Source organism: Malania oleifera, chromosome 11 (genome assembly GCF_029873635.1).
Source record: "Malania oleifera isolate guangnan ecotype guangnan chromosome 11, ASM2987363v1, whole genome shotgun sequence".
Lineage (NCBI taxonomy): Eukaryota > Viridiplantae > Streptophyta > Magnoliopsida > Santalales > Ximeniaceae > Malania > Malania oleifera.
The window spans coordinates 49,748,956-49,893,134 of record NC_080427.1 but is presented as its reverse complement, the minus strand read 5'-3'; the positions used below and the strand labels follow the sequence as shown (position 1 = coordinate 49,893,134).

Below are 144,179 nucleotides of genomic sequence, written 5' to 3'. Positions count from 1 at the left end.
AATGCTTGTGTATGGCATATAACTAGCCAAATCCACACAACAAAACATCATGCTTCATTGCAATTATTTGGGATTGGAAATGACGCAAAAAGTAAATAGCATGGGTGTTTTCTCCCCTTATTAGAGGGGCACCATATTTGAATCAAAAACATGAGGGAAACAAGAGTGCCCAAAATATTACAAAATAGGTAAGCCAAACTAAGTCCTAAGTAGCATCTTTAAAAGTTAATAATGCATAGTTGGACCCACCTAAGTCCATTGGTAGGCATAAATTTAGATCCTAGGCCTATATTAGGGGTGATGGAAACACACAATAATTAAATCATGGCAAGGCCCGAAAGGACTAGACTTGATAAATTATGTTGCAAACCACCCACATCATGCCCATAGCCACATTTTATAAAAACGTTTTTATTTGAATAAATTGTACAATCAAGTAGCATCCATAAGGAATGGTTAGAGAAGAAACTCTTTTTAGCGATGTGCAGGAAGATGTACTTCAAAGAATAGCCCAAGAGTTGGAAGGAGAGCCAAAAGAGGCTAAAAGACTAGCCCAGGCCCTAAAAAGGGCCAACAAAGTAGTAAATTTGGCAACCACATCAATTTCCTCAAAAGGCCAAACAGGCCACCAAAGAAACTTGGCAGAACGCTACAAGCAGCAAAGTTCAAAATTAACCTTGGCAAAAAGCCTAGAGGGAGCAGGCACCTCCTGAGGTGGCAACCTTAGGAAATGCCTTTGATGATCAGGTCTTCACCATCATTAAGGTTGGAAGAGGCAACTATGGGAAATACCCATGCATTTCAAACCTGAGCACTGGCTTGGATAATTCAAGCTCCGGATATTAAGACCGACTTTTGCTTGGATAATAAACCAACCTTTGCTCAGATATTGAGGTTGAGCTCTAGTTTGGGGGTCAACTGAGCTGCCTTTATCAATACTCATTTGTGCTTCGGAGAAGGCCCGTGGAGGCCAGGGGTCTCCCAAGCTCTTAATTCTTCGTTAGTTGAATGGGGTCAATTTTTGGTGTGAACATTCATGATGCAAAATTATTTATTTTGTTAAGTTACCCAAGAAACACATTAATTAACAATTCAATATGAAGAATGTTTTGTTTAAATATATTGGCCTGCTCACCCAAGGCAGTCAAAAACCAAGGCAAAAAGCCTTAAGGAGCAGGCCAGTTACTGGTAAATTTGCTGACCACTATCATTATTTGAAACTATGCATTTTATATCTAAGATTAATAGTACAATACCTCATAAGAGATGACATTTCGTCGCCATGAATAGCTTCTAAGCTACCACAATACTCCATTGGATGGACTCAATAAATTCAAAATATAATTTATTTAGTACTTTAGAGTGTATCCTCTAAAAGATAACTTTGGAAAGTAGCTACAACCAACGCTTTTCAGATGACTACCTGCCTATCATTTTAATTTGGCTTTTGCATCCACAAAACTTTTCGCATACTAGCACACACAAACTGATTGGCAAAGACACTTGGTATTGCAGTACAGTCTCAGGCAATGCACTGTTTCATAATATCTAAATTTCCATCTATGGACAACATTGACACAACTTGAACTTCAGGCTTGGACAGAATTTTCAGTCCTAAATCCTAGTTCTGCATTTATACGTAACAGCACTACCCTATCTTCGCTTGTCAGTTGTCACCTAGTTCTCTTGGGGCAACCTGTTTATAGATCCACACAGAACCAAAATATCGCATCTAAGCAACCCAAATACCATCATAGTGATACACAGAAACATCATGAGAACATCACGAAAACATTATTCACAAACAGCATATCAACTCAATATTGAGCCTCATAGTTTATGCATATACAATTTGCCTAAAATTTAACAAACTGGGAAAAACAAAGGTATCCTTTGAAAAAATGAAACAAATACATATGATTTGAAATGTTCTGAAGTCATAGAAATATCATTACAATGTGTTCGTTGTTATCAACTAATTCCATCAAATTTTGTGGAAAATTCATTTCAAATCTATCATTTGTCATGTTTGGAATACAAAAATTAGATCTATTCAAATATTTTATTTCAATTCCATGATTTTGATTATTAATGATTCAGATCCTATCAAAATTGATAAAGATTTGCAATAAATTCCACAAAGTGTGGAATAAAGACACTATTTATTCAAATGTCGTTAAAATGCTTGAATTCAATTGAATACTATAGTTATTTTATCCCAAAAACATGAGAGTTTATTTTAAAACTGGTAATTTCTGTTCATTTGATTCCAAACACAATGTAAAGAACATACCACGGACACCACTTGTTAGATCATTATCCCCTGGAGCACGATAGAAGACTAGATCTTGATGAAACTTTCTCATCAAATTTTCAATGATCTTTGGCCGGGTCAGTGGAACTCTTTCCAGTGCAGTGCATGCAAGCTTCATGAGCGGCATTGTGAAGGGCCTGATCCCATCTGTTTGCTACAATAATAAAAACTACATCACAGAGCTCCTAGTGCTTTGCACAGAAATATTCACAAACAAAACCCAGAAAACAAAATTAAACTTTGAATACTACCGCACCGCGGGGGGGGAGAGGAAAAAGTTACTTTTTCAGATAATCCCTATAATGCAATTCACGTATGCATAAATAGTCACATGCAAAGTCTCAAATCAAGGAATAAAAACTTTAATTCATGCTGCTGTCATTCTCCATCCAACCACATGGCAAAATCTCCTACAAGAGAAGAGATGAACTTGGGAACACCCAAGTCAGAATTGGAGTGGTAAGTAAATAAAGAGTGGAGAATAGGGCAACAGGAATGTTTACCTTTCCTGCCTGTCATAGATGGCTTTTGTAATTCATGAAGAGACCTTGTAGGGTAGTTCTCTATGAGCTTATCTTCTTAGTTTCATGTAAAAGAAATATCAAGACCTACCCATTATTAAGTTGAAGAGGCTCCTGATAATCACCATTATCTTGATGCAACTGGTGAAAACTACTGAGTCTGAGCAGGCCCTCGTACAAGCTCAGCCCAAGAATAACATGCAGATCTTCATTTGACAGGAGGCCCAATGGGCATGTGGCCCATTTTATCCCCATCAAATGCTCCCAATTCCTGAGACCTAGGTGCTCTCCTTGGGTGAAGGGAGTAATGCCTGATGAAGGCATGAAGCTCATGGTGCAAAACTGTCATTTTGTTGCTAAGCCAAGGAAGCTCGGATGCCATAACAATCGAATATGTCAACTCGGAGTTGGTCCTCACGACAAAAATAGTAAAGCACTTAACTATAGTTTAGGTTGGCTAAGTCTCACAAATAAGTTGCTTTGTTAGGTGAGGTCATCAAACTATGTAGATTGTCTTTAAATATGTTCTGCTAAGCAACAGCAACTCAATCACATTGAACTCTTTCCCGACTTGAATACAGCTCCAAAAGGTGAAATATGTGCTTGTTTTCAAATCCTCCTGATTCCTTCCTTCGTGACATGCAGTTCAATAATGGAATTGTCTACATTCATCATGCCACCCTTTAGAAGGAAATCATTGACGAGCACAAGTCCCCAAAGGGTCATCTTAGTGTCATTAAGCACCAGGTGAAGTCAGCTCGACTCAACTTCAGTCATTTGCCACTCCCCTTAAAGATATACCCACTTTTCCTCTTTGTACCTTATTTAATTATTCATGCTCATGTGAGGTCTAGTGATCTAAATAAGCAGCCAGATGGAATTTGATGCACCTTTTAGAGAAACCCATGGCAAGAAATGAAATGCACCAGGAGAAATTGAGTTGACGAGCCTGTCAGCAAGTGGAGGGCATGGATGTTGGTTTGATCTCCATGTTCACATTTTGAAATTCTTATTAAGGTTGCAGTCAGCATTTTAACAGCTTAAACATTTGGTAATCCTGAGTTCAGTAACAATCTAAATTTTGCGATTACCAGTTGCCAAAAGCTAATAAAATATAAAAATTTACCAATTGAAAAAAGTTTGCTTTTTTCAATCACAACCACTATAGCAATAGCAATAACATCAACTATGAATTCCAGCGACTACAATAGCAACCACTAACTGCAATACAAAACATGTCCAAGAACCAGCCTAACTATGGTTCAAGTGCCCTCTATTGGTTTTCCCTTGACGATCAAATTTGAGTCTATTTGCTAAATGTAAGCAGTAATTATATTCATATACCTTGAGCTCCACTAGGAGCTACTCCCGTTGCCGAGGAGAATACCATGAGCTCTGTAGTGGGTGACATCTAAGAGAGAAAATAAGCCCCAGCCAATGGACTTCTGCTCTAGCAATGGTTTGCATAATGTTGTTGGGTCAAGCTTGCATCAAGGTCACCTTGGGCTCAATAATTTGCTAGTCCAAAGCCTATAGTAACATCCAAATAAATAATGATGACCATCAAGAGACTTTTCAAATTTCTAAAAGATAAGACCGTGTCCTAATATTGCTCTAACAAAATGCAAAAAGGATAAGCCAATACACCAAAAGCTACAAAGCCAACTATGTGAAGCAGGAGAAGGAAAGAACCAGTTTAGTTGTGGAAAACAATTTTCATTTTTTATTTTACTTTTCCAAATATTTACAAAAAAAAATTATCTAATTTCTCGGTTTAAATAAAAAGAACAATAATAAAAAGTTTTGTCACTATTTTCTTGTGGAATAGTTTAATATTCCATTTCTAATTTCACAAATAAATTGCAAGGCTAACTTATTTTCCAATTTTCTAAATTTATATAGAAAAGTTGGGAAACAACTTTTTTATTATTTTCAATTTTTTATTTCTTTCTCTCTGTGTTTCGGAGCATGGAACTCAAATCAGGGCTTTAATTTGAATGAATTATAAATTAATATAATATAAAATTGTATTGAGTTTCTTCCAAATCAACACAAATTCAAATCCAAGCTCTGAAATCCATTATCCTAAATACTAACTAATATAATTTTTGGAAAATAAAAAAAACAAATTATATTTTTTGTAATTATTTTGACATCTAAAAATAAAAAATGAAAGACTATTTTGCACAACTAAACAAACTCTTTATTTTCTAACTTTTAATATGAATCTTTAAAAACTAAGAAAAAAATAAGATTTTTTTTTTATAATTCTTTGGGAAATTAAAGAAAAAAAACAAAAAAATATTTTCCACAATTAAACAGACCCTATGCATTCCTGATGCCCATTGTCCATTTCTTGCTCCCTACTCCACTTTGGACTTGAGCATGATCCCCTGGAGACAACCTCAAGGCCTCCCAAGTTCAACTCTTCTTTTGCAAGAGGCTTCACTACGTGGCTTCACTTCATCATAGAGCTCTCAGTGCTTCCATAAAAATATTCACAAACAAAACCCATGAAATAAAATAAAATACTTAATGCTATAGAACCCAATACAGTGAAGAACAATTAGAAATTCATTAACAAAACCTCAAAGAAAAATAAATTACTAAAAAAATAAAATTTTTGAGATAATCCTTATACCTAAAATATTCACACACAAAATCCCGTATCAAGGAATAAACTTTAATTCTGACAGTATCCACCTGGGTTTGCACAATTTTAACACAAATATGAGAGAGAGAGAGAGAGAGAGAGAGAGAGAGAGAGAGAGAGATCTTATAGTGAACTATAAGGAAAAATCATTTTCTTTGTTTCATACCGAGAATAAAAATGGTGAGAAATGAATGGCAACGTGAGGAGTTTTGAGATAAAAAGGTTAAATGTTAAACACAATCCCTGGTCATTGCTTGGAACAGAAGGATTTTCTAATTACATCATTTGTGCTTGTGATTCTCATTTTTGGCTAAAGCTGGAGCTTGGAGTGAGAATCAAGATACTAAAAAAGTTGCATTATCAGAGTCACAAAATTGACAAAAAGCTTCTGATTTGGTGCATCTCTGATAGCTGGAAATGAAATACGGTTATTGCCCATAATTTATGAATTTTCCTTCAAATTTTCTTCTAAATAAGTGATAAAATAGGGAAAACAAGATAATAAGTTTTTCCACTTGCATTACCAAACAAAAGAACTCAACAGAATTCACCTATGGTTCCATCCATTCCAAATAGCATTATTGGACTTCTAAATGAATTGAATTGAATTCACTACACTTTAGATATCATTCCTATCTTAGCGTACAAGTCAATTCAAATTAGGCATAAATATTCACAATAAAGTTGTAATTCCGAAAGAATCCATAAGACACGATGCAGCTCCAATGGCAGTGATCTAATACTAGAGAGAGAGAGAGAACCTGGTACTCCCACTCTGCGGCAATGGCCTCGGCGAGAGCGAGAGTGGGGAGCTTAAGAGGCCTCTTAGAAGGGGTTCTCAGGGTTCTGTAGTCAAGCATCACGCTCCAACCATTCCCGTCCTCGGCCTCCCTCGTGCTCACCTGTTCGTAGAATCTCTTCCCCGCAATCGAACCCGTCGCTGCCGACGTCGGCAGAGTCACCGACGACGTCGTTTTCCGTTGCACATTCAAGCCTGGAGCCTTAACGTATATGTTAGCATCCCCATTCTCCTCCTCCTTCCGCACGCCCGGTCCTCCGTCCGCCGAGGACGAAGATGGCCCGTCCAATTCGCGTCGTCCGGCTGCAGCCACGGCGCCGATGCGACGGTTCTGAGAAGACACTGCCCTGATGACGAAAGGGTTCGCGATCGATTTCAAAGCATTCTTCATCGCTGTAGCACCAAACATCGACTATGGAGTTCTCAGTTTCTGCAATATTTGGGGGTTTTGCAGAGAGCTGGAAATGAAACCTATATGTCTTGGTCGAGGGTGGCCTGCCTGGGCCAGTTCATTTTGGAATGGGCCGGGTCGGGCCTGGCCCGTTCTGGTACCAGCCTGATGGGCCCCGCGGGTTCCAGCTTTGACATCTGTTGGGGACACACACCCGGAAGTCAGGAAGCCCATAGTAGATATACGAATGCATCGACCTGGTTTCCCGTCCAGGAAGCCCATAGTAGATATACGAATGCATCTACCCGGTTTCCCGTCCAGTTTCGTAATTTGACTCAACACACAAATATCAGCCGCCATCTGCTCTTTGTTTTCTTTTGTTTTTTTTTTTAAAGCATTTAATTTCTAATCTTGCCATTTAAACACTTGTAAACATCAGTTAATATTTGTGAAACACTAATCGATCGTAATAATAATTTTCGAAGAATCTTTAATTTTAAAACATAAAATAATAATTCAATACTAAGAAAAGAATAATGTTGTTAAAATAATAATTTTCTTATTTTCTTTTTTCGAATTCGCATGTTATGGTGGCGCTTGAAAATGAGACGGGCAAGAAAAGACAATCCTACAAGTTTGAAGGCCCCAAACTTTCCTACCTATAATTCTATAAATGAGAAACAAACCCAAACGCTCTGCTTCCATGTGCAGAATTTAAGATCACTCCCTCTGTTCTTGGGGGAGACGCAGCGATGGCGTCCTGGAATTCAATACCTCTGGAAATCGCATACCAGGTTTTGGGATGGATCGCCTTCGTCTCCTGGTCCATCAGTTTCTACCCTCAACTCATCATGAATTTCCGAAGGAAAAGGTACCCATAATTTTCCCACCAATTTTCTCCCCCCCCCCCCCCTTTTTTCTCCCCTTTTTTTCTCGAGAAAATTGTTTCTGGCGACGTTTTCTCAACTGGGTATCGTGCGTTTATGCGTAGCGTTGTGGGATTGAATTTCGATTTCGTGGTTCTGAACCTGACGAAGCACTCCTCGTACCTCATCTACAACGCCGTCCTCTATTTCAGCGCTGCCGTCCAGAAGCAGTATCGTCAGAAGTATGGCCTTCGAGAGGTCTGTGTTCTCTCTTTAGTCTTTACTCCTTTCTTTTTTGTTGAGGCGTCTGTTTGGTTGCCGAGAAAGGGTAAGAAAATTGGGGAAGTCAAAGTTTTCAATGTGAGTGCTTTGTTCTTTGTGACCAGGAAAATGATAAACTCTGCTCAACTAACCCCCAGTACGATTGTTTGGCAAACTTTAAGTTTTTGTGGAAATACAAGCAACAAAAAGCTTATTTGTCACTTTCTGGATACTGTGATTAAATTTTAAGAAGCATTACTGTCTTATAGAGGAGAAATGATAATACCCTTACCCCCTTTTTTTATTTTATCTAAATCCAATACAAATTTAAATTTAAGGTCTCTCTAAACATAGGGTTACCCAACGTTTGGTAATAGGATTTGGGGGCTTGGATTTGGAAGAAATTCATTTTAAATTTTTTATTACATTTTGTTCAAATCCAAATCTATGCTCCCAAACACAATGCTATATGATTACATAATGACCTTGTGCCAAAGTTGCCCCAAAGTCTTCGGCCTCTTGCCCTGCATGGCAAAATTTTCCACCCACTTACAGACTTTGAATGCACGAACGAAAGTGGCTTTAATTAATCTTTGATAGGTTTAATGCTAGGTTTTAGCTAGGTTTTAATGCTTTGTGATACCCCAAAAACTTCTTGTGCTATGTTAAGAGTGAAAATATTTTGCAGAATATCAGAAGTAATAATCACGAATATTTTGGTTCCAAACTGAATTTTATGCATTCACTTTGATTTATGCATTGGTTTGGATTAAGAGAATGTAATACTATTTAAAGAAGGTTATATGTTATTTTTGTAAGAGACCTGTTTGATGGATCAGATTGGATTGTATGCCAAACTAAATAGAGAAATGTTCTGTTCCTTTTTTTTTTTTGGCAGATGATTCCGGTTGCTGCAAACGATGTTGCTTTTTCAGCACATGCTGTTCTTCTTACAGCATTTACCTTGTTCCAAATTGCCATCTATGATGTAAGTGGTCCATACTTGTTTGCTAGATTGTTAGTATTATTATCATAGTTGTAAAATCGAGATTCAGATCGTGAATCAAAATTCCAAATTTGGGAATTGTAAATCGAGAATCGAATCGAATCAAAAGATTCAATACAAATTTCCAAAATCAATTCTAAATGACATGCATATATTGATAGATAAACAACAAGAAAAATGGAAAGAGTCAAGAAATATTAATTAAAAGATTGAACATATTGCTGTTTAAGGGAAGGAATCAAGAAAAAATAATTAAAAAACTGAACTTTTGGTGCTTATCAACAATTTAAAAAAGCATTTCATGCATATTCTTTCTTGATTAAAAATTTTTTAAAAAATAATTAACTTTAAAAATTATAATAATTGGACAAAATACTAAAAAAAAAACTACTTTTGAATCTTAGCAACATAATAAATTGTAAGACCTTAACCGATGTGTGTTCTGCCCCTTCTTCTCAATGGCAGGGCACTTTACTCCAAGAGAGAAGAATGGTTTGGTGAAAGCAACATAAGACCCAAAGTTCTATTTTCTCCTCTTTTTTAGTACAAAAAACTGACAATTGACAAGGAATGGAAGCCAATTGTGTTTTTTAAAAATTAAAAAAAAAACAATTAAAAATGGGGTCTTAAACCACTCAAGCTTGTCAACATATGATAGGACTAGAATTATGTGAATCAATAGATTTGGATCAATCCGTTATAGATTCACAAGTTGGATCGATAGATTCAGCAGCGATTTAGTTGATTTTAGATTCGCTAGTAAGATTTGAATCGTGGAATTGATACGAATCGTCTGAATCAAATCATGAATCATAAGATTCTAACAACTATGCTTATTATTATTAATTTATTACTATGGAAAAAACTACACTATTCTTCATCTTTATCTTTTAGTTTGAAGATATTGAAAATAGTGAAATTTGCTGGAAAATATGCTCTGAGATTTTGCTTGTGTTGATGGTTTTGAACAGCGCGGAAATCAGAAGGTTTCAAAGATTGCTCTTGCAATTGTTTCTGTTGCATGGTTGGCTGCTGCAATTTGTGTGTTCGTAGCCTTGCCAAAGCATTCTTGGCTTTGGCTAATCTCTATTTTCAAGTAAGATGCTCTCTTAAGTATGATCAGTTTCAAGCCTTTTGTTTTGAATTGATATAAATGGTGTAGATGACAGATGTGTCGCCTCAAATGGATTTTGCTCATTAGTTTTTATGTTGTTTCCCGTTAAAAATAAGATTATAATTATTCATAGATTATCTGCAAGAACAATTACCCTCCCACCCCATCAAAAAACAAAAAAAACAAAACCAAAACAAAAACAAAAACAAAAGTAAGTAGAGGAAAAATGCATTTTAATCCTTTAGGGTGGTGTTGCATCCTGTCAATGCAATGGGTTTATCTTGTTCTGAACTTCTTGTGCCTACCAGACAAAAGCCAAAATAAAAAATTAGGCTAAAAAGGTGTAAACCATCAATTTATCTTTTTAGCTCTAGCCAGTGGTAGTTTTCGCTTTTTGTTAGCTGGTTCACCCTACATTTTTGTAGTCTTTGACGGCTATCACATAGCTATGTAATGCATGAATATGGGTTTTTTTCCTTTCTAACTGCTATGTACTTCAATATTGTTCCAGCTCAATTCAGGTTACTATGACGGTCATTAAGTATATTCCCCAGGTAAGAATTCTAATTTGATTTGTTTTATATTGTTTTAAAAGATGCATCATGAGTTCAGCCATTTTAAAATCACTGATTAGAGGAACACAGCCGATTGGCACTATCATAAACCAGCGTTATGCTATACATATATACATTTATTTCCTATTATAAGTGCAACAAACTCAAATTAAATTAATATGTAGAGCTAATCTGTCTTTCCATACGTAAATGGAATCTCATCAGTATGCTTAAGTTAACATGGTTCTTTTTTTACCCTGTGGGAGATATAGAGTGCTCAACTCTCTGTTAGAACTTAGGATTAGAGAAACATAATGATGTATTTTATGTCCAGTCTTTGACTCCTATGGTGTCGTCTCGGCAAATGATTTCAATCACTTTTAAGATTCCTTTAACTGATTCTCGCGTGACTTTTTTTTTTGGCTAAACTTATCTATCATTACATTTGAACCCACACGCATTAGATTGAGTACTTAACTTGACACAGCATATGTGATACCTCCTTTCCACTCTGTTAGGAGCATATCTTTTGCTCAGGTTTCTTAATGCATTTCACTTTCCTCATGTCACTGTCGATCCTTCAAGTTACATGGCCTTCTTCCTTATTAAACAGTTTTTTTGAGTTCAAATTATTTTTTGGACATATTTAGCTTCTTGTAATGTCAAAGAAGCTGAAATAAATGAGTGACATTCAATAAGAATGTGAATAAAGGGTGGTTGTCAACATGATTAAAACCAATTGTTTGTGTTTTATTTTAGCAGACATTGAATATTTCTCCTTTTTTTTTCTTCTGTTTTTTAGTTCTCTTATGTCATAATAATCATACCTTTACATTAGTTTTAGAATCTTCAAATTTTCTAATTAGCAGAAAACACGGACTTATCTTAATGAATGATGTGGTGTTTACATTAACAAATCTTTCTTCCCCCTTTCTCATATGATATTTGGGATTGTTTATCGATATCCTTTAAAATTGTTTTCCTGAGGCCCTGAGCTTGAAATATGCAAATACAAGAGTCAGAATTTTGTAGTAGGGGAATGCTTGCCAGTCATGATTTCCTTTATCCATTGCGTAGACTGAAAGTAATTGATATGCCCATTACTACTTGACATTTTGTGAAACAATTTTTATACCTAAACTGGATGTCATCGACATATTAATGTTTAATGTATTATATATAGGCAATTATGAACTTTGCACGTAAAAGCACAGACGGTTTCAGCATTGGCAATATTTTACTTGATCTATTTGGAGGAGTGACAACTTATGGGCAGATGGCTGTGCAGTCAATTGACCAAGGTCTGTCTTCTGTGTCATGCGTTATTGTTAGAATCGTATTATTGTTCTCATTGTTTGTATTCATTTCTTTTTCCTTCTTTGGCAGATTCCTGGGTAAATTTTTATGGAAATATTGGGAAGACATTGCTATCATTGGTATGTGGACTTTTCTGACTGCTACTACACAACAATTAGTATCTACAACTTTAAATCATTGCATTAAGTTGATAAAGAGGGGAAAAACTGATTCTCAGATGCTAAAAGAAAATTAATTGATTGAACAAACTCTTTGCAGGTTTCCATTTTCTTTGATCTTATCTTCATTTGTCAACATTACGTGCTATATCCGAAGAAAAGAACGAGAACCCTTGATCGTCACAGTGACAAGACAGAACCACTTACTAAGCCTGCAGATCCTTCGCAAGCAGAGAATCCATAAGGCCTAGTTTGTCCCAAAATATAATTTGCCTTTGTGATAAGATTGGAAGCGTGAAAATCCCTCCATAGCTATTTGTCAAAGTTTCTGTTACTTTTACTTCTTGCATACAATAGCTAGGGCCATTTTTTAAGAAGCAAAGTGAAGTAGCCATGAAGCATGAATATTGTGATTACACTGCTGAAGTTCTTCTTCTCATTTACACAGAAATCATCCATGATTAAGGAAATAATCTTTATTTCAGTGTGTTCATTCCATTAGGTTTCCCCCATTACACAATTAGGATTAAATTTTGTGGGATTTGTCATTTTGTCCTTGTAGCCCAACGTTTTTTGGAAAATGAAATGAAATGAATGCAAGGTCAGCCATCGGGTTTGAGTAGAATCGAGTATCGGTCAAAATCAACCTTGAAGGTTAGGTTATAGTGTAATTCTAAGGTATATCTCAGCAGGCTTTACCTCGCCCTCTCGATGATAAAAGTTCTTTTGAAAAAAGTTCTTTAGAAATATATTGTTCAGTGAACTTTTGAAGCATGCTATTCTTATCAAGTTGATATCTTTATGTACTTCATTGGCTAGTAATTAAAAACTGTCACTGTGCAAGAAGATTATTCTAAAAGAGTTTGGAAAATTATGTTTATGCGAGTTATGAAATCAAATTCAGAATTTTCACAATATATGTGATACAAAGCTTTTGCTTTGGATGTTGACAGATCTCAAAATCGTTCTAATAATTAAAATATTAATACTAAAAAAATACATTTTACTTCTCGCGATTGTATGATAATCAACAAAATAAAAGTAATAGTTTGAAAACAAAGGAATGTTTAAGCAATCTATCTTTAAAAAAATAAATAAATAAGTCACACTATGCCTATGGTTGGTTTAAATTTTTTTATCTAAATATCAAGCAACATATGGGCTAATTAGAGTGCTTAGTTGAGTTGATTAGGATTAATTTACCAACTTATTGCAAATAACATGTATCTTTTTAATTTACCAGCTATACTAAGGAGTGTTTGTGAGTATGAATTTGATATTTCAATTTAGATTCATGTAAATTTGAAAGAAATCTAGTATAAGTTTATACTATTTGTTCGAATCAACATAAAAATAGAGAATAATTAGTTGGTCCATATAGATTTTAATTGTTGGAGCATTTTCAGGTTTTCTCACTCAGAATTGGTAGAAAATCAGAAACTAAATGCTCTGAGGCATGCAGAATCACCCCCTCCTTAGGATGAAATTCGCCGTCGCCAAACAGTGCGCAAATGATTTCTACAGTGAATTGTCTCTAATCGATCGCATGTTTGAAAATGTTCCAAATATTGTAGTTTAATAATGAAGCTCTCAAGAAAAGAAATATGTGCATATAAAATAAAAACTTCCTAATAATATGAGTCAAGCTTATGGTTATAGAGTTCAGCTGTGCTACACATTAGTAGACTCTTCAAGCTATAAATTATGAAAAAGGCAATTATAAATGCAACTTTCTTTTCTTAATTTTCTCGGGATAATTTCATATGAATCTCTCAAAAGTGTGGTTCGGTTTGTCGTTTAGAAAACCTCAATAGATTTGAAAATTCGTAACATAAACATGAAAATTTCTTCGATCAAGTTGAGCTACTAGCATACGACATAGATATAGTATATGCATTTTTCTTGCACGCCCGAAAAAGAATAGATTTGACTAAATTTTCGTGGCCTATGTGAGGAATGTTTTAGGTTCCAATGTACGCTAATACCCAAAAATACAAATGATTTAGGTTTATAAGTTCAAGATAGAACCTAATATTATATAAGGTTTCAAAATTTTTGGAATTTTAATTAGTTTTAAGTTCTAATTATGAATCTTATACACTCATCCTATGCCAACCCCAAATGCAAGTAACTTATGGGAATGCATTAATATTCCACTTTAAAATTTTGAATAAACAGTGAGAAATAAAAATCTTAATGCAGGAATTTTTTAAACTTTTGTTCCTATTTGGAACTTGAAAATTATTAGGAAAAGGTTAAAAAAAAATAGCAAGGGATTTAATCAAATAATAAAACTTTATTTTTAATAAAATTAGTATAGAAGAAAATACAATGAAAAATGGGTTTCCTCTTTATTTTTCTTTGCTTTCATTTCTCACATAAAATTCTATCCTTAAAAGTCCAAAACACAAAATAAGAAGGTAACCAAAATATCATTGTCACATTGATTTAAGCATTTTTTTTTTTCAAAAAAAAATACTTTTTATAAAGTACTTATGTCGATAAGTAGTTTGATTTAAACTTAAATAAGTATTTATATATAAAAAATACTTTCTTAAATTAAATTTTAAAGAAAACAAGTATTTTTTTATAAAAAAAAAATAATTTTAAAAATAAACAACAGCATCATCCTTCCATTTTTATGTAAGAATAACACATTGAATCTAAAATTGTAAGCAGAAGTTGTGAATCTTTTCTACATTAATTTGTTCATATGTACATCTCAATATATAATACAATTACCTATTCTAAACAAGGAAACAATTCCCTTACTAAATAATATCAAATCCCCCATATATACCCACTTTCCTAATTTGTGTTTTATTTACAATGATACTTGGGATTGGAATTTTAACACTCCCCCTTAAGTTGGATTATAAATATTAATTATCTCCAACTTGCTAATGAGATCATCAAAATTCTGTCGTCCCAACCCTTTAGTGAAGATATCTGCAGTTTGTTCCTTGGTAGGTACATAAGTCATACAAATAATTTTTTCTTCAATTTTCTCCTTGATGAAGTGTTTGTCTACTTCCACATGTTTAGTCCTATCGTGTTGAACTAAATTGAGAGAGATGTTGATAGCTGCCTTATTGTCACTATAGAGTTTGATAGGAAAGTTCACCGAGACCTGTAATTCTTCCAAGAGTTTCCGTAACCACAGTCTTTCACATATCCCTTGAGCGACTGCCTTGAATTCAGCTTCAGCATTACTACGAGCCACCATATTCTGTTTTTTGCTTCTCCAAATTACTAGATTTCCCCAGACGAATGTACAATAACCTGTGGTGGACCTTCTATCTTCCACTGATCCTGCCCAATCTGCATCTGTAAAGATCTCTACTTCTTTGCTTTCACATTTTTTTAAAGAAGAGTCCTCTTCCCGGCGATCCCTTGAGATATCTAAGGATCTTGTACATAGCATCTAAGTGGGCTTCTTTTGGTGAATGCATGTGTTGACTTACTACACTGACTACAAATGCAATATCTGGTCTAGTATGTGATAGGTAGATTAGCTTGTCAACCAATCTCTGATACCTCTCCTTTTCCACTAGTTTTCCACATTCTTCAATCCTCTCTAGTGCTTCCATTAGTGTTTCGCTGGGTTTGCATCCCAGTATGCCAGTTTCAATTAGGAGATCAATAATATACTTTTACTGAGGAACACTAATTCCCTTTTTTGTTCTCGCCACTTCCATGCCCAAAAAATACCGCATTTGTCCCAAGTCGTTAACTTCAAATTCAGCAGCCAGAACTGTTTCAATCTCTCCATCTCTACAGTATCATCACCAGTAAAGATTATATCATCAACATACACTATTAGAATTGTTCTCTTACCTCTTTCAAACTGTTGGAAGAACAGCATATGGTCTGATTGCCCTTGTCGATAACCTTGATTCTTTAGTACTTTTGTGAATCTGTCGAACCATGCTCTAGGAGATTGTTTGAGGTCATACAAGGACTTCTTGAGTTTACAAACTATGTTTTCTTCACCTTGCCCACTGAATCCTAGTGGGTATAGTCATGTATATTTCCTCTTCTAATTCTCCATTTAAAAAGGCATTTTTAATATCAAGTTGTTGTAGTGGCCAATCTAAGTTGGCTGCCAAGGACAAAAGAACCTGAACTGTATTTAAGTTTGCCACTGGTGCAAATGTCTCTGTGTAGTCAATGTCGTAAATCTGTGTAAAACCTTTTGCAACAAGTCTGACTTTATACTTTTCAACTGTTCCATCAGATTTATATTTCACTGTGAAGACCCATTTACAACCCACTGTCTTCTTCCCTTTCGGTAGATTTGTCAACTCCCAAATTCCATTTTTTTCTAGGGCTCGCATTTCTTCCATGACTGCCTCTCTACATATAGGTATTTCTAGAGCTTCCTAAATGTTCTTTGGCATTTTCATCCTATCAAGGTTAGAGACAAACACGCGATATCCTGTAGACAAGCTTTTATAAGACATGTATTTAGACTAAGGGTATTGAGTACATGACCTGGTTTATTTTCTAATTACAATAGATAAATTGATATCATCAGATACAGGATTATCAGAAGAAGACTCAATTACCAGATCGGGATTAGTCATGGGCTCATGGTTATTTGGAGCCATCACTGGTTCCAACGCTTTTGGTGCCTTAGGTATAAGATTCTCCCTATCTTTTGTTTTTGGCTTGCTTGAGTAAACAAGTATGTCTACGATGTTTTTCTCTCCTGTATCTCCCCCTAAGGTTAAGTGTTCTATTGTGTTTGGTAGGTCAGGAAGTAATGTAATGGAAGACTAGATAGATGGGTCAGGGAATGAAGCAATAGGAGGGAATGAAGGGACAGGAGGCTCAATAGGTGGTACTGGTTCAAATGACGTAGATTCAGTAGTAAAGAGGTCAAAGAACCGATCTTCACTCCATTTCTCCCCCTGAAGAGAGGGCTTTGGGAAATAAGGAGTGGTTTCAAAGAAAGTTACATCAAGACTAACAAATAGTCGTTTTGAGACCGGATCGTAGCATTTGTAGCCTTTTTGCGTAGGAGAATAACCAAGGAAGACACATTTAATGGCACGAGGATCCAATTTATGGCGATAGTGTGCATGAACATGAACAAAAGCAGTACAACTAAAGATTTTTCAGCGGGAGACTGGAGGGGAGTCGAGAGGTAGGAAAGTGTTCTTGGAATTTCTGAAGAGGGGTGACAAAGGAAAGTGCTCGACTCGACATTCGATTAATGAGATGTGTGGCTATTAAGATGGCATTGCCCCAAAAATAATGTTTCATATTGGTAGTAAACATTAATGTCCGGGCTACTTCAAGTATATGTCTATTTTTTCGTTCAGCAACCCCATTTTGTTGAGGGGTATCCCCACAAGAACTCTGATGAACAATCCCATTTTTTTGAAGATAAGTTCCTAGAATAGTATTAAAATATTCAGTACCATAATCAGTATGTAAAATTTGAATATGAGTCTGGAACTGTGTCTGAATCATGAAATGAAAACTGATGAAAATGGAGCGGACTTCAATTTTGTCTTTCAGTAAGTAGACCCAACAAAGACTAGTATGGTCATTAATAAAGGTAATGAACCATTTTGTATTGGTGCGATTGAGGGAACGTGAGGGACCCCACAAATCACTATGAAAAATAGTAAATGGGCGAGATGGTTTGTATATGGATGATGGGAAAGAAGTACGACGATGTTTTGCAAGCTCACACACTTCACATTGAAACTCAGAAGACATTTTATTTGAACAAATAGAAGGAAACAAACGTTTTAAATATTGGAAATTGGGATGACCCATCCTTGAATGCCATAACAAAAGTTCACTATTTCTAGAAATAGATACAGAATCACAAATTGCAGTATTACATAGTTCACTCAAGCTTGCCTCCTCAAAGTAGTAGAGTCCCTCATACCCTTTAGTAGTGCCAATTGTCTTCCCCGATGATAGGTCCTTAAAAATACAACGAGAGGAAACAAATTTAACAGACCAATTTGAGTCTTTTGTTAACTGACTGATGGATAACAGGTTGCAAGATAACTTGTAAACATGTAGTGTCACGACCTGCTTATTTTCCATATTTTTTTTTTAAATATTATAACCAATACCACACATCTCATATCCCAACTCAGCAGGTCACAATCCACCTGGACCCGTGGGTACCAGGGATACATCAAAACATACAGCAAAAGCCTACGCAACAGAAAATATACAATCATGTGCATTTACATACCATATATCACAATATACCAAAGTTACTATACCCACTGTATTTCCATATATACATCTCAAAAATAAAATCTAGGGACATACCCCACAAAATCTAACTATCCCAACCAAAAACTTACCCTTCAAAAAGGGCAGATAATCAGCACTAGGTCAGCGGGGCTTTTCTCGCTCTCCTATCAGGGGCTTCTAAAAAGTTTATGAAATTTAGGAGTGAGACACCTCTCAGTAAGGGAAATAAACTAATACTAGTGTGTGGCAACATGAGTATTTTGTGTTCTACATATATCATACATAACATAATCAGTACTGTTTTATCAAATTTGGAAAACATAAATATATCAGCACATGGCAGAACATATTGCATTTCATAAACATATCTCATCTTATAATATAATAATAACATAAAAATAATCCTGGTAGGTTAGCTGGCTGATGTCATGTATTACCCCCACATGACTGGGTTGTGTGTCCCGAAGGTGGGACCTGAGAATGGTTGGCCGACCACTGCCAAGTCAAATAATAGTCTGTAGGTCCGATGGGTCTACCAGACCTGGTCCGTACACCAGGGGCGATCACAACACACTTCTTTAATAACCACATCAACCATCTAATCTTACACCACTCCGTACAGTAGCGTTAACACAAATATCATGATCACAAAGACCATGGACACATAGCAACGGTACCGTGCAAGTGCTAGCCTAGACCAAGCCAACCAGGTTTTGATATCGTATAACATATACTAAAACTGTGATACATGAATATCTCATATCATTAATTTTCACATCAATCATATCATTTTACATATATACGTGTATCATAAAAATCATCGGCCCGTACGCCAGTATTACACATTTTATCAAAGCTCGACTCGTACGCCAGTAATTCATAGCACAGCCAGTACGCTGACAAATCACATCCACATAGCACGGCCCGTACGCCGGTAAATCATATCCACATAGCAAAGCCCGTATGCCAGCAAATCATAGCACAGCCCGTACGCTAGCAAATCACAGTAACATAGCACGACCCGCACGCCGGAAAAACATATAAAAATCTTGGCTCGTACGCCAATTTTTCATCGTAAAAATCCATATCATAAACACATTTCCAGAAACAGTATCTCAACATTTTATACTCATGTCACACTAACAAGCTTTCATATATTCAACATACAATCATTTTCACAGTATTTTCCAAATATAAATCATATATATATTTATTTATTTATTTATTTTTCCTGAATCTAGATGCTATACATATAAATACATGCATTTTCTCAAAACAAAACTAGCTTAGTTTATCCCCTTACTTGATTCCTGAAAAGCCCCTAAGAAAATCTTCCCCACACCCGCAGGGTTCTCAACTCAACACCCCTGAAAATGAAAACTCTTAGTACTAAAGTTCAGTATTTTCGTACGTACAACATTTTCTATAACTGCCCAAAGTCAAATTTGGCTTAAAAAGTCTTACCTCAACTTAGGGATGATTCCCAACTTGCTTCCACCAACGATTCGTTCCGGCAAGTTTGGAGAGAACTTCCCTGGGAGCGTCGTGGTGACTTCAAACTGTCGATCCGACAAAGATTTGGCGCTGAATCGAAGAGAGAGAAAATCGAAGGGGAGTGAGAGAGAGAAGAGGTAGCTTCATTTGTAGGTTAAAAATCCGAATTTTCATATTTATAGAAAAGGGGATTTAGTCGACGAGCCCGTCCTTCGTCGATGAATTTTTTTACTAATTTCGTTGACAAAATTCAGTCCTTCGTTGACGAAATTCAGTCGGCTCAAACCACCTCTCGGTATTTCTTCATCAACGAAATTCAGTGATCGTCAACGAATTCCCTGTATTCGTCGACGAAAACTTGCTGTTTTCCCCTTCCTTTTATCATTTAATTCCCATTTTTATTCGGGTCATTACATTCTCCCCTCCTTATAAAATTTCGTCCTCGAAATTTACCGTTCCCATAACTCGTCATCCCTTAACAAGAAAAAAGGTCAACTTATTTTATTACTCACCTTCACTTATGGCGGAGGAATACCATGGTTACATTTCGAGTCTTGAGAGATTACATATACAAAAGAAAACCATTCTCCCAAAACTAAAATACTACACTAAATAACCATTACATGTACTTGCAAAAGAAAATACTACTTAACTACTTACATTTTACTGAATCAAGCTTCTAGGAATAGATGCGGATACTTCTGCCTCATCTGCTCCTCGGACTCTCAAGAAGCTTCTTCTACCGCATGATTCCTCCACAAAATTTTTACCTGAGAAATCTTCTTATTACGTAACTCCTGCACTTTCCTATCCAGAATCTGTACTAGTACCTCCTCATATACCAGTGAATCACTAAGCTCCAATTCATCATAATTGATGACATGAGAAGGGTTTGGGACGTATTTCCTCAACATAGCTACATGGAATAAGTCGTGGATTCTGGACAACACAGGTGGCAAAGCTAGCCTGAAGGCTACTGGTCCCACTTTATCTAGATCTCAAATGGACCGATAAACGTAGGACTAAGTTTACCATTCTTTCCAAATCGCATAACCCCTTTCATCGGAGCTATCTTCAAAAATACGTGATCACCCACATCAAACTCTAAATTCCTACGGCGATGGTCGGCATAACTCTTCTGTTGGCTCTAAGCTGCACTGATCCTGTCCCTAATAAGCCGAACTTTATCATGCGCTTGCTGCACAAGCTCAGGCCCCACCATTCGCCGTTCACCCACTTCATCCCAAAACAAAGGAGATCGACATATCCTACTGTACAAAGCTTCAAAAGGTGTCATGCCAATACTGGACTGATAACTGTTATTATACGCGAACTCTACCAGCAGCATGAACTGAGTCCAACTACCCCCGAAATCTAATACACACGCTCGGAGCATATCCTCTAGTATCTGTATCGTCCTCTTAGTCTGCCCGTCTAACTGAGGATGAAATGTTGTACTAAACAATAATTGAGACCCCATAGCCTCCTGCAAACTTCTCCAAAATCGTGATGTGAATCGTAGGTCTCGATCTGACACAATAGATACAGGCACCATGAGAACGAACTATCTTCTGAATGTAGATCTTCGCTAAATGGTTAAGGGAGTAGTTGATCTTGATAGGTATAAAGAGGGCGGTCTTCGTCAACCGATCAACAATCACCCAGATGGCATTCTGGCCATGTAACACCGTCGGTAGTCCCGACAAGAAGTCCATCGATATGTGATCCCACTTCCACTCCAGGATAAATAATGGCTGCAACTGCCATGTCGGCCTCTAGTGCTCAGCCTTTACCTGCTGGCACGTCAAACACTGGGCTACATACTTGGCGATCTCTCTCTTCATACCACTCCACCAGTATGACTTTCGCAGATCCCTGTACATTTTCGTACTACCGAGATGACTTGTATACAAAGATCTGTGAGTTTCCTCTAAAATAGTCTTCCTGATCTTAGTATTGGTAGGAATGCATAGTTTGGAACAGAACTGCAAAGCTCCGTCATCTGCTATACTGAAATCCTCCCCCTGACCCATCTGTACTCTATCTATCACCTCTGCCAGTTCCATATCTTCCTTTTGAGCAGCTTTAATTCTTTCCTGCAGAGTAGGCTGCACTATTAGGCTAGCAATACATACTGGAAGATCACTTTCTACTAACTATATGTCGAGTCTCTCCAGATCTATCATGATCGGATGCTGGATCTCTATACCTGCCAACACTGGTTCCCTAGATTTCCTGCTCAAAGCATCAGCTACCACGTTTGCTTTCCCTGGGTGATAACTGATGGTACAATCAAAATCCTTAATCAGCTCCAACCACCTTCTCTACCTCATATTCAGTTCCTTCTACGTGAAGAAATACTTTAAACTCTTATGGTTGGAGAAAATCTCACATTGCTCACCGTATAGGTAATGCCTCCAAATTTTCAATGCGTGTACCACTACAGCCAATTCAAGATCATGTGTAGGGTAGTTCTTTTCATATTCTTTCAATTGCCTGGACACATACGCCACTATCCTGCCATGCTGCATCAACACACAGCCAAGTCCCTTCAAGGACGCATCACTGTAGATAGTATAACTTTCACCCCCAGATGGGATGATCAATACAGGCGCTATGACTAATCTCTGCTTCAGCTCCTAAAAACTCTGCTCACAGCTGTCATCCCACTCAAATTTGGCATTCTTCCTCGTCATTCGTGTCAAAGGTCCTGAAAAAGCTGAGAATCCTTTAACGAAACGACGGTAATATCCAGCTAACCCCAAGAAACTCCTGATTTCCTGGACATTTCTCGGTCTAGTCCAATTCACTACTGCCTCAATCTTGCTAGGATCCACAGAAATACCGTCTCTAGATATAACATGCCCCAAGAACACGACCTTCTCAAGCCAAAATTCACATTTACTGAACTTGGCGTACAACTTCTTTTCATGAAGTGTCTGCAACACCTGCCTCAAGTGCGTCTCATGCTCCTCATAGCTCCTCGAATAGACCATTACATCATCAATAAACACAACAACAAACTGGTCTAGGTATTGATGGAAGACTCTATTCATCAAGTCCATAAACACTACAGGAGCATTCGTCAAACCAAACGGCATAATAAGAAACTCGTAATGCCCGTACCTGGTCCTGAAGGCCGTCTTTGAGACGTTTTTTGCTTTCACTTTCACCTGATGGTAGCCGGATCTGAGGTCAATCTTCGAATACACACTTGTACCCTGGAGCTGGTCAAACAAATCGTCAATACGGGGTAGAGGATACTTGTTCTTGATTGTCACTTTATTAATCTCTCTATAGTTTATACACATCCTCATGCTCCCGTCTTTCTTCTTCACAAACAAAACTGGAGCTCCCCACGGAGATACACTGGGTCGTATGAAGCCCTTATCAAGCAGATCTTGCAACTGATTCTTCAATTATGCCAACTCTACTGGTGTCATCCGGTAAGGTACTTTAGAAATCGGTGTTGTGCCTGGAAGTAGATTAATAGGGAAATTTACCTCACGATCGGGTGGCAAGCCTGGTAACTCATCTGGAAAACATCGGTAAACTCCTTTACTACAAGCGTGCTAGCAAATTTCGATTCATTTTCTGACATCTCTTTCACAACAGCCACAAACCCTTGACACCCACTCAGCAATAGTTCTCCTGGCCTGAATAGTTGAAACTAACTTAAGCGGGGATTGTACATGCGACCCTACAAACTTGAATCATGTTTCCCCCGGAGATCTGAATATCACCTCTCGTGCTCGGCAATCTATGCTGGAAAAATTGGCCGCTAGTCAATCCATGCCAAATATAACATCAAACTCGTGCATGTCCAGCACTATCAAATCAGCAGACAAAACTTTCTCTTTAATATCAACTAGACAACCTCGGAGCACCCTATTACATCTCATTGCTAACCTAGTCGATGTAGATACCAACAGTTTAATAGTTGTGCTTCGGTCCCACATAATTCAACACACCCCGAGGACACGAACGAGTGTGTAGCTCCTAAATCAAATAATGCAATAACTTTAAAAGAAAGCATAATGACCATACCTGTCACCACGTCACCTAACATCTCTACCTCACTCGGCGTCAGAGTAAATACCCTAGCTGGAGCCATATTCCTCTGTTGGCCCCCACGTGGCGCCTGATAACCTCCTCGATATGGTCTAAGAGCTGGAACTGCATCTGATGGGGTAGGATAGTCTCGCACCATATGTCCCGATCTACCGCAGCGATAGCACACCGGAACTGCATCTGGTGGGGTAAGGCAGTCTCGCACAATCTGCCCCAATCTACCACAGCGATAGCACACCATACCACTAGCTCGACACTCCCCCCAGTGCCTCCTACCACAAGTTTGACAGATTGGAGGACCCTGCCCTATTTGCACCTCACGTCCTCCCGTCTCCTGTCTCCGTCCTCTACCATGGTTTCCTCTCCTCCACTGGCCTGACCTATGACTCTGCTGGTAACCCATAGATGTAGATCTCTTTCTCTATCCCTGCTCCTCTGCATCAAGACGTTCACCAATCTCTGCCAAGGCCGCCCTGTCAACTAATTCAGCAAAATTCTGGATCCGCAGCACCACTACCTGCTTGAATATACTCCGCATCAAGTCTCTCTCAAACTTCCTGGCTTTCCTCACCTCATCAGGAACAATGTATGGGGCGAAATGAGAGAGCTTGATGAAACGTGCTGCATACTACTGGACCGATAGCTGTCCCTGCTTCAGACTCAGAAACTCTTCTATTTTACCCTCCCTAACAGTAGCTGAAAAATACCTATCCAAGAACAGCTCTTTAAACCGGTCTCATGTCATGGCTATCGGAGTCACCCTCTGCTGCTCCAATAGTCTCACCACAGTCTACCACCTCTCGGCCTCTCCTGTCAGTCTATAGGTGGCAAAGAGGGCCCTCTGTTCCTCAGTAAATTGTAGTACATCCAAGATCTTCTCAATCTCCTGCATCTAGTTCTCAGAGGCTACAGGATCAACTCCGCCTGAGAACGCTGGAGGATTCATCTTCATGAATTTATCTATGGTGCACCCATGGCCTACAGATGGACTATTCTGCTCCCTTGAACTCATAGCGATCTCAGCCATAAGCTGCTGAATCACGCTACATAATACCGCATCAAAGTCGATCCCAGCTGCACCTGATGGTCCTGCTCCATCACTGCCACTTGCATGGGCACTATTTTCCTCTGAATCCATTCTGGAAACAACAAACACAACTTAGAAATCCTATCCTTATAATTTACCCACCTATCCTCATCATTTATCTCAACATTTCCAACTCATTTCTAATCCCCAGTCCTACATTCTAGGAACACAACCCGACAATAGCTTACTATGGTTTTCCTGAAATCGTCACCCCAGGAAAAACACAAAAACTACTACGGAAGTCCTGCCACTAGACTGTAGGACAACCTTAAATCTTTTCCTAAACTCTGGTATTGTTTCTGCTGCATTTTAAAGTCTACATAACCTAGCAACCTAGGCTCTGATACCAAGCTGTCACGACCTGCTTATTTTTCACATTTTTTTTAAAATATTATAACCAATACCACACATCTCATATCCCAACTCAGCAAGTCACAATCCACCTGGACCCGTGGGTACCACGGATACATCAGAACATACAGCAGAAGCCTAAGCAACAGAAAATATACAATCATGTGCATTTAAATACCATATATCACAATATACCAGAGTTATTATACCCACTGTATTTCCATATATACATCTCAAAAATAAAATCTAGGGACATACCCCACAAAATCTAACTGTCCCTACCAAAAACTTACCCTTCAAAAAGGGCAGATAATCAGCACTAGGTCAGCGGGGCTTTTCTTACTCTCCTATTAGGGGCTTCTGAAAAGTTTATGAAATTTAGGAGTGAGACACCTCTCAGTAAGGGAAATAAACTAATACTAGTGTGTGGCAACATGAGTATTCTGTATTCTACATATACCATACATAACATAATCAGTACTATTTTATCAAATCTGGAAAACATAAATATATCAGCACATGACAGAAAATACTGCATTTCATAAACATATCTCATCTCATAATATAATAATAACATAAAAACAATCCTGGTAGGTTAGCTGGCTGATGCCATGTATTACCCCAACATGACTGGGTTATGTGGCCCGAAGGCGGGACCTGACAATGGTTGGCCGACCACTACCAAGTCAAACAATAGTATGTAGGTCCGATGGGTCTGCCAGACTTGGTCCGTACACCAGGAGCGATCACAACACACTTCTTTAATAACCACATTGACCATCTAATCTCACACCACTCCATACAACGGCGTTAACACAAATATCATGATCACGAAGATCATGGACACATAGCAACGATACCGTGCAAGTGTTAGCCTAGACCAGGTTCTGATATCGTATAACATATACTAAAATTGTGATACATGGATATCTCATATCATTAATTTTCACATCAATCATATCATTTTGCATATATACGTGTATCATAAAAATCATCGGCCCGTACGCCGATATTACACATTTTATCAAAGTTCGGCCTGTACACCGGCAATTCATAGCACAGTTCGTACGCTGGCAAATCACATCCACATAGCACAGCTTGTACTCCGGCAAATCATATCCACATAGCAAGGCTCGTACGTCGGCAAATCATAGCACAACCTGTACGCTGGCAAATCACAGTCACATAGCACGGCCCGTACGCCGGCAAAACATATAAAAATCTTGGCCCGTACGCCAGTTTTTCATCGTAAAAATCCATATCATAAACACATTTCCAGAAACAGTATCTCAACATTTTATACTCATGCCACACTAACAAGTTTTCATATATTCAACATACAATCATTTTCACAGTATTTTCCAAATATAAATCATATATATATATATATTTATTTATTTTTCCTGAATCCAGATGCTATATATATAAATACATGCATTTTTTCAAAACAAAACTAACTTAGTTCATCCCCTTACCTGATTCCTGAAAAGCCCCTAAGAAAATCTTCCCCACACTCGCAGAGTTCTTAACTCAACACCTTTGAAAATGAAAACTTCGAGTACTAAAGTTCAGCATAGGCTGAGACAGCAGCCAACAATGAGTTGGCTCGATTGGCGGAATGTGTTGATGAATTGGAGGGATCACAAAAGCATCAACAGAGTTTGATGGTGGAAATGTCAGAGAACTTTCACACACTATGGAAACCTTGCAAGCTTATATAGCTAATCTGACTGTAAAGATGAATGTGATGATTCTTGCTATGGGAAACTCTAACATTTTGAGGTTTAGCGAGACCAAGGTACTAGAACCTGGTACGTATGAGGGTGCTCGTGATGCCAAAGAGTTGGAGAACTTCTTGTTTGATATGGAGCAACACTTTTGCACCTTGAGAACGGACTCAGAGTATGTGAAAGTGTATACTGCAACTATGTACTTGGTTGGTGACGCCAAATTGTGGTGGCGTACTAAGTACAATGAAATTGAAAATGGACGTGTAGTGGATTGTTGGGCAGACTTGAAGAGAGAGCTTGAGGCCTAATTCTTTTCTGAGAATTTTGAGTACAATGCTAGGAAGAAGCTGAGAGATCTCAAGCATACTAGGTCAATCAAGGACTACATGAAACAATTTTCTGCTTTGATGTTAGATATCAAGGACATGTCAGAAAAGGACAAGTTGCTCTACTTTCTTGAGGGCTTGAAACCGTAGGCAAGAACAAAACTTCATAGGCAAAGAGTTCAATACTTGTCTACTGCAAAAGCTGCTGCAGAATGCTGGACTGATTATGTTGGTGATAATACCGCTTTGTCCAAAAAGTTTGGCGTAGGGGGAAACAGTGGAAAGTCTTTCAAGAAGGGCAAACCCAAAAATGGGGGAGCCAACTTGTAACGACCTGCTTAATTTACCATATTTTTTTTCACATAATAGCATGCAAATAATCATGATAACCATAAACATAATCCACCCAGTCCCGTGAGTACTGAGGAATAAACCTGTCATATATCATTGACACCCTAGCAGCGGAAAGTATACATCATATACATAATAAACCAACCGTCCAAATACAATACAAGAGTTTTACAAACCCGTCATATAAATATACACACATTCCAAAATGATCATAAGGTTCCCTAGGGTCACTACCAAAAACCCATCTGACCCTAGCATAGCGACTTACCCTTCTGGTAGGGTAGATCGGGCAATCACTAACACCGAGGAGCTCTATCCGCTCGTCTACATGGATTCCCTGAAATGTTTTAGAGTTGGGGTGAGACACCTCTCAGTAAGGGAAATAAACTAATATTAGTGTGTGGCAACATGGGTATTTCACGTGTTATAAGCATATACAGTACATAAATCATATCTGAGAAATCTGTCTGATAATTACTAAATAAATATATTTGAAAGTAGCATACATCTCATGCTATATATATGTACATGTAAAACATCTTATATCATTGTATAATACATGAAATAAATCTCAGGATTGATAATTAGTTGATGTCATGTATTACCCCCACATAACTGGGTTGTGCGGCTCGAAGGCGGGACCTAGCACTGGCTGGCCGACCATGCTAGATCAATATAAGTCTATAAGTACGATGGGCCCGCCCCACCCTAGTCCAGAGTACCAGGAGAACATCTACAACTCTACATTGAAGCCACATCGACTGTCAATCTCCCACAGCCTCTTGCGGCATGTGGTAGCACTAACATAATCTGAATGCATATATAGCTGCAGTACCGTACTCTTAAAAACTAAACTAAACTAAGTCATCTGGGTTCTGATATCATATACTATGTTTCATATGCTAAACATAACTATTTCATCATAATATCTGACATAATAATAATTTCATGAAAATAACATATCTTCCATTACGGCCCTTGCGCCGACATTTCATATCATATCATATAAATTAATGGCTCTTACGCCATTTTATATAAACTATGACCCTTGCACCATTTCACATAAATTACGGTCCTTGCGCCATTTCACATAAATTACGAAAAAATATAATTCTCGTACTGTTTTAACCATTTCCCGAAAACAATAATAGCATGAAGGTTCTGAAAACATAACATTTTGTCATCACACAAATTATAAGATTTTATACCCATGCCACACAAATTAAACTATTTTCCCTGATAATAAATATATAAACATTCCCTATGAACAGCAGTAATTTTTCCAAACATAATTTTATATCATATATATTTTATGAAATAAAATGCTATAAAATAATAAGTATTTCCATGAAAATTCTAACTTAATTTATTCCTTAACCTGGTTTCTTGAATTACGCCAACGGGAATTCCAAACTGATGCTTGCCGCGCTCACTCAGACCCTGAATCAAAAATCATAATTCCATTAAATCAATCCTAAATAAAATATTATTTTAATATTTCGTAAGCTCACAAATTCCAAATAAATAATTATACTCTCAAATATAACCAATTTACTTAATTCCCAAAATCTCAGTCTCGCTTTAGAATGATGCTTAGGAAACCCAAATTGAAAATTTACTCCAACCAAAATGACGACGATCGTCGATTTGACTGAAGATCTAAGGAAAAATTGAGAAAATAGGAAAAAATTACCTTACCCTAGGAATTGTGCCTACGCCGCTCCTATGACAAATCCGCTCTGATAAAAATATCAGTGGCGGAACTAGGAACCCAACGTTATTTTCGGTTTTTCGATCGACCGAATATTAGCCAAGAAATTGAGGAGAATGGGAGAGGAGATGAGGAGGGTACAGAGAGAGAGAGAGAGAGAGAGAGTCGTACTACTTATTTTTCTTCGTCAGGAAGATTTGATATGAGTATATATATAATAGTAATAACTTTTAACATATATTTCTTACTTAATTCATAATTTTTATTATTTAATTAATTTATTTATTATTCAATTTAAATTTTAAATGTTAAATAATTTATTTATTTATTTATTTATTTTTTAATTATTTAATTTTTATTTTTTTACATTCCCAAACATATCATTTTCTGAGGCATTACATTCTCCCCTTCTCATAAAAATTTCGTCCTCTAAATTTGTTGAATAGAACTCAAGTAAAACTCATCGTTAACCTAACAAGTTTTGAGTTAATCTTATAAACTACCCTATTAGAATTGGTAACTAACATAAATAGATGGGTATACATCTTGTCCTAATACACCTTGCTTCAGTTCCAACACTCAACAACTTCAATTTTTACCTCAAGTCTTTCAAAAATCTAACACTAACATAACCTTAGAAGAATCAATAGATAATTATCATTTGATTATAATATGACCCAAAATTTCCGTATTAGTTGTCTAGAATCCACATTTTCTATTTCGTAGAAAGAGACCAGAAAGCCCAAAATGATAACGATTTTTCCTTGATCCATGTACTCAAGGCCAAATCGCTATCGAATCCCATATAAACACTTAGGGTCGTTGTACATTACCTGAAACTATTAGAAATGGCAAAAACAAAGAAGAAAAGGTGAAAATACAAAGGAAAAGTTAATAAAACAAGTCGAACCCCGCTCGAAGAGTAAACGCTTAAATAAAGACGTTAGACGATAGTCCAATGCATTCTTCAAAAATATCCTAAAAAGAAGGCCTCAAATCAAAACAAAAAAGAAGGTAAAAGGGCCTAAATTTTTCTATATAACAACCAAGCAAAATAAGGTGTCTATAAGTACTTTTTATAGAAAAAACTTGTGAGGTCGGTGGACCAAAACGGACAATACCTCACTGGAATTAGGCTCATGACCATTACATTTTGGTAAGATATATCGTGCTCCCTCTAAATAAAGCAAAGCAAAGAGAAAGACTTTTTTTCTACTTTTTTTTTCATTTCTTTTAGTGTAATAATTTTTTAATTTAGTATGCTATTAAATTATCATAGTTTATAATTTTTATTTTAAAAAACTAAAAAAATAGTCATCATTCACATCATGTGTTAAGAACTATAAAATAACTATGTTATCAATTTAAATTGAGCGCATATGATAATGTCGCTATGCCACTTGTCATCATCATATTTTTATTCTTTTAAGAAATAACTTGTAATAAAAAACTCACCATGGTTATCAATTTTAAAAAAAATAAAAATAAAAATGAGATATTAAATATTGTCTAGCAGACGTGATAATTTTTTCCCAGTGCTTCCAATTAATAGATAGTTTTAAGTAAAGCCTAACTTAAAATATTCAAACAAAAATGTTCCCCAAAAAGAAATACACGTTCAAGCAAAATGTCATCAATAGTTAGTTGGTCAATTAGTAATTTTAAAATGTTAATAATTTCAAAAAAAAATTTCTAGCTAAATACTGAGATTTGAGAAATGAGATTATGGTTTCTAATTGAAATATAATCTTAATATTTAAATAAAAAATAAAGAACAAACCTACTATTTCAATACATTAGTCGGTTGCTTAAAAAATTTTGTAACACCACCAAACTAAAAAAAAAAAATCTATGCAAAATAACCAAAGAATTCTCTCACCAAATGTCATATATTGTGACAAGTTGTAGGTGACTATTCAATTAAACACAAACCTACCTTTGTTTAACCGTTTGAGCTAACTCTAGTGAAATATTGTGTGCTTTAGTCTACTAGTCTTAATGGAGTTGGGTGTAAGACCATTACATTTGATATCAGTCATGTGAGTGGATTATACGTAGATGTATAAGTTACTCTAACAAGGACATTAGTGATCAGATATAAGAGTCTGTCATGGTCTCATATCAAATGTATACTAAGGAGATCACCCGATGTAGTCAAAATTGATAAAAAAAGACTAGAACAGGCAGAAGTGATAGAGTCCCACCTTAATTTGCGTGTTTGTAGTTAAAATCACTGTCAAACCTCTCCTTACCATTTTGGGCTATCCCCAATCACCTGGCACAATCTAATTTGACAGAAAAGGACCAAAAAAAGGTCCAAAAATGACTAAAGGTTTGCCTTAATTTTCATGCTAGAGGTCAAAACCGATATCAGACCTCTCCCTACCATTTTGGACTGCTTGAAATCACCCAGCACAACCTGATTTAGCAGAAAGAGACTAGAAAGCCCAAAATGACAAAGATTTTTCCTTGATTTATGTACTCAGGGCCAAATCGCTATTGAATCCCATATAAACACTTAGGGTCGTCGTAGATTACTTGAAACTATCAGAAATGGCAAAAACAAAGAAGAAAATGTGAAAACACAAAGGAAAAGTTAAGAAAACAAGTCAAACCTTGCTTGAAGAGTGAATGCTTAAATAAAAACCTTAAATGATACTCCAATGCATTTTTCAAAAATATCCTAAAAAAAGCCTCAAATCAAAACGAAAAAGAAGGTAAAAAGACCTAAATTTTTCTATATAACAACTAGGAAAAATAAGGTGGCTATAAATACTTTTTATAGAAAAAACTTGTGAGACCGGTAGACCAAAATAAACAATACTTCACTGAAATTAGGCCCAAGATCATTACATTTTGATAGGAACGTGCTCCCTCTAAATAAAGCAAAGCAAAGAGAAAGACTTTTTTCTAATTTTTTTTTCATTTCTTTTAAATAGGGTAGATGAGTTGTTAGTCCTATCCTATTAAATTATTCAAACTCCCTGTCCTTGACAACACAACTAAATAAAATAAAAATACATTTAGAGTGAGAATGATTTTAATATTCAAAAATCATATGTTATAAATTGTTTTTTTATGGGCACCGTTACCAAACTATACTTTTCAATTTTAAATTTTAAATTGAAAAATGCAAATGTCGGTGTGAGAATGTCAATTTCGATTGTAAGAGTAAATTTTTTATGCATAAAAATGACAATATTATCTTTTTTATTATAATAATAGAAAAGAAGAAGCATTTGATTCTATGAGAATGTAAATGAAGTGAACCAAACCCACTTTCATAGGCTTGCCTTTGGCATAAAAAGATGAATGGAAAATGGAATAGGTTGTGGCTATTAGTTACTAGACTTAGACTTTTTAAATGCTTTGGTTTTAATTATATTTATCTTTATATTATACTTTGTGTTACATGTGACTAATTTTTATTTCTTAAAAAAATAATATCATAAGATACATTTTTAAGTTTAATTTATGAAAATATATTACTGTTTGTCATTTCTTAAAGTATTTTCTTTGCATTTAGGAGTTCAGGATTTCATGTTTTGTACTTGAATTTGTGCAAATTTAGACAAAAATGTAATACAAAATCGTACTTTGCCTAATTTTGTACGAATTCAAATTTAAAACCTAAAATTGGAATATGAGTTATGTATCATATGAAACACATGCTATCTTAAATTAAAATAAAACGTAAAGAAAAAAAAAACTTACGCCCCATTTTTCTTACTTATTATTTATAAAATATTCATAAATTTACAATTTATTATTTATTTTTAACAAAATTTACATACAAATAGTACATAAGTGATTTAATAAAATCATTTTAAATTAAAATTTTAAAATTATTTATAAGCCCTAGTTGGATAGAGCATTTCTTGATCCTCAGGAAAGGCATAAAGACCTAAAAACCTAAAGAGCGAGTCTTTTTGCCCTTTATTTATTCAGCAGGATAGACGAGCTGTGGGCCCCAATAAGCTTGCGCCACACGTCCTCTGACCGATCAAATTCCTTCCTTCCCAAGTTTCATTTCTATATATAAACACACCGAAGAACCAGCTGGTTTCACTATCATTTTTCCAAGCTATACGTCATTTTCAAGAAGCAGAGATGAGGAGAGAGGGTCGGCAGCACGGGATGGTCCGGACCTACCGGATTCTCCCGGCCCCGTTGAACTTGAGACCCGAACCCCGATTCAACCGCTACGACTCGCCGCCGACCGCCGGCCTCTTCACCCGAGCCCCCTCCAAGCCCACCAACCACTCCAAGTTCACCGGCAAATGCGGCCGGCCCCGGTGCTCCGGCTGCCACCTCCACCCCGCCTGCAAGTCACGGGATAAGTCCAAGGGCACCCACAAGCTCCGGTCCTCCGACGTCGTCTCGAATAGCCGGCTGGTCTCCTGGCGGGTCGTGGACTGCCGACCCGGGTCGAACTTCGCCGGCGTGTCGGCCACCGGGATGTTGAATCTTCTGGGTACGGATTATCTGGACGATTACGATTACGATGATGATGATGCTGATTGTGTTGAAGATCCTGCGGTGGGGGTTTGTGAGGGTTTAGAAGAAGAGAGGGAGAATGAATCTGGGGCTGGAGCTGATGGTGGAATCATTGATGATGAAAAAGATCATGGTGATCATGATGAAGATGACGGTATGAGCTTTTGTGAGGTGGGTTTGGTGTGGGAACAGGTGGAGGGAGATGAAGATTGGTGTGTGGTTGAAGAATTGTGATTGCTTCTTCATTGAAAATAAAATAAGTGTAAAATTTTTATTTGTGTAACTAATTTTGTGCATTTATCCATGTCTTAAGTTTCTTAGTTATGTTCATTCTGTCACAGATTTTCAGATCATGAGATGACTTTCATTTGAATGATGTCAAATGAATTCAACATGGGATGAGCGAGAGCATTGGGATTATCCAATTTGAAGTTTACAATTTTTTTCTCAATTGTGTTTATAAAAAGATAAGATAATTGATAGGGAATTTGAAGGATGAAAATAAATGAGAAAATCCAATGGAAGGTTCATTTTTTTTTATCTCTTTGCCTTTTTTTGATGGTGGAATGTGATCAAACACATTGTTCCTATCTTGTTATCCACTCACCATCTTGAGGGGGTCTTTGATTCCAATGGTCAAATTTTTGCTGTCTCTCTCTATCTCCAAATTCTCTTGATGGCAAATACTATGCTTTTTTGTGAGCACATGTAAATGCTTCATGTTTAGAAGTATGAATTTGGCTTGGTGTTTAAAAGTATGAATTTTGAAATTTGAATTTGGCCGAATTTAGACAGAATTTAATATAATTTTATCTTATTTGAATCTAATATAAAATTAAATTTAAGTCTTCTCCAGCATAAAAATTAGGTTTATCTGTGGAAAAGGATTTATTTATTAGAAAGGTGGTTTTACTTACATCTAGAAAATATTCTCTCGAATGAACAATATGTTCTTAAGTTCAATGACAAGAGTTATGGAATAAGATTTAATTCTTGAGACAATTTTGATGGGTAAGAGATAGTGTTTGAATTCTCTCCGTAAATGGTAAATACTATGTCCATTTGAGAGAGCGTGTAAATGTTTTGTCTTGAATATTAATTAACTTTTTAAAGAAGAAAATAAATTTATTGATTCTATTTGTGGAGCACCTGACATGTTTCTTAAAAAGAAACACCCTACTTAGGGTTGGGGAACAATCTTTCGCTTAAAATGCAATATGTTCCAAGTTCAATGTTTTTAGCTTTCAAGGATATTAAAAAGATGTGTGAAATGTCAAATGATCACTCCCAAAGTATACTTTAAATGCATAAATACCTCCTTTTACCTTAGTTAAATCACAATATTAATTACAAATTTGCAATTACATATAAGTTAATTATTTTACTAATTTTTTATCACATAATTTTTTGAAGGGGTTCGATTCTCAGTGTGTGCTGAGGATTGACCACAAGACATATGGTAGGTCTACTATCAATCTTGGGATCTGGATGTTAAGGAGAGATTTTGGCTTGGTGGCTCAAAAAAGGGTCCATTAAAGGTGGGTCACTTTTTTTTTTTTGGGTAATGTCAGGTGTCCTAGGTTTCTCGACACATCCAGTTAACACTCCAACTGGCACTCCCATTGACCGGGCACACATTGGTGGCGTCACAAGAAACATAGCCTATTCCCACGCTCACGCAAGAAGAGCCCCACTCCTTTCGCAGGAGGTAAATCAGGATACTGCTCACTGTGCCAGGAATCGAACTTAAGACTTAAATCAACAGGTGGCCCATCCCAAGCCTGCCCTTGCCACCCGAGCCACTGCCCGAGGGCAAGGGGGTCACTTCTCTTAATCCTTCAGCTAGCTCAAGCATTACCCACACCATATTACAATTCGTTATTTTCTTTTTAGCCATGTGCCGTTACACTATTGAATGACTCAAATTATTTGATTTTCAATTGGCTAATGCCTCATATTCAACCATGATCATGCCTCACTGGATAATAGCCCCACCCTAACTAGCACTATAAATATTACTCTTCTCATCTCATTTGGATTCTTTCGGCTCTCATTGTTCATTAGAGACTTTCTTTAAACCAGAGTTTCTCTCTCTCAAATTGTCAGCATCTTTACGTCATCCTCTTGCCACTTGACACTTAAGCTCTTAAAGATTCCCCTATTTTTCTTTCTTAGTACTTTCTACTACATTTCATTACTTGTATACAACATTGCTTCTTATTTGCATCCAAAAACTCCTATTTACAAACCCCTTGATTCTTTGTTGTGACGTGCTTGTGATGCAAACTCTAGTAATGTTTTGGAGCATGAATTTTTTGGGCCTTAAATTTGGATTGTTTGTGGATTTGAAAGAAATTCAATATAATTTTACAATACAATTTGTTCAAAATCACGTAAGTCAAATTTAAAACTTAAAATTTGGACTCTTAAATGTTATGTATCAGAGATTAGATGAGCAAGATAATGGAATTGCTAATGATCGCCAATAAGGGAATGGTCGTACAAGTTCCAGAACTTGAGACAGAATCATATCTTTTTCACACTTCGGGGTTTACTCTTGTTCGCAGGCAAACCTCAGCCCCACCCATTTATGGCAGATGGTTCAAGTCTGAGTTCACAGTCATTCGTTCCTACTATGCTAGCTCCAAGATTTCTCGCCATAGGGACACCCCGGTAACTTTAACGCCCTTCTACTTCTTTTATACCATTATTAGTCAGTTATTGAGCAGACCCAAAATTTCTTAGAAATTACCTACAAAGATAACAATATGCTTTGAATTTTCTAGAAAGAGACAAAAAGATACTTCTAGAGTGAGAAATTTATGGAGAGGGAGATAGAGAGTAAAATTTTGAAAGAGAGAGGTGGTATTTTCTTAACAATCCAATCCAAAATAGTGATGATAGAAAAACCATCACCTTGAATCCACATCATAATTTTACTAATGCATTGTTTAGAAACATGTATATCAAAGTTTGGATTTAAATTTCTTTTAAAAATCTAAATTTAATATCTAAATTTCATGCTTTATATGTAGAGTAAAAAAATATCTCTAAGGAAATTCCTACTACTGCATGGAGGAAAAAATTTAGGAATATGAATTTATAGTTTATTGTATTAATTCAAAAAAATAATAATAAAATTTTATACTATAATTTCGAAAGGTAGGATTTGCCTACTATAAGGCCACTTGTAATTGTCATACAAAAATAATCTTATTACTTTGATCATACATTTAATGGTATGACTATAAACTTTGTTTAATATCATTGTCAAAAGTTTTGCAAATAGAAATTAAAAATTAGAAATAAAAACTCAAAACTCAAAACATGTCACGCCCCGAACCCCGAAATGGGACCTAGGGGTGAAAATGTAATCAAACCTGTCTGTGTATCATATAAATCACCACAGATACACTACGAAGGATGAGGGTTCAACCCCGTGGGGTTCTTAGGCACCCTAAACACATCCAAACACAATCATATACGTAGCGGAAAAATGTCATCTATATACATATGCAGTGTCATACCAGAGTCTATACAAGAGCAGAACATGACTCTAACAAAACGTACAAACTGGGTACCCAAATACAACTCAAAATGGCAACCCAACAAAACTACAGTCCTAACACTTACCCAAGTGCTAACACAGTACACCGGCCACTACGCTCCCTACACCAGAACGCTAGTTCTGGTTACCCAAAGGACCTGTAAAAATATACGTACAGTAGGGATGACACCTCTCAGTAAGGAAGAACACAAGTTATATCGGTGTGTGGCATTTGAGTGTTATCATGATATAACATACACACAGTTAAATGTATTCCAGTACTAATTTACACAGTGCATACACGCACACATACGGCAGCCATTTATACGCAGCCCAGTCACAATACATGCACATGATCAGTAATCCTTAGTGTCGTCACACTCTTCAGCCTGAAGCCGGTCTGTGACATATGGCATTGGCCCATAGCCAACCCATGAACACGGCGCCACAGGCACATGGCTAGTCGCCGACTCCCATGGCATCGTACCGGCGCTAAATTGGTGGATCCACACCCTTCGACCTGATCTGCCGGAATAGGCTCACGCCCTCGGATATAAAGCCGGACACTCTTGCCTACATGATAGGCGATAACACGCCCTCGGATATAGAGCCGGACACTCTCAATACTTGGGACAATTTCGGAACCGCGTTCTTACTAGCATTTCAACATATCATACACACATGCATGCTCATATAACCAAACAAACCACACTCATTTGGTAATCTAAATCATGATTTTCCAAACAAATACAGTTTAAACAAAGTCAAGGCATGACCATCCCAATATCACAGTATAAATCACACATATACTCGGTTTTCAACAAAACCCAGGATTCAGCCCGTCGCCCCCTTTTTCCCAAAACTGTAATAATGAAAAACTCATAATTTTCTCCGTTAGATCCCCCTAAATGAGTAGCCAAAACACACACAGGACCGTGGACCACAGTTCCACCAAGTCTGATTTCAAAAATAACCAATATAAACATAGTTCCCCTTACCTTTACCCCGTAAGCAAATCCCGAACTCCAAGGTCCCTAAACAGCGAACTGAGTTCCAAAACCTATAAATCACAGTACAGAATATGTTTACAAGACATTTACCTACAAATCTATTGGATCAGAATTGAAAACCAAGCCTTACCTCGATTTTACGCCGAAACCCGAAAATCTCCGAAACGAGATTTCGATCCGTAGAAGTTGTAGAGAATCCTTCCACGATCCTCGTGGTAGCTTCCGTTTTTCGATTCCGTCAACGATCGACAAAGAATTCTAGAGAGAAGGAGTAAGGAGAGGTTTAGAGAGAGAGAGAGAGAGAGATAAAAATCTAAGTTTGCTTAACTTGGAAGAAATGAGAATTTCCTTTTATAGCCCTTTGACCCGTGAAATTTTCAATTTTGCCCCTCTCTTAATATTTAAACCCATTTTTCATATTTCGGGTTCTTACAATCTCCCCTCCTTACAAAAATTTCGTCCTCGAAATTTGTCATCTCTCATTCCCAGATTCATACATACAATCAAATACATAGACACAACTCAAGAGCGAACTGGCGATCATCACAGTGCAGTCCCTTCATACACATACACATAGACACAACTCAAGAGCGAACTGGCGATCACCACAGCGCAGTCCCATCATACACATACACATAGACACAACTCAAGAGCGAACTGGCGATCACCACAGAGCAATCCCATCTTACACATACATATACATACTCTCACTTATGGTGGAGGAATACCGTGGTTACATATACAACAGTCTTAGGAGTTCACAATACTCACACTCCCGACGACTAACCACCTATCCCAACCCACAATAGGATCATGTACAAGTGCTCAAAATAACTGTGGATACTTCCGGCGTATTTCCGTTTCCAGTTCCTAAGAAGCTTCCTCAACCTCGTGGTTTTGCCACAATACCTTCACTAATGGTATCTCTCTGGTACGAAACTTCTGAACTTTATGGTCCAGAACCTGAATAGGTATCTCCTTATATGCTAAAGTATCCCCAATTTCCAACTCATCATAACTAATCACATGTGAAGGATCCAACACGTACCTCCTCAACATGGAGACGTGAAACACATCATGGACCCTCGAAAGTGCTGGAGGTAATGAAACTCTGTAGGCTACCGGACCCACTCGCTCAAGTGCCTCGAATGGTCCGATATACCTCGGGCTCAGCTTGCCCTTCCTGCCGAATCTCATCACTTTTTTCATTGGAGCAATACTTAGAAATACCTTACCTCCCACTTCAAACTCTAACTCACGGCGGCAAACATCTACATAACTCTTCTGCCGACTCTGAGCCAATTTATTCCTCTTCCGGATCAAACCCACCTTCTTATACGCCTGCTGCACAATTCATGTCCTAACACCTGACGTTCACCAACCTCATCCCAACACAAAGGAGATAGACACCTCCGACCATGCAAAGCCTCAAACGGTGCCATCCCGATACTAGATTGGAAGCTGTTGTTATAAGCAAACTCCATAAGTGGCATAAACTATATCCAGCTACCACCGAAGTCTAACACACAAGCTCGCAACATATCTTCCAATACTTGTATCGTCCTCTCCGTCTGTCCATCAGTCTGGGGGTGGAACGATGTACTGAAAGTAAGTTTCATCCCCAATGCCTCTTGCAAGCTCATCCAGAATTGGGAAGTAAACCTCGAGTCCCGATCTGATACTATGGACACCGGTATCCCGTGCATTCTCACAATCTCATGCACATACAAATCTGCTAGCCTACTCAAAGGATAGCTAACTTTCATCGGTATAAAATGAGCAGATTTCGTCAATCTATCCACGATCACAATCACCCAAATAGAATTCTGCTCGTGAAACGCTGGTGGCAAATCGGTCACAAAATCCATGGAAATATGCTCCTATTTCCACACCGGAATAGGCAAAGGCTGCAACAGTCTTGTCGGCCTCTAATGTTCAGCTTTCACCTGTTGACACGTCAGACACTGCTCCACGAATCGAGCAATCTACCTCTTCATACTAGATCACCAGAAGGTCTCGCGCAAGTCCCAATACATCTTTGTACTATCAGGATGTACCGTATACATAGAACGATGTGCCTCCTCTAGAATCGTCCTTTTGATCTCATCATCGTTCGGAACACACAGTCTGGTCTCAAACCTCAACACACCTCCTTCAGAGATGTTAAACTCTGTAATCAATCCCTACTGTACCTTTTCCATAACCTCTGCCAACTCTGCATCACTAGCCTGCACGGCTTTTATACGCTCAAATAGGGTTGGCTGGGCCACCAAACTAGCAAAATAAGTCTAATGATCACCAACCACCAACTCTATACCTGAGCTCTCCAAATCCCGTCTGATGTGACACTGAGTTACAACCGCAGATACAGCTGTAGGTCCTGACTTCCGACTCAACGCATCAGCCACCACATTTGCCTTCCTCGGGTGATAACTGATCGTGCAATCGTAGTCCTTGATCAACTTTAGCCACCGCCTCTGCCTCATATTCAACTCCTTCTGCATGAAGAAATACCTGATGCTCTTATGGTCAGTGAAGATCTCACACTACACCTCATACAAATAGTGTCGTCAGATCTTCAGTGCATACACAACAGCAGCCAACTCCAGATCATGCGTAGGGTAATTCTTCTCATACTCCTTCAGTTGCCTAGAAGCATACGCCACAACCTTACCCTGCTGCATAAGCACACATCCTAAGCCCTTCAGAGACGCGTCGCTATAAATCACAAATCCACCATCCCCCGAAGGAATGGTCAACACTGAAGTAGTAACCAGCCGGTGCTTCAACTCCTGAAAGCACTGCTCGCAATCATTGGTCCACTCAAACTGGACTCCCTTCTTGGTCAATTGAGTCAGAGGTCCAGACAGAAAGAAACCCTCTATGAACCGACGATAGTAACCCGTTAGTCCTAAAAAACTCCGAACCTCCTACACATTCTTCGATCTTACCCAGTCGACCACAGCTTCAATCTTGCTAGGATCAACTGATATTCCATCCCCAGTAACCACATGGCCTAAGAATGCAATCTGACTCAATCAGAATTCACACTTCTTCAACTTAGCATACAACTTTTTCTCCCTCAGAATCTGTAACACTAATCTCAAATGTTCCACGTGCTCTTCCGTACTCCTCGAGTATACCAGAACATCATCAATGAATACCACCACAAACCGATCTAGGTACTCATGGAAAACCCTGTTCATCAAATCCATGAACACCACCGGAGCATTCGTCAACCCAAAAGGCATGACTAAGAACTCATAGTGGCCATATCTGGTTCGAAAAGCCGTCTTCGCTATATCCTCCGCTCTAACCCTCACTTGATGATATCCTGACTGCAAATCGATCTTCGAAAAGACCCGCGTCCCCTGCAACTGATCAAAGAGATCATCTATACGAGGTAAAGGATAACGATTCTTCACAATTACCTTGTTAATCTCACGGTAATCAATGCACATCCGCATCGACCCATCCTTCTTCTTCACAAACAGTACTGGAGCTCCCCAGGGCGAAACACTAGGTCGAATGAATCCCTTGTCCAGTAATTCCTACAGCTACTCCTTCAACTCCCGAAATTCTGCTTGAGCCATCCGGTACGGAGCTTTAGAGATCGGCACCTTACCAGGCAGCAACTCTATCGCAAACTCCACCTCATGATCTAGAGGTAAACCGGGTAAATCATCTGGGAACACATTCGGGAATTCGCTGACTACCCGAATATCCTCGAGTCTCAACTCATCTCGCGGCGGTTCCTCCACACAAGCTAAGTGTGACAACCCGAATAAAATAGAATTTGAATAATTAAGAGGGAGAGAAATAGAAACAGAAGGAGGTCGTAGACTTCGTCGACGACATTGCATTTTGGTAGGAAAAGAAAGGGGAATGGAAACAAAAATAAAGAAGGAAGCTGCCAAGCTTCGTTGATGAACACAGGGTTTCATCGACGAACACAGGGTTTCGTCGACGAAGGCTTTAAGGATTTCGTCGACGAACACAGGGCCTCGTCGACGAGAAAATACCGAGAGGGGGGTTTTGAGCCGACTGAATTTCATCGACGAAGACTGGATTTCGTCAACGAAATTTGTGAAGAACTCGTCAACGAAGGTCGAGCTCATCGACGAATTCTGCTGTCTATATATATGAAAAATCCGATTTTTACTTCCCAATTAAGCTTCCTCTCCACTCTCTCTCTCTCTCCTCTTCGGCTCTCTCACTCTCTCTCTTCAATTTTGGGCTAGTTTTACGCCGGATCGAAGATTTGAGGCTACCATAAAGCTCTTGGTGAAATTCTTTGCGAGTTTGCCGGAGCGGATCGTTGGGAAAACGAAGTTGGAAATCATCCCTGGGTTGAGCTAAGACTTTTTAAGCCAAATTAGACTTTATGGTAGTTACAGAAATTGATGTACGCATGAAAATACTGATGTTTAGTACTGGGGGTTCTGAGTTTTAGGATGTTGATCAGGAAGTCATACGGGGATTAGCCTAGGATATTTTGGGGGCTTTCTCAGTAGCCAGGTAAGGGAATAAACTAAAGTAGTTATTTTCCATGCATGTTATTATTAATTATGAGCACATTTATTTTTAGAAAAACCTATGCTATCTTTGTATAATACATATGAAATGTATGTTTGGAAAATACTGCTATTATGATGAAAATGTATATGTATGTATGAGATGCCAGAAATGATGATTTTAGAATATGAAGCATGACTTTAAACGACATATGTGTCGCATGAACATCAATTTTATGTGAAGTGAACCATGATATGAAGGATTTTACGATCAAAGCATATTTTCAGGTATTATGAAAAACGAGTTATGCTATACTGAGTTTGACGAATATATGATAAATGAGTTATTTTCAGAATGTAAGTACCTGAAACATATCAGGCGCGAGGCCATATTTATATTATCGGCATGAGGCCGTATTTACAATTTTGGCGCGAGGCCATATTTATATTATCGGCACGAGGCCATATTTACGATTTTGGCGCGAGGCCATGTATTTATGCATATCGGCACGAGGCCGTATTTATGATTTCGGCGTGAGGCCGTATCTATGTTTTCGGCACGAGGCTGTGATGATGTTATGTATTTTTATGTATTATATGTTATTACAATTAAGATGTTAGTTTAGTTCAGTTTAGGGCTCGGTACCGTAGCTATTTGTGTAGATTAGATATCTACGTCAGATTAGTGCTAACCATCCCACGAGAGGATGGGAAATGGATAGTCGATGTGGCTTTCAGTAGAGTGTGGACGTCCACCTGGCAGTCCGGACCAGGGTGTGGCAGGCCCATCGTACTTACAGACATATTTGATTCGGCAATGGTTGGCCAGCCATTGTCGGATCCCGCCTTCGGGTTGCACAACCCGTCATGAGGGGTAATACATGACGTTAGCTAACTATTCATCATGGGTAAGTTTTCAGTATTTTCAGTATTATCAATATAATAGATGCATTATTTATGATATGATTTACTAATAAATATGAAAGTTTATGATGATTTATTTTATGACTATGAATCTGTATGGAAATATGAATTGTACTGAATATGTATGATTGAATTAAATGTTCATGTGCCACACAGCTGTATTTAGTTTATTTTCCCTTACTAAGAAGTGTCTCACCCCAAACATTAACACATTTTTCAGGAAACCCAGAGAAACCGGTGGGTCAAGGCCGCCGTTGAGTGAGTGGAGCTTCCCTACTAGAAGGGTAAGCGTTGAACTAGGATTAGGAGACTTTTTGTTGTAAGGTCCTAGTGTCATTTTTGACTTTTTGAAAGATTGTAAATAAATACAGTATTTTGGGAATGTAAATAACTCTAGTATTATGTTTTATGATTGGAAATTCGAGATTTTATGTTTACTGTTGCTAGGTTTTTCGCTGTACTTGACAAGTGTCCCCGCTACCCATGGGTTCGGGTTAACCATCTTTATTTTTTATGTTATATTTTATTGAGGGACGTTACACTAAGTACCCCTGAAATCCGTCCAAGAGTAGCCTCCTCGCCTGTAGTGCCGACAGAATCTGTGGCGTTGAACGCACACACGATCCCACGAACTCGTACTCCTGCTCCCCAGGAGGTATGAAAACTACCACTTTTCTACGATAGTCGATCACGGCATAACTGGAGAACAACCAGTCCATCCCCAGAATGACATCGAACCCTGACATGTCATATACCACAAGATTCACCGGTAACAACTTTCCTTGAATTTCCACTGGGCAGTCTATCAACATCTTCCTACAGAAAGATACACTCTTAGATGGCGTAGTAACAGCTAATACCTCATTCATGTCTTGGGTCTCAATCCCACACTGTCCCACAAAATTTACAGATACAAAAGAATGGGTTGCACCCGAGTCAAACAGAATAGAAGTTTTATTCAAAAGCAATAATAAGGTACCTGTCACCACGTTACCTGCATGCTCAGCGTCTGCTGGAGTAAGAAAGTATACTCTGGCCGGAGCTGTATTCATCTGAGCGGTTCCTCGAGGTATCTGATTACTCCCTCGGTCCCCACTAACTGCAGGCACGTCTCGCCTCGGTGCTCGACAATCACGAGACATGTGGCCTGGCTGGCCACAGTTGTAACAACTACCCCCAAATGACCGGCACTCTCCCTCGTGCCACTTGTGACATCTGGTACAACGACCACCGGTCTGGCTCATCTAAGAGTCCTGGCGCTCGGTATTCTAGCGGTAACTCGAGCCCTTGCTCCTTTTCTTCCACGATCCCTAAGGAGATCCTGTCTGAGAACCAGAAGGTACCATCCTCTTCCTCGATTCCTGATCCACCTCGTCCTCTCGGATACTAGTCTCGATCACCGTGGCTTTATCCACCAACACCGAGAACTCGCAGATTTGAAGCATACCCACTAGTCTACGGATATCCTTCCTCAAACCCTTCTCGAACCTCCGAGTCTTCTCATACTCGCTCGAGATCATACATGGTGCAAAGCAGGACAACTCTATGTATCGAGTCGCATACCCCTGCACCGTCAAACTCCCCTGAGTCAGCGCAGAAAACTCATCTGCCTTCGCATCTCGTACGAAAGCCGAGAAGTATCTGTCAAAGAACAGCTCCTTGAATCAGCTCCACGTCATCTCCTCAGGACCAGCTCTCTGCTTCTCCAATAGATTCACCGCAGTCCACCATCGACCCGCCTCCCTAGATAGCTGGAAGGTAGCATAAAGAACTCGCTGCCTATCCGTGCAGTGCAGGACCTCCAAGATCCTCTCAGTCTTTTCCATCCAGTCCTTTGCTGTCGTCGGGTTAGGTCCTCCAGAGAACATCGGAGGATGCATGCATGTGAACCTCTCAATGGTGCACCCCACAGCAGTAGGAGAGCGCTCGCGTCTCCTCACACTCCCCCCGATCTCTAGCAATACCTGCCTTGTCAAACCCCGAGGCACAGAAGGAGACTCATCACTCGCAGTCTTCTCGGACCCACTTCCTAGGTGATTATCCTTGGGCTCCATTCTGCAACACAATAGGAATCTATCAGTATCCCTATAACACATACAGTTAACACAATGATCTACACTAATCGTGTTAACTACTTCCTGCTAGGTCTAGGTCTGTCATATCACACTGACACGAAAGTCATCAATGATTTGCCCTACTTTTACTGGAATCGTCATCCCAGGAAAAACACGGAATACCGTCGACAATTCCCGGTCTAGCAACCGAACAACCCTTAACCAACCCTACCCATATCCACATCCTATACTCTGGTATGTACTCATAACTAAGCCTAACCAAGTCTACAAGATCTAGTAACCTGGTTAGCTGTGATACCAAGTTGTCACGCCCTGAACCCCGAAATGGGACCTAGGGGTGAAAATGTAATCCAACCTGTCCCTGTATCATATAAATCACCACAGATACAATACAAAGGATGAGGGTCCGATCCTGTGGGGTTCCTAGGCACCCTAAATACATCCAAACACAATCATATACGCAGCAGAAAAATGTCATCTATATACATATGCAGTATCATACCAGAGTCTATACAAGAGCAGAACATGACTCTAACAAAACGTACAAACTAGGTGCACAAATACAACTCAAAATGGCAACCCAACAAAACTACAGTCCTAGCACTTACCTAAGCGCTAACGCAGTACACCGGCCACTACGCTCCCTACACTAGGACGCTAGTTCCGTTTACCCGAAGGACCTGTAAAAATGTACGTACAGTAGGGGTGAGACACCTCTCAGTAAGGAAGAACACAGGTTATATCGGTGTGTGACATTTGAGTGTTATCATGATACAACATACACGCAGTTAAATGCATTCCAGTACTAATTTACACAATGCATACACGCACACATACGGCGGCCATTTATACGCAGTCTCGTCACAATAGATACACATGATTAGTAATCCTCAGTGTTGTCACACTCTTCAGCCCGAAGCTAACCTGCGACATACGACGTTGGCCCATAGCCAACTCGCGAACACGGCGCCACCGGCACATGGCTAGTCCCTGACTCCCATGGCATCGTACCGGTGCTAAACTGGTGGATCCACACCCTTCGGCCTAATTTGCCAAAATAGGCTCACGCCCTCGGATATAAAGCCGGACACTCTTGCCTACATGGCAGGCGATAACACGCCTTTGGATATAAAGTCGGACACTCTCAGTACCTAGGACAATTTCGGAATTGCATTCTTACTAGCATTTCAACATAGTACACACACATGCATGCTCATATAACCAAACAAATCACACTCATTTGGTAATATAAATCATGGTTTTCCAAACAAATACAGTTTAAACAAAGTCAAGGCACGGCCATCCCAATATTACAGTATAAATCACACATATACTCGGTTTTCAACAAAACCCGGGATTCAACCCGTCGCCCCCTTTTTCCCAAAATTGTAATAATGAAAAACTCATAGTTTTCCTCGTTAGATCCCCCCCAAATGAGTAGCCAAAACACACACAGGACCGTGGACCACAATTCCACATAGTCCGATTTCAAAAATAACTAATATAAACATAGTTCCCCTTACCTTAACCCCGTAAGCAAATCCCGAACTCTAAGGTCCCTAAATAGCGAACCGAGTTCCAAAACCTACAAATCAAGGTACAGAATATGTTTGTAAGACAGTTACCTACAAATCTACCGGATCAGAATTGAAAACCGAGTCTTACTTCGATTTTAAGTCGAAACCCAAAAATCTTCGAAACGAGATTCTGATCTGTAGAAGTTGTAGAGAATCTTTCCACGATCCTCGTGGTAGCTTCCGTTTTTCGATTCCGTCAACGATCGGCAAAGAATTCTAGAGAGAAGGAGTAGGGAGAGGTTTAGAGAGAGAGAGAGAGAGAGATAAAAATCTAAGTTTGCTTAACTTGGAAGAAATGAGAATTTCCTTTTATAACTCTTTGACCCGGGCAATTTCCAATTTTGCTCATCTCTTAATATTTAAACCCATTTTTCATATTTCGGGTTCTTACAAAACATAATACTAGAATTTTTTGATTAATATATATAAAATTCAAACAAATTAAAAATCTAATTTAACTCATCTTTATTTTTATCCTTGAATTAAATAACAATTAAAAATTATGACTAAAACAGTAAAATAAATATTACAATAGAAATTTAAATTAATTGTAATTATCATATTTTTACACTCATTTTTTAATGTTCCAAAAATAATTCTATTGTAATGAAAAATGAAAGATGGAAAAAAGAAGAATTTTTAAATGATTATAGTTATTTTAAATTTTTTAGAAATTAAAGAAAATATTGATTCTAATTACAGTTTAGAATTACATGGTCATTTTAATCATCAAAAACTAAAATCTAGATACTAAACTACAGTAACAATAGCTTATTATTGCAATTGAAAATCACAAAATATAGTTTTAGTAATCGACAACAACAATAACAAAAAAAAGAAACAGTAACAATATAAAAAGCTCGATGTCATAACTTATTTTCTCACTACATAATAACAAAAGAAAAAAAGGAATCGATACAAAATCTGTTGAAAAAATTGAAAATCATTATATTTTAAATTTTAAATAAATCTTGAAAATTTGAAAAATAATGTGATACTTTTCAAAAATTTGTTGAAGAAGTTGAAAATCATTTTATTTTTAGTTCGTGTGAAATCTACATAAATTTAAATTTAAGTCTCCAAATTCATGCTTTTAAATGTTACTAGCACTATGTTCGAAAACATGAATTTCGGACCTTAAATTTGGATTTGAGTAGATTAGAAAATTTTTAATATAATTTTATATTACATTTTATTCAATTCTATATCGTTCTCAATCCAAAATCTCTCCAAACATAGGGTAAGAGTATTTGTTTATATATGATAAAATGAAACTTTGGTTCGTTTAGATTTAAGATTTTTCTTATAGAAAATTTTAAAAAAATTATTTTACAATAGATCTTCTCTCCATATAAAATACTGTTAAAAAAATAAATATTCATTCTAGTATAATTAAAAATTAAAGACAATTAAATGTTAAAAATGTGTAAAATTAAATTTTTATTAATGGATTTGATATATATATATATATATTTTTTTTGTTTTTCTTGATAATGAAAAAAAGATAGATTTCTTCTTATTTTTTATTTTTAATAATTTAAAAATTTTAAACGGGGAGAAAAAATGATGACAAAAAAAAAAAAAGGTAACGGGTCTTGAAATCAAAATTCCAAACAGCCCCTTGAAATCCAGAGAAAGTAGCCAACCAGTAACGGCCACGTCAGGAGGAAAAATAACCTACTCGCCCGTCTGCCACCAAACCCAACGACAGAAACACAGACAGCACGGCTGAAACTGAAAGAAAGAATTAAAAGCCCTAGCATATGGGATAGAAAGTCCTATACCAGCTTCGTCTTCACTGTCTTTGTTCCACCATTAGCTTTCCGAAAATCTCTGCAATAAGCCCACGCTTACTTCTCAGGTTCTCTCTCTCTCTCTCTCTCTCTCTCTCTCTCTCTCTCTGTGGTTTTTTGTTTTTTGGGTGAATTTCAATGATTTAGCTGCTGTGGGATTTTCATTTTTGGAAGTAGAGCTTAACCCATTTACAATTTTCGCTATCAAGAGCAATAACCCAGTTGGGAAGTGCTGACAATTTGTGTTTGGGGAGCCTCTCCCCTTGCTGTTTTTCTGGGTTTGTTTGGATAGAGAAAATGTGAGGACATTTGATGAAATAGAGGAACCGGTGGAGCGCATTAATTCATTGCATTTTTGGCTCCAGGGAGATTATTGCAATTTTTTTTTTTAATAGATTTTTGTTGCCCAAACCATAGACACAGTTATGCTTTGATGACGGAGAGACAACAGGTCCATTTGTTCCTTCCCTCTTTTTTGGGGTCTTTTCCTGTATTTTTTTTTTTATAATTTGAGGTGCAAAGTTTACATGCTTACTCAAATTGCATTGTTTTGATATTCCAAGAGTTTCTTTTTTTCACTAAACTTGGAGACTCAAGTATGCTTCAGCAGTTTGGGCGGCCCTGTCTCTTTGTTTACTTTCTTAACTTCCCTTCCTTTATGATCTTGGAAGAATTCACATGTGCCGAATTGGGTAGTGCTTGTACGCACTCAAACTGTGTACCCATTTTACCCACTAATCTGTTGGAAGTTTTAATATACGGGTTATATGCTTGTTTTCATGGTGGAATTCCGAGGAAAAGTATATGCGGGCCATGTGGCCTAATCATTATAAGTTGACGGAGATTTTGAGCTCAATTTTTTTTTTTTTCATTGTGATACTATGATCTGCTTTGATCTGTTAAATTTTCAGTTCTTGTGACTTGCATCTAATGACCTATTATAGAATTTTTTCTCTAAATCCAACATTATATCTGTTCAAGATTTATATAGCTGTAATTATGTAGCAATGGACAGAATTTTCTCTTCCCCTCATTTTCTTCCTTGTGATGAAGGTTAATGGCTACTGAGGTGGATATTTAAAGTCATCCACGGCAGGAGAATATGGAAAGTAAGCTGCAAACATCATCAGTGCTGGAGATTGATATGGGGCAGAAGTTGCAAGACCCTAGAGCTTCCTCTGTTGATAAGCATGAGGTGGACATTGAAGTGAGAGAGGAATGTCAGAGCCCGAAAGTTTGCTTTGTTGACAAGAAGGGAGTTGACATAGATGGTGAGCAGGAAGATGAGGACCCAAAAATTCCCTCTGTTGATATATCAGAGGTTGATCTTTCTGTTAAAGATGAACCTAGTACATATTCGGTACCAAAAGTTGGCATGGAGTTTGAATCAGAAGAGCAAGCATACAAGTGCTACAGTAGATATGCCGTGCTGCAAGGGTTCAGTATTCGAAAAGATTTTGTAAATAAAAGTAGGGTAAATGGTGCAGTGGTATCCAGAAGGTACACTTGTTATAGACAAGGCTATCGGCCAGGAAAGCGTGACATGAATGTGAGGAAAGCTCAGCAGGAGACGAGAACTGGTTGTTTGGCACAGATGACCATTGCACGTCAACCTAATGGCAAGTTTCGTGTCACCCATTTTGTGACAGAACACAATCATGAGTTTGAAACTGCTTGTGCAGCTTATAAGTTACCATCACAGAAGAGATTAACTTTTGCTCAAGCCGTTGAGGCTGAATCAGTTAATAGTTCTATGGTAGATGGGGTACCGAAGCTTGGAATGGGTTTTGACTCAGAAGATCATGCTTATGATTTTTACAATTCATATGCAGGACGTATAGGTTTTAGCGTTCGGAAAGATTATGTAAATAGGAGTAAGATAGATGGTGCTGTGGCATCTAGAAGGTATACCTGTTTTAGAGAAGGTTTTCGACAAAAGGACAAACGGGACATGAATGTGAAGAGACCTCGAAAGGAGACAAGAATCGGTTGCTTAGCACAATTGGTCATTGCTCGTCAAACTGACGGTAAATATCGCGTAACTCATTTTGAGGAAAAGCACAATCATGAGCTTGTGGCCGCATGTAGAGTTCGTTTGTTGCGATCACAAAAGAGATCATCTATTGCTCAAGTTGCTGAAACCAATGGTGCAGATGGTTCTAAGATACATTCAAACTCAGCCTCTGACCTAATATGTAAACCAGCTGGAGATGAAGAAGATCTAGGTTATCATCCCATAGATTATAAAAATAATCTACCATCTAAACGTACCAGAGAGATGAGGGATGGAGAAGCTGAAAGTATTATGCAATATTTTCGACGAAAACAATTGAAGGATCCGTCTTTATTTTTTTCTATGCAGCTTGATGCTGAAGAACAAATTACCAATGTCTTTTGGGCTGACGAAAAGATGTTGGTGGATTATAGTGATTTTGGTGATGTGGTTTGCTTCGATACAACTTACAGGCTAAAAGATTGCCGACCTTTTGCACCATTCATTGGAGTGAATCACCATAGGCAGATGGTGATATTTGGTGGCGCACTTTTGTATGATGAAACAGTTGAATCTTTCAAGTGGATACTTCAAACTTTTGTTGAGGCAATGTCTGGAAAGAAACCAAAGACAATCCTCACAGGTCAGGATGCGGTAATGGCAGAAGCAATACATGCAGTGTTGCCTGAAACACATCACTGTATATGTGTATGGCATGTGTACCAAAATGCGTTTAAACACCTCAGCGATGCGATGGGGTTGCATTCCTTCGCCTATGATTTCCGGAGTTGCATTTTTGACCATGAGGAAGAGGAAGATTTCATTAATGCTTGGAAGATTATGCTGGATAGGTATGATCTGTGGGAAAATGGGTGGTTGCAAGAGATATTTAAAGAAAGGGAAAAATGGTCCATAGTGTACAGGAGGCGTGTTTTTTGTGCCGACATAAACAATGCATTACAGAGTGAGAGTTTTCATGCTAGCTTGAAAAAGTACCTAAAGCCCGACTCTGATGTGCTTCAATTCTTGAAACATCTTGGGAGGGTGTTGAATGATAGGCGCTACAAAGAATTGGAAGCTAATTATGGTATGAGTCAATGCATGCCCAAATTAATGGGGAACGTGATCTTATTGAAGCATGCTAGAGATCTTTACACACCAAAGATATTTGAATTGTTTCAGCAAGAATATGAAAAATGCTTAGATGTCGTGGTTCACCAATGTTCTGAGAATGGATCATTGTTAGAGTACAAAGTTAGCATATATGGGCAACAACGAGAATACACTCTTGTATTTAACTTGTCAGATGATACTGTTGTCTGCAATTGTTTGAAGTTTGAATTTGTTGGGATTTTGTGTAGCCATGCATTGAAGGTTCTTGATTATAGGAATATAAAGGTGGTTCCAGCCCATTACATCTTGAAGCGGTGGACAAAAGATGCAAGGGCCTGAAATGGGCAACAACGAGAATACACTCTTGTATTTAACTTGTCAGATGATACTGTTGTCTGCAATTGTTTGAAGTTTGAATTTGTTGGGATTTTGTGTAGCCATGCATTGAAGGTTCTTGATTATAGGAATATAAAGGTGGTTCCAGCCCATTACATCTTGAAGCGATGGACAAAAGATGCAAGGGCCTGAAATTTTAGAGAGCCGTGGTTGAAAGTATGAAACTGGCAAGATTGACGAGGAGGTGGCTGAGGCAAGTTGATGGGAAGAACCTTGACACAAAATTTTTGACCTTGGTGGCTTAAATTTCAGAAGCATCTTGATTTACTGCTAGAAAGTGTTAAGCTGAAATGAAAACGGAGAAAATATGGAAACAGAAAAAATTTAAACGCCTTAAAGAGGATGAGCTGCAGCCGTGTGCCAAATTCATTCTATCAAAAATACAATTATCACGTGTTAAAATAATCCATTAAATACCACGTGCTCATTATCCCATTTGAATACAATAACTCATTTCTCTCTGTATCTATCCTATGTATCTTTAAATAAGAACATTTGTGTTGTGTAAAGTGTGCAAGTAAAGTGAGTGAGCGAGGAGTGTGAGAGTGCTGAAGGTGAGAGAGAAAAGTGTGAGAAGAGTTGAGTTGAGTCTGTGTCTCCTTCTCTTGTTTTTTTTCCAAGTTATAGTATATTCGGTGTGCTCCGTGGACGTAGGTCAGATTAGACCGAACCACGTAAATCTGGTGTTCTTATTTTGTGTGCTTATTTTGTTTTTGTGTGTGATTATTGTTCTTAGATCCCTAACAAAAAGTTCGATGGCGAGGGGTTAGTTTGGTGATTGTGTGAATACAACTTTGAATACCATCCTTGTTTTAATTTACCATTGAAGTTTTGGTAAGTTGGGCAATTTTTTTTTATTTTTTTTTATTTTTTGCCATACCTTACTCGAGGCCTTGTGTATCTAGTTTCTGTTCTGCACATTGATGTTGCTTGAAGAGAGAGGGGAAAAAAAATAAAAGTTCAGTTGGATGGCATTATGCTCTGTATAAGAACCTCAGTCTTCTGTTCATGATTTGCTATATTTTGTTCAAAAATCATTACTCCTTTTTACCTGACTTGGAACGGTTTCTTGGCTTGATTTTCACCATTCTTTTGGGACCATGGAATTTGAATCATTGACTTGGATTTTATTTGGATTTATATAAAAGTCAATACAAAATTGTTAGAAATTTTTTTTTTTCAAATGCACACAAATCTAAATGCCAAACCTTGAAATTTATGCTCCTAAACATTACTATAATGAGTTTAGTTGTCAAACCTTTTAGGCCTAAATGTGGATTATTGGGTAAGGAAAGAAACTGTAGACCATTATTTATTTATTTAATCTACCATTTGTATTCGTATGAATATTTTATCAAAGGAAATCACAAAAAAAGTACATTGCTGCCATTTTAAAAGGATTGAGGATTACTGAAGTAATGTTTAAACCAAACAAGGAAAGCCCATTTTGATTGTTTTAATAACGGGATTAAGTTGTAGAATAGAAAATAGTTAAATAAAATGGCTTGAAGGCATGTGGCAATGCCACCCTTTTAAGGTTAAATTTGCCCCAACAATCTCAAATTAATGCGCAGACAAGAATTTTGTGAAAAGCTTTTAGAATACAATGAAACCCAGTGTCAACATGAGCTTTACACAAACAAGTTTAATCAAAGTAACTGTTGGTATTTTTGGACTAGCTTACAATATTTTTGGTCATGGCATTTGTGGTTTTCCCAAAACTAAGGCTCTAGCTAAATGATGCCGTGTTGATAATTATTGTTAATTGAAAGTGTCAATAGTCCTTTGTTGGTGCTACGTTTGGCCAAGTTAAAATGCTACTTCTATTTTTTGGTTGAGTACATCTATTTTTTGTTAATAATAGTCCAAGCAGAGCAAATTTTCCTTAATTTACTCTTAACTATGCACATTGCCACTACAAAAACAAGAGGTTGCAGATAAAAGCAAATTTGCTACTTCATTTGTAGCCACTGTACTTGCTGCTTTTGTTATTATTATTTTTGTTTGGCAGAAGGATGTATTACTTATGTTTGTAAAAATTATATCATCTTCAAAAGATGCACGAAGCTTTAAACCACGCCTTATTCTACTTTAGGTGGTAGCATTCGGGATTTTTTTGGCATAAAAGTCAAGCCAAAATGACGATGTTTTGATAATCATCATTAGTTCGCAGATTATCTGAACTGAAGTGCCAACCAAATAAGAGAAATCCTATTGCATGAATTCAACATGGGTAGCCTCATTTATTTAAGTTCCCACCAAATGAACCTTTATTTCTCACACTCAGGATATATGGCATAATCAACCATCCTCACCTCTACAAGATAGTATATCAAAGGCCAACCTAAGTCGTTCCACATAACGAGTTAACATAACAAGAGGGAAGAGAAACCAATACTCTCCCAATGATAGATTGATCCTTCCCCCCACTCAATGTACTAATCGAATTCCCAGAAAAGAGTTGATGATCATACTCTCTAATTCCCGCAAGACAGTTGATCACACTATCAATCCTGTTTCAGCTTTGAAAAGCGAAAATTGGCTTTGATGTTGTGTGTAACGGTCTCAGCCCAACAGTTACTGCCAGCTTCAGCCCATTGGACCTCACAATGTTATCCCATACAGCAAATTCAGCAATCGAGAAATGAAACCAGCTTCAACTTGTGAGGTGTCTTTTGTGGGACAAATTGTGAAGCCTAATAGATGAAAGCAGGCAATATCTCAACAAAGTAAGGCCGAGATAATTATGCTGTTGCTAGTTTTGAGCTATACTTTGAGCTCTGAAACCCATTTGTTGCCAGCCTGCCATGTTCAAGAAGCAAAAATTTATACTTCTGCTAGGTGTACAGATCAAAGAAGATTCTTAGGATTCCGGAGCTAATAAACACTGGTCACAGAAATAAAAATAAATACAATTTCCATTCTGGGTCTCCGTGATGATTTGATCCCATCTTCCTGCCAAATTTCATTTACAAAATCCTCCTCATGTACTCACGGAAATAGCTCTACCTCTTCAGCCATGCTTAACAATTTGCAATATATTCTTTTTCCTACTGCAAGCTTAAAAGCAACACCCCTTGTTTTGAGGTATCAGTGCTGAATATTTGGTGAAGTGTTCTCATGTGTAATCCCTTCAGATAGTGAACTGAAAAGTCGTGTTGATGATCGACCGTTCTTTTCTAGGACAAGATTGGAGATATTGTTTTTGTTCAAAGGCCTCCAAGAATGTAGAGAGGCTGTGCTTTGTACTGCAGTGGGGCTGGGTTTTCTTCCTGGCTTTGGTGATTCGGGATGCATTACTGGGCCCTGCCAAGAAAAAGTGAAAAATCATTAGTATATGCAGACAAAGATGACAACACCAGGAAGGTTTTGGGGCACTAGTCTCATTGGAAAGAAAGAACATAATAATGTGAAAATTTTGATTACAGATGAAAAAAAAAAAACTGAAGCTTTTACATTGATGGTAACACCCTTGGGGCCCACCGATGATAGAATGGTTAGAAATTTGAGGATCACAAGATCATACAATTGAACAAGATTGATAGTATTTCTGCAGTGAGCACAATTCTGTATTGATATTCTGTAGCATATTTTGCTCACGAATATCAAATTTCAGAATCTTTTGAGAGACCATGGAAGATATTTCCAGGAACTCTGAAAATAGGTATTCCATTATAACAACACAGCCATATAATTTGACAAAACCAGATTACTGCTGGGAAATGGTAATGTTTTGATTCATTAGCTCTTCTGATATCTGCACATGGTCAATAAGAGTAGGAATGCTCCTGCTAAAAAATTCAGTTGTGATGTGTATAACTTACTTTATGAAGAATATGCTGCAATTCCCAAGTAGGTTTCCCTTTATAAACTTAAAATTCAGTTGGGAAAAAATTTGGTACCTTCTTTGTCTGATTTCTTGGTGTTCCTCTTTCCTTGTAAAAATCCGGCAGTGGCCTGGCTTTGAAGCAAAGGCTTTGACGCAGTTTTCTGAGCTCTGTTTCTGCTTTCTCCTGCACGATGAGAAGGGAATAAATGAAAATAATTGATTTAGCCAGGAATTCTTTTGGGACTGAATCAAACTAGGTTACAGACGAAAAAAGAAAGGGAAAAAAGAGATAGAACTTGTTGTGCTGGGCACCCCACGTGTGCCAAACACCAATACTACAACTAATGTTATTGAATATATAAGAAACTAAAGCAATGCAGAAACTAATAATAAAGACAGTAAAAAGAACAATATAAGAAATTAACAAAGTTCGATATAGAATTACCTACGTCCTCGGACGCCAACGATCAATCCACTACTTCTTGACAAAGTACAACTTTGAAGTGTGTTTTACAAATGGAGAGTTGAGCTCTTCATATAGTTTCAACCTCAAATCCAAAAAACACTTCTCACCAATGTTGAACAAGCAAAGAAAAAATTCAAAACAACTTTTTCGAACAATGTGGAACTATTCTACCAATGTGGGATAAAAAACAACAAATCTCCACCTTGACAATAAATTCAACAAATTTTTCACTCACCAACATTTTCTAGAGTTCCACATCATCGGCGCCTTCCAAGAATATTCAAACTTGCAGGTTATTGATCAAGTCCAAACAATATTTGAACTTGATTGTTATCACAATCTTGGTCAACATATCTGCGGGATTTTTAGCTGTAACAATCTTCTGAAGAAATATCTTACCTCCATCAATAATATCCCGCATAAAATGAAATCGAACGTCGATGTGCTTCGTTCATGCATGGTAGACTTGGTCCCTTGCCAAATGAATTGCACTCTGACTATCACAGAATACAACAATGTGCTTCTGAACAACTCCAAAATTTTCAAGTAAACCCTGCAACCAAATAGCTTCCTTAATAGCCTTTGAAGTTGTCATGTACTCTGCTTCTGTTGTAGACAAGGCAATGGTAGACTGTAAGGTAGACCTCCAACTCACTGAACCATTAGCAAATGTAAAAACATATCCAGTAGTTGATCGACGTTCATCCAGATCTCCTACAAAATCAAAATCCACATATCCAACAACTCGTTGATCAATAATATCATTTTTCTCAAATACTATACCAACATCAATCGTATTCACAATATATTTCAAAATCTATTTCACAACTTGCCAATGTCCTTTACCTTTAATCCAGCATATACTTACTCACCATACTAACAACTTGAGAAATATTAGGTCGAGTACAAACCATTGCATACATCAGACTACCAACAACACTTGCATAAGGAACCTGTGACATATACTTACGTTCCTCATCTGATTTAGGAGATAAAACTGCACTAAATTTGAAATGAGGAGCAAGAGGGGTGCTTACTAGTTTTGACTGCTCAAATATGCCAAAACTCTGTACTACCTTTTTCAAATACCGTTTCTGAGACAAACCAACTCTTCTTCTCATTCTGTCTCTGCGAATCTCCATGCCAAGTATCTTTTTTGCTTCACCAAGATCTTTCATCTCAAACTCTTGATTTAACTGACTTTTCAACTTGTTGATTTCTTCCCTGTTCTTTGAAGCTATCAACATATCATCAACATACAAGAGTAAATATATAAAAGATCAATTTTGTAGTCTGCGAAAATAAACATAATGATCATGTTTATTTCTGATGTACTTCTGACCCATCATAAACAAATCAAATCGTTTGTACCACTGTATTGGAGACTATTTTAAACCATACAATGTTTTACCCAGTTTACATTCCCAATTTTCTTTTCCAGCAATCTGAAATCCATCTGGTTGAATCATATAGATTTCCTCTTCCAAATCACCATGTAAAAATGCAGTTTTTACATCGAGCTGAACTAGTTCAAGATCAAATTGTGCTACCAAAGCCAAAAAATTCGAATGGAAGAATGTTTAACAACTTGAGAAAGTATCTCATTATAATCAATGTCTTCCTTTTGTGCGTAGCCTTTAACTACCAATCTAACTTTGAAGCGAACATTATTTGCATATGAAAATCCTTCTTTCTTTACATAAACCCATTTGCAACCAATTGCTTTCTTAACCTTGGGCAGCTGGGCTAGCTCTCATTTCTGATTCAGATGAAGAGACTGCATTTCATTATCCATCGCTCTTTTCCACTTGTCTGATTCAGAGTTCCTCATTGCTTCTTTGAAAGTACAAGGAACATTATCCTCCACAACTGGAAGTACATAGGCCACCATATCAGTATACTGAGCAGGTTTTCGAATATCTCGTCTTGGCCTCTAAGAACCAATTGATTCTTGTTTCTATGAAGATTCTCGAATTGAAATCTCTTCTTCTTGTACACTATTCCCCACCGTAACTAGAAAGTTACCTTGTGTAGTCTCATTTCTCACTAGGTTTCCCAAAATTGCCTCAACCTCCACTTGTTGTTGAGTACCACTGGTCTTCTCTTCAACTCGTGACTCCTTGCATATTGGTTTCTTCATCATCGCAAGCTCATCAAAAGTCACATCCCTACTTAAAATCATTTTTTTCGTCTCAAGACATCAAAGACGGTATCCTTTGACTCCTGCACTTATCCCTAAGAATATTACTTTCTTGGCTCTTGGATCTAACTTAGATTCTTTAACATGATAATAAGTCATAGTACCAAATACATGTAAAGAATCATAATCACTAGCAAGCTTTCCAGACCATACCTCAAAGGGAGTTTTCCCCTTGTTGCAGATGATGGTAGACGATTGATGAGATGACACGCATATCTAACAGTCTCAGCCCAAAACCTTTTGTCTAACCCAGCATTAGACAACATACATTGACTTTTTCTAGCAAAGTTCGATTTATGCGCTCTACTACCTCATTCTGCTGTGGTGTACCTCTAACTATGAAGTGTCGAGCAATACTTTCATCCTGACATACCTTCATAAACGGGTCATTCTTGTATTCACTACCATTATCTTATCTGAGCCGTTCAATCTTTCTGTCAGTTTGAGTTTCAACTAATTTTTTCCACTTAAGGAAAATATCACACATTTCATTTTTATTCTTCATAGAATATATTCAAACTCTTTTACAAAAATCATCAACAAAAGTGATAAAATAATGCATACCACCCAATGAAACCGTTTTTGTGGGCCCCTATACATCTGTATGGATGTAGTCTAAAATACCTTCAGTCTGGTGGATTACAATGTCAGATTTCACTCTAGTCTGTTTTCCCAGAATGCAATGCTTACAAAATTCAAGTTTGCACACCTTTGCACCCTTTAACAAACCTCGCTTAGCTAATTGTTGCAAAGATTTTTCTCCTGTATGTACTAATCGTATATGTCATAACCTGATTGTATCTGAACCTACATTTTTCTCAGAAACAATGGCTGCTGAGCCAATTCAAGTTTGCACACCTTTGCACCCTTTAACAAACCTCGTTTAGCTAATTGTTGTAAAGATTTTTCTCCTGCATGTACTAATCGCATATGTCATAACCTGATTGTATCTGAACCTACATTTTTCTCAGAAACAATGGCTGTTGAACTAATAACTGTATGGATGTAGTCTAAAATACCTTCAGTTTGGTGGATTACAATGCCAGATTTCACTTTAGTTTGTTTTCCCAGAATGCCATGCTTACAAAATTCAAGTTTGCACACCTTTGCATCCTTTAACAAATCTCGCTTAGCTAATTGTTACAAAGATTTTTCTCCTGCATGTACTAATCGCATATGTCATAACTTGATTGTATCTGAACCTACATTTTTCTCGAAAACAACGGCTGTTGAGCCAATAACTGTATTACCTTATAAATAATACAAGTTATTTTTCCTTATTCCTTTCATTACTACCAGCGCACCTGATTTAATCTTTAAGATTCCATCTTTCGAAGTGATAGTGAACCCTTTAGATTCTAAGGCACCCAATGAAATTAAATTTTTTTCTTTAGACTTGAAACATACCTAACATCAGTCAAGGTTTTAATAGTTCCATCTTAACATTTCAACTGTATTGATCATATTCTAGTTGTTTTACATGTATTATCATTTCCCATAAAAACAACCCCACCATCTAATTCTTCAAAATTAGAAAATCATTCCCTATTAGGACACATGTGATAGAAACAACCAGAATCCAAAATCCACTCACCAAAATAATGTGACGAAGATGTTCCAACAAGAGAAAAATCTAACTCACTTCCATCATCATTGGCAATATTGACATTAGAATGTACTTTGCCTTATTCTTCTGCCATAATTTAGGGCAATCTTTCTTCCAATGCCCTCTCTCATGACAAAAGGCGCATTCATCTTTAGTAGGTCTCCTACGAGATTTACTCTTCCTATGAGATTTACTCTTCCTTCCAGACTTACGACTCTAAGAATGTCCCCTTATTGTTAGTGTTTTTGCTGTTTTCTTATGGACCCTCCGATCCTTCTTTCTGCATTCAGTACTAATCAATGCCGTACAAACAACATCAAAAGTAACTTTATCTTTCTTATACAATACAGTGGTGATCAAATGTTCATAATCATCAGGGAGAGAGTTCAGTAACAATATGACTTTATCCTCATCTTTCAATTTTTCATCCAAATTTAACAAATCGGCCAAAATTTTATTGAAAGCATTTATGCGGTCATTAATCTAAATACATGGTTGATACTGGAAGCAAAACAATTTCTTTTTCAAATAGAGCCGATTTTCCAGACTCTTGATCATAAATGTATCTTCCAATGTCCTCCACAATTTCTTTGCAGATGTCTCCCTCATAACACAATATTTCTGATTTTTAGCGAGACACAGACAAATTGTATCACATGCCTGACGATTGATCTTTTCCCAATCTCTGTCACCCATATCTACTGGTTTATCATCCAAAGCAATATCCAATTCTTGCTGATATAGGATGTTCATCACCTCACATTGCCACATACCAAAATTATTGGTACCATCAAATTTCTCTACCTCAAACCAAGCATTAGCTATTGTCTTTGACGATGATGTTGAAGCCGAAGGAGTTGGAGTTCGTGTGGACAGAGTTTCTTCTACTGTTGCACTAGTTTCCGCCATCTTCTATATATTCAATAACCACCAACAAAGCAAAAGGTCTAGGATGAATAGTACGTACCAACTGTGTCTACTCTATTTTATCCTATGAAATTTCACTTTGACCAGTCCGACCTCCAGGGAGCGACTGAACCACAATGGTCTCTAAACACTCGCTAAGACAAGGTCTTTCTTAGGCATCAAACATGGAATCAAGGATCCTAACAGAGGAACATCTCCGTATCGACATTATTCAACCTAACTCTGATACCAATTGTTGTGTCGGACACCCCACTTGTGTCAAACACCAATAGTACAACTAATGCTATTAAATATATAAGAAACTAAAGTAATGCAAAAACTAATAATAAAAACAGTAAAAAGAACAAAACAAGAAATTAACGAGGTTCGGTATAAAATTACCTACGTCCTCAGGCGCCGACGATCAATCAACTACTTCTTGACAAAGTACAACTTTGAGTTGTGTTTTATAAATGGAGAGTTAAGCTCTTTATATAACTTCAATCTCAAGTCCAAAAAACACTTCTCACCAATGTGAGACGAACAGAGAAAAAATTCAAAATAACTTTTTCTACCAATGTGGGATGAAAAAACAACAAAACTTCCAAGCATGCTAGGCACCTTGCGCTGTGGTAAGATAATTGGCTCCCATTTTGGTCAGTCATTGATAAATACAGAGAAAGTAGGTCTGGACAAAGATGCTAAGGCTGATGACATCAGGCAAGATATATGGGGAGGCTGAAAATGCAAACAGATCGTACTACAAACAGATTCAAGCATACTTAGTGGAAGAGCAATTGTCTTGTGAGAAATTGAACAATTGTCACTCTGAGTTGGGGACATGGATGTAAACATGTTACGTACCACATAAAATCCTTGTAATTTTGCGTGTGTGTGTGTGTGTTCATTTTTCTGGTCAATCCTGTCTCAACAAAGAGAGATTTGGGAGGGGTGAATTTTAGAGCCAAATGGAGCAAGTTGAAGAAGTAATCAAAGAAACATTGGAGGATGCAAGAATTAAGTTTGGGGAGGAGTTGTAAATGATACGTTTTGGATTTTGTTCAGGGTTTGATGTGACCATTCTTCTCTTGTTGTGCACCTTCCTCCTTGGTTTTTTGTCATATTATTTATGAAACAGCATTTCAAAAATGGAGCCTGTTTCACTAAGCCATTTTGCTACCATTTCCTATCAACTGAAAGTGTTATGCACATGTTTCATAGTACTAAGTCTGTTCTGGGTAATTTGCCATGCAGGCTGAACATTTATTTATTAATATATTGAATTTAATTTGGTTCAACAATCTTATAGCATTACATTTCTAGAGTCATGCATGGATCACCCCAGCTTCCTATGGGCTTTAAGGCTGCATTGTATTTTATGCACAAGTCCAATGCAGGTTACCCAAATCTACAACAGCCAAGTTAAAATAATCTTGATAATGAAACACAAACCTTGAGTTTTGCTTGCAGCTGAACTCTTTGTGCCTCCTTGGCATTGAATCTCTCTTCAAGCCTCTGAAATTATTAAGGAAATGACAAAGACAGCCAAACCACTTACATCACATGTATGATAAGATGAAAAAGAAAATAAAGCAGCTGTGCTGAGACTTGCCTCCTTTCTTTTCGCAGCTCTTTCTTCTGTCTTAAACCTGAGAGGGGTTGATAAAATTGGAGACTGTAATTTGTTTTTGCATGCATTCAAAGATTTCGAACAACTGCATGTAAACAAAATAATGAGAGCGTGGATAATTCAGAACCCCTTCCATATGAGTAGAATTGGTTTAAGAGGTAGATTGTCATTCCAGGTGCAGGGTTGGGAATGTCTATGAATACGCCAGTCCAGACACTGAGCCTACACACTGTCACACTATTGACTTAGCTTCTTGTTAGCAAGAATAGAAGTGTCTCACAAGGTTTCTCATGCAGAATCCTCAAGATGTTGGGTTCTTAGTTCTTACTAAATATGCTGTGCATTAATTGGGATTTCAAGATACTTCTGGAGTTTTTTTTCTTTGGCTGGTTGTAAATATCTTGCAGTAAAATTTGCTTTTACCAAAAACAAGGCTCATTGGACAAATAAAAAACTCGTAATATATAAACTGCAAGACTACTTTGTCGATAGAAAGTGCCATTAATTGGGATTTCAAGATATTTATGGAGTTCTTTTCTGGACTGTTGCAAGTTTCTGGCAATAAAATTTGCTTTTACAAAAAACAAACTTCATTGGACAAATAAAAAGCTCATAATATATAAACTGCAAGACTCTTAACTCTGTAAAGAGGAAGTGCCATTTTGGGCCTGTTGTCCTGCTTCCAGAGGCAGAGGGATGAAGCGGTGTCTTAGCTCTGTAAATTGAAGATATGACAAAACTAACCAGTAACCAGTGTGAACAAGAAAGAAGTCCTAAACAAATGTGCTATTGATTTTTAAAACAAGATTTGAAATTGTATTTTATTTAGTAAAGTTCAGAAGATCAGGCACCTTCTATTTTCTGACTGGGGGGTTGCTAAATGATGTTTTTCTGCCCCACTCACTGATACCTGCAATGTCAAAGTGAGACTCATATCGGCATGTGTGAGAAAATGTAGCTATTTGAAAGGATACAGAAAATGGTGCATCCATTCAAGAGGCATCAAGCTAGACCCAAAAAAAAAAAAAAAATACCATAGTTGGAGTCCTCAGAGGAGTTGAGCAATTTTTAGATGCTTTAGAAGCAGCACCAGCAAGTCTTGAACTTTCAGTTTTCAGGGGAGCCGGAGGGGCTAACTTTTTATTTTCTCTGGCAGGAGTCATGTTGATTGACATGTGAAGTGACTTTGGAGTTGATCTCCTTCTATCCCAGGAGTCTAATGTGGACTTAATACCTACTGGAGTTGCATTAATTTCCTTCTTAAGAGGATGAATTGCAGCTGCAGATTTGGCAGGTGAAGATGGGAGCCTAGATACTCCATAAACGGATGATTTTGAAGGTGGAACTGCTGCTTTCCTTTTGCTTATCAATACTGAAGCTTCATGATTAAAATTAGAACTCTGCCATGATAGCAACGAAAAAATTAGTTTGTGCAGTAACCTAGATGGAAAACAAGTTTCAAGGGAGCTAATTTTGTGTTCTCTGGCAGGAGTTATGTTGACATACAAGGTGACATTGTAGTTTATAGTCTCTTTCAATTCCAGGAGTTTATTGGAGACTTGATACTTACTGGGCGGGCATTAAATTCCTTCCTTGTATGAGTAGTAGCCGAAGATTTGGGAGGTGTAGATGGCAGCTTCGATGCTCCATGAACAGATGACTTTGAAGAAGAACTCTGCCATGATAGCAACCAAAAAATTAGTTTGTTCAGTAGCATTAAATTCCAACATGGAAAACAAGTATCATGGAGAGCCAATTTTGTGCTCTCTGGCAGGAGTTACGTTGACATACAAAGTAACCTTGGAGTTATTAGTCTCTTTCAATCCCAGGAGTTTATTGAAGACTTGATACTTACTGGGCTGGCATTAAATTCCTTAGGATGTGTAGTAGCCGAAGATTTGGCAGGTGTAGATGGCAGCTTCAATGCTCCATGAACAGATGAATTCAAAGAAGAAAAATCTGGTTTCTTTTTGCTCATTGACACTGTAGCTTCATTTCTAGAAGTAGAACTCTGCTGTAATGGCCACCAAAAATCAGTTTGTGCAAGCAATAACACTAATGTCCAAGGTTGGAAAACAAACAAGTTCCAAGGACATCAGCATGGTTTTAAATCACGGTAGCGGGTAGCATAACATAACGGTAACAGGTGTAACGGGAAGTAGGAGCAGCGGATGCTACGGGAAGCGGGTGTAACGGCCGTGAATTTTTTTGAAGCACACAAAACCTTATGCATATTAGCATACTTGCATGTTTTCAGTTTTTAGCCTTTCTTAGAAAGAGTTTTAGCATATTTTGGATCCTTTAGTTCGAGTTGTATCATTGTCATCCTCATTATAATCTTTTCCCCCTATCGCCACTAGGTATATTGAGAATGATATATGAAAAAGAGGGAAAAAGTGGGAAGAAAAAGTAAAAAATTAAAATATTTTTTTGGTGTAACAGTCATGTAGCGGTTACGTAACAGCCATAACGGCCTTTACGTAACGGTTGCGGTCTGTAACGGCCGCCCCAGCCGTGATTTTTCTTCCTGCCGATTTCGTGGTGTGTAACAGTATCAGTAACCCAAAAAACTGTTACGTAACCCAAAAAACCATTACGTAACAATCGTTACGTAATGGCGTTACATAACGGTCGCGGCCTTGATTTAAAACCATGGACATCAGCCAACATTGTTACCTTCAACAAAGGTGACCCCTTCTTGGATGTTTCTTTGGACTCCTGTTCTTCAATCTTTTTCTTGTTTTGATAATTTCCAAGCTCATTTAATGATTCAATCTTCACAGGATTCTCTGAAAGAACCTGGTGTTCTGCTACCAGATCTGTTTCTTCCACATTACTGATTTCCAACTTATCAATTGCAGCAGTCGAATGGTATTGGCACCCATTAGCAGCAGCAGTAAAATCTTCCTCAGTTTTTGCAGTCTCAAGCTGTGGGTCTGGATTAACAGCAGTGTGGGAGTTGGAAATAATTATATGCGAATCATGGGCAGTAGTATCATGCACTGCATCTTTGAATTCTGCTCCAGGTTCACAATTGGCTGCAGCATTTGCTTGCTCAAGCAAGGCCGCTGCCCTTTTAGCAGCAATGCTCTTATAATGTGCTTCAAAGAAGGCTTTCTTTTGAGCAACCGATCCCGGGCGGGAGTATTTTGCAGCCTCTTCCACGTAGCGGTTGCTAGAGAAGGAGGACCATTTCTCCCAGGCTAATGACTCCGACACAAACCTCCCAAATGAGATGGACTCTCCTAGGGCACGCAAAGGGTTTCCCTGTTAAACACAACAAACATTAATCTCTCAGCTTACAGAGTAAAACGTTCAAGGCCAAGTTCTTAATTTGCTATACTCCCACCAAATCAACTAAAAGCTGAAAACAAAATTGCTGAGGGTTTTGTCCAGGTTTCATAAAACTTTAACAGCAGTTTGGCACAGAACAAAATCTATTACCATATTTTTTAGGCTTATGGAAGGAGGAAATGAAAAGAAAACAAATGCCTTCACTCTTTAGGGTTCTTTACACCAAAATAAGCAAAATGCTTAATGGGTGGAAATGAAAGTGTTCACACAACGCTTAATAAGGTTAATTTGTTTCCCTTTTATTTCAAGATCCATAAAATAGAACTTCTAAGATTTGAATCATCAACCACAAGAAGAAGAAAATCAAAGCAAAAGATGGTAGCTTGGGATGCAAAATAAGGCAAAAATCATAAAACCCATCAAGCATTTCAAAGAAATATGAGAACAGAAACTTGAGAAAGGCAAAATAAGCTGAAGGTAGGTTCATCCCTGGCTTAGTTCCTTCAACTAACCTCTTTGGCTTCATTGGAAATGCCAGAAACATAAGAGAATGGCTGCATGAGACAAGCTGATTCCCCCATGACTCACTCTGCGCTGCACTGTGGAAAACTTAAAAAAAAAATCCAAACTTTCAACTGGGGTTTTCTTCGTTCATTCCCATGTTCTATTCCTCCGAAGAAATTTGAAATTCAAATTGGAAGAGCAACCAGAAGCGCTCGCCCACTGGGTCCACATGGTGCAAAGGGCAGACGAGAAAAGAGAAGGGTGGAGTTCAACTTTTTCAGGTATTTCTGTGGCTCAATGTGGGCTCTCTCCTAAACATGCTTGGGAGGGCTCAAATCTTTAATTTTTTTTTAAGCAGCGCTTGGGTCCCACTTGTCTGAGTTAATAATTCCCTTCAACGTTCAGTTTCTTTTTTCTGTCTTTTGAATTTTCCCAGGAAATAATGATGTTCTATTTGTGTACTGCGTAAACGCTCTCTTACTCTCTCTCTCTCTCCTTCTGGTATAAGTATGGAAAACGTTCATGCGCTTAATTTTTCATTTGAATTTGTGTGTGTGTGTGTGTGTGAGAGAGAGAGAGAGAGAGACCCACAAACCTACTCTAATGTGGAAACTTTATAGCTGTTTTAAGACTGCATCTCCAACCTTGTTGAGAACTCAAGCAATGAAGAAATGGGGTGACTAATAAATATGCTTTAGTCACTAAAGGGGTTCAAGAATCCGAATGAAGCACATCTGTAGTTGTGGCTGCTTCAGATCATTAAAGGAAGCACGCTGCCTTTTTAAAATTTCAAACTGGTTGAAGCATTCTTCTCATGAGCGAAGGATATTAATTTTGGCAATGCCAAAGTTACCGTGTTTGATAAGAAGGAAAAATAAAAGGATTAAAAATTAAAATTTTTGAAGAAAATATATATTTTACTCATGTTTAGTGTGAGAAATTATAGGAAATAGAAGAGAGGCACTTTTTAGCTGGGCCCCCTAAATATCAAATTATGAATTGAAAGAGCAGAATTGAAAAGAAATGGGGTATATAATTAAACCTAATACTCCTTAGCTTTCCCCTCTCATTTTTCTATTCTACGAAACGAAATATGATTCTATTTATTTTCCCAAGCCTACGAAAAGAAACTTCCTTTTCTTTCTACTTTTTTTTTTCTCTTCGTAACTCTATGTGTAGATTATTATGAATTTCCCAAGACCCAATCAAGATCAATTAATGCTTTTCGGGTGGTTTACCAGGGTTTCGTAGATAAACAAATGCTTTTCGGGTGATTTACCGGGTTCCTTCTACTTACCGCCCCAGAAAAAAAAAATGAAAAAGAAAAATGAAATAAGAAAGTAAAAACCGTGCAAACAAACGTGAAGGGAAGTGGTGGTTGAAATGTTGGGAAGGGAGATGTATTAGGCTGAACAACCAGTTGTTGCAGGATCACCAGGACAGAACAAAACCCATGGAATAACCTTGTTTGTTGGTAATCCCTGCAAGTCCCTTTCTTCTACCAGTCATATCCATGGCCATGCACATTCAACACTGATAATTATAGGACTTTTAACTACTTTGTAGGAATAAAGTTGATCTGATGTTAAGATGGCATCAACCATAGTACTTGAAAGAGATTCAAATTTCAAAAACCCATTAGTTTTAATTATTTAATTTGACCAGAAGAATTAGGTAGACAATATAGTCAACTGTTGCATTACCTATTCCATGCTGCTTGTACTAGAATGCTTTTGCTCGAGTGAAGGAAGATGTGCATGAAAGAGTCACAATTATTGAAGACGAGGTCATTAACCAGAACATTTGTTACAGCCAAACGAGCAACATGCAGAGAGGAGAAATTACAAATTACACATTACAATTTTCTAGTCAGGATGTCATAGTTCCTTCCACCAAACAAGTTCTGGTTGTGCCTACCCAACTGTGGTATACTGTATATACGAAAATACAAAACCTTGAAGAGAACTCAGATTGACATTATACATTCACAAAATTGGAATTTAAGCAAAACAGTTATCTCATAGTCGATTTGTTCTTTGCACAGGAACTCAGATGCCAAATTGAGGTCGAGAAGAAGTGCTCAGTGAGGTACAGAACCAATTAGAAATCGCTGAATCACAGAAAAAGTCATCGCTCACTATAACTGGAGAAGTCCTTGGTGTCAACTACTTAAACGAGTTTCAACTAGAGCACTCTTCTTGCAGCCTCTCATGTGATTCCTAACAATGTCAACATTTTAGTTTTATCTTCAGGATCTCAATTTTTTGTACTTTTCTCGGCAATGTGGGAATACCTATCAAGTCCATTTATATCCAAGAATCCAGAATAGGGGGCTCTTCTCTTGCTTTTATGATTTTTACCCCTTGTTCCCCGCCCTTTCTGACCAGAAAGCAGAACAGACATAACAGCAAAGAAACCCAAAATTGACAAAACCCATAGACCAACAACCCAATACCTCAAAGAGCCAAACATTTGACCTGTTGCAGCAGGAAGAACCGATTTCTTGGAGTCATTCATTAGCACAGGGTTATTTCGAACAGCATCCCTTTCATCGATCCTGCCAAATTTCCTAGACATTGTACTTTCCCTCGCTGTTTCCAAATTTGAGGTGGATAAGGAGCTAGGATCGGGACACTTCCTCCTCTCATGATGCAAATGCAGAGCTGCATTTAGTGTCCTTGCACATTCTATATTGAGCAGGTCCCGTTGTAAACTGTCATCATCAGTTGGATCAAGCGTTGATGGATCAGGTGGGTCTGGGAACTTAGCCCAGCATTTGTTAACCAAGTCGGCATCCCTCCAGTTTGCCTTGTCAAAGCTCCAGTTCCCAACACTAAATTCCAAACCATAGTGGAATACTCTGTACTTGACACCCTTGTCAGGAACATATCCTGGATATATCATGATCTCATTGTTTATGAGATGTCGCAATTTTAGCTGCATGACAGACAGAAAACAGTCACACATATTCATTGATCAAACGGCGGAAGAAAAAACTCAGCTCTATAGTACACCTAGCAGGATTGAAGAAAATATAATCATGGATGCCAAATATGTATCAGCCAGGATGTTCTACTCATTTCACAGAAAACTTGAGGCAATTTTCTAATGCAACTGAACAAGACAACAGACTATTTTTTACATTCCTACAAGTTGTAATGTGAGAGCTGAGTTTAAATAGTGCAAGTGATGTAGCATACAATATACCTCTGCTGCTCCAAAAGAGTAACCATACATCTCGCTAATCCATCCAGATTCATAAACATCTCCAGTTATATTTTTGGAATAATGACTTTTGTCAGCTCGTACTTCCTCGGTCTTGTGTAACCATAGTAGAGCAAACTTCCGGAGATCATCTATGTGCATGATAATTACGCCACCAACCTTGTCACAAGCTTCGGGGTGGCTGGTATGCAGTTTTGCAAGCTCATTGTCACATCCAATAAGGTAGCTAATACATATGAATTGAAAAAAATAACCAATTATGTTAATACAGATAATTACATATACAACAAAGAAAAAAAAATCCAAGTTAGTAATCACACGCATATACAGGTGGACTTCCCCCCACACACACAGGCGTAGAGAAATAGATTTTATTATCTTACTCATAGGAAGTTGAAACTGGCCGGCCATGTGCTGCATTGAACTCCCATGGTGTAATTGGGCCTCTCAAGATCATATCAGCATCCAGAATCACTACATATTCTGCATCAGTATTGGCATGATTAAGCCAATGAAGGACTGCAGCTGGTTTATTGATTGCTGGATACCTTCACCCACAAAACAAAACTATTGCTTATTAGTCATCTCAATCTTATATTTATTACAACAGCAGACATTTTCTTTATCACTCGGAGGGCGGAGGGTGGGGGAATACATGGATAATAACCTAGTCATGAAGCCTAAGAGATGAGGCTCTTTTTGGCAAAGCTAGAAGTGCACAAAAACTGTTAGCTTTAGGCACCAAATCCAAATCCAATGTCTGAACTCGAAACTCCCAAACACAGAGTTGAAGAATTATCATAATAATTTCCTATTCATGCATAAGTGGGGGCAACAGTTTCTCCTGTATGCAGAAATATTCAGAAGGCCCAGTGAAAAAGGCTTGATGGATATTTTAGAAACCGAAGACTAAGGATAATGATAGAAGCTAATTTAGAGACTGCAGAAGACTAAGTTTTATTGAGCAACAAACTATCTATTTATACAGCATAATGAAAACCGAATTGCAGAAAAATCTGCTACATGTTGAGCATAACGACTAAGTGCCTAAAAATTAGCATGAAGAAATGGTCATATTCCTAAAGAATAGCAACAAATAAAACTGATTCAGCTTCATGAGTCACGCCAGTCAACACTCCTCGACTCTGGAGCTGCATAAGCTTCTGCCTCAAGAATTCATATCTAATCTTTGGAAGTGCCTTTGTTAGGATGTCAGCACTTTGATTTTCTGTTTTGCAGTAGATTAGTTGCACTTCTCCTTCCCTTTGTACCTCTCTTAGAAGGTAAAATTTTATTTTGAAGTGTTTTGTTTTGCCATGGAACACTGGATTATTAGCAATTGAAATTGCAGCTTGGTTGTCCACAAATAATTGTGTGCCTTCCTGTTGTTCCATATGCAAATCTGTCATAAGTTTCCTGATCCAAAGGGCTCGATTCTTCTTTTTTTTTTTAAAAAGAGGGCGGCACCTCCTATTTTTATTAGAAAACCCATCACTTATGGCAGAGGAATACCGTGGTTCCAACCTTGAGACTTGGGGACAACAAAATCAAACCCCAAGACTCTAAAACTAACTTAACCAACTTATTCAAAACCAATAAACCAATGACCAGCAACCAAACAAATAAATAAGAACTAAACAGCTATAAGTGGAAAACAAACAAAACTCGGAAAATAGCACAAAGAATCACGAGCGCAAGGAAGGAAATCCCAACAAATCCAATCAAATCATTCCCCTGACTTGCTGTGGAAGATCATCCTGACAACTATATGATCGAGATATACCAGATTACCCCAAAGGGCTTGATTCACAGCAGCAGCAGCAGCTACATATTCTGCTTCTGCTGTGGATTGAGCTATATGACTTCTTGCTTCATAGAGCACCATGAAAAAATTCCATAACCAAAGCTAAAACAGTAACCTGAGGTGCTTCTCATATCATCATCACATCCAGCCTAATCACTATCAGAATAACCATGGAGACTAAAGTTTTTAACTTGACTGAATCTTATTCCATAATCAATTGTGCCCTTAACATATCTAAGAATTCTTTTTGCTACATTTTGCTACTTGAAAATGAATTTCACTAGCACAGTGCACCTTGATAGCAAACTTACTGCATGCATGATATCTGGCCTGGTTGCAGTTAAATACATTAGGTAGCCTATTAGGTTCGTGTACAACCTTTCATCCACCTTTTCAGCTCCATCTTCTCTGCAAAACTTCTCCTTTTGATTCATTGGAGTTGCAGTTGGCTTGCACTTTTTCATGTTGAAATTCTTGAGGACTTCCTTTGCATATTTATGCTGACATAGAAATATTTGATTTTACTTTTGATGTACCTGCATACCAAGGAAGAATGTCATCCTCCCAAGGTCAGTCATTTCAAAGACATCTTTCATTTCTTCTTTAAACTTGTCAACTCCTTGCTACTTCCTGTAACGAGGAGATCATCAACATATAGAGATACCACAAGTATTTCATCATTAGTCTTCTTGATATATAAAATAGATTCACTCAGACTTTTTTCAAACCCTAAGTTCACTAAAAGTGCATCAATTTTGCTATACCAAGATCTTGGTGTCTGTTTTAAACCATACAAGGCTTATTTTAGTTGATATACCTTCTCCTCATGTCCTTGAAAAACAAACCCTTTATGTTGCTCCAAAAAAAATTTCCCCTAAGTATCCATTCAAAAAGGCTGACTTGACATCCATTTGGTGCCCAGCCTTTTTGTGCAGCAAGAGCCAGCAACATCCTTATGGTATCCAACATGGCAACTGGGGCAAAAGTTTCAAAAAAATCTACCCCAAACATTTGGGCATATCCCTTGACAACAAGTCTTTCCTTGTACTTGTTTACAGAACCATCAATATTGAGCTTGGTCCTGTAAACCCACTTGACTCCTATAGCTTTCTTGTGTTTAGGTCTGTCTACCAACTCCCATGTCTGGTTCTTTTCAATCATCTTTAGCTCCTCCTTCATTGCAACTATCCACTTCTGATCAGTTGCAGCTTCTTCATACCTTGTAGGCTCCATTATAGCAACATTACATCTCTAGTAAATGTTAGAGAGTAATCTGGTTCCTTTGACAAATTCATCTTCCATATCATCATTCTCCTCCTAAACCTCAAGCTTCTTGTCATTCTCCCAACTCCAGTTATCTAACTCAAGGAATTGAACATCCCTGCTAACAATTACTTTGTTGCTTTGTGGTATATAGATCCTGTAGGCCTTTGAAATTGAGCTATAGCCTACAAAAATCCCTGATTCTGCTTTTTTGTCCAATTTTTCTCTCTTAACTTGAGGGATGTAAGAGAAACATAGACAACCAAATGTCTTCAAATTAAGCAACTTTGGTTTATAGCCATACCATACTTCAAATGGAGTCTTTTTCAACAAAGCTTTTGTTAGCAATCTATTTAGCAGAAAGACTGATGTATTTACAGCCTCGGCCCAAAATTTCTTGCTAGCCCTTTGTCATGAAGCAAGCACCTTGTCATCTCCATAATTGTCCGATTTTTCCTCTCCACAACACCATTATGTTGAGGAGTGTAAGGTGCTGTCAACTGATGTTTGATCCTTGCATCTTCACAAAACTTGTTAAATTTTTCAGAGGTATATTCAGTTCCATTATCAGACTTGATCACCTACATTTTGCATCCGCTTTGAGATTCAACCCAAGCTTTAAACTTCCTAAAGATGTCAGCAACCTCAGATCTAAGCTTCATAAAATAAATCCAGCACATTCTTGAGTAATCATCAATGAAAGCAATATAATACTTACTACCATTTAATGGAGGTGTTTTCATCAATCCTCCCACATCTGTGTGTATTAATTGCAGCCTCTATGTAGCCCTCCAAGCCTTGTTTTGTTGAAAAGGAAGCCTAGTTTGCTTCCCATACTGACAAGCAGCACATTTAAGAGGTACCTCTAATTTAGGCAAGCCTTTCACCAAATTGTTCTTCTCCACGAAAAGTAGAGCGGCATGGTGGAATGCCCCAATCTCTTGTGCCAAAGCACTATATTGCTATCTTCTTCATGTACAGCAGCCTGCTCCTCCTTCATCAAAACCAAGGCAAAGCTTTTGCCTTTCATTTGAACTTTGAACACCTCTATGCCTTTTGTATCTTTTATCACACAGTTTTTGTCTTTAAACAACACTTGTAGACTTTCTCCAACAACTGAGTAACACTCAAAAGGTTTTGATTAATTTCAGGATCAGAAATTAATTTTAGACCTGTGTGGCCTTCAATCGCTACTATTCCTTTGCTTTTTACTGCAATGTGTGCTCTATTTCCAATCCTGATTTTAGAAATAGCAGTCTTGTCAAGCTCTCTGAAGAGCTCTCGATCATAAGTCATGTGGTTTGTACAACCACTATCTATAAGCCAGCTTTTTGCGGAGCTGTTGGTGTGGTGAAGCATGATACCACAAGCAGCTGCTCCTCTTGAGGTTGATCCTCAGCAGCCTTGGCTTCTCCTTGTTGCTGTTGAGTCATGCATATCCTTTCCATGTGTCCTAAATGATCACACTTGTGACATCTGGCATCTGGCCTCCACCAACACTTATTCTGTGGATAATTGGTTTTTTTGCAGTAGGAGCAAGGTGGAAAGACTTGAGTGTTGTTGCTTTGGCTATTTTTGTTGTTGCTTGCATAACCTCCAGGCTTGTTGTTTTTGTTCTGTTTTTTTTTTTTTTTTTTTTTGCCACCATTGTTGTTCTGTGATTTGGCTTCAAAAGCACCCTCCACAGATCCTTCTTGCCTCATAAACCTCCTTTGTTCATGTGCCTGCAGTGCGTTCAACAATTCTGCCAAGGTAATGCCTGACAAATCTTTTGAGTTTTCCAAAGATGAAATTGTAGCCTCAAATTTTTTTGGAATTGTGACTAGGACCTTTGAACAATTCTAGAATCAAAAAAATCAGTACCAAGGAGTCTTACTTTGTTGACAATGCCAAGAAGTATGTCAGAATATTCCTTGATTGTTTCTGATTCTTTCATCTTTTACATCTCAAATTCTCGGATCAAATTCAACACTTGCATGATTGCATCCCTTTGACCCTTTCATTTCCTTTATATTCTTACTTCAAAAAATCCCAAATTTCCTTGACTGTTTTCAGTGTCATTATTCTGGTAAAAATGGTGAATGAGACTGCTGCTGCGCTGCAAACAAGGTTGCTCTTGCTTTTGATTTTCTTTGCTTTCTCTCCTTTTGATTTTTAATTTGTGCAAGAGTTGGATTGTCTGGCAGGGGTGGAACTTCATATACTTGTTCAGCAGCTTCCCATAGATCAGTAGCATCAAGATAGGCTTCCATTCTAACAGCCCACATCTGATAATTTGTTCCATCAAACACTGGAGGTGCAATTGCAGTGATCTGAAATTCTGAACTCATTATGAGTAGGTTGTTGTGTTTTTTTGTTTTGTTTTTTTTTGGGGGAGAGATAGGTGAAAAGTGTTTAGGAATTGTGTTTCGAGCTCTCTCAATCTCACAGGTCCCTCAAGATTATGGCTCTAATACCAATCTGAAGGATATTTTAGAAACTGAAGATTAACGATAATGAGAGAAGCTAATTTAGAGACTGCAGAAGACTAAGTTTTATTGAGCAACAAACTATCTATTTATACAGCATAATGAAAACCGAATTGCAGAAAAATCTGCCACATATTGAGCATAACGGCTAAGTGCCTAAAAATTAGCATAAAGAAATGGTCATATTCCTAAAGAATAGCAACAAATAAAACTGATTTAGCTTCCTGAGTCATGCCAGTCAACAAGGCTTGACAAGTTCCAAACCATCTAACAGTAGATTCATCAAATTAACAACATAAAACACATATAGTTTCAGTGAACAATGTATTAGTCTATCTTGATTTTTAGTATATTCCCTGAAAAATATCAAACTGAACCAATCAAAGTAGTAGTGCAAAACTATATCAAACCAAGCATAGATCCATAAGTTCACCATCAAGACTCCGACCGAAAAGGTCTACAAGGAGAAACATGGACATTTCCTGAAGTTTAATTGATCACCATCTTTGAGAATGAATTTAAAAAATCCTAGTTTAGAAACACCAATACTTTGTCAGAACAAAAATAATCAAGGTCAGAATGAGTTGAATGTTCAAGGCCCACAAAGCCAGTTTGTAGCCAGACAACACAAAGGTCAATGCCGATTTGCAGCCTTTCTTAACAAAAATAGTGATGCTAATGCAAACCAAATACTGCATGGAGCATAGCTTGAAACAGATAGCTACATGTTCATGCCGAATGAATCTCAAATAACAAAGAGTGTTACAATTCTAAAGAATAATAAGAAAACATGATAAGAAAATATAATTACCAATCTCCAGTTAATGGATGACGGCTCATGGATGGAACATAATGGGTGGGAGCCAGATCATGGCCCCTATATCGCTTTAAGTCCTCATCAGTACAGCTAAGAAGACGCGTGATATTTCCAGGCTGGCCACTCAGATGGAAACTATGCATAAGTCCTACAGTTTGCCAATCAAAGTAAGGGGTACATTCGGTGGAAAAAAGGGTGTGGATTTTTGGATGTGGTCTCCTGGGTTCATTGAAGGCATGCTGATGCAACCTAGTCTCCTCAGTTTGCCTTCTAGCAGGAGTCAGAAACTTCGGCTGAGTCAGTTCAGAAAAAGTTTTGCTCTTTAAAAAGCTCAAGTATTTTGACCACTTCGGCTTAGAGCATCCATTTGCAGCATGTTGTAGTAAGAGACCCTCATTCAAAGTGTTCATACATTCTATACTTAAAAATAGGGCCCTCCTCCTGTTTGGATCAGCTTCCATCAATTTTATCTGCAAAAACAAGGAAATCACTCAAGTTTCAAGTAACAATTACAGAAGAACTGGAATGCAATTTGTCATGTATGAAATACAAGATGCTAGTAATAGAGAACTTAGCATGGGTTCATCCTTGTTCCATACTGCATGTCGCAAATATAAAATGCCATTAATTTAAAATGCCTAGAGTAAAGAAACTCCCCCAAAAGAACATGCAAGCCATGTATAAATGATTTTTGAGCCATTTGCTAGTTTCTAGTCTCTGAATTTTAGTTAACAGAAAAAATGATAGAATTTATGTATGGTACATTATCTACTCAGAAAATATCTAAACAAATGTCATAACAAATTCACACTGTAAGTTCGATGATGCATAGAAAAGAAGTAAGAACAGATGCCATTGGAAAGCATGAGCAGTGTTCTCCTAGAAAAATAAGTTGTCCTGCAGAAAAGCATCATTCTTTTATCATTTTCCCCCTTGATCATGTACCTCTCTAGGATAAGGAGGTTCTGGGAAGAGCCTACTGCAGTCGTAGACAATATCATCTTCATGCTTATCCAATTTACTAAAAGACCAATTCCCAACCCTAAACGGCAAGCCATAGTGTAAAAGAATAGGCTCAACATCCTGTTGTGGAACATAGCCTGGGTAGATCATTAAGTCATTATTAATCTTGTGTCGCAGCCCCACCTGACGAAGCAAAGATTGCAATCATAAAACTAAAATTATTAAGCATGACATCAAAGAAAAGGTTTTTTTTTTTTGGGTAGAATAACATTTTAAAAAAATTGCAAGAAAAGAGATCGAATAAACTTACTTCTGCAGCACCAAATGAGTACCCATACATCTCACTGATCCATCCCTGGCCATAAATGTCACCAGTTATATTGGTTGCCCAGTGAGCTTTATCTTCCCGTACCTCTTCTGTTTTTGAAAGCCACATGGGAGCAAGTGCTCTAAGATCATCTATATGCATAGCTAAAAGCCCACCAACCTTGTCGCAGAGTTCCGGGTGCGTTGTGTGCAACTGAGCAAGAATATTATCACACCCAACCAAATATCTGAGAAGCAGTTGAATTTATAAACATATATTAGATAGCCACCTATTTTATAAGTAGGAAGAAAACAGTGTGGAAGAATAAATACCAAAATATATATATATATATATATATGTTGATCACAATAGGAATACCTATAATTGACTTGCCTGGAAATATTTTCAAAAATAAGATTCTAGGAAATCCCACCCAAAAAAAAAAGTCTAGAACGAACTAGAAGGAAATATCTCCAGTTTTTAGAAGGCCAAATTCTTGTTTGGAGCTATTCATTTAGATTTCTATATTTGTGAAATTTATGGATACATTGAAATCTAGGCATTAACGGAGGCCACTCAGGACTGGCTTCCATTTAGTTGAGGATCCACATCACATCCTTTTAACCTTCCAAAAAATATTATAAAACTCTATAGATATTATTCAAATTATGTAAGTTACTATACTTCCCCAATAAGTAGTCCAAAACACACCAAAAAAAAAAACAAACAAACAAACAAACAGACAAACCTCTAAAAATAGCCCCAACTAGAAAAAAATTTTAAATTTGCCCCTTTTTTGACCAACATAATCGCATAAAAGGTTGACTGAAAGAAGATCTCCCAGCCCCCAAAGCTCCCCCACTCCCAAAAAGAAAAACAATATAAAAAAAATTGTGGGCAAAAGTTTCTAAAGTTAGAAACTTAGTAGAGTAGAGCCAATAAATCATATTAAAAATTTAGAAAAATAATATGCTCAAGAAATTAAGTGGAATCTGGGACAGAACACATAGGGTTATTTATCAAAAGTTAGGAAGTTTATCAACCTAGAAGAAATCAACTTCAATACAAAAAGGAAACCTAAAAAAGGGCAGGGGAAGAAATCCTCAAATTATAGAAGTGAATGTTGATACCCATAATATGCAGCAACTGGTCTGCCTTTCTCCGCACCAAGTTCCCAGGGTATAATTGGACCTCGGATAATCATATCGGCGTCCAAAATCACAACCCAATCAACATTCCCTGCATCTTTACTATGTTTAAGCCAGTGAACAACTGCAGCTGGTTTATTAATAGCTGGGTACCTGCAGCAACAAATACAAAATCTTTACATGAGCAATAAAAACTTCTTCAACTTGAAAGCAAGTTGTGGGGGAGGGAGGTGGTAGAGGTTTGGAAGCAAATAGAGAAGCAACTGGATTACAACACGTTTGGAAATATGACAAATTTTTAATTTATGCTCCGATGGATTGTCAGTAAGTTAGAGAAAAACAGATGAAGACCTGCAGCAATCACTTCAACCCCATGATAGAGGACTCAATATTTTCATTTTTTTTTTGCTAAGACTCGTCGGCCTGCAACCTAACAGCTTAAGCTTTTAGGTAAAGTGGTCACTTAACATGATATCAAAGCCATGGTTGCTAGGAGATCCTTGGTTCTAGTCTTACTGCTCGCGTTTATTGTTTAGTTGTCAAAAATTATCCTATTCCCTGTAATGCATGTTATTTATCACTAGTTTATCTCTCCATGTGCAACCAGGAAGCATATGCAGGGCAGTGTTAAGGCTTAATATACATTTTTTAGGCCACAACCTATGAGCGCATTGAGGTAAAATGTTTGTTTAACAGTTTTCAATCTTCTTAATAATAATGGAATATAATGAAAGCAATTTTTTCTCAATGACAAAGGCAGTTGTCATTCAAGATTAATGAAAAGTGAACAACAAACCAATCTACAATGAACTAAGCTAACTGCATGAGTTTTAGGCTATTAATCTCCTCTGAGGGGATATTGTGGTAGTTGCAAACAAAATTTTTTGGGAGTCGGCATGCTTTTCCACTGTATTTGGGAGCACGGCCTTGGATTTGGATAGGGTGAATTTGGACAAAATTTAATAAAATTTTGTATTACATGTTGTTCAAATCCACACAAATATAAACCCAGGGTGTTTCCCAATCATAGGGTTAGTGTCTTTCTCTTGAATCTCAGATAATCCTGCATTTAAAAAAAAAAAAAGATGCTATTTGATCAAATAAAATTCTCCACTGTCATATTCTTCCAACAAGTAAAAAGATTTTTCTATAAAATTAACTTACTAGCCATCTCTAAACCCATTTATTCTAGTAGGTCTCTTTCTCAAGTAGAAGAGCCAGAAAAGGTAGTTCTCCTAATGTTCAAATGAATATTAAAAATCCTGTTGATGGAAAGCTTGGTAATGAAATATCATAGAGGCCAAAACAACATAAAAAGGTAAGAGAAAATACTAAATAAATATATAAATGCAGAAAGAAAAGCATGAAGAGAACACCTCTAAAGCAGGGGCAAATCTAGCGTGAGGTCAATGAGAGCACTTGTGCACATTGCACCCCCTTTAATACATACATCTATACATACAACAAACAACAACAAAAACCAAGCCTTAAGTCCCACTAGGTGGGGTCGGTTATATGAATCCTTTTCTGCCAATTTATGCGATCATTGACCATTTCTTTTGACAAATTTAGAGTTATTAAATCCTTACTAAATAATAAATAAATGCAAAAAGAAAAGCATGAAGAGAACACCTCTAAAGCGGGGGCAAATCTAGTGTGAGGTCAGTGAGAGCACTTGTGCACATTGCACCCCCTTTAATACATACATCTATACATACAACAAAAAACAACAAAAACCAAGCCTTAAGTCCCACTAGGTGGGGTCGGCTATATGAATCATTTTCCACCAATTTATGCGATCATTGACAATTTCTTTTGACAAATTCAAAGTTATTAAATTCTTACTCACTATCTCATTCCAAGTTATTTTAGGTCTACCCCTACCCCTTCTACTGCCCCTCACAGTAACTAACTCACTCTTCCTCACTGGCACCCTATGTGGCTTACGTTGCAAGTGCTCACCATCCGAGTTGTCCCTCCCTTATCTATCTTCTATAGGAGCTACACCTAACTTACCGCAAATATGTTCATTTCTTAATTTATCTTTTAGTGTTATACCACTCATCCATCTAAACATTCTCATCTCAGTAACTTTCACTTTTTTAATATTCAGTCTCTTGCAAAAATGCAAGGTAAGACTGCATACTACAGACCCGTTGTGGTCTGCCCCTTCCCCGAACTCCGCATATGCAGGAGGTTTGTGCATCGGGTTGCCCTTTTTTTCTTTTTTTTTTTCTTCATTGCCCAACATTCTAATCCATATAGCATAGCTAGTTTTATAGAAGATCTATAAAACTTTCCTTTTAATTTTAAAAGTATTCTACGATCACAAAGCACACTTAAAGCATTTCTCCATTTCACCCAACCTGCTTTAACTTTATGCATTACATAAATGCATACAAATAGATACATATACATGTATAAATACACACACAACACACGCATACATACATATAAATAAATATCCCTAGTCTGTTTAATTTATGTTTTTAAATTGATATTTTTCAAGAGTTAATATCAAGATCTTCTAGTTTGTGGACTTTTGAGGAGTTGAAAAGTTCTCTCTCTCTCACACACACAAATACAGAATCCTGTGGCATTTAAAAGCAATCAGATGGTTCAGATTTAACAAAATCTAGGTAAAGTAACTCTAGAGGCTCTATTTCCAAAGTTTCATGTTCTTTTTAAAATTGTAAAATAAATAAATAAATAAATAAATAAAATGAAGTCTTCTAAAAGTTTCTGATTTTCCTGTCTTTCTAAATTTTTATCCCCACTCTTCACTTCTTGTTATGATGTTTTAAATCCACAATCTAAGTGATACCTCTCTCCAAGCCACACTAAATCCTAAACCCTCACAATTTGGTCCAAAGAGCCCAAATTCCCTGTTTTCACAGTTAAATTTCTTGATTGAAATTCTAAATGCCTGTTCAGGGCACCTTTGAATTAAATATATTTATAGTATTGGTAAAACGTTAGTCTCAGACTTGCATTTAACAACTTGAATGGGAAGTCACATCCTTAGAGTTCCAAGTTCATTTTGAACCTAGAATCACTTTTAACTTTTAAGAATAAGATATTGAAACTTCCTATAAATTGTTTTCTGGAGATCAATAATAACTTCCCAACCAAAATGTTGGCTATAAGTACAAAAATGATTTATACAATCAAACTAATTTTACTTCAGGACGTCCTAAATCACAGATAGAAAATTGAAATTATAAGTGCATCGCTAGAACATCAATGATATTACAAGAGAATGTCATAATTCATAGTTTTTGAAAAAATGTCCATTATTTTAGCTGATAGTATGACATGGGTTTTTAACTTCAAATATTTTAAAAACAATGTTAAATTATATAAAGTCTGGCCCCTCTAGAAGAAAATTCTAGATTAGCCCCCTGCTCAAAAGAGCTAGCAAAAAAGTCAGTATTGACAAGCTAGGAGAATGCAGTCAATACACAAAAGCATAAGTGATGTGAATCATTGAGTTGCATAAGCTTCCCCCTTCAACCGAAGCCAAAGCTCTAAATGAGCTGAAGAATAACATTTCTGACCGAAGGAAACAGATGAACGATAGAATAAGAATAAGATGCCAATGGCAACACCAATGAAGGTGAAGATGCAAATAAACGACCTGAGATTTTTTGTCATCTGTAATTATGGCCAATGAGTGCACTACCAAGGAGACAAATGGTGTCATTAGAATAGAAGGAAGCACTTTAAGGAAGATGACTAAAATGTGAAACACTTAAAGAAGGATAGCCAAGATGGAAAGCACAGAAATGGCCCGGTGACCAATCATTTATCAGGGGAGCCAGCCCCAATATGGAGCTAACGGGCAAGACGCAAATTGTACAGTTGACCTTAGGTAGCTAGTACTTACATCAAACAGATTAGAGTTTAACCCAATAGACAAAAACCCATTTGAAATCAAACAAAAACGACACATAATTCAACTTGCCATAGTCCCAAATCATACCCACAGAACGGAATTCAAGTAATAATAGGAGCACAACCCAATAAATAGAAGCTAATTTTCGCACCAGCATAACCCAATGACAAAAACCCATTTCAAATCAAACAAAAACGTCACATAATTCAACTCGTGATAGTCCTAAATCTCATCCATCGGCAGTAACCAAAGTCGAGGAATAAATGGAGCAAACCCAACAAACAAAACTTTTAACAAAACAAAAGAGTAAGAACAGTTTTATTTAAAGAAAATGGGCGACCATACCAATCGCCAGTTCTGGGATGTCTGCTCATGGAAGGAACCTCGAGGGTGGGAGCCAGATGCATCCCTCTGTAATGCTTCTTCTCTTCGTCCGTACAGCTGAGGAGCCGGGTAATCGGGCCGGGTTGTCGGGCCTTCTTGAAGCTGTGCAGGAGACCGACCGTCTGCCAGTCGAAATAGTTCTGGCACTCCACCGAGAACAGGGTGTGGATCCTCCACGGAGCCTCCTGAACCCGTTCGAGTCCTGACCCGCCAATGCCCAGAGACAGCAAAACCACAAGCACCAAAAATCTCGCCATTACAGACCAATTCAAGGCCAGATTTCCACTGGGCACTGTCGCAGAGATCGCAATTTCATCCTTCGGAAAAGAGATGAGATTTCCTTCTGGTCAAAGGCGGGTTTTTTTCTCTCTTTCCTTGTTTCTCAGCAAGTGGGTAGCAATGAGAAAAATAGTATTAAAAAATTCCGAACTGGGTTTGAGAAAACACAACAGGAAATCGCTTTGGTTGACAAAATTTGTATAGATATTGAAAGCTGGATTAGAGGAAAATTTCACTGGAGGGAGGTTTTCTTCTCTTTTATTATTTCCCGACGAACAAAGGACGCTGACAGAACCTCAAAAACGAGTTGCATTCATGCACGTCGTCGTTTCTTTCACTCCTTTTCCTCAGCTCTCAATGCATTTTACATGAATGTAATATTGAAAAAAAAAATGTGATTTAATGAAAATATTAATGAACCCCGCAAACGAATTGAGGCTTCAAGTCTTATTGTGGACATTTGGCTGTCTTTGGGCATTGGCAAATTTTTATTTTTTTTTATTGAATAAAAATGGGTCTCCCCATACTCACAAATTTTTCGAGATTTTTTTAAATATTTTCTAAGATTTCAAAAATATCACTAATCTATTCTTAAATTTTTAAAAGAGATTAATATCTTTTAAATTTTTATGTATTATTATGTATAATGGAGATTATTAGTTGATTTTTTTAGTTTGGTGATTCAATATGGGTTTTGAGCGTATCTTTACGAAGATCCTTAATTTAAATGAATTTTTAAATAATAATTTAAAATATTAATAATTTTTTTAAAATGGGTTTAATACGCTTCTTTATATCTTTTCCTCAACTTTCTTAATGTGATATTTTTCATTGAGATTTATGTTAACTAATTTTTTTTTTCTTTTTTGCCAATTGTAAAAAAAAAAATACATATTCAATTCAAGTAAAATACAAAGAAAAAAAAAAGTACAAACATCTTTTAAATAATTTTATATACATGAATTTCTAGGCGTGTACTTGAATTTGGAGAATCTAAATATGAATATATTACTTCAATTTACTTTTTAAAGAGTAAATTCGTATTTGGATCAAATTTAGTATGCATTTGAGGTATTTTTACACTTAACAAGGCATTTAGTTTAGTTTGTAAAAACTTCTATCTACTTGGTATTTGTAAATGCAATGTGTATTTGATTTTTCTAAGTATACCTTACTGACTAACTGAGATACTTATAGACTAAACAAGACATTCTGAAAGTTTTTCTATCATAAAATTTATAATCCTGAATAGTATCAATTAGAAGGTTAATAAATGAAAATTATGAATTAAAGAGTCAAAGCTATTTGAGGGATACAAATGAAATTAAAAATGGAAATTTCAATTATTTTAAGAGTAAAATCATCAATAAATGTTCGTAAGAGTACAAAATAAAAATCACATTATACTTTTACTAATAGAAATTAGAATGAGGAGGAATTTTAGTAACAATATGTGTGTAATCAATACATTGAGGCTATGGTCCAATGATTTTATCATAAAACATCTATACTAGAGTCTTTAATATGAGATAGGATGGTATGATTTTATCATAAGACATTAAGCCAACTTGGTTGTGACGTCTCGGATTTTTCATACCATTTTTTTTAATAAATAATACATCAATAATATTCAAACATCGGTCACGTCAAAACTTTGATATCATTTAATCATAACCCCAGCCAAAGTTGTAATGACCTGAATAATAATGGGATTTAAATAATAAAGAGGAAGGGAAATGAAGACAGTAACAGAAGGAGGAAGTAGACTTCATCGACGAACGCGAAGATTGCTCTTTGGAAGGAAAAACCGGGGGGAAAGCATCAGGGCTTCGTCGACGAATACAGGGGATTCATCGACGAAGGTTTTAGAGAATTCGTCGACGAATACAGGGGATTCGTCGATGAAGAAATATCGAGAGAGGTTGTGAGCCGACTGAATTTCATCGACGAGGACTGAATTTCGTCGACGAAATTTTAAAGAATTCGTCGACGAATGACGTGGCTCGTCGACGAATCTAGTTCTATAAATACTAAAAATCCGATTTTTAACTTCCCTACGAAGCCAACTCTCTCCTCTCTCTCTCTCTCTCCCCTTCAATTTTCTCTCTCTCTTTCGTCAATTTCGGACCAAATCTTCGCTGGATCGACAGTCTGAAGTCACCATGACGCTCCTGGGGAAGTTCTCTCCAAATCTACCGGAACAGATCGTTGGTGAAAGTAAGGTGGAAATCATCCCAAATCCAGGGTAAGGCTTACTACTTAATATTTGGATTTTTGACAGTTGAGAAAAGTGTTATATACTTAGAAATACTAAACTTTAGTTCTGGGAAATATTGTTTTCAGGGTGTTGAGTTGAGAACCCTGTGGGTGCGGAGCAGATTTTCTTAGAGGCTTTTTAGAAATCAGGTAAGGGGATAAACTAAGCTAATTCTTTTTAAGGAAATGTAAATGTATATATAGCATTAGATTTCAACAAATAATATATTTATATATGATTTATATATTTGGGAAAATACTGTTGAAAATGATGGTATGATGAATATGTGAAACCCTGTTAGTGTGGCATGAGTATAAATTGTTATGAAATGCTGTTTTTTTTTTGGGGAATATGTGAATGATACAGATTTTTATAATGGAAAACCGGTGTATGGGCCGAGATGTATTTTGTCGGCGTACGGGCCGTGTTATGTGTGTGATTTGTCAGCGTATGGGCTGTGCTATGATATGATATGTCGGCGTACAGGTCGTGCTATGGATGTGATTTTACAGCGTACGGGCTGTGCTATGATGTGATTTGCCGGCGTACGAGCCGAGCTATGGATGTAATTGCCAGCGTACGAGCTGTGCTATGATTTGCTGGTTTACGGGCCGAGCTATGAAAAATGTGAAATACTGGCGTACAGGCCGATGATTTTATGACACATGTATATATATGCAAAATGATATGATTGATGTGAAAATTAATTATATGAGATATCCATGTATCACAGTTTCAATATATGTTATATGATATCAGAACCTGGTTGGCTTGGTTTAGGCTAACACTTGCACGGTACCGTTGCTATGTGTCCATGGTCTTCATGATTATGATATCTGTGTTAACGCCTTTGTACGGAGTGGTGTGAGATTGGATGGTCGATGTGGTTTTTTTTAAGAAGTGTGTGATCGCCCCTAGTGTACGGACCAGGTCAAGCAGACCCATCGAACTTATAGATTGTACATTTGATTTGACAGTGGTCGGCCAACCATTGTCAGGTCCCGCCTTCGGCCCACATAACCTAGTCATGTGGGGGTAATACATGACAAAAGCCAGCTAACCTACCAGGGATGTTTTTGTATTATCATTATATGAGATGAAATATGTTTATGAAAATGTAGTATGTTCTACCATGATTTGATGATATATATGTTTTCCCAAATACATAACAGCTACTGAATATGTTCTATATGATTTATGTATGACACAGAATACTCATGTTGCCACAAATTGGTATTAGTTTATTTCCCTTATAGAGAGGTGTCTCACCCCTAAATTTCATAAACTTTTTAGGAGCCCCTGATAGGAGAACGGGAAAAGCCCCACTGATCTAGAGCTGTTGCCTTTTCTGAAGAGTGAGTTTTTGTAGGGACAGTTAGATTTTGTGGGGATTGTACCTAGATCTTATTTTTGGGATGTATATATGGAAATACAGTGGATATAGTGACTCTGGTATTTATAGTAATGTGATGGATGTTTCTGTATTTATAATATTGAGATTGTATGTTTCCTACTGTTTAGGCTTCCGTTATGTGTTTAAATGTATCCCTGGTACCCACGAGTCCAAGTGGATTATGATCTGCTGATCTGGGATTTGTGATATGGATTTTATTATTATATTTAAAAAATATATGGAAATTAAGCAGGTTGCCACAAAAGTGGGATACTAGGTAAACTGTAAATCTCATATTCACAAACCTAATAGCGAAAGTCAATATATACAAATCATTCAGAATACAAATAATCAGAGTACTAAACATCTATATTCATATATACATACATATCTAACACATCCCCAAAAATCAACCAAAACTCTAAGGGAAACATACATCCCTAGGTCAAAACATTCACCCTGTCTATCAGGGTACCAGATCCCTCTCTATCTCGGAGCTCTATCTCCTGGTCTGTCGCAGTTCCCTAAAATATTTTGATATTTGGGTGAGACACATCTCAATAAGATGGAATAAATTATTTACAGTGTGTGGCAATAAGAGTTTCATTATATCATAATGTACCCATTTCAGTGATAATACCATTTAAGGAAAATATACCAATTATACTCATAATCATATAAATATAAAACACAAGCTTTTATAAGTTTTAATTCCATTTTCAACCCATTCACATGCAACCCATATTTATTAGCGAAAGTTCCTATGGATATGGGAGATTATGTGCCCATACATGTAACTCTCCTCTGCTTTGATATCGTTTATAACCTTACCCGATTAACTCGGGTATGGCTACAACTGATACTTATCAGGGTACTCACCTTACTCAGCAAGCCCGCCTCAGGTGAAAAGTTTTACTTCACCTTATTTATTTATATTATTGTACTCACACTTTTTCTTTTCTCTTTCATTTCCATTTCATCATCTAGCACATGAGTGTCCTCGGTAACCAAACGTGTCTATAACTCATGGCTGCCCTGAGGATATTCTCCACACCATGCTTCCCCTCATAGTTGAAATTGTGCGGCCCAAAGGGTGGATCTAACCGCGGTTGGCCGACCCGATTAGAGCAAAATAAGAACTCTACCTGTCCGTCTATAGTACGATTGACCTGCCTATCCCTGGTCCGGACCCAAGGGGCAATCAACATCTCTCTGAAGGCCCAATCAACTGTCACACCACACTCTCCACGAGACCGTGTGGTTGCACTAACACCTCACTAGCAATAGTATTGTGCTCTTTATCAACAATTCGTCCATCAGGGTTCTCATTTCCACATTTCATCATTCACGTTTCAGTATTCACATTTCATATTCATATTGCAGTATTCACATTGCAATATTCACATAACCAGATTCACAATTCCAGTATTCACATTTCAACTTTAACAATTGCAGTATTCACATTACAATATTCATATTCTCACATTCACATTTCAATATTCACATTTCATATTCATATTGCAGTAATCACATTTTCATATTCATATTCTAGTATTCACATTTCTACATTCACATTCCCATATTCACATTTTCAGTATTCATATCTCATCTCATAATGGTATATATCACATTTCAGTATTCTCATCATTTTCTGTTTCTTTCCCATCTTTTCAATACATATTCCATTCTCATAGTAGTATATATCTCATTTCATGTATTTCAACATTTCTTCATAAAACATATCATCATTCATATTTCCCCATTTATCATAGAAAACATTTCTACATTCATATTTCACATTCCATCACTTCCTAGTAAAATACACATTGATATAACATAATTTATCATTTCATATATTCAAATCCCAAAACATCATAATTCGGTATTACTCATATGCCACACAATTTTATCTGATATTCGAATTATAATATTTTTAGGCAAAATATCATATTCTCATTTTCACATATTAATTTAACCAGTAGTTCTCAAAATACCCGTTATAATTTATTCCCCTTACCTGACTTGCTGAGAGGTCTGATAAAAGCCCAAATCCTACGCCTGCAGCATCCAAAATATCAAAACCCTAAAACTCACATTTTCCCAGATTTAACAACTCATCTCCCAGAATAATTCTCATTTAACTCTTCTTAGGCCCTATATACTTCAAATAACCCATTAAACCCTAAAATACTTCACTTATCCTGACTTTAGGATGGTGTCCCAGAACTCCAAATTGAAAATTTTCCTCAGCTAAGTTGCAAAGAATCTCCCTACGAACCTTGTGGCGGTTCCCGATTATTAATCTGAACTATAACGAAGCCGAAATCAGAGAGAGAAAGAGAGAGAGAGAGGGAAAATCATAGGGTAGAGAGAGAGAGAGAGAGAGAGAGAGAGGAGAGATAAAATCACACTAAAAAATGAGAGTTTGCCTATTTATAGGCCGACATTCGTCGACGAGTTCAAGTGATTCGTCGACGAGCCTGTAGGAACCCGAACACGGAAAAATAAAAGAAAATAAATATAAAAGAGAGAAATAAAGGAAAACAAAAGAAAAAGGAAGGAATTTGGTTAGCAAGACCAAAACCATACATGGTTTTAGAGAGCATGAGAAAATCATCGACGATTTTGGGTCAACTAGGCGAGTCAACTACAAAATCGGCGACGATTTTGTGGGTACACGGAAATTCGGCACCGGTTTTCTCCTAGGCTGCCCACTTATAAATAGAATTGAGTTCATTTTTTCTTGGAAATTTCAAATTCTCTCTTTTTGGGCTCTGCTAGGGTTTCGGGATTTCTTCATTAAAAGGTTCCTATGGGTTCTCACTTGCTCCCGGTTCACTCTCTCTTCTCTAGGCTAGCTTGTCACGACCTGCTCATTTTTCACATATTTTTTTATATAATAATATCATCATAAAATCAATACCACATATCTCACATTTCAGCTCAGCAGGTCACAATCCACCTGGACCCGTGGGTACCAGGGATATATCAGAACATACAGCAGAAGCCTACGCAGCAGAAAATGTACAATCATATTTATACCATCATATCATACATCATAATGTACCAGAGTTACTACAATCACTGTACTTCCATATATACATCCCAAAAATAAAAACTAGGGACAATTCCCACTAAACCATACTATCCTTGCCAAAACTTACCCTTCAAAAAAGGCAGATAAACCACACTATGTCAGTGGGGCTTTTCCCGCTCTCCTATTTGGGATTCTTGAAAAGTTAATGAAATTTAAGGGCGAGACACCTCTCAGTAAGGGAAATAAACTAATACTAGTGTGTGGCAACATGAGTATTTTGTGTTCTACATATACCATACATAACATATTCAATACTGTTTATCAAATTTGGGAAAACATAAGTACATCAAAACATGGCAGAATATACTGCATTACGTAAACATATCTCATCTCATATCATAATAATAATATCATAAAACAACCCTGGTAGGTTAGCTGGCTGTTGTCATGTATTACCCCCACATGACTATGTTGTGTGGCCCGAAGGCGGGACCTAACAATGGTTGGCCAATCACTGCCAAGTCGATAGTCTAGTCTGTAGGTCCGATGGGTCTACCCAGACTGGTCCATACACCAAGGGCGATAACAGCACACTTCTTGAAAATAACCACATCGACCATCCAATCTCACACCACTCCGTACAACGACGTTAACACAGATATCATGATCACGAAGACCATGGACACATAGCAACGGTACCGTACAAGTGCTAGCCTAAACCAAGTCAACCAGGTTCTGATATCATATACATATACTAAAACCGTGATACATAAATATCTCATCTCATTTATTTTCACATCAATCATATCATTTCACATATATACGTGTATCATGAAAATCATCGGTCCGTACGCCGGTATTACACATTTTATCATAGCTCGGCCCGTACGCTAGCTACACATAGCACAGCCCGTACACTGGCGAATCACATAGCTCGACCCGTATGCCGGCAAATCTCATCCACATAGCACAGCCCGTACGCCGGCAAACATATCCACATAGCATGGCCCATATGCCGACAAATCACATATATATATATATATATATATATATAAAATATCTAGGCCCGTATCCCGGTTTTCCATCATAAAAATCCATACCATCCACATTCCCAGAAAACAGTATTTCCCAACATTTTACTCATGCCACACAACAGATTTTCCACATATTTAACATACGATCATTTTCACAGTATTTTGCAAATATAGAACATATATATAAACTTATACATTTTCCATAAATCAAATGATATATATATATATATATATATATATATATATATATATATATATATATAAGCATTTTCTCAAGGATAGAAACTAGATTAGTTTATCCCCTTACCTGATTCCTGAACAGCCCCTAAGAAACTCTTCCCTGCACCCACAGGGTTTCCAACTCAATACCCTAAAAATGAAATTCACCAGAACTAAAGTTCAGTATTTTCGTACGTACAACATTTTCTATAACTATCACTAAGTCAAATTAAGCTTAAAAGCCTTACTTCAACTTAGGGATGATTCCCAACGTTCCCAATCAACACCCCTGGAAACAAAAACTTCAAGTATTAAACTTTAATATTTTAACGCGTACAACACTTCTCTCAACTGTCACAAATCCAAAAATTGAGTATAAAGCCTTACCTTAGATTTGGGATGGTTTCTTCCTTGCTTTCACCGATGATCCGCTCCAGCAGATTCAGAGTGAACTCCGCCAGGAGCGTCGTGGTGACTTTAGATCGTCGATTCGGCTTTAAAATAGCCCAAAAATGAAGAGAGAGAGAGAGAACCGAAGGGGGGGGGAGAGAGAGAGAGAGTTAGCTTCTTAAAGAAGCTTTAATAATCCAGATTTTCGTATATATAAAACAGGGGATTTCGACGACGAGCCCGTTCTTCGTTGACGAGTCCTTCACAAATTTCGTTGACGAGACCCTGTATTCGTCGACAAAATTCAGGCTGCCTCAGAACCCCTTTTGGTATTTTCTCATCGACGAAGCCCTGTGTTTGTCGACGAATTCTCTTAAGACTTCGTCGACGAATTCCCTGTATTCATTGATGAAGTCCTGCTGATCCCTCTTTCCGTTTTCCAAGTGTTCGTCAACGAAGTCGAAGGCCTCCTGCTGTTGCCGGTTTCCATATCCCTTTTTCTTTTATTATTTAACTACCATTTTATTCGGGTCATTACATAGCTAGTACTCGTAGTTCTACCGATTCAAAAAGCTAGCGTTTCGGGTCTTTCCGTTCGTTTCGATTTCTTTTTCAGAAACAAGTAAGGGGATTAAGTTAATTCAACATTTTAATGAGTTTGAACCGATGGAAATGTATTTTGGGTATGTATATTTATGTTTTCAGTTGTTTCTTCGAAAACCAACCGTTCAAAATGGGTTTTTTCAAACCTAAGATATATGTTATAATATTTTGAGTAAAAATGAACTGATGGAAGCTTGGTTTTATCTTCTAAACCGAATATACTATGTTTCCTTGGCTGCCTATGGGCTATGTTTAATTATGAAAATTGTGTGATATAGGTACTATTTTATAACCGAATTTGGGAATGTTTGTGAAATACTGAAACTGCTTGTGAAAATACAGGGATTTGATATAGTAGCTATGAGCTGAGTTGTATATAACGGCTGAGGGCCGGGATTTGATATAGCGGGTATGAGCTGAGTTGTATATGACGGCTGAGGGCCGGGATTTGATATAGCGGGTATGAGCTGAGTTGTATATGATGACTGAGGGCTGGGATTTGATATAGCAGTTGCGAGCCGAGTTGTATATGACGGCTGAGGGTCGGGATTATATTCAATGGCTATGAGTCAAGATGTATATGACGGTCGGGGCTCAAGTTTTATAATATGACAAATTTTTATACGAAATGAGTTTGAAATACATTTTTTATTACTTAAATTGTATGATATACTTTAGTAACCTTGAGAACCAGTTATGTTATGACTACAGTACCATTTCTAGAGATTCAATATTAGGCCATGTGCGCCCACACTATTCTGGATAGAAGTATAGGGTGGTCTCATCCGATTAGCCTCAGTAAAGGGTGTACCTTTCCTGGAAGTTCGGACCAGGAAGTGGTAAGGTAATTGGACCCGCAAGCGAGTTGCGGATGCCTGTGTAGTCGGAGTTAGATGTAGATGTATGTTTTGACTTAGTCTAGGTTGATCCCCTAGGGCTAAGTCTAGCCTTCGGGCCACACAACCTGTACCATGGGGGAAGTAAATGGTGTTTAGTCTTAGGGAATGTCTTTTATGCATATTTGTAGATTTATATAAATGTTGTTACTTATTTACTGAACTATTTATACTATGGTAACGAGATTAGTGTTTTCAACTATGTAAAGTGAGTACAATGTAAAATAGTTATTTTCTATACGAAGGATAGATGTTTTCTGTAAACTATAAAAATGAATGCTGACCACACACTGATGTTAACTTAATCTTCCTTACTGAGAAGTGTCTCACCCCATTATACAAATTATCTTTTCAGGACCATCTCGAGGTCGAGCTTCACGAACTCTGGGGCGGGGTGATTGCCAGTTAGTTTTTGTGAATGTCAGTAAGAACTCTACTGTATTTAAGTTGGGTTTGAAGCCCCTGAGTATGTGATATGGATGTACAGATGGGTTCATTTTTGGTATTGTACTATGGTCTGTATTATGAACATCGGGAGACTCTGATGTATATTAGCAACATAGAACTCTGGTAATGTATGTCTGGAGAGTGTTTCATTATTTCCCCTGCATTTATTTATGATGATGTGGTATCAAGTACACAGACGTCACTAAAGTAGCACCCTAGGCCCACGTGGCAGGTCGGGGCGTTACAAGTAGTATTAGAGCCTAGGTTTGCTAGGTTCTGCAGGCTTTGACAATTGATAATTACCAAAGTATAGGTTGAGATAAGTTAAGGATAGGAATGAGTAGATTAGGTGAGTCTTGGTCTAGAAGCTTAGAGGTGGAATCCTTTGGCGGTTTTTTGAGCTTTTCCTGAAATGACGATTTCAGGAAAACCATGGCAAATCCATTGATGGTTTCGTTTCTGAGTTGAGAGACTGGAACTTGGAAATATAGGTGGGAACGACAGGTCGGTTGAGTAAGTGCGTAGTGTCAGTGTTATGGATAGAGGTCGGTACCTTGATGGCTTCGTAGCAGGATTGTGTAAATGACCTCTTTAACTGCAAACTCATATGTTGTGTCATTAGTCGTTCCATATTTGCATTAACCATGTTAAATGTGGGGTTTTAAGCCAGTCTCTATTCTATCAACAGGATGGATTCCAGTGGAAAGGAAATTGATGTCAAAGGAGATAATCATGTGGATACCTCTAGTGAGGATGATGTGGATGCCTCAGCAGTGCTGTGCAATATAGCGCGGAAGGCTAGAAAGGAAACCCGGAGGGACTCTAGGGGGCATGATCATATATTGGCTGATAGGGGTTGCACGTTTCAGTAGTTTAACAAGATGAATCCGCCAACATTTTCAAGAGGAGCAAACCTGATTGCAACTAAATATTGGGTTTAAGAGATAGATAAGTTACTAGGTGTGTTGGAATGCACAGAGGAGCAAAAGGTGTGGTTTGCCACCTTTAAATTGGTGGGGGAGGTGAAGAGATGATCGGCTAAGCTAGTAGAAGAACAACGTCCAGGGTATGCATCTATTACTTGGAATCGTTTTAGGGAGGTCTTCTTCGGCAGATACTTCCCTATTGTCACCCAAGAGGCGAAGGCATAGGAGTTCCTGCATCTGATACAGGGGCTTATGACTATGTAGCAGTATGAGGCCAAGTTTGTGGAGCTATCCCGTTTCACTCCGCAGATGGTTTCAGATGAGCCAAAGAAGGTTCGAATGTTTGAGAGAGGTCTGAGGCAGGGTGTACACGCACAGATGGTGACGTTAATGACTCAGAGTTTCTTTGAGCTAGTGGACAGGGTCATGGTAGTCAAGACCAGCATTCAAGAGGGAGAGAGAGTAGCAAATCAAAAGAAAAGGCCCTTGCATTAGGGTTTTTTAGTCCAACTCTAGCCAGAGTTCGTGGAGGCGGCCTAGTAATTTCACGGGCTAGAGACAAGAGATGGAATCTCAAGCCCTTAAGGGAATTCTCAGCATTCTATCTGTCCTAGATGCCATAAGAGGCATTGGGGTGAGTGTAGGACTGGATCGGCTGGTTTTTATCAATGTGGTGGGGCAGGATATCAGGCACAGGACTATCATGCGACAGTGAATTACGCACCTCCACAGCATCTGTAATACCCCGGACCTGCCACGTGGGGCACGGGGTGTTATGAGATCAAACACGCGTCTTTGGTACCATTCACGCAGCAAAATTAATTAAACAACCTCAAACAAAATACTAGAGTTCTATATTTACATATGCAAACCCATAAAATACAATATCATTCTTCATATTACATAACCAGGATAAAAATATATTAAACATAAAACTATACACATAACCATTCTGGTAACCACTCACAAAAACTAACCCCGCCCTGGAGCTACCTAAGTTCGATCACCTAGAAGACATGAAAAGATTAAATATTCGCCGGGGTGAAATACTTCTCAGTAAGGAAGAAATGAGTTACAACAGTGTGTGGTTGAAGTATTTAATATAATTACAAAATATACATACAATTGCATTTCACTATCAATAGCAGCCAAGATAACGCATTCATAATCACAACATTATCGACTTCTCTGTCACCCAATCATATACACACATACATAATTATTTTTACTGATAATTCCCGAGAATAGGGAAGTCTACCCACCCATACAAGTAGATTCCCTCTACTCTAATGCTAACACCAGGGCACTCACCTTTCTTAGTAAGCCCTCGGGTTATGTATCTAGGTAAAGTTTCCAAGAATAGGGAAGGTCACCCGGCCATACAAGTGACTTTCCTCTGCTCTAGTGTCCACAAATAATTACCAGAGCACTCACCTTCCTCAGCAAACCCTCGGGTGGAGTAATCTGCTTTACCATAAATACTTATGCAATTAAAGTTAAACATAAACAATGCTAATCATTTCATTAGTTCCACATGTACACATACCATACCCAATGCACACAAGATACACACATAATCTTTTTAATCACACAGGTAACAACACAAGCTTCTCAATCACACCCACAAAGGGTCCATAATCACGCAAGTATCACAGTCCACACAGAATTACTCACACAATCTTCATTCACTCCCACACACACACAACCCTGTTCAAGGTAAATAGGTAAACAAACTCCTCATACCACTTCCAATGTTTTACCCCCCCCCCATATAAACGCCCATATAATGACCTTCTCATACCACTACCAATGTTATATGGCTATTTATATTAGGTACGATATAACGACCTCCTTATACCATTGCCAACGTTATATCGCAATTTATATCAGGTACGATATAACGACGTCCCCATACCACAGCCAACGTTATATCGGAATTTTACACAAACCACAGCATAATACACATCCAATACAAGTAAACACATCAACGCATTTCCATTCACAGAATTAAATCATCCAAACAGCATCACAACCAAAAAGTATTCACAATCCAAACAGTATCCACAAGCGAACATCAATCAAAATCAAGCAGCACCCGCAACCATTTAATTATCAAAGTTGTTTTCATGCCACACGATTTTTCATAATATATTATATAATCAAAAATAATATTTTCAATGTCTGCACTGTTTAGAAAATTATACAAATATATATAGAATTTTATACCCAAACTTTAGCCAGTTTAAAAATTAATAAAAAGTTGTTATAAAGTATTTTCCCTTACCTGCTCCTCGAATTCCTGCCTAAACCGAACAAAACGAGACCTTGTATTCCAAAAATCTCAACTTACTCAAATCTTAGAAAAATACCCATTTAATACTTCCTAGGTTCCATATATTTCAAAAAAATAATAAAACCTAAAAATATCTCACTTACCCTGGTTTTGAAATGTTTCCTAAACTTCTCAAATCGAAATTCTACTCCCCCTATGTTATAGAGAATCTTCTCAAGAGTCTCGTGGTAACTTCTGATCATCGAATCGGGCTAAAATCGGGCCGAATTCGAAGAGAGAAGGTAAAGAAGCCATTTTTAAAGAGAGAAACATAAGAGAAAATGAAATCCTTTGCTGAAATTCTGATTTTTGCCTATTTATAGGCAATTTTCCACGTGGCCTCATCGACAAGACATCTGGACTCGTCGACGAGCCTAAGAACACAGTTTATGGACAAAATCGAAAGCTTGTCGACAAAATTCAGAAATATGAGAACCTCTCTCGGTAAACCCTCATCGATAAGACATGTATACTCGGCGACGAGGCTTAGAAGATTGCTCGTCGATGAGAAAATCGAGTTCATTGACGAGCGCCTGCTTATTATCCTTTAAAATTTCTTTTCCCTTTCTTCTATTGCCTCTTTTCCTTTTTATTATCTTTCTTATTATTTTAAATAGTTAAAATTTTTTGAGTCATTACAACATCAGTACGGGAGAGGTAACTAGGCACTCCGAGGTGGTCACTGGAGGGGCACTGCCCAGGCACGGGTATATTCTATGACTTCGGGTGACGCTGAGCATGCAGGAAATGTAGTTACAGGTAACATTTATGTGCTTTCAAATAAAATTATTGTACTCTTTGATTCAGGTACGACCCACTCGTTTGTATCTTGGTGGTTTGTTAAAGTGCGTGGAATAGAGACTCAGTCGTTAGAAGTCAAGGTAGGTGTGGTCACGCTGATAGGGTCGGTTGTTGTATGCAGTAAGGTGGTTAGAAATTATCCAGCGGAGATTCAGGGGAGGAGGTTGCCTGTTAGTCTAATCGTCTTTGATATGCATGGATTCGACATTATTATGGGGATGGATTGGCTAGCATCCAGCTATTCAAGTATAGATTGTCACAAGAAGGAAATGGTGTTAAGACCTCCAGGGGAGTAGGAATTTAATTTCATCGGGTCGTGTGTGCGCTCTACACCACAAATCCTTTCGGTGATTCAAGCAAGAAGGAGGGTTTCCAGGGGTACCTAGCATATGTGAAAGAAGCACCAAGGAAGGACTGAAGCTGGAGGATATCCTAGTGATAAGGGAGTTCTCAGATGTGTTTCCTAAGGACTTACTGGGATTACCTCTAGATCGTGAGGTGGAATTCATCATTGAGTTAACTCCAAGGATGGCGCCAATTTCCAAGGCTCTATATCGAATGGCTCCAACTGAATTAAAGGAGCTAAAGGAGCAGCTATAGGAACTTCTTAACAAGGGCTTCATAAGACCGAGCGTGTCACCCTGGGGAGCGCCGGTGTTGTTCGTAAAAAAGAAGGACGGGTCGATAAGGATGTGCATCAACTACAAGGAAATTAATAAGGTGACAGTGAAGAACAAGTACCCGTTACCTCGTATAGATGATCTATTTGACAAGCTGAAGGGCACCCAAATTTTCTCTAAGATCGATCTGTGATTTGGGTATCATCAGTTGAAGGTGAAGTTGGAGGATGTATCGAAGACAGCTTTCCAAACCTGATATGGCCATTATGAATTTTTGGTTATGCCGTTCGGTTTGACGAATGTTCCAGCGGCATTTATGGACCTGATGAACAGGGTGTTCCATGAGTACTTAGATCAATTCATGGTGGTGTTGATCAATGACATCCTGGTTTATTTGAAGAATCCTGCAGAGCATGAAGCTCATCTGAGGCTGGTATTTCAGGTACTTAGAGAGAAGAGGTTATTTGCTAAATTCAAGAAATGCGAGTTTTGGCTGGAATAGGTTGCATTTTTAGGACATGTAGTGTCTAAGGAGGGGGTTTCAGTGGACCCAAGCAAAGTAGAGGCAATAGTTGATTGAGTGAGACCGAAGAATGTGCATGAGATTAGAAGTTTTTTAGGTTTTGCAAGGTACTATTGCCGGTTTGTCGAAGGTTTCTCTAGATTTTCAGGTCCTCTGACGTAGCTTACGAAGAAGAAAAATAAGTTTGAGTGGATTGGAGAATGCGAGTAGAGTTTTTAGGAATTGAAGCAACGGATAGTCACGGCCCCAGTGTTGACCATTCCATCAGGGGATGGTAGTTATGTGATCTACAGTGACGCATCCTAGAAAGGACTTGGGTGTGTTTTGATGCAACAAGGAAAAATTATTGCGTATGCTTCTCGCCAACTCAAGGAGTACGAAAAGAACTACCCTGCGCATGACTTGGAGCTGGCAGCAGTGGTGTTTGCATTAAAGATCTAGAGACACTACCTATACGGTGAAAAGTGCGAGGTCTTTACGGACCATAAGAGTCTTAAATACTTCTTCACCCAGAAGGAGTTGAATATAAGGCAATGCAGATAACTTGGGTTGATAAAAGACTATGACTATACCATTAGTTACCATCTAGGAAAAGCTAATGTAGTAGCCAATGCTTTGAGTCGTAAGTCGGTGGGTGCGTCAGTTTTAGTGGTTGTTGTACAACATCATATTAGAATGGGCCTAGAGAGGTTGGGGGTAGAATTAGTGGAAGAGAATCCATAGGCGATCATGGCCAGCTTGATCATTCAGAAAACCTTATAGGAGAAAATTAAAACCGCTCAGATGAGAGACGCAGAGTTGATAAAAATTGTGGAGAAAGTATAGAGTGAGCCGCAGACAAACTTCAATGTTTTTGAGGATGGAGTTCTCAGATTTCACACCAGGTTGTGTGTGCCCGACGATGCGGAGATTAAGAGGACGATTATAGAGGAAGCTCATCGCTTTCTTTATACTGTTCATTCTGGAAGTACGAAGATATATAGAGATTTGCAAGAATCGTTCTAGAAAAGTAACATGAAAAAGGGAGATTTCCATATTTTTGGAACAGTGACTGACATGTCAATAGGTAAAAATAGAACACCAAAGGCTAGCAGGAACACTTTAGCCACTTGACTTTCCTAAGAGGAAGTGGGAGCATATTTCAATAGACTTTGTATCAGGGTTGCCTTCGGCGGTGCATGGGAAAAATGCTATCTAGGTTATTGTGGATCTGCTGACAAATACTGTGCACTTCATTCCGATCAAAGTCAGTTACTCTATGAATAGACAGGCAGAGCTTTATGTACAGGAGATAGTATGGCTTCATGGCGTCCCGATTTCTATAGTTTTAGATCGAGATCCATGGTTCACCTCTCATTTCTGGAAGAGTTTGTTGGATGCCTTGGGATCTCAACTCACCTTCAGTACCACGTTTCACTCGCAAACAGATGGGCAGTCCGAGAGGACCATTCAGATTTTGGAGGATATGCTATGGGCATGTGTATTGGATTTTGGTGGTAGTTGGATTAGATATCTACCGTTAGTTGAGTTCGCATATATTAACAGTTATCAGGCTAGTATCGAGATGACACCATACGAGGCTTTGTATGGTGGTCGATACCGATCTCTATTGTACTGGGATGAGGTAGGTGAGCGGCAGATTTTGGGGCCGAAATTAGTTCAATAGACCTCTACAAAGGTCGAGCATGTGAGGGAGAGAATAAAAGCAGCATAGAGTCGGCAGAAAAGTTATGCAGATACTCATCAACGGGAGCTAGAGTTCAAGATCGGGGATATGATATTCTTGAGGATTGCTCCAATGAAGGGAGTGATGAGGTTCGGAAAGAAAGACGAGCTAAGCCTTCGGTACATTGGGCCATTTGAGATCCTAGAAAGGATTGGTCCAGTTGTTTATCGAGTGGCGTTACCCCCAACATTGTCTAGAGTTCATAACGTCTTCCACGTATCAGTGCTAAGGAAGTATGTGCCAGATCCATCGCACGTGATAAGCTATGAAACCTTAGAGATCAAGAATGTTTTAGCTCATGAGTAGGTACCAGTTAAGATTTTGGATTGGAAAATACAGGAACTACGTACTGAGAAAATATCGCTAGTGAAAGTATTGTGGCAGAATCATACAGTAGAGGAGCCTTCTTGGGAGATAGAGACAGAAATACGTCAGAAATACCCACAACTTTTCCGAGAAGATCATTGTTAGACAGACCAGTACGGTTGCACAGGTAAGTATTAGTTTTATTTGTAGGTTAGGTTAGGTAAGTGTGTTTAGTTTGTTAGTTGTTTATGAGTTTGTGTATGGAAGGTCTTTGGGAGAGTTTTGTATGGTATTTTGAACTCCCAAGACATTATGTGTAACCACGGTATTCCCCCGCCATAAGTGAGGGTAGCTAATAAACTTGGGACAGGGCCACTATTTAAGTGGCTACTGACTATTCGGTAAAGATGGATCATGAGTTTAGAAGGTGGTCAGTAATAGCTAGCAAATTTCAAGGAAGGAATTCTTATAAGGAGGGGAGATTGTAGGAACTCGAACCCCAAAAAATAAAATAAAATAAATATAAAAGAGAGAAATAAAGGAAAACAAAACAAAAGGAAGGAATTTGGTTGGCAGGACCAAAACCGTAGACTGTTTTAAAGAGCATGAGAAAATCATCGTCGGTTTTAGGTCAACTAGGACAGAAAGTTTTGTGGGTACAGGGAAAATCAGCGCCGATTTTCTCCTGGGCTGCCCACTTATAAATAGAAGTGAGCTCATTTTTTCTTGGAAATTTCAAATTCTCTCTTTTTGGGCTCTGTTATGATTTCGGGATTTCTTCATTAAAAGGCTCCTCCGAGTTCTCACTTGCTCCAGGTTCACTCTCTCTTCTCCAGGCTAGCCAATACTCGTAGTTCTACCGATTCGAAAAGCTAGGGTTTCAAGTCTTTTTGTCTATTTCGATTTCTTTTTCAGGAACGGGTAAGGGGATTAAGTTAAGTCGGCATTTTATTTGAACCAATGAAAATGTATTTTGGGTATGTATATTTATGTTTTCAGTTGTTTCTTTGAAGACCGACCATTCAAAATGGGCTTTTTCAAACCTAGGATACACGATATGATAATTTAAGTAAAAATGAATGGGGAATCTTGGTTTTATCTTCTAAACCGAATATACTATGTTTCCTTGGTTGCCTACGGGCTATGTTTAATTATTGAGATTGTGTGGCAAGTGAATGATATGTAAGTACTATTTTATAATCGAATTTGGGAATGTTTGTGAAATACAGGAACTGCCTGTGAAAATATAGGGATTTGATATAGCGGTTGTGAGCCAAGTTGTATATGACAGCCGAGGGCCGGGATTTGATATAGCGGGTATGAGTTGAGTTGTATATGACGGCCAAGGGGTGGGATTAGTTTTAGCGGCTGTGAGTCGAGTTTTAAATGACAACTGAGGGTTGGGATTATGTTCATTGGCTATGAGCCGAGATGTATATGACGGCCGAGGGCCGAGTTTTATAATATAACAGATTTTTATACGAAATGAGTTTGAAATACAGTTTTTATTACTTAAATTGCATGATATGCTTTAGGAATCCTAATGATCAGTTATGTTATGAGCACGGTACCATTTCTAGAGATTTAGTATTTGGCCATGTGCACCCACACTGTTATGGATAGAAGTGTAGGGTGGTCTCAGCCGATTAGCCTCAGTAAAGGGTGTACCTTTCCTGGAAATCCGGACCAAGAAGTGGTAAGGTAATCGGACCCGCAAGTGAGTTGCGGATGCCTACGTAGTTGGAGTTAGATGTAGATATATGTTTTGACTTAGTCTGGGATGATCCTCCAAGGCTAAGTCCAGCCTTCGGGCCATACAACCTGTACCATGGGGGAAGTAAATGGTGTTTAGTCTCAGGGAATGTCTTTTATGCATATCTATAGATTTATGTAAATGTTATTACTTATTTACTGAACTGTTTTGTAAGAACCCGACCTGTGATATATGGAATAAATAAGTAAGAAAAAGGGTAAAACAGTAAATTGAGTAGGCTTCGTCGACGAAGCCAGAGTTCGTCGACAAAGGCCCTTTTGTTGTTCGGCGACGAAATGCAGAGGCTCGTCAACGAAACCCAGCTGCTTCTGTAGAATTCCAGGGGAGACCGGCAGCCACCTCCACCAACCTTGCCCACCTTGGTTGAAATTAAGCCAACTATTCCACCCCCCAATCCATGGCTATATGTAGGAGATGTATATGTGTGTGTATTTGTGTGGCAGAAGTGTGAGGAACAAAGTGAAATTGTGTTGAAGGTGAGAGAGAAAGGTGAGTGAGAGAGAGAGAGTTGAGTTGAGCGGTGCCTCTGTTAGGGTGTGGCTCGTAATGGAGTTGGCAGCCACACCAACCCAGCCATGTTCGTTGATGTTGGAGACCAGCGGCCACCAACCCTGCCGACCATGCTGAAATTGCAGCCACCTCCTTTGACTTTTACACCCCATCCATGTATATATATATATATATATATATATATGTGACGTGTGTGGGTGTAATCTGTGTGGCAAGTGTGTGCAAGAACAGAGTGTACTCTATTGAGAGAGAGAGTGGTGAGAAGCAGAGTGTGGTGGTGTGTGCAGAACAGAGGGAGTTGAATAGAGCTGTGTGTGTAGTGTGCGAGGCAGAAGCTGTGTTGAGAGAGAGAGAGAGAGTTGAGTTGAGGGCAGTTGTCTCCTCCTCCTTGTATTATTCTCCCAATTATAGTGATTTGGCGTGTGCTCCATGGACGTAGATCGATTCGGCCGAACCATGTAAATCCAATGTTCTATTTATGGGTTGTTAATATTTTGTGTGTGATTATTGCTCTTAGATCCACCCCAACAATTGGTATCAAAGCAAGGTTGGAGCAAAATAGTCAGATCGGAGCAAAATCACCGGTTCAGAGCCTCTGCCGAGTATCTCGAAATTGCGTTTCGAGGCCACCATCGCGTTCCTCTCGTCGAGACAAAGCCAATAGTGGTAACCGGAGCTCGAACGGGGCTCAGACGAGGCCACATGGGCCTACACTAGCCACCTACGGCCAGGCGACGTTCCCACACGCATCCTCACACGCCAGCAAGAGATCGGCAGGTGGGCTCACACTCTCCCACGCGCCGGAGATCGCCCGGCGAGAATTTGAAGGTTGAAGACGCTGACGTCAGTGTGACATCAGCTCGCCACATCAGTCCCGATTAGCGCCACCTCACCTGCCATGTCAGCGCGTGTCTGTCAAGTCAGCGCCAAGTCAACGCGCCACGTCAGCGCTGAGTAAGCCATCTAGTTAGACAACACGTCAGCAACCGGGCCCGCGTCACGTCATCCATCACGTCAACAGTGGGCCCCACAGACCATGTTAGCATATGGACCCCACACGGCCATGTCAGCAAATGGCGTCGGTTAACAGCGCTACTAACGCCGTCACAAATATTCCGTTAGTCAAAGGAATATTCCATTAAGTTTGACCATAATTGATCGGTTTGGCCAGAAACTTTGACCGGGCTTTTCGGAGACATTTCAGACCTGTTTTTCGAACGGCTTGAACCATTTCTAAGGTTTTTGGCCGTCTCAGATCCAACCATACTGTCCGTTTTGTGAGATTCAAAGCAAAATGGCAGGTGTTGACATTTCAAAGTTTAAGGTGGAGAAGTTTGATAGACGGAACAACTTCAGCTTGTGGTAGAGCACAGTGAAGGATATTTTGGTTCAACAAGGCTTGATCAAGCCGCTAATCGGGAAGAAGCCAGACGATATCAAAGACGATGTTTGGACCGATTTGGAGATGAAGACGGTCAGCACAATCCAATTGTGCCTAGAAAATGAAGTCAAATATTCTGTGTTAGACGAAACTTCACCGATGGAGCTCTGGAAATAATTGGAGCAAAGGTATATGTCGAAGTCCCTTACTAATAAGTTGTTTCCAAAGAAAAAACTTTATCAACTCCGAATGAACGAGGAAAGTAGTCTTTTTTATCGCACAAATGATTTCAACAAAATTTTGACCCAGTTATTGAGCCTCGGTGTGAAAATTGATGAAGAGGATAAGGCGCTTCTACTTTTTTCGTCTCTACCAGCTTCATTTGATGGTCTGGTAACTGCATTGCTCGTGGGGAAGGATACCTTGAAGTTTGATGATGTGATAGCATCACTTCAAGATTCTGAAACACTAAAAAAGCTGGTTGTGACTTCTCATAAGCAGACTTTGGTGGCTAATAGTGAGAGACAAGGAAGAAGCAAAGATCAAAAGCTTGGAGGTAAACAATGGCGTTCAAAATCAAAAGGACAAGATATAAGCGAGGTTGTATGCTATTGGGGTGACAAAAAGGGTCACTTTAAAAGGAACTGTGAAGATCGAAAACGGTATGAAGAAGAAAAGAAGACACGAGATGGTGTCAATGTATCGAAGCATGCCACATGGCATGATAATGATGAGGTCCTTGTAACGGCAAGCAGCTTACATCGACAAATCAATCAAAATAATGTGCAGTGTCGATACTGCAAGTACGGCCATATGAAGAGTGAGTGCTGAAAATTGATGGGAAAGAACATGAATGCTCGCAGCAGTCCAAACAATGATGGATGGGTTTTGGACTCTGGGAGTTCAGTGCATGTTTGTTTTAAGAAAGATTTTTTCTATTCTTTCAAAGAAGTTCACGATACGGTATCACTTAATGATGGGTCTTCATGCGATGTCAAAGGGATTGGATCAATGAAGCTGAAGACGCCTGTTGAAGTGGTTCATATTTTAGATGACGTAAACTTCGTTCCAAAGATGCAAAGAAATTTGATCTCCCTTAGTCGGTTGGATTCTAAGGGTTGTCAAATCACTGTTGGCACAAAAGCTATTAGTTGGATGTCACAGATACAAAAGATTGTTGCCCTATCGACTACGGAAGTTGAGTACGTAGCAGTGATAGAAGCCAACAAAGAGATGATTTGGCTTCAAGATTTGTTGACAAAGCTTTTGAATAAAGCAGGTGAGGAATATTTTGCACAACGACAGTTAGAGTATGATACAACTAGCAAAGAACTCTACATTTCATTCCAAAACCAAACACATTGAACTTCGTTATCACTTCGTCTGATCTCTATTAGAGGACGAAGTGCTGGTACTTGAAAAAATTCAAGGTAGTAGGAATCCAACAGACATGTTGACAAAGGTGGTGACTGCAGAGAAGCTGAAGTTGTGCTCAACTTCAATTGGTCTTTATGCTTGAAGACAGACGTGAGCACATCATTTAACTATACACTGGTTGAGATGGTGTCTCCGTCTCCAAGTGGGAGATTTTTGAGCTGCAGTAGGTAGAGACATCGGCAGCACCAAACCCAGCCACTTCTGTTGAATTCCAATGGAGACCGGCAGCCACCTCCACCAACCCTGCCCACCTTGGTTGAAATTAAGCCAACTACTCCACCCTCCAATCCATGGCTATATATAGAAGATGTATATGTGTGTGTATTTGTGTGGAAGAAGTGTGAGGAACATAGTGAAATTGTGTTGAAGGTGAGAGAGAGAGAGAGAGAGAGTTCAGTTGAGCGGTGCCTCCTCGTAATTTTTCTCCCAGTTTATAGTGAGATTGGTGTGCTCCGTGGACGTAGGTTAGATTGGACCGAACCACGTTAAATCTGGTGTTCCATTTTTGCTTGTTTATATTTGCTTGTGTGATTGTTGTTCCTAAATCCCCCAACAACAATTACTGACAACTGTCCCAATATTCCAAAAGTTCTTGTTTCTCACAGTTTTTGAATTCATTTTATATTGCTTTGATTGAAATATTAAGTGTCAATTTAGGGAAACCTTTAAATTATACATTTTAGTAGTATATTGTTAACCTTGAACTAGTGTTTAACAAATTCGATGAGAAATCATAGACTTTTAAGAGTTTTGTAGAAATCCCGAGTATCTTCGAATATCTTGGAATAATTTAGGGAAGTATACATTATATATTATTGAGAGAAATTTGTTTAGGAGATTATTTCCATATTTAGATCTTCTAATTGTATTATAAATATTGTATATTGGTCTATACAGAATTATTCAAGAAATACAGAAATTCCATTCTATTTACATGATATCAGAGCTAGGGTTTCCAAACCTTAGTTAGCAATGGCTGACGGCGCCGTCAATAGAAGAGGGTTGTGCTCCTCTGAAACTCTCGACGGCGACTCTAAAGCCACCTCCATCGTGGGGTATCTTGGATCAGGTCCAATGGCGGCATCGCGGCGACTCCGAGAACTCCAATCGCAGCCAGCGAACAAGATCTGCGTCGATTGCTTGCAAAAGAACCCGCAATAAGCGTCAGTATCGTATGGTGTCTTCATGTGTCTCGAGTGCTTTGGCAAGCACCCTGGCCTCGACGCTCACATCAGCTTCGTCCGATTGGTGACTATGGACTCCTAGTCGAAAATCCAGCTCAAGATGATGGAGGCCGGCAGCAACGAGCAGCCTAATGCCTTCTACAAGCACAACGTCAACCAAGACCTCCGCTCCCTGGTCACCGCTGACCACCTCTCTTGGTCGCCGACCGCTTCCCTCCGATGCTTCTCGACTGGCCAGATGGCGTCCTTGAAATCTGCTAGGACCTGTTCAGAGAGAAAGAAGTGTACGGCCGTTGTCATGGCTCCTCACAGCGACAGATCAGTAGTTGCAGAGAATGCCATGCTTGCCGGAACTGAGAAGCGCCCAATCGCTATGTAAATGGAAGCAGGCTCGTTGCTGAATTCTCTGATTTCTTCGTTCAACTCTTCTATAGCGGAGCTTCAAGATCTCGTGATTGGTCGGAACATGTACCTTGCGAGCAGTATCTCCGATTTGTTGGCTATGTACGCAGCATTAAAGGCCATGGAGCTTCAGGTGCAAGCCATCAAGGACCACCTGCGAGAGGAGACCAGAGCCATTCCCAAAGCCAAGAAACTCATGGATGCATCTCTACGGAAGCAGAAAATATTGCAGAGCATGTCACTTCATGTTCCCTCTCATTTAGCTGAAAGAGCGACGATCTTGAATGAGGAGCCTTTTATTGATTGGAAATGTTAAGGCAGGGCCTACCTAGTTCGGTGGACCAGATCGCGTTTAGTTATTGTAGAGCTTCATATTCCACAAATATTTCTTCGGGTTCTTTAGTTTAAAGAGATAATTTTTTGCAAGCCTTAAATATAACCTCTAAATTCAAAACTCTTTGAATTATTGATTCTAGTGCTTTTGACCACATGACTGATGTCTATCATCTTTTTTCATCATACTCACCCTGTGCTGGAAATTTAAAAATTAAAATTGCAGATGGATCACTCTCGTCTGTCGCAAGCAAAGTGAATATTCGACTCTCTGACTCCATCACACTAGAGTTTGTTCTTTATGTTCCTAATTTATCCTACAACTTACTATCCATTAGCCAGTTAACTAAAAACTCCAATTGTTCTGCTAAATTTCTTCCCTCTCATTGTGTTTTTCAGGACCTATCATCGGGGAAGACGATTGGCAGTGCTAAGGAGTATGAGGGACTCTACTACTTTGAGGAGGCTAATGTGAGTGAACAATGCAAAACTACCATTTGTGATTCTGCATCTGTTTCTAGTTATAGTGAAATTTTGTTATGGCATTCTAGGATGGGTCATCCAAATTTTCAATATCTCAGACGTTTATTTCCTTCCATTTTTTCTAATAAAACGTCTGAATTTCAGTGTGAGATTTGTGAACTTACAAAACACCAGCATAATTCCTTTCCAAAATCCACATATAAACCATCCGAACCCTTTAGTATGATTCACAGTGATTTATGGGGGCCCTCACGCTCTCTCAATCGCACTCACACGAGATGGTTTGTTACTTTTATTGATAATCATACTCGTATTTGTTGGGTTTACTTGTTGAAAGATAAAATTGAAGTCTGTTCTATTTACGCTAGTTTCCACTCTATGATTCAAATACAATTCCAAACTCACATTCAAATTTTACGTACTGATAATGGTACGGAATATTTCAATGATGCCTTGGGACATTATTTTCAAGAAAATGGAATTGTTCATCAAAGTTCTTGCGCGGATACCCCTCAACAAAATGGGGTTGCTAAACGTAAAAATAGGCATATTCTTGAAGTAGCTCGGGCATTGATGTTCACTACAAATATGACAAAATATTTTTGGGGTGATCCCATCTTAACAGCTACATATCTCATTAATCGAATGTCTAGTCGAGTTCTTTCTTTTGCCACTCCTCTCCAGAAACTCCAAGAATGGTTTCCCAACACTTGGCTCCACTCCAATCTCTTTCTAAAAATCTTTGGATGTATTGCATTTGCTCATGTTCATGCTCACAATCGGGATAAATTAGAACCTCATGCCATTAAGTGCATGTTTATTGGTTATTCCTACTCATAAAGGCTACAAATGTTATGATCCTGTCACAAAAAATCATTTGTTAGCCTTGATGTCACATTCTTTGAAACCACTTCTTACTTTCCAAAACCCTCTCTTCAAAGGGAGAAATGGAGTGAAGATCGGTTCTTTGATTTCTCTGTTGCTAAATCTGTGCCATACACTAAGTCTACCTTTACATCATTTCCTGATCTGTCATGTACAAAAGATCACTTAACCTCAGGGGGAGATGCAGAAAAGCAAAAGAATACAGAAATACTTGTTTACTCAAGCAAGCCAAACAAAAAGAACAGGGAGAATCTCATACCTGAGGCACCAAAAGAGTTGGAACCGGTGATAGCTCCAAACAACCATGAGTCCACACCCAATCCCGATCAGGTAATAGATGGTCATGAGCTCCCTTTTGATAAGCCTGCACCTGATGACATCAATTTACCCATTACAATCAAAAAACAAACCAGGACATGTACTCAATATCCCCGGTCAAAATACATGTCTTATAAAAGTCTGTCTACAGCATATCGTGCTTTTACTTCTAACCTTGACAAGATGAAAATTCCAAAATATATTCAGGAAACCTTGGAGATTCCTAAATGGAGGGAAGCTGTCATGGAGGAAATGTGGGCTCTAGAAAAGAATGGAACTTGGGACGTTATGAATTTTCCGAAAAGGAAGAAGCCAGCTGGTTGTAAATGGGTCTTCACTGTGAAATCTAGAGCTGGGACAGTTGAACGATATAAAGCCAAACTCGTTGCAAAAGGATTTACACAGACCTATGGCATTGACTACACAGAAACATTTGCCCCAATGGCAAAATTGAATACAATTTGGGTCCTCCTGTCCTTGGCAGCTAACTTAGATTGGCCACTACAGATAAGAATGCATTTCTAAATGGCAAGTTAGAAGAAGAAGTTTACATGACGATACCACCAGGTTTCAATAAGAAATATGAAGAAAACAGAGTATGTAAACCCAAAAAGTCCTTGTATGGACTCAAGCAATCTCCCAGAGCATGGTTCGATGGATTTGCGAAAGTAATAAAGAATCAAGGATATCGACAAGGGCAATCAGATCACACTATGTTTTTCCAACAGTCTGAAAGTGGTAAGAAAACAATTCTGATAGTGTATGTTGATGATATAATCCTAACTGGAGATAATACAGTGGAGATGGAAAGATTAAAGAAAGTCCTAGCTGCTGAGTTTGAAGTTAAAGATCTGGGACAAATGCAGTACTTCTTGGGAATGGAAGTTGTTAGATCAAATCAGCGAAAGTATATCCTTGATCTTCTAACTGAAACTGGCATGCTAGGATGCAAACCTAGTGAAATCCCAATTGAAGCAGTAAAGAGGGTCGAAGACATGGAATACCAGTTGAAAAGGAGAGGTATTAGAGATTGGTTGGTAAACTAATTTACTTATCGCATACTAGACCCGACATTGCATTGCGGTAAGTGTGGTAAGTCAACACATGCATTCCCCGAAAAAGACTCATCCAGATGCTGTGTATAAGATCCTTAGGTACCTCAAGGTTCTATAGGCAAAGGACTCTTCTTCAAGAAATGTGAAATCAAGGAAGTAGAAATTTTCACAGATGCGGATTGGGCAGGATTGGCGGAATATAGAAGGTCTACCACCGGATATTGAACCTTTGTATAGGGAAATTTGGTAACTTAGAGGAGCAAAAAATAGAATGTAGTGATTTGAAGTAGTGCTGAAGCTGAATTCAGGGTAGTTGCACAAAGGATATATAAAGTACTGTGGTTACTGAAACTCTTGGAAGAATTACAAATCCCGGTGAAACTCCCTATCAAACTCTATTGTGACAGCAAAGCAGTCATCAGTATCTCTCTCAATTCAGTTCAACATGACAGGACTAAGCATATAGAAGTAGACCGATATTTTATCAAAGAGAAGGTTGAAGAAGGAACCATCTATATGACTTATGTACCTACCAAGGAACAAACTGCAGACATCTTTACTAAAGGGCTAGCCCGCCAAAGCTTTGAAGATTTCATTTGCAAGTTGGATATGATCAATATCTATGATCCAACTTGAGGGGGAGTGTAAAAAATCCCGAGTATCTTTGAATATCTTGGAGTAATTTAGGGAAATATACAATGTATATTATTGAGAGAGATTTGTTTAGGAGATTATTTCCATATTTAGAACTTCTGATTGTATTATAAATATTGTATATGGGTCTGTACAAAATTATTCAAGAAATACAGAAATTCCATTCTGTTTACAAGTTTCAAATTGATTTTTAACCTAGAATCATTTTAGAATGATTTGTTGTTGAACTTCCCAACTAAAATGTTATCTGTAAGTATAAATATGAGTTTTATATGAAGTAATTACTTCTACTTGAAGTGGTCCTAAATAAATTGAGAGAGATTTGAAGAAGTGCATCAATAAAATGTCAATGATATTATAAGAAAACATTAGTATTCATAGTTTTTTTTTTTTAATGTTTCGGCCCTCCTCAGTCATCAAAAATAGTTTTGTTTTTCATTTCCAATTTTCTAAATAATTACAAAAATGAAATATTATTTTTCTAATTTTTCAATTTTCTGTAGGAAAATTGGAAAATCTTTATTTAATTTTCTACATTTCCTATATAAATCTTGGAAAATTGAAAAATAAAGTACCATCTTTTTGTAATTATTTGAAAATCTAGAAATGGAAAATGAAAACAGCCTTCCATGACTAAACAAAACCTTGTTGTTTTAGTTAATAATGTGACATAGGGTTTACTTATGTTGCTACACAAATGAATATTAAGCAAACTTTTTAAAATGGTTAAATTATATTAAGTCTGTCCCAAATGAAAGAAAATCCCGGATCAGCCCTTGCTCAAAAGAGCTATTATGGCGGCGCCCCAGTTGCCAGTAAAACCTCCAATAAATATGATGTGAATCATTGAATTGAAAAGGCCCCACTCCTCAACTGAAGTCAAAGCTGTAAATGAGCTCGAGAACACCATTTTTGACCAAAAGAAACAAATTAAATATAGAATAAGATGCTCAAGGTGGCACCAAGGGGGGTAAATGTGCAAATAAACAACCTGAGCTCCAAGAACAGAGTGAAGGACTTGAACTGTAGAAATGGTGACCAGTCATTTATCAGGGGAGACAGTCCCAATATGGTGCTGACGGCAGCTCATACTTATCGAACGGATTGTTAGCATAACACCATTGACCAAAACTCATTTGGATCAAACAAAGATATTAGAGAAATATTTATACTTTTTATTTTTTAATTATTATATAATTATTATAAAATAAATATTTATGAGTAATTTGGAATCTTATTAGTCAAGTAAAATAAATATTTATGAGTAATTTGAAATCTTATTAGTCAAATATATATACAACCTTGTAATGTTGAATAATATAGAAAAATATTTTTCTTCAAATTTAACATGGTATTAGAGCCTAGGTATCCTTAACCCATTCTTTTTCTCACCTTCTTTTCCAAAGCCGCCGTCGTTCGCTCAAGCCTTCCGTCTCTCTGTTTCCGGCAACAGTAGATAGCTTCGGACGGCGTGCTTCTCTCGCAATCCATCTCTCTCTGCCACTAACCCGACCCTACTTCCCGATGGCCGTCACCACCCCGAACTCCATCGCCGTTGGTTCTCGTCACCCAAACCCGACGACATCTTCGACGCCATTCTCCCCCGAACTCCATTGCCAGCAGCAGATCGGCGAGTTTGCACCCGACAATCACCACCACACTCGCGTCTCCGACGCCATCTTTTTCTAGCGTCCTCAGCTCGTTTTTTTTTTTTTTTTTCCAAGCTCCTGCCTTCAGGTCATCTTCTCTGGCGAAGAGCAACAGCAACAGTTCTCTCGTTCCTCTCTCTTCCAGCATCTCTTTAGTATCTGCAGCTCATCTCATCATCTCCAATCATCTCTTGTTTCAGCCATCGTCGTCTTCGGCGCTCGCAGTAGTCTCGGGTTGCCTTCTCCTGTGGCATCTGTGCTTGTTGCTCTGACTCCGGCATCATTCTTATCTTCGGATAGTTTTTTCAACAGCAGATCCTCAAGCTCACAGCCTCTCTGTTTCTCCAGTCATCCCTCAGCATCTCTATCTATCAGTATCTAGCAGCTCTTAGATCTCTTTTTGTTTCTCTCTCTCTGTCTCATATCTCTGCTCTAAGCATCTCCACCTGGAAAAGGCTCCCACGTGGCACTCCGACAAAACCTTCAGATTCTTTAATTAAATAATCACTGAATTTGCCTTTCAGTTCTTACGCCGAGATTATCAAATCGAAGATTTACATTTTTTTTGGCCGCTGCAGAGATTGGATCTGACCCGATTCGGCGGTTTAATTCATGTGAACTGCTCTGACATTATGACCAACATCATATCTGATTCTTTAATGGCTGCAAATGCTGTCACATGTTCTTCAACTTCTTCTCAGATTGCTATCTCTGGTCTCACCAGCGAACAATACCGTCCACTCTTAGATCTTTTATCGCCTTTGAACACCAACTTTGCCAATTTTACTGGTAACTTTATCTCTTGTCATTCTGCTTCTTTTTCTAATACTGAATGCATTGTTGATTCAGGTGCCTTTGATCATATGACTTCCAATTTGTCTTCTCTTGATAATATTAAACTTCTTAATCAGTCATGCCCCATTAAGCTTCCAAATGGTGACATTGTTCCTATAACTCATACCGGCACTATGCATTTTTCTCCTAATTTCTCTCTTTCTAATGTTCTTTATGTGCCTTCATTTAAATTTAATTTATTGTTCATCAGCAAACTTATCACTAATCTCAATTGTGTTGCTATATTTTTTCCTACCTTTTGTATTTTGCAGGACCTATCAACGAGGAGGCTGATTTTAACGTGTGAAGTACGGGATGGACTTTACCACTATAAACCTCCCTCCGCCTTAGTTTTCCACTCTCAATGTGTTTCTAACACTACTCTTTGACATCAATGTCTTAGTCACTCTTCTATTTCATGTATTCCAAAAACTTTAAATATTTCTTGTTCTCATTTGTTTTGTGATGTTTGTATTAGAGCAAAGCACACTCGTTTACCTTTTTCTTTGAATACAAATAAGAGCACATTTTGTTTTAACCGGATTTATTGTGATATATGGGGTGGTTATCCTACAGCTTCACTCTCTTGTGCACATTATTTTTTAACAATCATGGATGACTACTCGCGTGCTACATGGGTCTATCTTATGCGCATGAAATCTAATACTTTCACTTGCCTTAAAATTTTTTACGTCATGATAAAAAATCAATTCAATTGCACTATTAAGCACGTGCACACTGATAATGGTAGAGAATTTCTATTCACTCCACTTCAAACTTTTTTCCATGATCAAAGCATTTTTTTATGAGCACACATGTGTGGATACACCTCAACAAAATGGTGTTGCCAAGCGTAAACATTGTCATCTTCTTAATGTGGCTCGGTGTTTACATTTTCAAGCTAATCTTCCCATCTCTTTTTGGGGTGAATGCATTCTCATAGCTACTATTTAATTAAAAGCACTCCTTCACCCAATCTCAATCATAAGTCTCCTTATGAACTTCTTTTTCAGAAACTACCATCATATGCACACTTGCAAGTGTTTGGGTGCTTGTGCTATCCCCAAACCGCTCGCTAACATCGCGATAAATTAGCTCCTCGTGCTCTCCGATGTGTTTTCTTAGGTTATCCTGCTCATCATAAAGCTTATCGTGTATACGATCTTGAAAACAAAAAAATTTTCATCTCTCATGATGTCATTTTTGAAGAAAATGTTTTTTCCTATCATCTCATACCTCCAACTCCTACATCTTCTCCAGTCTTTCCCCTTCCTATTCCCGATATACACCCTTCCTACACTTTACCTGCCCAACCAACCTCACCTACCCCTAACCCCTTATCTCTCCCTCCTTCTCCCTTGGTATCCTCACCGACACCCTCACCCTCACCCCCTTCCCCACCACCCCCTCCACCCATCTCTTCACGGCCCAAATGAGCTCTCACACATCTGTCTTACTTGGATGATTATATCTGCCTTATTTTACCAAAGTCCTCCACGGCTTCACAAGTTTCAAGATCTTCCTCAGGTACGGTTCGTTGTCTCTCATCTTTTTTATCTCATTATCGTTTTTCTAATCAACATTTGGCTTTTCTTTCTATTATATCCTAACATCCCGAACCCACCTCATATTCTCAAGCTGTGCTACACCCACATTGGCGTGATGTCATGACTTCTGAAATGTAAGCCTTAAAGGTCAATCATACATGGGTTCTTCAACATCTCCCACCTAGAAAAAAATTAATTGGCTGTAAATGTGTGTTCAAAACAAAAATTTAGGCCGATGGATCCATAGAGCAACACAAAGCTCGCTTGGCGGCCAAGGGCTACACTTAGGTAGAAGGTTTGGATTATTATGACACTTTTACTCCTATTGCTAAACTAGTTACCGTTAGGTGTGTTCTTGTAGTGGCTGCAGCTCGGAATGCGCATCTCTTTCAATTGGACGTCAACAACGCTTTTCTCCATGGTAACCTTGATGAAGAGGTTTATATGACCCCTCCACCAGGTTATTGCAAACAGGGGGAGACTCGTGTTTGCCGTCTTCAAAAATCACTTATGGCCTTAAGTAAGCCTCTCACAATTGGTTCTCTAACTTATCTTCTATTTTACTTGCTGAGGGTTTCACCCAATCTCAGCCCGATCACTCTCTCTTCACCCGCTCTCGAGGTCAGTCTTTTACTCTCATTCTTGTTTATGTTGATGACGTTCTCATGGCAGGCAATGATCTCTCTAATATTAATACTTTTAAAGTCATGTTTGCTCAAAAATTCAAGCTAAAGGATCTTGGTAAACTGAAATATTTCCTTGGCCTTGAAGTTGCTCGCTCTCCCACTGGCATATTTCTTAATCAACGAAAATATGCTCTTGACATCCTCACTGATAGCAGTCATCTTGGTGCTCGTCCTGCCAACTTTCCCATCGAACCAAATCTCAAGCCCAATAATACTGACGGTAATCTTCTCTCCAATCCAAGCTCGTTTCGGCGACTCGTTGGACGTTTGATATATCTCACCATCACTCGTCCTGACATTGCATTTCCAGTCAACATTCTCAGTCAATTATGCACCAGCCCAGACAACCAAATTATGATGTTGTTGTACGTGTTCTTTGATACATTAAGGCATCTCCAGGCCAAGGCTTATTTTTTCCTACTGTCAACATTCTTCAAGTCTCAGCCTATTCTGATTCGAATTGGGCTAGTTGTCCCCTCACTCGCCGCTCCACCATTGGTTTTTTCAGTCAATTGGGTACTAGTCCAATTTCTTGGCGTATTAAAAAACAAACTACAGTCACTCGTTCCTCCGCCGAAGCTGAGTACCGAGCACTTGTTTTCACTACCTGTGAACTTACATGGTTAAAAACTCTTTTAAATAATCTTGGTGTACCACATTCCCAACCTATGTTCTTATATTATGACAACCAAGTTGCTCTTCACATTATCCAAAATCTTGTTTTCCACGAACGTACGAAACATATAGAAATCAATTGTCGTATTATTCAAAAAGTTATGGGCTGGCATCTTCTTCACTAAGCATATTCCTACTCACAGTCAGCTTGCCGATATTTTTACCAAAGTTTTGGATCGTAAACATTTCCAAGACTTATCACGCAAGTTGGGCATTACGGATCTCCATGCTCCAACTTGAGGGGGAGTATTAGAGAAATATCTACACTTTTCATTTTTCAATTATTGTATAATTATTATAGAGCAAATATTCAGGAGTAATTTGGGATCTTGTTCCTTGACTCATGTATATATATACACCCTTGTAATATTGAATAACATAGAAAAATGCCTCTTCTCCAAATTTAACAAAAGACAACACATAAATTCAACTAGTGACCGTCCTAAATCATACCCACAGTAATGGAGGTCAAGCAATAATTGGGGCCCAAGACAATAAATAGGACATAATTATTTTGCAAGCATACCCCAATTGACAAAAACCCATTGGCAACCAAACAAAAACATCACATAATTCAACTTGAGAAAGACCTAAAATAATGACACCCACAGATTGGAGCACAACCCAATAAATAGGACATAATTTTCAAACAAGCATAACCCTATTGAAAAGAAAACCCATTTGAAATCAAACAAAAGCATCACATAATTCAACTCTTAATAGTCCTAAATCTCACCTATTGGAAATCAATGAATAAACAGAGCAGAATCCAATAAACAGAGCATAATTTTCAACAAAACAAAAGAGTGAGTTTAATTTAAAGAGAATGGGCCACCATACATGTCGCCAGTTCTGGGATGTCTGGTCATGGAGGGAACCTCAAGGGTGGGAGCCAGATGCATCCCTCTGTAATGCTTCTTCTCCTCATCCGTGCAGCTGAGGAGCCTGGTAATCGGGCCGGGTTGTCGGGCCTTCTTGAAGCTGTGCACGAGACCCACTGTCTGCCAGTCGAAATTGTCCTGGCACTCCACCGAGAACAGGGTGTGGATCCTCCACGGAGCCTCCTGAACCCGTACGAGGCCTGACCCGCCAATGCCCAGACACAGCCAAACCACAAGCACCAGCAATCTCGCCATTAAAGACCAATTCAAAGGCCAAATTTCAATTGGGTATCGTCACAGAGATCGCAGTTTCATGCTGTTATGTTCGAAGACTCAAAAGGGGAGGTTTCGTCTCTCTTTTCTTGACTCTAAGGAACCGGGTAGCGCTGTTCCAAAAAATTTCGAACTGGGTTTCAGAAAGCAACACGGCAAATAGCTTTCGATCGTTGACAAAACGTCAGATTGGAGAACCACCGCTTCACTGGAAGTGGAGGAGGATTTTTTAATTATTTTCCGACGCATAGTGCCGACGGAACTTCTGCGCTTGCTTGGGGGGGCATTAGGGTGAGACAACTTTTGATGTGTGAAATGGAGTGCGAGGTTGGGGAAGAAAATGAGGTCAGGAAAGCAAAGGGTGATTGGGCTAAATTGCCGGCGGAGACCAGGCGGATCATTAAGGAAGAAGATTGCAATGTGTTTCAGTCAAGGAGACAAGATGGAGCTACGACTTTGTGAATTTTCAGGTGTTTCTTTGTTATGATATGATTATCGAAAACGAGATTGTCCATACTGTCAAACTTTTTTTTTTTTTCAAATGGGTATTACAAACCATGATGGAAGAAAGGATTCCTTTCAAATTTTAAATGCACTGTGAAAACAAAAGACCGACTTGGGAAAATTTTAATTTTCACAGTAAAGCCTAAAATCCAATTAATTAAATTAATTATTGGATGTTGTTTGAGCTTTCAATTTCCAAGTTTGGATCCAAACAATGCAATAAAATAAATTTAGGACTAATTATTTTTGAATTCAACTAAATCTTAACTAAAAGTATTGGTCGAAATTTTGCACAACATAAAACCGTGCTATGTCATTGTAATTTTAATTAATGGGGTGTCCAAATCCGAATACGCGACCTAAGAAATTGAAGAATATTAATTATGTGCCACAACATCTTTCCATTTTCATCAATTATGCCTCAAATTTAAAGGGATACATTCTTAGAAATTAATGAAAATTTAAATTCACTCATTTTCCTTTTAGAGAAATTACTTTGTGAATTTTTGTTCAATGTTTAGTCATCTCAATAATTGCACATATTTGGTTCTATCTATATGAATTCATAAACTTTTATCAGCCAAATCTTGACCAAACATACCTATTCAAAAACAATGTGTGCACCTAAGTATAATGGAGAAAATGAGAAATGTACTTTTCAAAAACATTTTTAAAAAAAGAAATAACATGTGTCTTAAAAAATTCAAGAAAATTTTGTGTTACTTTTGATTTGCATAATAGATTGCAGATGACAATAAAATGAATTTGAATGAAAAACATTAAAATAAAATTCCATTGTGTAATTAGTATAATGCCCGACTGCTTAATATGACATAATATTTTCCACTATTGTCAATATAGTTTTAATACATGTCATCCATTCTTTGCTCCAAATCAATTATTATTTTTTTCATACCATACATGAATTGGCATAAGATCCAATTTCAAAGGGATGCTTTCTAAGAAATTAAAGAAAATTTCAATGTAATTCTTTCAAAGGAAATTACTTTCTAAATTTGCTCCCATATTTAACCAATTCAATAATTGCACACATTTGGTTTCATCTATATAAACCCCTTATTACAAGTTCAAAAACCAAATTCTTACATCCTTCCCCTTCTTCACATCAAAAATCAAAAATCAAAAATCAAACTCATCCAATATTTTCTCTTCTACTTCATCTTTGCTCCGTAACCAATGGATTATGACTTGGTGCTATGCTTGTCTGTGATTGTTCTGAATTGGCAGAAGAGAAGATTGCTGTTCAACGTGATTCAAAAGGATATGCTTGGATTTTTCCTTGCCTTAATTGTATCAACAATATCATATTTCATAATTTTTTATGTGTTCCCTTGAAGATGGAAAATGCTAGTTGGAGTAAATGTGTTCCATTATTCATCAACATTTATAGCGCCACATGTTGATGTACTTTAAAATAAAAGGTTAATAATGAAATATGTGTTCCCCTTTTTCTAGTTGTTTGGTATATATGTTCTTTTGAATTTTTAGAATGTCTAATAATAAATTATAAAATTTCACATTTTATAATTTATTATATATTTTAATTTGCAAATAGTTTTCATAATTTCTTTATTGTTTAAAAAATGTTCCTTTATGTCTTTCATGTTACAATTTCTTTTAAACAGTTAATGAAATAATAATAATAATAATAATAATAATAATTCTAAAGCCCTCTTCTGATTTCTTTAATAAATTACAAAGATGCATCAATGGGTATATGACAATATTTTTACACCCCTATTTGATATTCTTTGAATTAAAACCTCTAATTTCAAACTCTTCAATACGGATTAAACAATTTTAAAAAGTTATCTTTATTTTTTTTTCCTCTATATAAATGTCTCTTCATCCTCTCTTAATAATTTTTTATGGAAATGCATAAAATATAAAGAAAATCAAATAAAGTTGACATTTTTTGAGTGGAAAAGAAAAAATCTAAGGAACAAAATTTCCTTTTTTTAAAAAAAAAAATCAGGGATGGTTTAGTACTTTAGTTATAAAAAATAGTTTTCTTTTTCTCTTTTTTTTTTCCAAATTATTACAAAATTTCATTTTTTTTTAAATCAGGATATTAAAAGTAAAAAATAAATAGTTTCTTTAGTTGTTGGAAAAAAAATAATAAAAAAAATTCAAATAATGATTTTTTTTTATTTTCTAAAAAATCATATGTGATGATGTTTGGAGGATGATTTTTGAGGTTTGAATTTAGATTTGGTGCAGATTTGGAAAAATTTTAGTACAAATTTATATTATATTTGTCGAAGTTCATTAAATTCAAAGTCAAAATTTGAATTGTGTGCTCCCAAACACAAGATAAGACACAAAGATAATAAAAAATAAAATAAAAATATTTTTTATCTTTTTTTCTATATATTTACAAAAATGAAAGTAATGTAGCATTTTTTTAATTAATTGGAAAATTAGAAATTAATGGAAAGCAAAATTATTTTCTTAAGCAAATAGAATCAATTTTTTAAAAATTATTTTTTAGGTACAAGTATTGTAAAACTAAAACATTAATTATTTTTGTAATTTTTAAATATTTAAAATTTAAAATAAAAAGTTTCACAACTAAAATAAGCCTTAGATTTTTTAAGATTGAGGTTGGAAAACAATTAAAACACAATTCCTATGTTTGGAGAGACCTTTGATTTGGATAAGATGTAATATAAAATTATATTGAAATTTATCCAAATTCACTCAAATTCAAATCCAATATCTCAAATTCATGCTCCCAAACATAGAGAAAGGGTCATTTTTTAAAAAAGGCTTGGATTTATTTGTTTATTTATTTATTTAAAAAGAGGCAAAAATTAAAAAGTCTATTGGGACACTCTCACCATACAATTCAAATTCATATACTATTTTGTAAATATTCTTTAATAAAATTTCAAAGAAATCAATAAAAATAATAAACCCATGGAAAATAGAAAATAAAAAAATTAAAATAAAAAAATCTGGTGGGGTAGCTCCTCCATCCTTACACCTGTATACACATCACAAGAAAAAAATTTCCATTAATAATAGATTAGTAATTACAAATCAAAATAAATAAATATATATATATATATATATATATATATATATATATATATAAACAAATATGTTTTAAATTTGTTTGATCAATCAGAGTTAATTGGAGGTTCTCATTCTGGTCTATAAATAGAGCATTTCAAAGAATCGAGGGAGGAGAAAAATTGGAAAGGAATTCAATACTAGAAAAGAACAAGAGAGGTTGAAAGATTGAGAGATCAAAATTTGAAGAATAAAGGATGAGGGCAAAAGAAGTGAACTTGGAAGGCTAGTACTGTAACGACCTGCTTAATAAATTGGGTTTTTTTTTTTCTTTTATACTATGATATTCTACATGCTCTGATATCATGTGGGGGGTAAACCCAATCATTAACCTAAGCAGTAAGAAATAGAAATCAAATAAGCATATCCATATATAATTATATACAATACCATACAACACTAGAGTACTAACATGTTTCCCAAAATATACACGTATATATGTTCCCCAAAATACCCTCAACTATGCTGAGATATACAAAAATCCTCCACAATACTCACTTCACTGACATGACACCACTGAAGCCCCTCAATTTGCTCGCCTGATCTGCTCACCTACTTAGATCACCTGAAAAATGATTCAACACTGGGATGAGCCAACGCTCAGTAAGACGAAATATGTTATTACTAGTGTGTGGCAAGTGAGTTACAATATTATGAAAATTCATTTTCATGTAAACATGTATAACTGAATAAGTAAATACGGTATAAGTAATAAAATTCACCCCCTTTCCATATTGCTTAACATAACAGTATTGTAGGTTATGCAAAATACTTCTATTATACATAAGTATGTTCCCTATTTTTGTAAATCTGTACATATGTAATAGTAATTGAAAACTTTCCCTGTGGATAACTATATGTCATGATTTAACCCCTCATGACAGGGTTGTGCGGCCCGTAGGCGGAATTTACTCTAACTGGCCAACCAAGAATAAATCACTATACTCCATCAATCTGATCTGCCCACCTCAACCCATATCTGATAGGGAGCTTGTCCACGTCAAGGGCCTAGATGATCGACCTACTACCACGTATTATCTAAATAGATGGTTGCACTCATAACATAACATAATATCTATAGCAACGGCACCATACTCTGTAACTGCATAGTCCAACAGGGTCTGATAGTATATAATATATCTCTATATACAACTATCTGATTTACCATGATTCTGAAATAACCGTAATAACCATGATACTGAATAAACGTAACTGTATTTCATACATCATAATATTGAGAACTATATAATCATAACACTGAAACTGCATAATCATAATACTGAAATTCATATAATCATGGTGCTAAGATTCGTATAATCATGGTACTAGAATTCGTATAATCATGATACTGAAATTCATAAAATCATGGTACTGAAATTAGTAAACATATCTCCGTACTATATTCATATTCACAAGCCACACCTTACTTTAATACATAATTTTCACAATTTAATAAACTGTATAATATTTTAAAAATACCTAGCATAGCATATTTCTCTTACCTGACTACTGAAAAGCCCCTATGGTATACTGGCCTAACACCCACAGGGCCTCCTACATAACATCCTGAAAATAACATTTGCCATAACAGAATATCAGTATTTCTTTGCCTACATCATTTCCTATAACTGTCATAAGGCCAAAAATGGACTAAAAGATCTTACCCTAAATTTGGGATGAAATCCAACTTCGTTCACCAACAATCCGCTCTGTCAGACTTGTAGAGAACTTCGTCAGGAGCGTCGTGGTGACTTTGGATCGTTGATCCGGTGACTGGAGGGGCCAAAATCGAAGAGAGAAGTGAGAGGGATCGTAGAAGAGAGAGAGGAGAGAGAGAGAGAGAGAGAGAGAGAGAGAGAGAGAGAGAGAGAGAGAGAAAAAGAGCAATGAAACTGGGTTAAAAATTCGAGTTTGCACTATATATAGGGTCAGATTCGTCGATGAGACACGTCACCTCATCGACGAATCCTTCAGTAAATTCGTCGATGAATCCCTGTATTCATCGACGAAATTCAGAGTAGCCCAAACCCGTCTCTCAGTATTTTCTCGTCGACGAAACGGAAACTCGTCGACGAAATCTGGAAATTCCCTAAATATTTTTATTTTTATTTTTATTTTTTTAATATTATTATTATCTCCAAAATGCGATGTCGTCGACAAATGCGGCCTACGACCTCCTTCTATTTCTGTTTCCATTTTCTGTCCTTCATTATTATTAAAATACTATTATTCTTCGGGTCACTACAAGTACATTGGAGTCTAGAGAGTTTGGATTACAGATTGAAGTGCAGAGACAAGACTTTCGGGTAGAAGCAGTAGAGAAGTTGCAAAGGAGGAAGGCATAGTTAGGAGCTTAAGGAAAGAGCTTTGAATAGAAACAACAAGAAAGGGAGAGTTTTTGAAAGCTTAAAAGGTTGGTATCTTTTTCCTTAAACTTTGTTGTGTGATTGTTTTAAGCTTGTGGTTAAATTGATCATGGACTATTCAAGGGTAGGTTCAAATTGTGCCAATAAGATTCTGTTTTAAGTAAGTAGATGTTATAATTAATATGCCTAAAATAAACTAGCCAATAAGACCAAGTCAACACCTAACCTGCACCCCCTCGAGTCAAACATTCTGACAAGAGCAATCAACTCCAACCCAATAAAGAGGAGGAGAGATCCACCCGAGCGGCTTAAATAATAGAGTGATGCGCGCAAACACTTTATGATCCAGGAGCGATTCACGCCCTCGCGCAATAAAGTCGAGTCAATTAAGGGTCAACTCGAGCCCCTATAAGAAGGGATTTGGGGAAGAAGCCAAGGTAAGTCATTCAACTCATTCTACTATTGCATTCAGCCTCTACAGAGCATTCCTCTCACTTAGGCATCAGAGTGATCACCCGGAGTACACCCCGGGTCCTCCAAGTCTTTTTGTTTCCATCTTTTTCAGGCCATTGGAGATCAGGAGTAGTCTTACCGGTCATCATCGATTTTATCCCGCAACAATAGTTGTCACTGGATTAATGAAGAGTAAGGAAAAAGACTAAAGACTACTAGATCAAGAGTTTGACAACAAACAAGAAAGGAATGCGTGCCTATAATAAGGTTAGATGCATGAAGGAAGGATACTTTTAATGCAAGGAGATTTGAAATATAAACATAAATAAAATTTTATTAGCAAAAAAAATTAGATGTACCTCTATTTAATAAAAATATTAAACTCAAAATTACGAAAAATCAAGAAAGGACAGCGTGAAACTCCATTGCTAGTAAAATTAGAGAATAGAGGATGAAAAACTCAAAACATAGCTTAAATTATCACAGTCCAAATTCAAGATGCCCAATCCGATTCAAAAATCAATTACATTGCGAATAAAATTGAGCACTTTATAAATGAAAGTCAAAAAATCAATTTAATTTCTATTAAATTAAAAATTATGAAATATTAAAAAATGAAACTCTATTGCTATTAAATTTAGAACAAAAGATGAAAAATTCAAAACACAATTTAAACTGTCACATACCAAATTCAACATGTCCAAATCGATTGGAAAACTAATTACGCTTCAAATAAAATTGAACAACTTAATGAAAGCTATAAAACTAATTTAATTTCTCAAAATTAACTCTAAAAATCAAACAACTGTTCACGCTTGAGAAGGGATTTATCGACATCTTCACGTTTCTCGTCTCGATACTCATATGCAATTGAACACCCTAATGAAAGCCATAAAATCAATTTAGTTTCCTAAAATCAACTCAAGAAATCAAACAAAGTGTTCACACTTAAGAAAGGGTTTATCGACATCTTCATGTTGGACATTTTCTGTGACGCCCCGATTTTCGTATAATTTTTTTTATAAACAATAATAAATAAATTTACATGTCATCGACAACATCCATAAATCGGCCACGTCAACAACCCTATTACCATTCATATGACCCAACCCGCATTAGGTACTAGGTAAACAGTTATTTCAATTATACAACCTAATAGCGGAAGACAGTATATACATACCAGTTAGAATACAATCCCCAGAGTATCAACATACATGTATATAAACATCACCATCACAGACTCAAAAACAACTCAACACTAGGGGAATTACATCTCCCCTGGTCCAAAAACTCACCCTGCGTGTCAGGGTCCCAACTCCCTATGTTTTCCCAGATTTGACAAAACAATTATCGAATATGTTATGTATGGTATATGTACAACACAGAATACTTATGTTGCCACACACTAGTATTAGTTTATTTCCCTTACTGAAAGATGTCTCGCCCCTAAATCTTATTAACTTTTCAGGAGCCCCAGATAGGAGAGTGGGAAAAGCCCCGCTGACATAGTACTGTTTATCTGCCCTTTTTGAAGGGTAAGTTTTTGTAGGGATACTTAAATTTTGTGGGGAATGTCCCTAGATCTGATTTTTGGGATGTATATACTGAGATATAGTGATTGTAGTAACTCTGGTATTATAATGCATATTATGATGAGATGTATATGATTATATGCTTTCTGCTGCTTAGGCTTCTGCTATATATTCTATTACATCCCTGGTACCCACGGGTCCAAGTGGATGGTGACCTGCTGAGCTGGTATGTATGACGTTGATATTATTATTATTAAAAAAAATGTGGAAAATGAGCAGGTCCTGACATAGGAAGTCGAGCTTAACGAGTTTCGAGAGGGGGGCTTAGTTATTATAGCTTAGAGTAAGTGCTGGTGAGACACTGATATGTATATAGATATGTTTTTGCCCATTTGAGATGTAATATGAATACTTGGAAGGTCATGTGTAATTAGGTGGTATTAGAACTCTAGTATATAGTAATTGGGGTTTAAAGTATATGTTTCTATTGTTTTGTTTCAATAAGTTATGGACAGGTGCACCCGGTACCCCACTATGGGTTCAAGTGGCTACAGTTGTGGTATCAAAGATATATGTATGGAGAATAATACTCCGGACCCCACCGGGTTCGGGGCACTACAGTGACGATTTCATCAAATTTTCAATATTATTATTCCTCGCTACTATGGACCCTTTCATCGAGATGTTGCGACAGTTTGGCAACTCCACTAGGGACTTTAGAGAGTTGAGTCATTAATTAGTTAGGAATTATCCCAAATTTGAATTTAATACTGTTACTCAAACCACTTTAATTACAATATTTAAGAATAATTTTAAAAATCAAAATAAAGAATAATTTTAATCCAAACATGCCCTAATGAAAAATGATTGTAATATAATACCTTTTTTTCTTTAATGTGCCACAACATTTTCCACTACATTCCATCTATTCTTGGCTCCACATTAATAGATGGCTTCAATCATATTTTAAATATGAAGGGGATGCTTTCTAAAGAAAATCCCAATGTAATTATTTGGCAAGAAATTACTTTCTAATTGTATTACTTTATTTACCAAACTCAATAATTGCATAAAGTTATAAACTCAAATTAGTTTCATCTATATAATGCTCATTTTTTAAGTTAATTCAAATTCAATGTCTTATCTCTTCTCCTAATCTTCATCCTACAATCACAACATTTGTCTTTCATATCTTTCGACGATTTGGTATGGTGTTTATCTATGGTTGCACTAAATTGGCAAAAGAGAAAATTGTTGTTCAAGATGATTCAAGAAGGTGTACTCAGATTCTTCATCGTGCTGATTTTATCAATTATGTTATATTTTAGTATTTTCTATAATGTTGTTTGAAAGATGATTGCCTTGTATTTACTTGTATATGCATATAAGGGCATTCTTAGAATTGCCAATAGTGTGATAGCATGTTGCCCCTAAGGGCATACCCAAGTAGAAAGGCGGAAGTTGCAAGACTCTTGGTAATAGGATGTTTTGCATTCGATTCAACACACAAAAAATTAATTCTTGATTTATAATAACCGAGTTCTGAGGCTGGTTTTGTTCTTCACCGATTGGTTTTGTTATGGGAGTTTGAAGGGTACATTCATATTAAAATTTCAATTTATAAAAAAAAAAATATAGTTATTTATTGTAATAAAAAGCTAATTGAGAAATAAAATTAATTTGTGTTCAATCATAAAATTTCTCTCTGTCTCTCTCTCTCATCAATAATTCTTGAATTTTGTATTTTTATCAATAAATTTAATATGGGAGTGTTGTACTTATCCTAGTAGATTTCTCTCAACCTATTTCTCTACAAAAAATTGGTGATTTTTTTTATTAGATTTTGAGAGATTTACATTACTTCAATTTAAAAATTTTAAATTTACTTGGAACTAAAATAAATCATATAATTTTTTATACAATAAATGTTGGAGATTTTTAGGACATTAAACATATATCTTCGTATTTTGGGATTCACTTTTGAGTTCGAAGCTCTGAATTGGTAATCTCAGTTCTCATCATATTAGAATGAACGAAAAATTATACATGAAATATTTCCCTTCATATATATATATATATATATATGTATATCTTAAATTATACACTTATTGAACTTGAGAACTATATTAATGAATATAAGATGAATTTACCAGCAGCATTTAAAATCCAAAGTAAAGATGCCACTCTTAAACAAAAGATGCAAAAGAGAAACAGGGGAGGATTGGCGCAAGATCGCTCACGTCACCACAATACGTACATGGTCACGTGCACCTACTTCCAAATTTGGATTGTTTCCTAACTGTCAAGCCAATAGGAGTTTTTTTTTTCCAATTTATTCTTTTAAAAAAAATAAATTAAATAATATCTTTTTCGGGAAAATAATTATCGGAATAACCTTGACATAATCTTGTTACTTGGAGTAGTAAGATTTAAAAACAAATCTCGCTACTTCAAATAGCGAGATTTGCCACGTATCATTTCGGAAATTATTTTCTCAAAAAAGATATTATTTGATATATATATTTTTTAAAAACAATAAATCAGGAAATTAATTCTTCTGCGTCATAAATAGGGAAATAAATTTTTTTAATATATATATTTTTAAAAATAATAAATCGGGAAATAAATCTCTTGCATAATTAATCGGGAAATAAAATAAAATTTAATTCTTTCTCTTATTACTTTTGGAACAATAAATTTTTTTTATAAAAAAATTTCTATTTAATTATATCTATTTTTTCTATTTAATATATTTTTGAAATTTTTTTTTACTTTAAAGTATTGTTTTGCTCACTAGATTTAAAGATTCTTTATTTAGTTTATCTTATATCAATATAGAAAATGTATACACGATACCCATTTCTCTATTTGGTTCATAACAAAAATAAAATTTGTACATAAGATTCTCATGAGTTGCATAAAATTAAAATTTTCATATTTTGTAAGTATTGTCATATGTGAGCATAAAGATAAGAGTGTTACATTTTTTAAAATTTTATATTTCTCGAAATATAAAAATTGACATCATATATGACTTTCTAATCATTAGTTAAATGTAAAAATAAATATCATGAAGACTTTAAAAAAAATTAATGGTCTATTTAGTTATGGAAAATATTTTTAATTTTTAATTTTAGTTTATTTTTAGTTTAAAAAATATTTAAAAAATAGCCAAATTTTCATTTTCTAGAAATTTTTTCTAAAATAAATTAACAATATAAAAAATTTGACACTACTTTCTTGCAGAAATAGTTCTATTTTTATTTTTTATTTTTTATTTTTTAAATAATTAAAAATGACGTTCTTTATATTTTAAAATTCATATAGAAAAGGTAACAAATATTTTTTTTACTATTTTTTAGATTTCTAACTCTTATTTTGTTAATTAAGACTTGAGAGCATGCACTCATATATTAAATTTTGATTTGTAAATTCAAATCCAATTTTAGTGATCAAATATATTAATATGACAATTTATTATAATATGACAATTTATATATAATATATATTACATAAATTTTAAAAATAATATTAATATTATGATAACATTATTAATATTTTTATTATATATAATAATATTATAGCATATAAAAATTTATAGAAAGAATTTATTTCCCGATTTATTATGCAGAAGATTTATTTCCCCGATTTATCATTTTTAAAAAATATATATTTAAAGAATTTATTTCCCTATTTATTATGCAGAAAAATTTATTTCTTGATTTATCATTTTTTAAAAATATTTATTAAATAATATTTTTTTAAAAATATTTATTAAATAATATTTTTTTAAAAAAATAATTCTCGAAATGACACGTGGCAATTATTTTCCAGAGAAAGGTATTATTTAATATATTTAAAAAAAATGATAAATTGGAAAAAAACTTTGTATATATGTGTTCCTTCTCTTTTTTTTTAATTAAATTGCTACCATATTTTTCTTCCTACTCGTCAGTTACCTTTAAAAGAAATACCCTTCGCCTTTTCCTTCCTCTGGAAATTCTCAGCTTTTATTCCACTAATTTAGATTTATCTTTTCCTGCAGTTACTTCATTGATTATATTCCTCTAGAAATTCTTAGCTTTTATTCCACTAATTTAGCAATTATTTTTTCATCAAAAAAATGAACTTCCCTCTTATCCATCATCGTTTCTCCATTTATCTGCTATTAAAAAAAAAAAAAAGGAGTTTGGGCTGTTTGGCTTATTAAAAAAAAAAGGAGTTTGGTACCGTATATTAGAAATATTGGACTATTTATATTCTCATGTATTTTTATATAATTAATTATTTATTTATTTTACATTTTTCCTTTTATGTTGCATAATTGAATTAATTTTTTTTTATGTTTTTATTATGTAGCACATTATGAACTATGGTGTGATATGTTATGCAAAGATGTATGAAAATATTAATATGACATATATGATTATGAAATAGTCATGTATCCTTATTTGGAATTATGTTATATGTTATCAGAACCTGGTTGGTTTGGTTTAGGCTTTCACGAAGTACGGTACCGTAGCTATATGATCACGATCATGTTTATGTTAGTGCTACCGCTTGCCATATGGGGTAGTGGGAGATCGGCAGTCAATGTGGTTTATTGTAGCGCAGGCGTCCCTCTAGTGTTCGGACCAGGAAGGGTAGACCCATCGTACTTACAGACTTATGTTGATCTAATGTGATTGGCCAATCATTACTAGGTCCGGCCTTCGGGTCGCACAACCCAGTCACGTGGGGGTAAGACATGATACCAGCCAGCTAACCATCCAGAACGTTTTCTGTAACGCCCCGAACCCTTAAACCCGGGTCCGGCGCGTTATACCTAATAATCCATAATTAACATAATATATGCAGCGGAAAACATGATCATAATCTCCATATGACATAATACCAGAGTTTATTAATTCTAACTATAATCTATAATAAATCATCCAACACCTACATTTCCATAATTACATATATCTCCCAAACATTTCAGTATGTTCACAACTTTCTTTTCTCCACAGACTTAAAATTTAAGGACATAAAACATAAATATTTGCAAATCATAATTAACATATAAATATACAATTTTCTTTTATTATTTCCCAATAATGTTATAGAACCTCGAGCTCTCTAAGCTCGATCTCGATGAAATCCTGAAAAAAAAAGATAAATTTATATTCGGGTGAGACACATCTCAGTAAGGGAAGAAAACATATCTTAAAGCAGTGTGTGGCCAACATGAGTTTATATATAACATAATATTTAACATTTGAAAATCCTTAACATAATTTCCGAAATCATTTCTTGATCCTAATTAAACACATGCAAATATTTAACCCACGAGATTACCCGAGGATAAGGGTGATTACCCGCCCATACAAGTAGCACCCCTCTGCTCTGATACTTAGGCAACCCAAAGGTTACAATTTAAGCATACCAGGGCACTCACTTTACTCAGTAAGCCCTCAAGTGTTAAATTGATCTCGTACTCACACGGTTCATACAAAAGTTTATCGGCAAAGGCCCTAAGGATAGGAAAATCTACCCGCCCATACAAGTAGGTTCTCTCTGCCTTAGTACGTTATGCGGTTACTGCCACATCTGTAGCTACTAGTGCATTCGCCTTACTCAGCAAGCCCTCAGGCGAAAGGTACGCCTCGCCCAATCATAACATGTTTTACGTACATACATACTTCTAATATCATAATATATCATTCTTTTCTATCATTATTTAATCATACACATCTGTTCATATTCATGGCTTAACATTGTAATGTATTTTACTTTAAGTGACTCTTTTCCATTTTACATTGTTCACATTTCACATTTCATTTCTATTCCATTCATTTCCCTTTTCATTTCATTTTCATTTTATACTCATTTTTATTTTAATTCATAAATACTTGGCATCTTTCCAACCGTGGTTGGTTAGTTTCGGCATCCTTTCAGCCGTGGTCGGCATCTTTTCAGCCGTGGTCGGCATCTTTTCAGCCGTGATTGGTTAGCTTTGGCATCCTTTCAGCCGTGGTCGGAATCTTTTCAGCCGTGATTGGTTAGTTTCGGCATCCTTTCAGCCGTGGTTGGCATCTTTTCAGCCGTTTTGTTAGCTTCGGCATCCTTTCAGCCGTGGTCGGTATCTTTTCAGCCGTGATTGGTTAGGGTCGGCATCCTTTCAGTCGTGGTCGGCATCTTTTCAGCCGTGATTGGTTCCATAATTGCATTAACACTCACATGCAGCAATTTCATAAATCATTTTCATGCTCATTTCATTTTCTGTATATCTTGCATCTCGTATATATATATATATATATATCATAATTTCACACAAAATTCTATTTTACTCATGCCACACAATTTAATAAAATTCATACAATGCTTATAAAATAGGCCAACCAACATTTAATGTTTATATGCTGAAAATACCTTTCATTTTTTACTTAATTATCCTGAAAATATTTCCCACTTTCATCAGTTCATTTTCGCATATACATATCCAATAAACAACCCTAAACTCGAAAGAAATATAATTTAAATAGCTGTCATTTTACTCATACCGAAACATATACACGTACATAGAACACAATTTATTTTTCCATTAAATTCATAAAAATTCTGATTTAATATATATTTTTTCCCTTACCTAATTTCTTGAACTACGCCAACAGGGACTCCGAAAAATACTTGCAGCGCTCACTCGGAACCTGAAATTAAATTCCTAGTTCCAATAAATTATTCATGAATAAAATATTAATTTAATATTTCTTAGGGTCATAATTCCTAAATAAATAATAATACCCTTAAATTTAGCCAAATTGTCAAATTTCCCAAATCCCACTCTCACTTTGGAGTAAGGCCTAGAAAATCCCAATTGACAAATTACCCACGTCAAAATGACGGTGACGACGACTAGGACCCCGTTGTGGTGTCCGTTCATCGATTTAATCACATATTAACGGAGAAATTTAAAAAATGGGAAAAAATTACCTTTCTCCAAGAGTAGTGCCTAAACCTTTCTCATGAAAAATCTGTTCTAGTAGAAATGTCAGTAGCGGAACCAGGATTCCAACGCCACCTTCCATTTCCCGATCCGTCGTAAACTCACTGAGTAATTGAGAGAAGGAGAGAAGCGGAGACGGATGAGTGGCACACAGGAAAAATATTCAGGAGGCGGCGGGGGGCGTGTCTGCTTCTCTCCAGGTTCTTCTTCTTTCTTCTTCTTCCTTCTTCTTTCTTCTTTCTTCTTTCTTCTTTCTTCTTTCTTCTTCTTTTACTCATTCTGTCAGTAACTTTATATATATATTAATATATTAAACTTATACTTATCATATATATATATATATATATATCTTATTTTAATTATTTTTTTTTATAAATTCAATACAATAATATTTAATTTAACAACTAGTTATTTAATTATTTAATTTATCTTAATTTAATTTAATTTTTTTATTTTTAATTTTTTTTCTTTTTCCCACACCATTCCTTTTATTTATTTATCTGTTATTTTATTTATTTATTATTATTATTTTTAATTATTTTAATTTTTCGGGTCTTTACATTTTCTATGTACAGTTATATGAGATAATTTATGTGTATAGAAATTCAGTATGTTATACCATGGTATGATAAAACATGTTTCTCTTAGATATGATACAGACAGTTTTATCACGTATGTTTATGTACTGTTATATGTATAACACAAAAATACTCATGTTGCCACACACTGATATTAGTTTTTTTCCTTTACTGAGAGGTGTCTCACCCCAAATTATATAAACATTTCAGGAGCCTCAGATAGAAGAGCGGATAGAGCTTCGCAGCGTTAGGATTCAGCTGTTCTACCCTGTTCATCCAGAGGTCTGAACATTACCTCTTTCCGGTTACAGTCGATGACAACAAAATTGGAGGATAACCAGTCCATCCCTAGAATAACATCAAACCCGTACATGTCGAATACCACTAGATTCACAGGAAGGTTCTTCCCTGAATTTCTATAGGATAATCCCCTAACTTCTTCCTACATATCACCATACTCCCCGATGGTGTCGCCACAGACAATTTTGCATCCATCACTTGGGTTTCAACCCCACATAATTTTACAAAATTTGCAGATATAAAGGAGTGGGTTGCTCATGAATCGAATAACACAACAATTTTATTCGAAAGCAATAACACGGTACCTGTTACCACATCGCCCGCGTTCTCCGCATCGGCAGAGGTAAGCGAGTAAACTCTCACCTGAGCTGTGTTTCTCTGCAAATTTCCCCTGGACGCTTGGTTACCTCCCCCATACTGATTCAGTGCAAGCGTAGCACTCATCGGCGCATGATAGACTTATGCCACGTGGCCCTGTTCGCCGCAATGGTAACAGTTACCTGTGAACGGCTGACACTCACCCTTATGCCACCTATGGCACCTAGGACACCGTGCGCGAGATGAATCCTCCTGTGGACCCCGTAATTCCACCTCCTATCGTTTACCAGCACCGTAGTTATTCTTCTTCACTGCCCCTGACGAGCACTAGTATGAGAACTAGAAGGCGCTGGCCTCTTCTTCTGATCTTGGATTACCACTTTCTCCTAAAGACTAGCTTTAGCTATGGTGGCTTTATCCACCAGTATAGTGAATTCATGAATCTGCTGGACTGCCACCTTCTCGAACCTCCGAGTCTTCTCATACTCGCTCGATATCAGGCATGGAGAAAAACAAGATAGCTTGATGTACCTGGCCGCATATCTTTGCACCATCAAGGTTCCCTGGGTGAGACTTGAGAACTCATCTGCCTTTGCGTCTCGGGTGGAAGCCGAGAAGTATCGCTCGAAGAATACTTCCTTGAAACGGCTACATGTTATCTCTAATGGCCCAGTCCTCTACTCGTCCAGTAGGCTCACAACCGTCCACCATCTCTCAGTTTCACTTGCTAGCTGAAATGTAGCATAGAGAACCCTTTGTTCATCTGTACAGTGCAAAACTTTCAATATCTTCTCCGTCTTCTGCATCCAGTTCTCGGTCACTAATGGGTCAGATTCTATAGTGAACGTCAGAGGATGCATGCAGGTAAATTTCTTGATAGTGCACCACAGAAGTAGGTGGACGTTCCCGTCCCCTAACACTCCGCCCAATCTCCGACAAGACCTGCTCAATCAAGCCTTGAGCCATGGCAGGAGACCCATCGCTAGAAGTCCCCTCCGAGCTTTCGTCCAAGTTGTTATCTTTGGGCTCCATTCTGAAAACATGATAAGAATATATTAGTATTCTTATGTCATAGCACAATTAACACAATCATTGTAAAATAATCATGTTCACATCTAAACTCTCGGGTCTAGGTTCGCCTCACCGCACCTACACGAAACCATTAATGGTTTGCCGTGGTTTTATTGAAATCGTCATTCTAGGAAAAACACAGAACACCGTGTCTAGCTACAAGACGACCCTCGACCTACTCTACGACCTACTACGTTAATGGTATTAACCTGGCATGTCTTATGACCCCACGGTATTAATCCAGAATGTCTCGACCCCACGGAATCAAACCGGCATGTCATTATTGACCCCACGGAAATGAAAGCGGGAAACAAGCCGCTTGAGACCTTAGAGGGAAAAAGTGAATTTGCAGTTTAGAGAGAGAGAGAGAGAGAGAGAGAGAGAGTTATATAATAAACATAACTTAACCCTTAAGTAATTTAAAAATATCTCCTCCAAGATATTTATATATAAATATCTAAAAATATTTCCTTCAAGATATTCCAAGATATTTATATATAAATATCTAAAATATCTCCTCCAAGATATATATATATATATATATATATATATATTTGTTCGGGTTACTACAGTTTCCTTCTTATTTTCTTTTCTTTTCCTTTCCTTTAGTAAAATCTTTCATCTAAATGAACCCTTTTTGATTAAGAGAATTATTTTTTTCCTTTTTTGATCACGTTATGTATGCATTCTTGACTTAAATTTAAAGATTTAAATTTCTTCTTTTTTTTTTTCTTGAAAAAAGAACATAAATTTACTATTGAGCTTCTAGACCAAATCTTATTTAAATGGCTCACAAATTTTTTTCCTCACGCATTTAAGGCTTCTTTTGGAACCTTGAAAGTATTAGAGTAAAGAAAGGAAAATATCAAGAAATCTACAATTTCATATTTAGTTATCAAGGAAACTAAGAAAAAAAATAAAAAAATATACCAAATATATGAACAAAATTTTGACTTTACACATAATTCATATTTGATTTTTCTTAATTTTTAGTTATATTAAAATAAATTTTTATTTTTAAAAATATTTAATAAAGAAGAAAACGTAAGAGAAAATGAGTTTCTTTCTTATTTTCCTTACATTTCATTTTCTCAAGCAAAATCCTTTTCCAAACAGACTCTTTAAGATAAAATTAATTTGATTGTTTTTGAATTGATTTCATTTAGCCCACCAATGGTCACTCAAAGAAATGAGTAGATTACTGGGCACAATATTAAAAAAAAATGATACTTTATACATAGATCATTCTTTAATATTCTTTTTTTTTTAATATTCTCTAAGTATTAATTTTTTTAATTTGATGCAGAATGCATAATAATGTTACTTAAACCACTTTAATTACGATATTTAATAATTTTAAAAATCAAAATTAAGAATAATTTCAATCCAAACATGCCCTAAAAATTGAAAAATGATTGTAGTATTATATATTTTAAATGTGCCACAACATTTTCCTCTACATGCCATCTATTAATAGATGGCTTCAATCCTATTTTAAATATGAAGGGGATGCTTTCTAAAGAAAATCTCAATGTAATTATTTGGGAAGAAATTACTTTTTAATAATATTACTTTATTTACCAAACTCAATAATTATACGTGTTTGATTTCATTTATACAACGTTATAAACTCCAAATTTCAGATTCAAAATTAATCCATTCTTGGCACTAAACATGTTTTAAATGCATGTGAACCCATATAAAAAGTCCAAGATGGTTTCTGTTGAGAAATATTAAATTAGGTTGCTTCAACATATCACATTATAAACAGTTAATTGTATTTTTAGAATTTTATGCGTAATATGTGATATTATTAATAGTCTAACCTAATAATTTTTTGATTTTAACTAGGTTTCAAATTTAAAGGGATGCTTTCTAAGAAATTAATCACAATACTAATGTAATCTTTTTGAAGAAAATTACTTGCTATTTTTGTTTTTATATTTAACTAACTCAATAATTACACCCCGCAAGTTTCATCTATATAACACTCATTTTTCAAGTTAATTCAAATTCAATCTATTATCTCTTCTCCTAATCTTCATCCTACAATCACAACATTTGTCTTCTATATCTTTCGGCTATGGATTATGATTTGATTCGGTATTTATCAATGGCACTAAATTGGCAAAGGAGAAGATTGTTGTTCAAGATGATTCAAGAAGATGTACTCGGATTCTTCATCGTGCTGATTTTATCAATTATGTTATATTTTAGCATTTTCTATAATGTTGTTTGAGCAGATGGTTACCTAGTATTTACCGGTATATGCATATAAGGGCATTCTTAGAGTTGCCAATAGTGTGATAGTTTGTTGCCCTCAAGGACAGATCTAAGTAGATACGAGCAAGTTGCAAGACTCTTGGTAATAGAATTCAGCACAAAAAAAAAATAAAAAAAAATCTTGATTTATACTAAGTGAGTTATGAGGTTGGTCATGACTTTCATCGATTGGTGCCATTATGGGAATTTGAAGGTTACATTCATATTAAAATTTCGATTTATAAAAAAAGTAGTATGGTTATTTATTGTATTGAAAAAGCTTGTTGAGAAATAAAATTAAATGTGTTCCTTATGAATCATATAATCTCTCTCTCTCTCTCTCTCTCTCTCATCAATATTTCTTGAATTTTGTATTTTTATCATTAAATTTAATATGGGAGTGTTGTACTTATCCTAGTAGATTTCTCTCAACCTATTTCTCTACAAAAAATTGGTATTTTTTTTATTAGATTTTGAGAGATTTACATTACTTCAATTTAAAAATTTTAAACTTACTTGGAACTAAAATAAATCATACAATTTTTTATACAATAAATGTTGGAAACTTTTAGGACATTAAACATATACCTTTGTATTTTGGGATTTACTTTTGAGTTCGAAGCTCTAAATTAGAAATCTCAGTTCTCATCAATGAATGAAAAATTATACATGACTTACTTCCCTTCATATATATATATATATATATATATATATATTTATCTATTTCTTAAATTATGAACTATATTAATGAATATAAGATGAATTTATCAGCAGCATTTAAAATCCAAAGTAAAGAGGCACGTAGATGGGGATTTTACTGGTGTAGTCGAACGCCGCCTCAAAGTGCCTGCATCGATATTCCCAAATTCAGGAATGATTCGGCTGATTGGGAAACAAAATGGGCGCATCCATATCCAAATGGGTCGCTTTTCTTTTCTTCTTCCTCTCTTTTTCTCTGCAACTCGGAGGAGGCGCAGCTTCCTTAGCAGCTCCACAGATCAATCAGGTATGTTTCTGCTATCTAAATACCTACCTCGCAATTATAGTCTCTGATCTCTGTGTCCACAATTTTAATTCTTTGAAGAAGAGGAAGGGGAATGATGAAGTCAAGAGGCTGTTGTGCATTTTTCCCAAGCTCAATGTTTCACTTTTAGGTTGTTTCTTCAATCGAATGCGTGGGATTTGAGTGCGAGAGTATCAATTTTTGTGGGATTCAAATGGCTTTTTTTGATTCTGCTCGGGTCTTTGCTTCTGGAACTGGTGAAAGGGTTTCTCTTGCTGGGCATTTTGTGGGACTGGAGGGCTGTACTTCGTTAATTTTCGTTTTTCGAAAACCCCCCCGTTTTTTATTTTATTTATTGGAAATCTGGGAATTTTACTTTCTGGGAGCCCTTTTATGAGTAGGTACTAAATCAATTTCTTGTTTTCTTCTGTTTTTATTAGGGGAGGTCATTTTATCCTCCTCAAAGCATTATCTTTTTCTTCTCTTCCATTAATGATTTCTTCTTTTGTTTGTTTATTTATTTATTTTCTTTCAAAAAAAAAAAAAAAAAACTGAGAAGACATGGTTTGTTCAAAGCATAATTAAAAATCACTGTTGTAATGCTTGATTGTGTTTGAATTGCAAGGGCATGATCACATTAGCTGGAAAATAAGTAAGCTCTAGCGATTCATCTCATCGCATTGGTTGAATTCTTTTGACCTTATATTTCCAAAAATCTAATGCCGTTTTTTGGATGAACTTAAGATTTTAGGCAACTGATTGTTTTCATTCTATTTTTACCTGGGTTGGCCTAAAAAATATTGTGAATATAATACGAACAGGGTTTGATAATTTGCTTTTTTAAATTTGGAAAATTAGACTTTTTTTTTTGGTTACGTAAATTAATTGTAAAAAAATAACTTGTTTATCATAGAAAAAGTTTTTTCAAAATGTTGGTGTATGAATTACTTTGGTTTCTTTCCTCCCACTTTTTGTTCATTATGTTCCTAATTATCGCTTGACTTTCTTTTTACATCATTGATGCATTGGACACTCTAATACTGCATTGCATCTACTATTAGCAGTTATATTCATTAGCTTGACCTGTTCTTTGTCTGTTCTAGGATTTCGAAGAATCCTTGGCTGCTAGGTAATGTGCTCTTTGCTCTTAAGCTGGCAAATTCTTTAGTTTGTGTGCTGCAGTGTCACTTAAGCATCTAAATGGATTCCTTAGCTAGTGGGGTAGTCCATTATAATTTTCAAGCAACCTAATTACCTAAGTGAGATGGTATTTTGCACTTATACACTTTTAATCTATACCATTCTCCTATAATTGGATGCACGCTGATTGCATGCTACTCTCTTGTTCCGCACTATGATCCAAAGTTGTCGAATCGAGTTTTGAATTGTGAATCAAAATTCCAATTTTTGGAATTGAGAAGATTCGGTGCATATTTCCAAATCAATTATAGATGACATGCATATATTTGATATAAAATCAAGAAGCAAAATAATAAAATGCATTTAAATTTTGACAATAAAAAAATCACATTTCATACGTATGCTTAATGAGAAGTAAGGTAATGAGTCAAAAATATTAATAGAAAGAAGAAATATATGCTATTTAAGGGAAGGAATCAACAAAAAATAATAAAAAAACTGAATTGGTGTTTATCAATAGTTAATAAAATTTTCATGCATATCCTTTCTCAAATTAAAGAAAAAATAATTAACCTAAAAAAATGATAATAATTAAACAAACTACTAAAAAGAAGGAACTTTTGAATCTTGAAAACACACTGGAACATGAGTGTTCTACACCTTCTTAATGATAGAACACTATACTCCTGCAAGAGTGAAGAACGATTTTATGAAGGCAATATAAGACCTAAAGTTCTATTTTTCTTCTCTTTTTTAGCACAAAATTTACATAGACAAGGAATGGAAGGCAATCATGTAGAAGAAAAGAAATTGTTGTTTTTGGGGTTTTAAGCTAGTCAGGCCTGTCAGGATATGATAGGTCCAGAATCATGTGAATCGATAAATTCATATCGATTCACTAGAATGAGGTGAATTGATAGATTTGCAAAGATTCAGTTTTTATATTTGCTAGTAAGATTCGAATTGATTGGTCTTTAATTGATATGAATCGTATGAATCAAAGCTCAAATAGTAAGATTCTAACAACTATGCTATACTCATTATCCATTATTTCCATTTGATGTGCAGAACTCTTAAACAAGAGCAGGAGGTTGGTCATGAAATACATTGTTCCAGGGAAAGGAGTAGAGCAGCAAGGAAAATCATTGAGGAGGTACAGAGAGTTACATTTAAGCGTATGTTTCTGAGCAATAACCTTCGAAGTACTTAGTTGAATTTGTGACAATGTTTGATGCAGTATCTGTTGCCGGTAGTGGAGAAAGAGCGCTATAATATTCCAAGTAGATGTAGACTCCGTCATGACAATGATTTGTACAGAGATCAGGAACAACATAAGATCCATGTAGATATAAATGAATGGCAATGCGGATACTGTAAAAAGATCTTCTATGCTGAAAATTATCTCGATCAGCATTTTGACAACAGGCATTATGATTTACTAGATGTGGTAAGCATCCTTTGGTACGATAGGTCAGCACCTAGGAAGAAACTGACACTTAATACAATTATATTGGCAGATTTACGCTTTATTAAACATCTATGAATGGCTTAACTGCATAAGAATAAACCTGAAGATCACTCCAACCACAAAATACAGAGCTTAAATCATAATCTCAATCTTTTGGCTGGTTCCATTATTTTATATCTTAATTTTATGGTAAATTTTTCTAAGCTAAGGATGAAACTGGAGTGAGATCTTGTTGCGGTGTGTCTGGGAGGAGGATTAGTAATGGTTTGATACCTTGGTTGATGTGGAAGAGTGAAACAAAACTATTGCACTGCATATAAAAAATGAGATGGGATAAACATGCACCTCTCCCATCTTTGTTTTTCCAATCTTTGGATCTATTAGTTTACACGATTGGCATAACGGAACACTTGAAGTATCAAATACGTATCAAGAACTGAATAGACTAGCACCTTTGCTGAACTGTATACGCAGCAATGAATACACTTAATTTGTAGAAGTATATACTGATTTTGGAGTTTGAAGTGTTAAATCTTCTTTACATTGACGCTTTTTACTCATCCCCTTTTCCGTTTTCATGCTTTGACTTTCAATGTCTAAACATTTTTTGGGCAGGTTCTTGGTTTCTGACCATTATCTTTTCTGCTAATTATGTTTGCTGAGCTACTGCCTACTGGAGCTCATGTTAATGCCTTTGATTTTTATAAAAATTTTGAGACCATCTTTCTTCTAATTTCTTTGAGAATCTTATTGCGTCCTGGGTTTGGCAACCGTAGCTAACAGACTTGTGCTCTGACTAGAGTCATGACAAGTGCTTGGCAGAGGTATGTGGGGCATTGCATTGTGACCTCATGATGGGTTCCAAGTCGCAAAAGACCAAGTGCAATCCTGCAGCTGCTGCTAGGAATCGCCACTTCTGTGAGGTTGTCTCCAGGTGATTTTTTTTTTTTGGTATTATCAATTTTGGTGGTCTATTATTTATAATATGTCATTTCTATGCAGAGCCTTGCTGATAATTGTTTTCCAGTCAATGAGGGTCCTTCAGCAAGTCGTCTCCATGGTAGCCTTATGTTATCCTTTACTCAGTCACAAGCATTAACAATGTTTCATTAATTATATTAGCACATAATTTTTATTCTTTTCATGTTATTGAATTGGCAGAATTCTTCTTGCATCAATTTTGCAATGCCCATACCTGCACTGGAGATCAAAAACCCTTCTCCAGGGGACAAAGGGTAAAGTTTACCATCACCTTTGTGCTTTTTGTAGGTCCAACTGTACTGTTGACCCCAAACTGTCAATTGTTGCAATAAGTCATAGACTAGCCCTAGTGTTACAATTTGGGGAATCCATCTAATGGGCATTAAATCTGTCATGAAAATTTTGCATGTAAAATGCAAATGACTGTTGTGCATCAACCAACCTAGAGGGATTTAAGGCTTGGTTTGTTGCTCTAAATGCAAATGACCTAGTGAAGGCATGTAGGCGATTTTGAAAAACACACTACCACTGTGGATCTTTATTTCAAACTTCATAGTCACCTTATAAAGAACAAAGACAAGTGCAGAAAGCTAAATTTAAAGGTCTGCAGTAATCTATGCAGCTATGTCATGGAAAATATTCTGCCAAAAAACATGTGTTAACAAACAAGGAAAGAATTACTGTGAGACAATATTAAAAGCTATAAAAATCAGTACCATAAAATAATAAAAATAGTAATATTAAAATTAAAAACTTAAGATATATTCGCAGTTTCCTTGTTCCCTCATACAAGATATAAGGGCTTATAGTAGGTCTTGAGTCAATTATTTAATCAGAAAAAACAGACCTACAGCTGGGCAACATTAATAGTTAATAACTTTTGGGGAGATTGACAGTGAAACAGAATAGTTGGAACTTTTCAAAGCAGTGGCTAGAATAAATAATTTTGGGGTTTCACATGTGCATCTCACAAGCAAAAATATTCACAAATTTCACATGCACAATTTCCATCAAAGATATATATATTATTCCCCACATCGCAACACTAATGATAGGCGATAGTCTAAGCCTTAATGTACATAATTATTTTTGTGATTAGGCCAAAATAAAAAAAATCAAGCAAAAATAACCACGCATTTGACATGCACAATTTCTATCAAAGATTTATTCCCCACCCCACATTGGAACATTAGATAGGCGATAGTCTAAGTCTTAATGTACATAATTTTTTTTGTGATTATGCCAAAAAAAAATTGTGAGGAAGTGAGAACCTTTTCACGCTTGTCATAGCCTTAAGAAGATTTAAAAACCATCCTGCTGATCTTAGTATCTGGATCAGACATTGGTTTTTTATAAAATTGATAATATTTAATTAGAAGATCTCAATGGGGCTTAATTCTTTTGGAGTCTAATTTTGAGACGAAGAAACTTAACATTTTCATAAAAAATTCCAGCTTGTGTCCTAATATTGAAGTCCGATGAAAGCACTTGTAGATACTTGCCTTAATAATTTCTTTTGTTTTATTTTATGTGCAGAAACGCACAAGCATAATCTACCTTTCAATTACCATTTTGACACTGATGCTGGTGCCCATGTTCTATGTCTTCATTTATTTGTACCAGAGGTATATATAAACTTCATTATCAAGTCCCTTTCATGCTCCTTTCGAATGGCTTGACAATGTTCAGTTGTTTATGTTTCAGGGGACTGAGGAGGAGCACTCAAGATCTGAAGCGCATCTCTCAAGCTGGACGGAAGAAAAAATCTTATTAGTTGGTATTGATTTTCATGTTTTGAGTGATTGAGTCTTGAATAGAGCAACATTCAGGGGAAAGAACAAGAATTGCAACAGGGCAGTTGGCAGAAACTCAATTTTAACTTAACCGAAAATAAATAATTAAATCTCCATATCTCAGATCT

The 144,179-nt window shown here is 36.9% G+C and overlaps 10 protein-coding genes across 17 annotated transcripts in view; 6 read left to right on the top strand and 4 right to left on the bottom strand.

The window, feature by feature from the left end:
- LOC131168516 (uncharacterized) overlaps positions 1-6,873 on the bottom strand; it is a 23,906-nt gene extending 17,033 nt beyond the window's left edge. Inside the window, exons 1-2 of the mRNA XM_058128006.1 lie at positions 6,250-6,873; positions 2,294-2,468 (exon numbers count right to left, since the gene is read on the bottom strand). Coding sequence (XP_057983989.1) covers positions 2,294-2,468; positions 6,250-6,696 — 622 coding nt within the window. The 5' untranslated portion in view covers positions 6,697-6,873. The remainder of the gene's footprint in view (positions 1-2,293; positions 2,469-6,249) is intronic.
- Positions 6,874-7,060: 187 nt separating this feature from the next.
- On the top strand, positions 7,061-12,438 carry LOC131168515 (cystinosin homolog). Its single transcript, XM_058128005.1, has 8 exons — positions 7,061-7,549; positions 7,670-7,802; positions 8,704-8,793; positions 9,783-9,907; positions 10,437-10,479; positions 11,663-11,780; positions 11,866-11,915; positions 12,055-12,438. Exons 1-8 carry the CDS (start codon positions 7,431-7,433, stop codon positions 12,196-12,198), a joined length of 822 nt encoding a protein of 273 aa, XP_057983988.1. The 5' UTR covers positions 7,061-7,430; the 3' UTR covers positions 12,199-12,438.
- Positions 12,439-33,343: 20,905 nt separating this feature from the next.
- On the top strand, positions 33,344-34,104 carry LOC131168632 (uncharacterized). The gene has a single exon (XM_058128222.1). The coding sequence runs from the start codon at positions 33,414-33,416 to the stop codon at positions 34,032-34,034; it is 621 nt and encodes a 206-aa protein (XP_057984205.1). The 5' UTR covers positions 33,344-33,413; the 3' UTR covers positions 34,035-34,104.
- A 15,049-nt stretch (positions 34,105-49,153) lies between these two features.
- LOC131168107 (protein FAR1-RELATED SEQUENCE 5-like) lies at positions 49,154-53,203 on the top strand. Its single transcript, XM_058127314.1, has 2 exons — positions 49,154-49,308; positions 50,294-53,203. Exon 2 carries the CDS (start codon positions 50,343-50,345, stop codon positions 52,683-52,685), a length of 2,343 nt encoding a protein of 780 aa, XP_057983297.1. The 5' UTR covers positions 49,154-49,308; positions 50,294-50,342; the 3' UTR covers positions 52,686-53,203.
- Positions 53,204-54,984: 1,781 nt separating this feature from the next.
- Positions 54,985-68,013, bottom strand: LOC131168404 (protein WVD2-like 7). 6 transcript variants are annotated; one of them, XM_058127785.1, is made up of 11 exons: positions 67,186-68,013; positions 66,056-66,646; positions 65,235-65,393; positions 64,950-65,054; positions 64,414-64,779; positions 64,231-64,289; positions 64,020-64,094; positions 63,362-63,464; positions 63,202-63,264; positions 56,645-56,755; positions 54,985-56,048 (listed from the first exon to the last, which is right to left on the bottom strand). In XM_058127785.1, the coding sequence occupies exons 1-11, from the start codon at positions 67,252-67,254 to the stop codon at positions 55,833-55,835; spliced, it is 1,917 nt and encodes a 638-aa protein (XP_057983768.1). In that variant the 5' UTR covers positions 67,255-68,013; the 3' UTR covers positions 54,985-55,832. The 6 variants fall into 6 exon arrangements, with proteins under 6 accessions (XP_057983768.1, XP_057983769.1, XP_057983770.1 ...); XM_058127786.1 differs by having other exon boundaries at positions 65,235-65,390; XM_058127787.1 differs by lacking the exon at positions 64,020-64,094.
- Positions 68,014-68,931: 918 nt separating this feature from the next.
- On the bottom strand, positions 68,932-84,151 carry LOC131168424 (peptidyl serine alpha-galactosyltransferase). Its single transcript, XM_058127826.1, has 8 exons — positions 83,413-84,151; positions 79,155-79,325; positions 78,028-78,271; positions 77,700-77,900; positions 76,749-77,224; positions 70,786-70,950; positions 70,385-70,628; positions 68,932-70,114 (listed from the first exon to the last, which is right to left on the bottom strand). The coding sequence occupies exons 1-8, from the start codon at positions 83,706-83,708 to the stop codon at positions 69,434-69,436; spliced, it is 2,478 nt and encodes an 825-aa protein (XP_057983809.1). The 5' UTR covers positions 83,709-84,151; the 3' UTR covers positions 68,932-69,433.
- A 21,603-nt stretch (positions 84,152-105,754) lies between these two features.
- Positions 105,755-106,270, top strand: LOC131167519 (uncharacterized). The gene has a single exon (XM_058126324.1). The coding sequence runs from the start codon at positions 105,755-105,757 to the stop codon at positions 106,268-106,270; it is 516 nt and encodes a 171-aa protein (XP_057982307.1).
- A 1,635-nt stretch (positions 106,271-107,905) lies between these two features.
- On the top strand, positions 107,906-108,244 carry LOC131167518 (spindle and kinetochore-associated protein 1 homolog). The gene has a single exon (XM_058126323.1). The coding sequence runs from the start codon at positions 107,906-107,908 to the stop codon at positions 108,242-108,244; it is 339 nt and encodes a 112-aa protein (XP_057982306.1).
- A 1,435-nt stretch (positions 108,245-109,679) lies between these two features.
- LOC131167517 (peptidyl serine alpha-galactosyltransferase-like) lies at positions 109,680-118,719 on the bottom strand. The gene is made up of 3 exons (XM_058126321.1): positions 117,888-118,719; positions 109,913-109,999; positions 109,680-109,773 (listed from the first exon to the last, which is right to left on the bottom strand). Exons 1-3 carry the CDS (start codon positions 118,181-118,183, stop codon positions 109,680-109,682), a joined length of 477 nt encoding a protein of 158 aa, XP_057982304.1. The 5' UTR covers positions 118,184-118,719.
- A 19,723-nt stretch (positions 118,720-138,442) lies between these two features.
- Positions 138,443-144,179, top strand: part of LOC131168112 (uncharacterized) — a 5,909-nt gene continuing 172 nt past the window's right edge. Inside the window, exons 1-9 of one of the 3 annotated variants that reach the window (XM_058127321.1) lie at positions 138,443-138,672; positions 139,773-139,798; positions 140,878-140,962; positions 141,047-141,256; positions 142,078-142,200; positions 142,280-142,337; positions 142,439-142,512; positions 143,795-143,883; positions 143,963-144,179. The exon at positions 143,963-144,179 is cut by the window's right edge and continues 172 nt beyond it. In XM_058127321.1, coding sequence (XP_057983304.1) covers positions 138,565-138,672; positions 139,773-139,798; positions 140,878-140,962; positions 141,047-141,256; positions 142,078-142,200; positions 142,280-142,337; positions 142,439-142,512; positions 143,795-143,883; positions 143,963-144,032 — 843 coding nt within the window. In that variant the 5' untranslated portion in view covers positions 138,443-138,564 and the 3' untranslated portion in view covers positions 144,033-144,179. Of the gene's footprint in view, positions 138,673-139,772; positions 139,799-140,877; positions 140,963-141,046; positions 141,257-142,077; positions 142,212-142,279; positions 142,338-142,438; positions 142,513-143,794; positions 143,884-143,962 lie in introns of all 3 variants that reach the window. The other 2 variants (XM_058127322.1, XM_058127323.1) reach the window with 2 other exon arrangements.

Coding starts and splice junctions, on each gene's coding strand:
- LOC131167519 (XM_058126324.1), top strand. CDS start 105,755: ATGAATGCTCGCAGCAGTCCAAACAATGATGGATGGGTTTTGGACTCT.
- LOC131168515 (XM_058128005.1), top strand. CDS start 7,431: ATGGCGTCCTGGAATTCAATACCTCTGGAAATCGCATACCAGGTTTTG. Junction 9,908..10,436: donor TGGCTAATCTCTATTTTCAA/GTAAGATGCTCT, acceptor ATATTGTTCCAG/CTCAATTCAGGTTACTATGA. Junction 10,480..11,662: donor TCATTAAGTATATTCCCCAG/GTAAGAATTCTA, acceptor TATTATATATAG/GCAATTATGAACTTTGCACG.
- LOC131168632 (XM_058128222.1), top strand. CDS start 33,414: ATGAGGAGAGAGGGTCGGCAGCACGGGATGGTCCGGACCTACCGGATT.
- LOC131167518 (XM_058126323.1), top strand. CDS start 107,906: ATGGAAGCAGGCTCGTTGCTGAATTCTCTGATTTCTTCGTTCAACTCT.
- LOC131168107 (XM_058127314.1), top strand. CDS start 50,343: ATGGAAAGTAAGCTGCAAACATCATCAGTGCTGGAGATTGATATGGGG.
- LOC131167517 (XM_058126321.1), bottom strand. CDS start 118,183: ATGGCGAGATTGCTGGTGCTTGTGGTTTGGCTGTGTCTGGGCATTGGC. Junction 110,000..117,887: donor CATCCCAGAACTGGCGACAT/GTATGGTGGCCC, acceptor TGATGTCATCAG/GTGCAGGCTTATCAAAAGGG. Junction 109,774..109,912: donor GTTGTTTGGAGCTATCACCG/GTTCCAACTCTT, acceptor TGTACATGACAG/ATCAGGAAATGATGTAAAGG.
- LOC131168404 (XM_058127785.1), bottom strand. CDS start 67,254: ATGGGGGAATCAGCTTGTCTCATGCAGCCATTCTCTTATGTTTCTGGC. Junction 65,055..65,234: donor AGGAATTTAATGCCAGCCCA/GTAAGTATCAAG, acceptor CTATCATGGCAG/AGTTCTTCTTCAAAGTCATC. Junction 56,756..63,201: donor AGCTGCAAGCAAAACTCAAG/GTTTGTGTTTCA, acceptor CTCATCGTGCAG/GAGAAAGCAGAAACAGAGCT.
- LOC131168424 (XM_058127826.1), bottom strand. CDS start 83,708: ATGGCGAGATTTTTGGTGCTTGTGGTTTTGCTGTCTCTGGGCATTGGC. Junction 79,326..83,412: donor CATCCCAGAACTGGCGATTG/GTATGGTCGCCC, acceptor TTGTTGCTGCAG/GTACCCAGCTATTAATAAAC. Junction 70,951..76,748: donor CATCCATTAACTGGAGATTG/GTAATTATATTT, acceptor TTGTGGGTGAAG/GTATCCAGCAATCAATAAAC.